General features: G+C 46.7%; 1 protein-coding gene, 1 non-coding gene and 1 pseudogene across 8 annotated transcripts; 2 read left to right on the top strand and 1 right to left on the bottom strand.

Annotated features, from left to right (window-relative positions):
* Window positions 1–25,530: 25,530 nt before the first annotated feature.
* ATP2B4 (ATPase plasma membrane Ca2+ transporting 4) lies at window positions 25,531–142,720 on the top strand. Of its 7 annotated transcripts, none has more exons than XM_008976599.6 (22): window positions 25,531–26,124; window positions 81,606–82,262; window positions 97,016–97,213; window positions 98,315–98,572; window positions 99,061–99,186; window positions 99,647–99,772; window positions 100,893–100,928; window positions 102,489–102,650; window positions 105,840–106,054; window positions 106,693–106,935; window positions 108,131–108,372; window positions 109,708–109,939; window positions 110,777–110,956; window positions 111,982–112,069; window positions 112,990–113,096; window positions 119,350–119,541; window positions 119,998–120,211; window positions 121,237–121,448; window positions 122,640–122,747; window positions 126,118–126,294; window positions 131,916–132,023; window positions 138,240–142,720. In XM_008976599.6, exons 2-22 carry the CDS (start codon window positions 82,070–82,072, stop codon window positions 138,546–138,548), a joined length of 3,726 nt encoding a protein of 1,241 aa, XP_008974847.1. In that variant the 5' UTR covers window positions 25,531–26,124; window positions 81,606–82,069; the 3' UTR covers window positions 138,549–142,720. The 7 variants fall into 7 exon arrangements, with proteins under 7 accessions (XP_008974847.1, XP_008974844.1, XP_003823032.1 ...); XM_008976596.5 differs by having other exon boundaries at window positions 131,916–132,093; XM_063597848.1 differs by lacking the exon at window positions 131,916–132,023 and adding an exon at window positions 79,653–79,777 and having other exon boundaries at window positions 25,685–26,124.
* On the bottom strand, window positions 55,745–59,355 carry LOC129397365 (ribosome biogenesis protein NSA2 homolog; annotated as a pseudogene).
* Window positions 128,302–128,426, top strand: LOC112438542 (small nucleolar RNA SNORA77). The gene has a single exon (XR_003026959.1). It is a non-coding gene; the product is annotated as a small nucleolar RNA SNORA77 (small nucleolar RNA).
* Window positions 142,721–143,019: the final 299 nt, after the last annotated feature.

The raw sequence follows: 143,019 nt of genomic DNA, 5'->3' as shown, positions 1-143,019 counted from the left end.
CATCTCCCTTTCCCTAAAACTTTTCTGAGCCTCTTCTTGTTTTCTCCCCATTTCTTCAATTTCTTCCCTGCCCTCTCCTTCTTTATTTCTCTTTCTTTTCTCCTCCTCTCTTCCCCTCTCCCGTTCTCCTCCAGAGTTCCTCCCTCCCCTCCCCATCCATCCCCCAAGTCCACACCCCGTCCCTCCTGCCACTATATTTAGCTCCCAGCCGGGGCTTTAGAAAGGCGCCACTGCTGGAGCTGGCGTCTAGTCTTGAAGGGTCTGTCAGCATTTCCATAAGAGGCTCAGCTGGGATGAGTTTATGACTGAGCTATTTTCTTTCCTTGCCTCACCGGCCCTGGGCTGAGCATAAGCAGAAAGGGGACCTCCAGGTACATTGGAGAGTTCTCCCCTGACACGGGCAAGCTCTTCCAAAGAAAAAGGAACTATGGGTGAAATCTTAGGTGAATCTGGGACCTAGGTAACCAGCAATTTGTGGGGCACAGCGAGTTAGGACTCTGCTATTGGTTAGGAACTCCCAGAGCCTGAGGGCAGAGCCTTCCTAGCCAGAGTGGGAGCAAATGGTTGCTCTCAGGATTCATCATGTGACCTAAGCAACTTTGAAAGACTTCTTTCCCCAAAGTATTCACCAGCCTGCTATGGTCTCTGTAGTCCCCACTGTTATAGCCATTTCTTTCTGTTAAACCAATGCCTCTAGAAGACCTCCTATAAAAATCATTTCCAATATTTGAGGGACACATTACTAAGTGGTTTGAACATACCATTGCTTTTGATCCTCACAATTTAGCACTTTGATGAAACTTGCTGAGGACACTCAGTTCATTTTTATTTTTATTTTTTGAGACAGGATCTAGCTCTGTTGCCCAAGCTGGAGTGTAGTGACGCAATCTCTGCTCACTTCAGCCTAGACCTCCTGGGCTCAAGCGATCCTCCCACTTCAACCTCCCAAGTAGCTGGGACTACAGGCATGTGCCACCATGCCTGGCTAATTTTTGTACTTTTTGTGGAGGTGGGGTTTTGGCATGTTGCCCAGGCTGGTCTCATGAACTCCTGGGCTCAAGCAATCCACCAGCCTCGGCCTGTAGTGCTTGGACTGCAGGTATGAGCCACCCCACCTGGCCAACACCCAGCTTAGTAGCGGTCAAGCCTAAGCTTGAATGCAGGTCTTGCACCTCTGACTGTTGTACTTTCTTCACCACACTGAATGAAACTGCCGCCCTGGGTAGACCAAGAATTTACAGCTACAAGGCCAGAAGCTTCAGCAGCAGGTTCAGAGACCTGGCTGGAATCCTGGCTCTACTACTTAAGTGTTATGTGGCCTTGGGCAGGTCACTTCACTATAGTGAGTCCCTCGGAGGATCGTTATGAGGACATAATGACCTAAATGCTCAACAGATAGGTGTTAATAAAGGGTAAATAGTATCACTTTCATGTTAACAGAGCCAGATCCCTGAAAGTGGGGGATGTGGGACAACCAAGTTCCATGGGACAGGATAGCAGGGATCTGGAGAGGTGTGGGCTGTGGCATGTGTGAGATGAGCAGCAGACCTGGCTAGCATGTGCAGGTGCAGGGGCATGGGGCAGCAAATGCCAACCACCATGTAGTCCCTGGAGTGGGATGATACATAAACACCATTCACATCTATCTGTTCATTTACTCCCAAAGGCTGAGGATGGCTGTAAGTGGGAGACAGAGCCAGCATTATTATCCCCATTTTACAGGTATGGAGACCAAGGTCCAGAAGAGGAAAGTAATCTGCCCAAGGTCACAGCTAATTATTTCATTCATTTGTTCACTCTCTCATTGAAGATATATATATATATATAGTCTACATATAGAGAGAGAGACTCCAGGCTGGAGTGCAGTGGTGTGATCTTGGCTTACTGCAACCTCTGCCTCCCAGGTTCAAGTGATTCTCCTGCCTCAGCCTCCCAAGTAGCTGGGATTACAGGCGCCCACCACCATGCCTGGCTAATTTTTGTATTTTTAGTAGAGATGGGGTTTCACCATATTGGCCAGGCTGGTCTCAAACTCCTGACCTCAGGTGATCCGTCATCCTCGGCCTCCCAAAGTGCTGGGATTACAGGTGTGAGCCAGTCACTGCGCCTTGCCTTCTCATTGGATATATAGTGAGCATCTACTACATGCAGATGCTGTGTTATACACTGGACATACTCAGTGACAGAGCTAGAATCAGAACCCAGGACCGGGACACCTGTCCCATGAATTCTCCAGTATAAGACTGCCATGCAGCCTTAGGGCCAGAGTTACTGGTTCTACTGGTGACAAGTAGGGACTGACCATAGGTAGAGGACAAAGGTGCACCCTGTATGGATCATCTCTAACCCTTTGGCCTTACCCAACCCCCACCCCATACTAGCTTGGGAAAGCCACGTTGCAATGTTTCCCTGAAAGGTGGGCAAAGAAGTTGCAGAGTAAAGAGACCTCGGGCGAGCATAGTTCTCGATCCCTTGGGTCCTTAGTGTTTCTAGAGCCCAACCACAAATGCCATATCTACCACCCCATGACAAGATGGCTGTTCCCCTCCAGCAGGAGCAGCTGGAGGGTCCCCCAGGATCCAGAAATCCTGACTATTAGGTTACAGCAGGGCTTCAGAGACTTCAAGTGAACTGGAGGACAGAGATACTCCATCCCATTCACCTTCCTGGGACAAAGGAAGTTACTTCCTGGCTTCTCTCTGAATGCTATACTAATTCTTCCTCCTGGGATAAGAACATCATTTATAGCATCAGATAATGTAGATGGGTTAAAGGGTGGGAGAAACAGAGGTAGAGTAACTTCAAGAGTTGTAAATAGGACCATGAGGTTGCCCAAGGAGATGTGCAATTTCCCTAAATCTCTCCCATCCATCCATGGCCCATCCACACACCCACTTGAATATCTACCCACCCACCCACCCACCCATCCATCCACCCACCCACCCATCCATCCATCCACCCACCCACCCATCCATCCATCCACCCATCCATCCATCCATCCACCCACCCACCCATCCATCCATCCACCCATCCACCCATCCATCCATTCATCCACCCATCCATCCATTCATCCACCCAACCACCCATTCATCCATCCACCCAGCCATCCATTCATCCACCCACCCAGCCATCCATTCAACCATCCACTCAATATAGTTTATTGGGCATCTATAAGGCAAATGCTAACATTAGTGTTTTCCTCTCTCTCCTGCTTCTTTTTCTTCACAAGATCCAAGGGTAAGAAGGCGGCAAATATCCAAGGGTAAGAAAGCAGGAAATATTTTTTCTAGAGATTATCTCTTCAACCAGTCAGCCTCTACTAAAAACCAAGCTAATTCCCCAGATAAACCAGCTTCCCCCAGCTGCTGGTACCTGTGATAAACAATCTTTCCTGCCCAGACGCTTTTATTGTGTTTAACTTGAAGCCCTCCAGCACCATCTATGCTGCATTTGCTGCTCTCACCTGAACACTTCTTCTCCCCTTTGCTGTTCTATTTTTCATTTGCTCCCTTATTCTCATGGCCTCCAGGAAAGAGCTTAGACCTGGAGTCAGAAAACTTCATTTTGAATTCTAGCTCTTTCAGTCACAGTTGAATGACCATAGCCAGTTTCTCCATCTGCAAAATGAGTATAATAATACCCAGTTGTTGTGAGGATCAAATGAGATAATGGATGGGAAGCAGTTTTGTAAACTGTAAATGGCCTTACTCATGTGAAGGTTTATCATTAATTCCCCCTGTTTCTCTGACACCAAAGAGAGACAAGCTGGGGAAGGCAACAGGACTCTAGGTCAGAGCTGAGAATGATGCATTTGAACCCTAACTCTGCCCTCTGGCTCTCCAGGAGACCGTGGGAAAGCCATGAAACCTCTGAGCCTCGGTTTCCTCACCAGGAAGGAGTCATTAGATCCATGTGCTTCCACCAGCTGGGGAGAGGAGTTGCTTGTAAACAGTGATGGCTCACTCTCTATTTTAGAGATGCTTCTGAGCTCACCACCACCAATTACCATTTATTGAACACACAAGATGCTATATCCTGGGCTGGGTAACTAGAACTTCCAAAGGCCTAGGCCTTGGCCGGGGATGGCAGACTACCTACCCTAGCCCTGTCAAGGAGCTGAGCAAGGCACCCTCTCACCACACGTGTTTCCCTGCCTTCTCTGCTCCTGCATAACTCAAGTAGAAGTGACAGTTAGGCCTTATCCCTGGCATAGGCCACCAACATATGGCAGGACCCTAAATAATCAGAAAAAGGAGGATTTCCTTGTCAAGTCTGAGACTACTCAGCTGCCAAGGGCTGCTAATCTCTGCTTCTCATTGTCTCTCACAGCTGCACCTCCTTTCTGCTTCTGCTGTCCTCCTGGAGGATTCTCAAGCTGACGTTGTTGTGTAACCTACTAGTGGATCCCCACAGCTTCGGCATTGCTTCTCTCCCACTCCTTCCACCCACTGCTGTCATATTAATCTTCCCAAAATGCTGCTTTGGCCTCTCAGTTTCCTCTTGGACACCTTTAATGATGCTTTGTTGTCTAGAAGACAAAACAACATTTTGAAATCAAGCTGACCTGGTGCCAATCCTGGCCCTGCCACTGATGGGCAGGTTACTCCAACCTCTCTGAGCAACCAGTTACTCAACTGCAAAATGAGGCCAATAGTACTGCTATCATGTGACTGTGATTAAACCTTAAGATACAGTTATATGCCACATAATGACATTTTGGTCACCAACACACTGCATATACGATTGTGGTCCCATAAAACTATAACATCAGTCAGGAGTTCGAGACCAGCCTGGCCAACATGGCGAAACCCCATCTCTACTAAAAATACAAAAATTAGTTGGGCGTGGTGGCAGACACCTGTAATCCCAGCTACTCGGGAGGCTGAGGCAGGAGAATTGCTTCAACCTGGAAGGTGAAGGTTGCAATGAGCCTAGATCACGCCACTGCACTCCAGCCTGGGTGACAACAGTGAGACTTCGTCTCAAAAAGTAAATAAATAAATAAAAAATAAATTATAATACCATAGTTTCATGGTACCTTGTCTATGTTTAGATATGTTTAGACACCACTGTGTTATAACTGCCTATAGTACAATAACATGCTGTACAGGTTTATAGCCTAGGAGCAATAGGCTATACCATCCAGCTTAGGTGTGTAGTAGGCTACACCATCTAGATTTGTGTGGGTATACCTATGATGTTTGCAAAACAATGAAATCACCTAACAATGCATTTCTCAGACTATAGCTCTGTTTGTTAAGTGACTCAGGACTGTTTATGTAAGGCACGGTGCCTAGCTTGTAGAAATTACTCAGTATACATTAGCTCTTTCCCTTTTCCTCTCCTCTTTTCTTTGGTATTACTTCCCTCCATGGTCTCCACAAGCAAGGGGCACGGTGTGAGCCTAATTGTACATCTACCCTGGGAATTCTGGAACCCTGATGCTGACAACCAATACATCACATTTACAAGGGCCAGGAGGGCACTGAGAAAAAGGTAAAGGCCTTTGGGATTGAGCATCAGGCTGCTGAAACATCAGGCTTGAGGCTTCAAGCAAAAAGGGAAGATGAAGGCTGCCCCCTGTACTGTGAGTGTGGCGAGGCCTGGGAAGGCAGAAAACACATCCTGAGATAAGAACACTGGTTCTTGATCTATAAGAAAGACATTGTGGGCCGGGCGCGGTGGCTCATGCCTATAATCCCAGCACTTTGGGAGGCCGAGGTGGGCGGATCACAAGGTCAGGAGATCAAGACCAGCCTGACCAATATGGAGAAACCCCGTCTCTACTAAAAATACAAAAATTAGCCTGGTGTGGTGGCATGTGCCTATAATCCCAGCTACTCGGGAGGCTGAGGCAGGAGAATCGCTTGAACCAGGGAGTCGGAGGTTGCAGTGAGCCGAGATCGCGCCACTGCACTCCAGCCTGGTGACAGAGTGAAACTCCATCTCAAAAAAAAGAAAGACATTGTTAGATAACTTAGCTGGGCATGGTGCCAGGCACCTGTAATCCCAGCTACTCGGGAGGCTGAGGCAGGAGAATCACTTGAACCTGGGAGGTGAAGGTTGCAGTGAGCTGAGATCGCACCATTGCACTCCAGCCTGGGCAACAAGAGTGAAACTCCATCTCAAAAAAAAAACAAGAAAGACATTGTTAGATAGCATTGAGCATATCACTTAAATGGCCTTGGCTCACCCCCTGGGGAAATCATGTTCTTTCAAAGACACTATAAAACAAACAAACAAAAAAAGCAACAGTAGCTACAGAGTTCCTGCTCCAGCAACCAGGAGCCTTGAGGCAGCACAAGGACACCGGGGCAGGAGCGTGGCCCAAGAAGCAGAGACAGCAACAACAACAGGATGACTTCATTTACTGAGTTATCAAAAACCACAATGTCTGAAAACCACAATGTCTGCCAAGAAAGAGGATGAGTCACCAGGACCCACAGGAAAGAGGGGCTGAGGTGGGTTGGGGTGGGCAGCATGGCATGATGAGAAAAGCAAGTATTTTGACAGCACACAGATTCAAATCCTGACACATCTCTGAGGCCTTCAGCTCTCTGGGTCTCAGCTTCCTTATCTTTAGTTTTTATTTATTTTTATTTCAAAAGAAATGAGATGGAGTCTTCTCTGTTGCCTAGGCGGGAGAGCAATGGTGCAATCTTGGCTCACTGCAACCTCTATCTCCTGGGTTCAATTGATTCTCCTGCCTCAGCCTCCCGATTAGCTGAGATTACAGGTGCATGCCACCACACCGGCTAATTTTTGTATTTTTCAGTAGAGATGGATTTTACCATTTCGGCCAGGCTGGTCTCGAACTCCTGACCTCAAGTGATCCACCCATCTGGGTCTCCCAAAGTGCTGAGATTACAGGTGTGAGACACCATGCCCAGACCTCAGCTACCTTATCTTTAAAAATGGGAAAGAGCCAGGCACAGTGGCTCACATCTGTAATCCCAGCACTTTGGGAGGCCAAGGCAGGTGGATCACGTGAGGTCAGGAGTTCGAGACCAGCCTACGTGGTGAAACCCCATCTCTACTAAAACTACAAAAATTCGATGGGCATGGTGTCATGTGTCTGTAGTCTCAGCTACTAGGGCAGCTGAGGCAGGAGAATCACTTGAACTTGGGAGGCAGAGGTTGCAGTGAGCCAAGATTGCCCCACTGCATTCCAGCCTGGGTGACAGAGGGAGACTCCATCTAAAAACAACAACAACAAAAAAAAACAGCAGGGGATGGGGGAGGTAGTAATAATAGTGCTTATTTCACGGGGTTGTTTTTTTTGTTTTGTTTTCTTTTGTTTTTTTGAGACAGAGTCTCGCTCTGTCACCCAGGCTGGAGTGCAGAGGCACAATCTTGGCTCACTGCAAGCTCCACTTCCCGGGTTCACGCCATTCTCCTGCCTCAGCCTCCTGAGTAGCTGGGACTACAGGCGCCCGCCACCACGCCCAGCTAATTTTTTTGTATTTTTAGTAGAGACGGGGTTTCACTGTGTTAGCCAGGATGCTCTCAATCTCCTGACCTCGTGATCCATCCACCTCGGCCTCCCAAAGTGCTGGGATTACAGGTGTGAGCCACCGCGCCAGCCCAGGATTGTTTTAAGGATTTAGTGAGTCCTTTATCTGTATAAAGCACTTCAGCAACAAATGGTATTCACTATTTTGATATCCAAGTTCTTGATTTTCCCCAAAGTTGTTAAGAGTCACACTGTCATCTTCCACTGACCCCCAACAGAAACCCTTGGCTTCAATTTTGATATTCCTTGAGGCATGATTCCTCTAAAACTCAGGCCTCCCTGCCTTGGTTCCAGCCGTTCCCTGGGAGGCCAGGCCTGCCTGGTCTAGATCCTGAAACCTTCAAGATCCACATCAACTCCTGATGGACTTTCTCTGACAATCCCAGTGTCCACTCATCTCACCACTCTGAACATACAGCATTTCTCTTCTGATCCACTCAACAACACATCACAGACCATTCTAGGACACTCCAGGCTAGAGTGCAATGGCGCGATCTCAGCTCACTGCAACCTCCACCTCCAGGGTTCAAGCGATTCTCCTGCCTCAGCCTCTCAAGTAGCATGCACCACCACACCCGGCTAATTTTGCATTTTTAGTAGGGACGGGGTTTCTCCATGTTGGTCAGGCTAGTCTCGAATTCCCGACCTCAGGTGATCCGCCCGCCTCAGCCTCCCAAAGTGCTGGGATTACAGGCCTGAGACACCACACCCAGCCCATGCCTTGCTTTAGTATGTCACTGGTTCATTCTTCATGGGTGTAAGTGTTTACATCCAACTATACCACAGCCTTTTTGTAACTCTTCCTGCAGCTGGTACAAAGCCAGTCACATACTTGAAGTTAAAGCTATTTGTGTTCTGAATAAACAAATGGACTTAGCTTAGTTAGTGCATTAGCCTAATGGGATTGGGGCTTAGGGTCCAGGATATAGATGGCTCTCAGAGTCCAAGCCACCCATACTGCTCTGTGCCACTGGCCAACCAGGCACGAGATGAGCGAGCGTGAGTGAGCCTCCCATCACCACAGCCAGAATTAAGGCACAAGCCCTGCAGAGGGACCCCGAGGGCTTTTCTTCCTCTACCTTCCTGCTTTCCATGATACTGATTCAGTTCAAGGTGGCTGGGGCCTTTAGGAAGGAAAATAACCAGGCAGACCCAAACTGAGACATCAATGCAGACATAGCTACAGAGGCTGGGGCTGGGGCAAACCTCAGGCAAGCTAGGAACAGCATCCAAGGGAACACAAGTGTCTCCGTGCTAATGTGAAATCAGGTGGTGCTGGGTATCTCATCAGCCTAATAGGGCATAGTGCAGGCAGTCCATGGGGCAGCCAATTGTCTGGGTTCCACAAGGGGGTGGCGGTCATTGAAGGAACAGTTTGAATCCAGAAGGGCCCCAGCATCCAGCCTCGGGGAGGCATCTGTGAACGCCTCCCCAGATGCACACAGCCATGCTAAGAACTGAAAGGCACTGGTCCCCTGTCTGATTGGCAAGGGCTCTCAGAGGAGATAAAGGAGCCTGTGAGGCAGGGCTGCTGCACTCTTCCTGGATTGGGATATGCTTTCCATCTTTCAGGTGTTTGCTGGATAGGATGCCCTTCTTATGAAGGTTCAGAATCTCCAGATGAAGAAGCAGATGCCAGAGGGAAAGAATGCCATGGAGATAATTCATACGAGTACTGCTTCTGTCAATGGTAATTCAAAAATGACCTGGCCAGGAGCCAAGATAGATGCAGGAACTAGGAAGACAGAGGAAGGGAACAAGCAGAAGGAGCGGCTGACAGATCGGTCTGCAGTGCACCATAAGAAGACGGCTCTGCCAGTCTAATGCATTCGAGCAATATCTTGTTGGTAGAGAAATACCCTAATGATGTGACCTCTCTGAAGTGTGACATTTAGCTGGACGTGATAGCCTGTAATCCCAGTGGTTTGGGCTTTGGGAGGCCAAGGCCAGAAGACCACTTGAGGTGAGGAGTTCAAGACCAGCCTGGGCAACATAGCAAGACCCCATGTCTATAATAAAAAATAAATAAACAGAAACTATCTAGGCATGGTAGTGTGCACCTGTAGTTCTAGCTACTAGAGAGACTGAGGTGAGAGGATTGCTTGAGCCCACGAGCTCAAGGCTGCAGTGAGCTATGATCATGCCACTGCACTCCAGCCCTGGTGACTGAGTGAAACCTTATAAAAATAAATTAATTACATTTAATTGAATTTAAAAGTGTGATCTTTATCTTATTTATTTATTTATTTATTTTTTTTGAGACAGAGTCTGGCTTTGTCACCCTGGCTGGAGTGTAGTGGTGCAGTCACGGCTCACTGCAGCCTCAATCTCTGATCCTCCTGCTTCAGCCTCCTAAGTAGCTGGGAATACAGGCATGCGCCACCATGCCCGGCTAATTTTTATTTTTTGTAGAGACGAGGTCTCGCTATGTTGCCCAGGCTGGTCTTAAACTCCTGGCCTCAAGCAGTCCTCCCTCCTCGGCCTCCCAAAGTGCTGGATCTACAGGCATGAGCCACCATGCCTGGCAAAAGTGTGATCTTTGGATTTAATATCAATACTGACTGAATTCCAGACCCCTTTGCTTTTGTGTAAAATCACCCCCTGCTGCTTCTCTTAATGGTGGGGTCCTCGGATAGAAAAAGATAGGAGCAAGGCCCCCAGGTATCTCAGAGTTTGGAGACAAAAAGGATACTTCAGGCTCAAGAATCAGAAAGTACAGAGTTGGACAAAGTATTAGGGTTCTCTAGAGGGACAGAACTAATAGGATAGATACAAGGCCGGGCACAGTGGCTCACGCCTGTAATCTCAGCACTTTGGGAGGCCGAGGCAGGCAGATCACGAGGTCAGGAGATCGAGACCATCCTGGCTAACACAGTGAAACCCCGTCTCTACTAAAAATACAAAAAAATTAGCCAGGCATGGTGGCGGGCGCCTGTAGTCCCAGCTGCTCAGGAGGCTGAGGCAGGAGAATGGTGTGAACCTGGGAGGCGGAGCTTGCAGTGAGCCGAGATCGAGCCACTGGGTGACAGAACTAGACTCTGTCTCAAAAAAAAAGGATAGATACATATAAAGGGGAGTTTATTAGGTATTAACTCACATGATCACAAGGTCCCACAATAGGCGGTCTGCAAGCTGAGGAGCAAGGAGAGCCAGTCCGAGTCCCAAAACTGAAGAACTTGGATTCCGATGTTTGAGGGCAGGAAGCATCCAGCACGGGAGAAACATGTAGACTGGGAGGCTAGGCCAGTCTCTTTTTCACATGTTTCTGCCCGCTTTTTTTTTCATTGCCTTTTTTAATTTATTATTATTATACTTTAAGTTTTAGGATACATGTGCACAACATGCAGGTTTGTTACATACGTATACATGTGCCATGTTGGTGTTTTGCACCCATTAACTCATCATTTAGCATTAGGTATATCTCCTAATGCTATCCCTCCCCCCTCCCCCCACCTCACAACAGTCCCTGGTGTGTGATGTTCCCCTTCCTGTGTCCATGTGTTCTCATTGTTCAATTCCCACCTATGAGTGAGAACATGCGGTGTTTGGTTTTTTGTCCTTGCGATAGTTTGCTGAGATTGATGGTTTCCAACTTCATCCATGTCCCTACAAAGGACATGAACTCATCATTTTTTATGGCTGCATAGTATTCCATGGTGTATATGTGCCACATTTTCTTAATCCAGTCTATCATTGTTGGACATTTGGATTGGTTCCAAGTCTTTGCTATTGTGAATAGTGCCGCAATAAACATACATGTGCATGTGTCTTTATAGCAGCATGATTTATAATCCTTTGGGTATATACCCTGCCTGCTTTTTATATTCTAGCCACGCTGACAGCTGATCAGATGGTGCGCACCCAGATTAAGGGTGGGTCTGCCTCTCCCAGTCCCCTGACCAAATGTTAATCTCCTTTGGCAACACCTTCACAGACGCACCCAGGATCAATACTTTGTATCCTTCAATCCAATCAAGTTGACACTCAGTATTAACATCACAGACAACTTCGCAGAAGGATGTATAACAGGCTAGATGCGGTGGCTCATGCCTGTAATCCCAGCACTTTGGGAGGCTGAGGTAAGCGGATCACTTGAGGCCAGGAGTTCGAGACCAGCCTGACCAACATGGTGAAACCCCATCTCTACTAAAAATACAAAAATTAGCCAGGCTTGGTGTCAGGCACCTGTAATCCCAGCTACTGGGGAGGCTGAGGCAGGATAATCTCTTGAACTGGGGAGGCAGATGTTGCAGTGAGCCGAGATCACACCATTGCACTCCAACTTGGGCGACGAGAGTGAAATGCTGTCTCAAAAAAAAAAAAATAGATGTATAATTGTCCTTGAGACCAAGCCATTGACCAACGGCTACTCCCTCACCAAATCTTAATAACCTGACACCCTTAGGGCTGTTCCTGGGATGAACTACAGGCTAGGCCACCTCACACTGAGGGCTCCTAAGGCTCCTTGCTTCTGGAGCCCTCCATGGCCTCAGCTGCCCTGCACTACCAGGACAGCAATGTCTGGAGGCCTGCCCTTCCTCCACCATCGACACACTCTAGCATGTTTATCCTGATAAAATCAGGATATACCAAACCCCTGCAACAGTCTTGAAGAGGAAGGGAAGTAAAAGGCCAATATATAACAGGAGATATGGGAAGAAAGAGAAATTCACTCCTGTTCAATAGGGCTAGTGGGAAGAGGCAACTTTTTTTTTAAATTAATATGGACCCTGAGTTTAATACTAGTGAGGATTTTTTCCATTGCAATTAAAAGAAATCCAGTTGCGATTGGCTTGAGCAAAATTTGTGTATATATCAGGCCCAGGTGCACACAGAGCTTACAGGATGTGGTCAGGACTAATTTCCCTCCAACTCATAGCTGGGCTTTCCTTTACATTGGCCCCACTCTCAGACAGGCATTGGCAAGATGGCTCCCAGAAACTCCAGGTGTGTACCCAACTATATTCTTTCTTTCTTTCTTTCTTTTTGAGACAGAGTCTTGCTCTGTCACCCAGGCTGGAGTGCAGTGGTGCAATCTCAGCTCAATGCAACCTCTGCCTCCCGGGTTCAAGTGATTCTCCTGCCTCAGCCTCCCAAGTAGCTGGAAGCACAGGCACACACCACCAAACCCAGCTAATTTTTGTATTTTTTTTAGTAGAGATGGGGTTTTACCATGTTGGCCAGGCTGTCTCAAACTCCTGACCTCAAGTAATCTGCCCACCTCAGCTTCCCAAAGTGCTGGGATTACAGGTGTGAGCCACCATTCCTGGCCTACCCAACTATTTTCAATTCTACTGATTGCAGTTTCAAGCAAAGTCCCAGAACTGAGTCTCATTGACTGATTCTGGTTACATGCCCATTCCTGGAGCTAGGAGTGAAGTGCTTCCAAACTGTAAGTTCTTGAAAGTGCATTGATTTTTCCGAAAAATCAGAGTGCTGTTACCAGAAGCCGCCAAGACTACACACGACCACTAAGGATCCCATCTTGAATCATGGCATCCAGGCAACCACTAAAATATGTGTCAGGAGTCGGCAAAGTATTTATCGATGGGTAATATGAGGAACTTCTGACAAACCCTTGGGACTCAGTCATATCCACCTTTGTCTCAGTCTTAAAACAGAGCCTGGCATAAATTCTGTGCATTTGATTTAACTACCCACAAGGTAGTTAGGAAAACTGTGTAAAAAATAAAATAAAGAATGTTTAGCAAAAAAAAAAAAAAAATCTTTCCCAGGTGTCTCAAAGAGGTAGAAACTACTTGGAAGGTTCTAGTTTTATAATTCAAAAGATCTGATGACCTGGGATTGAGATTGTTGTGATGAAAGCCGAGATAACTTTGGTGCTGGACAGAGAGGGTTTTGCTTCTGGTGTGACAGTAGAAAGTGAGAGAAATGTCCCTGGCCATGAAGTGAGATGGAAGGAATGGAAACTTGGGAGAGGGAACAAGAAATGTGGCTCTGGAAGCTGGTGCACCAGGGAGCCTGTGCTGACAGGACCAGATGCCAGAGTCTGTACACCTCTCAGCTCACCGGGGTTAAGCTCATCCACCAAGAGGCCAGACTCTGTAATAAACTACCTTGTGAACTTGAAATAGCTGACTAAATGTTAAATACAAGAAAGGACAAGTGGGCTGGGTGCAGTGGCTCATGCCTGTAATCCCAGCAATGTGGGAGGCCAAGGCAGGTGGATCACCTGAGGACAGGAGTTTGAGACAAGCCTGGCCAACATGGTGAAGCCCCACCTGTACTAAAAATGCAAAAATTAGATGGGTGTGGTGGCACGTGCCTGTAATCCCAGGTATTCGGGAGGCTGAGGTAGGAGAATCACTTGTAAATGGGAGGCAGAGGTTGCAGTGAGCCGAGATTGTGCCGCTGCACTCCAGCCTGGGCAACACAGCAAGACTCCATCTCAAAAAAAAAAAAAAAAAAAACAGAATAGGGATGGAGGAAAGTCAGAGGTCCCAGATCCATGGATCCCAGGAGCAGAGTCTTTGGAAGCGAACATATAGGCTTCAGAGTGAAGAACAAGGTCTGAAACCAAGCAGTGCTGCAGAAGCCCTGAAGGACACCTAACCTGGGTGTGGGAGAGGAGACCCAGGAGACTTCTCAAAGGAGGTGGCATAGACCTGAGTCTTAAGAAACTGCTGAGCAGATGGATCTGAGCCACAGTTATTTTGTGACTGCTGTTCCTCAGCCTTTATCATGCAAGAAGCATAATAGGTTGGTTATTGTCAGGCTGATTATCACAGGGAGATGATATCACATTGACTGCACTGGGGTAACTACCAAGCAGAAATCATGGCTCCATGCCTGTAATTACAGCTTGGGCACTATGACCTCTTGTGGTGAGTGGTATCCTATGGTCCCAAAACAGGTGGTCCGGTCAGGATGGACCATCAGGGTGCCGCAGCTTCCATGGTCAATGGGAAGTGCAGGAATGGAGGCCTGGACCTCACAGGAAGATCAGGAGTTGTAGCTGACTTGGAAAAAGTGTGTTCACATAAGGCTAGGCTATGAGACTATCTTCTCCAGAAATCTCCCTCGATTCAGAATCAGCTACTGTTTGGGTAGTGGCAAGGGCATGCCTGCCTAGAATGTGGAGGGGAAGAACCAGTTGACCTCTGAAGATCCCATTTGTCATTGGAGCCCATAGTTCCAGAATCTGCCTCTGTGTTTCTAACTTATCCCAAGGATCTGGGTTCAAGGTGCTGCCCTGGGCCTTTCCCTCAAATTAATTAGTGACGTTTCAGGTTTCACCCTACATAGGAAAGACAGCCCATTGTGTCCCCCACCTGTACACCAGTGCCACAGATGTGGGAAACCCACAGGGGCCTAGAGAGGTTGAACACTTTGCAAAGGCCACTTAGCAAACCATAAATAAGTCCGGGCACGGTGGCTCATGGAAGGTGGGCAGATCACTTGAGCCCAGGAGTTCATGACCAGCCTGGGCAACATGGCGTGAAACCTTGTCTCTACAAAAAATAAAAATAAATAGCTGGGCATGGTGGCATGCACCTGTAGTCCCAGCTACCTGGGAGGCTGAGATGGGAGAATTGCTTGAGCTCAGGAGGTTGAGGCTGCAGAGAGCCAATATTGAGCCACTGCACTCCAGCCTAGGTGACAGAGTGAGATCTTGTCTCTAAATTAATTAATTAATTTAAAAAATAAAAACAAAAATAAAACGTTGTCTGTGGTTCCTAACAGAGAACCCATACTCCTCCATGTAACACAACAGGATTAGCTTTTCGTGCCCATAAACTTTCTCTTTACCCCTGACACCAAGTCCCAGAAGAAGCTAAGAAGGCAGATGAAGCCAGACTGGAGCAATGCCTCCCCCACTCCTCCTTGCCTCTGGCGAGCACCTCTCTATGTCATCCTCACTTTCAGTTCCAGTAGACGAAAGGGCCTCTAAGGTAGAACTCCAAATCAGTTGGGAGAGGGATGCTGGGGAAGACTCAGCAAAAGTCTTAAAATGCCTCATATCTCAGTTGCTGCTCTCTTTTTGTTTCTGGTGGGTGCCCCATGAGAGTGTGCACTTAGGACTAAGAACAGACCTCCTGAAGAACTTGCTTGCATCTCGTAGCTAAAAGCAGGGGTATGTAACCCAGGGAGGCTGCAAAGTCTTCTTCTCTGAGCATTCACTATCTTTTGAGCCACCTGCAGTTCAGTTTGGAGGCAGGGGTATGGGTGGAGAGTCTTCCCAAGAGTCCAGGATGCCTCCTTCTCTAGAGGTCTGGGAAGACCCAAAGGAGCTGGGAACAGAGTCAGGCAGACAGTTGTTAGGTAGTGAGCAGTTTATTTAAAAACATTCACCCAGTTGGCTGGGCCTGAGGCCTTATGCCTGTAATCCCAGCACTTTGGAAGGCCGAGGCGGGTGGATCGCCTGAGGTCAGGAGTTTGAGACCATCCTGACCAATATGGTGAAACCCCATCTCTACTAAAAATACAAAAATTAGCTGGGCATGATAGCGCACACCTGTAATCCCAGCTACTCAGGAGGCTGAGGCAGGAGAATTGCTTAAACCTGGGAGGCAGAGGTTGCAGTGAGACAAGATCGCGCCATTGCACTCCAACCTGGGCGAAAAGAACGAAACTCCATCTCAAAACAAAACAAAAATTCACCCAGTCCAGCTCTCTGCCCCAGGTAGCCTGGTCTCCACCTCTACTCTGCACACTTCCCAGGTTAAATACAGAGAGTAGTTATCCTTTTCCCGCCTTCCTCCCCCATGGACCAAGAGCCTCTGTAGTGAGCACAAAACATTTTCGCCATTCTCAGCTATTGTTACAGTGAGATGGACACACAGCCTAGACAGACATTTAAAATTTCTGTCTTCCCTACTGCCCCAGACACTCAGGGTTGGGCCTGAATGCTCCTTTCTCTCTGTCTCTCTTTTTTTTTTTTTTTTTTTTTGAGGTGGAGTCTCACTCTGTTGCCCAGGCTGGAGTGTAGTGGTGCCATCTCAGCTCACTGCAAACTCCACCTCCCAGGTTCAAGTGATTCTCGTGCTTCAGCTTCCCAAGCAGCTGGGATTACAGGTATCTGCCACCATACCTGCTAATTTTTGTAGTTTTAGTAGAGACAAGAGTTTCACCATGTTGGCCAGGCTGGTCTTGAACTCCTGACCTCAGGTGATCCACCTGCCTCGGCCTCCCAAAGTGCTGGGATTATAGGCATGAGCCACCACGTCCGGACGACACCTACTTCTTAGGACTCCAAAAGTAAAAGGCAATAATGCAGGTAAAGTGGCTTGCTTCTTTGTTTGGCACATAGTAGGCTCAAGAAGTGTTAGTTGGATGAATGACCGAAAGGTAAGCGCACAACATGAGCATTTGCCGGGGCCAGGCTGGGAAGCCATGGCTTCACCAGCTATATGTCTGGAAGGGGTCATGAAGATGGGGGTCAGGAGCTGCTAAGTCATGGGGAGACTGAAGAGAGCTGAGCACCTCTGATAAAGTAAATTGTACACTAGGTTTCTGGGAGGGCCTGCCTCCTGTGGTCTCCCCACAATGAGAAGGTGAGTTTCAGAAATCCAGGCTCCAGTGTCATCTGGAGAAGCAGAAGAGCTGGGATTCAGTTCCTGGCAAGGAGATAGGTTCCACTGCCACCTCTCCTTTCCCAGCATCCCCTCCCAGCCAGGGCTTCTCTCCGCAGTTCTCCCCAAATCTGTGGATCCTGAAGCCTGCAGAATTGGCCTGGAATGTAGACGGCAAGAAAGCCTGTCACACCAAGGCAAGGGAAAGAGGCTTGGGCCAGCAGTTAAAGGATTTCTGTTATATTTCTACCATGAACTGTGTGATACCAAACAATGTAGTCAGCCTTTCTGAGCCTCAGTTTCCCCAACTGTAAGATGGGAATAATAACTCATGCCCTATTCTTCCTACCATATAGGACTATTGCAAGGATCAAATTAAATATTTTACGTAGTCCCTTAGCTGGAGCTCAGTGGGTTTGTAAACTGCAATGTACTGTGCAAACACAGAACTATTAAAGGCTCTGGAACAGGGGGCTTCTGGGGTGGGACAGGTTGTAAACTCTATCTAACATGGGGTCAGCAAGGATCCTTCTAGTTGGACTTCCTTTTTGATCTTCATTTGAAACTTAATGAGCACTTAGGGCATTGCTGATTCTCTAATTAGGATTCAAAATTCAATTTAAAAATCATTGCTTGTTCCCTTCACTCCACACTCACTTCCTCAGCTCTATTGAGCCCAACCATTAACCAAAAACTATTTTTAAAAGGCATTAATTTGTTATACCCTGAAATAAATGAGAGACAAATATTTTGTTAGAAAAACAAATCATGAACCAAACTTGCGTTAAAAAAAAAATAATAACAGCCTAGTTAATGAGTTCAAAGTGAAATTAAAATCAAACAACTGCAGCTTCCAAAGCAATTGAACCAGAATGAAATTAGAACAGCAAAATATGCACCCAAGTAAATCAAACAAATTCTGTATCTCATCGAAAGTACTGAATCAGAAAGATGCTTCTGGCCCTCACCTCCCGTTTCGGGTTTTCTCATGTCAAATTCTGCACTCCTTCATTTAACAGTATGCACAGATGCCTTTGATGTTCTAGTCACTGGGGATGCAAAGATGGAGAAGAGACAATCCTCTGCCTCCAGGAGCACACAGCCCAACACACAGGTTTTTCCCATGAACACAGGCTGTCTCTGCCCAGCTTAACCCACTTCTAACACAGTGGCCGCCTAGATCGCAGAGTAACGTGGAACGCTTGGCATCCCTAGTAATCCTCATTATTGCCAGAATCAGAGCATGAAACCAGCAATACACAAAGAACAAAAACCCAACAAACAAAAGTTGAGCCACAAAGATCTCTGTGGTGACACTAACTAGGTGGTCCTCTGAGACCAGCTCCTCAAGCCCTCAGAGAAAGTGTCCTTTGATTTAATTCTGCATCCCACCCTTGCAGATTCAGACACCCTTTCTAATGATCTCTGTAAAGGCTGTTCCATCCAGTCCTCTCACAGGAATTCCAGGAAGTGGGAAAAATGAAATTGTTGCTTGTCAAGTGTAGAAGACCACCCACACTCAGCAAGGGGGTGAGCTGGAAGCCAGCCCTCCCATGGAGGACCCAGCAAGGTTCTTGCAGTGGAGAAATAGCCCAGCCTGCTGCTGCCGCTGCTGCTGCTGCTATTGCTGCTGAAACAGCTGCTGATATTTGCTTATCTCTCATATAAATATAGCAAGAAGTATTCATCTTTATCTTTCTTGGACCCTCTTAGCTGAAGTCACCATTGTCTTCCCTGAGCAGACCCTCCCTGATTCCTGAAGCAATGCTCAATCTGAACTTGAGAATTAGTTGTTGTTTTTCGTTTTTGGTCTCGTTTTTCAGACTGAGTCTCAGTCTGTCACCCATGCCGGAGTGCAGTGGCGCGATCTCCACTCACTGTAACTTTCGCCTCCTGGGTTCAAGCGATTCCCGCTTGAATGGGAGGCTTGAACTCAGCCTCCTGAGTAGCTGTGATTACAGGCGTATGCAACCATGCCCAGATAATTTTTTTGTATTTTTAGTAGAGACGGGGTTTTGCTATGTTGGCCAGGCTGATCTCGAACTCCTGACCTCAAGTGATCTGCCCACTTTCATCTTCCAAAGTGCTGGGATTACAGGCGTGAGCCACCACGCCCAGCCAGAGAATTAGTTGTTTTGATTGTACATGAGAATGTCTTAGAGGGTAAACCCTGGCTATCTGTGTCTCCATCTAGCAGCCTTCTCTGATCTTCTGCCATCTTGACCTAAGCCAAGTCCAAGGACTTCTGCCTTGGTATCTCTGCCTAGCATTCATGCCCCCAGTCCCTTAGCTGGAGCTCAGTGGGTCTTCCTGGATCCAGTTTCTTCCCCATTAGAACCCTTGCCCTGGGTTTTGTATAATAAGGATAGACAAAGGACATGGGGGCAGAAGTTACTCAGATAAATACATCTGTCTACCCTGCAGCCATCACCAGGCCTGCTCTGCAAGGAGGTAGAAAGAAAAGCATTAGAAATAATCAAAAAGTCCAACTGGAGTCTCACCAACTCTAAGAAGCTTTCTGCAAAGCTTCCAGCCCATCTTCAGCTTTCCTTCACTAAACTTTCACTGGGTTTTTCACCTGGAACAAAGTTTTAGACTTCAGCATATACTTTATTCTGTTGTTATCTGCTTTATATATCTCCACAACCAGATTAGAGGCTTCTGGAAGGCAGGGACTATGTTACATATCACTATGTTCCATAACACTGCCTAGTAATGCATTGTGCCTGGATTATCCCTCCCACCATCTTTAGGCTTGCAGTCTACCCTACACACTACTGCCACAGCCAGCTTACTAAACACAGACCCAGTGAGGCCACTCAGGGCCCTCCATTGACTGAACTCAAACTACCTCCCCAGTCTTTCTCCTCTATTCTTTTTTCTTTTCTCTTTTTCTTTTTTTTTTTTTTCTGAGAGACTATCACTCTGTCACCCAGACTGGAGTGCAGTGGTGCAATCTCGGCTCACCGCAAACTCCGCCTCCTGGGTTCAAACTATTCTTGTGCCTCAGCCTCCCAAGTAGCTGGGATTACAGGTGTGTGCCACTACACCCAGCTAATTTTTTTACTAGAGATGGGGTTTTGCCATGTTGCCCAGGCCAGGCTTGAACTCCTGGCCTCAGGCAACCCACCCACCTCATTCTCTATTCTTTCTACCTCCAGACCTTTGCTCATGTCCCACCCTAACCCCGCCTCCATCCAAAACAGTTTAAAGCTTGCTTTTCAAGATTTTTCAGGTACTTGCAAATATTATCTCCTTCCTAGAGCCTTCTAATACTCCCATCTGAGGCAATCACTCCCTAGCATTTCCTGGCATTTTATATTTCATCTTTTAATATGTACTACCTAGCACATAGTAAGCATTCAGTAAATACATTTAAAAGATTATAGCATCTTTGATTGTAGCTACTTATGCTATGAAACATCTTTTCCTTCTACTAAACTATAAGCTTATTACCTCTGTATACCTCATCTGGACCCAGTAGATGTTGAAACAGTAGACATTCAATAAATGTATGCTAAATTGAATAGTAGGTGTTCAGAGATATTTAACTGAATGAATAAAATGCACAGAAATGACTGAATCTAAATGGTAGCTACTAGCTCAAAGACTTTCTATATTACTTTCTACACTACATTTCTACATTACTTAGTACAAGTGACCAAAAAACCTAGTTTCATCTAGCGTAGGCATGCACAATGAGTCATGTAACTCATTTGTAGGAAAGGCAGGGGTACAGTGGGATATGAGGTACAACGAACTCCAATGCTGCTGGCACTCACTCCTTAGCTTTCTCCTCTGCCTCTCTTGCATGCGAGCTGTATTCTTTTTTATTGCAGGCTTCTTCGATGGGGCAGGGAACTTGACCCCTGATACTTCCAGAGTATAAGATACTTGACCTCTGATACTTCCAGAGTATCTCTTCACAGTATTCACAGCAGGGACCAAGCCTTGTTTTCTGTCTAATCGTAAGTGCAAAACTCTCAGGAAAGGATGTAATTGGCTCAGCTTGGGTCAGGTGGGGTTAGGACCGCTAATAAAATGTCAGTTTCAATTGTTGTTTTTTGTTTTGTTTTGTTTTGAGATGGAGTCTCGCTCTGTCACCCAAGCTGGAGTATAGTGGCACGATCTCAGCTCACTGCAACCTCAGCCTCTGGGGTTCAAGTGATTCTCAGGCCTCAGCCTCCTGAGTACCTGGGATTACAGGCATGCCTAGTGATTTTTTTGTGTATTTTTATTTATGTATTTATTTATTGATAAAGAGTCTCACTCTGTCACCCAGGCTGGAGTACAGTGGTGCAATCTCAGCTCACTGCAACCTCCATCACCTGGTTTCAAGCGATTCTCCTGCCTCAGCCTCCCGAGTAGCAGGGACTACAGGCACGCACCACCGTGCCAGCTAAGTTTTGTATTTTTAGTAGAGACGGGGTTTCACCATGTTGCCCAGGCTGGTCTTGAACTCCTGACCTCAAGTGATCCAACCACCTCGACCTCTCAAAGTGCTGGGATTACAGGCATGAGCCACCATGCCTGGCCCAGTTTCCATCTTAACAGTGAGAAGAAAGGACGTCCCAAAGAACTGGGTTCGGGCATGGGGAAAATGGCTGCTGTTCTAGCCAAGGCAAAATGGTAGATATTCACAACAGGGAGTCATGCAGTCTGCATTCGGGGGAGGTACAGGAAATGGTGAGGAAGATTTGGAAAACTCAAGGTGGAGTCATCAAGAGGCAGAGGAACACATTCTGTTAAAAACCTAAGTGAGAGACAGTGCTGACTGCATTTTCCTCAAGTGAGAGATGGGGTAGGGACAGGGTCCACAGTGATGTAAGCCCTGTAGAGACTGACCTGCTATGGGGAGTTCAGGAGGCTGAGGAGAGCCAGGCTAGATCTAAAGAACAGGAACCTGTAAAGTCAAGAGTACAACAGGGAGAAGAGGGAAACAGGACTGCTCAGAGCTGAGCAGAACAGGCAGACTATGAACTTCTGATGCCAGAGGCAGTGTCCTCCTTCTTGCCCCAGGAGGGCCAACTCCATTTTCCCACATCTAGTGGTTATTTTTATGGATAGATTTATTTTTACCCGTTCTAGACCTCAAACCTGCCGCTGCAAGAAGCGAAGCACTGAGGCTTCTAGCTTTCCAGAAAACACAGGTCTCAGTGGTCAGCTCAGTGACAGAGATCAGGCTACGGTCCCCTCGGCTCCTCTGGGGTCACACTGACCCACCCCCCGACATCCCTCCCTCCTGTCTGCAGCAGAGCTGGGGTGGGAATGGAGTGGGAGGGGGATTCCTTTTTTCTCATCCCACAACCCCACAGCCGGTCAAGGGGAGGATCTACAGCCACCCTGGAAGTCATAAACCTGGCCTGCCCCTGAATCCTAGCCAGCCAGATGTGGGACAGCCATCAGAGCCTCTTTTGACAGCACCTCCCTGGCAGAGCCTGTCTCCCTGGAATCCAGGGAGCTTGAGGGGAAGATCTTACCTTTCCAATAATAACCAGCTATGAAAGGGTATCATTTCCCAGTCCCCACAAAACAGGCAGCCAAAGCAGACTTCTTCTTTAATGGGACCATACATCTGGCCTAAATTGTCATTCCCCCAAGACAAGTTTACTGAACAGTTAGGCAATGCCTCCACACACAGCCACTGCAGACGAGCTTAAAATATACTTTAATACATTTAAAGAGTCATTTCAGAGACTGGCTTTCTTATGATAAAGATGCAACTGACACTCATTGGTGCTAAAATGTCATGTTGTTGCCATCCAGCAGGGAGCCTGACAAGCCGTTAAATCTGCAGCTCTGTTAAGCTGATTCATTTCTTTTCCTTTCTTTCTCATGTCTTCCCCAACAATTGATTTGGGCTCCTGAAGCTGATATTTTGCTAGGGTCTACCAAAATCTAACAAGGGTGCTGTGCATTGTAGGGTGTGCCCGTAGTCCCAGTTTCTAGGAAGGCTGAGGCGAGAGGATCACTTGAGGTCAGGAGTTTAAAAGCAACTTGGGCAACACAGGGAGACCCATAATGAAAAAAAAGAAGGAAGGAAGAAGGAAGGAAGGAAAGGGAGGAGGGAAGGGAGGGAGGAAGGAAGAGAGGAAGGAAGGAAGGAAAAAAGGAAGAGAAAAAGAAAGAAAGAGAAAGAAAGAGAGAAAGAAAAAGAAAGAAAGGAAGGAAGGAAGGAAAAAGAAAGAAAGAAAGAGGGAGGGAGGAAGAAAGGAAGGTAGAGGGAGGGAAGGAAGGAAGGGAGATGGAAGGAAGGAAGGGGAAAGAAAGGGAGAAAGGAAGGGAAGGGAAGGGAAGGGGAGGGAAAAGAAGGGAAGGGGAGGGAAGGGGAGGGAAAAAGGAGGGAAGGGAAGAGGGAGGGAAGGGAAGAGGGAGGGAATGGAAGAGGGAGGGAAGAGGGAGGGAGGAAGGAAGGAATCTAACAAGGTACTAACTGTTCTTGAAATGCCCTGGGAAGGTGGGAGTGACTAGAGGAGTTGCAAGAGGCTGAAATGAGAACAAAGGTCACCTTTAGTGTCCTGTAAGTGCCTTGAGTGTCAGACAGTCAATCACTAGACAAAAAAGACCAAACAATCCATAGTTCCCATAGAGGGTGACCCTAAAATCTCCCCCTACCCCTGCAACTTTCTTCGGCTGCTGGCAGGGAGAGGCACAAGCACAGGCAGGGGCTTATTTTTTTTCTCTTGTTTTTAATTTTTTTGTAGAGATGGGGTGGGTCTTGCTATGTTGCCCAGGCTGGTCTTGAAATCTGGCCTCAAGTGATCCTCCCTCCTCAGCCTCCCAAAGTACTGGAATTACACGGATGAGCCACTGTGCCTAGCCAGGGCTTATTTTGGATTTTGTTTTCAGATGACAACAGGCAATCTCCAGCCTCACACTGATGAACTCTGAGTTCTGAGCCCAGCCCAACCAGTCTAAAAACATTACTGGCCAGGTGCGGGGGCTCACGCCTGTAATCCCAGCACTTTGGGAGGCCGAGGTGGGCGGATCATGAGGTCAGGAGATCGAGACCATTCTGGCTAACATGGTGAAACCCCGTCTCTACTAAAAATACAAAAGCAAAATTAGCCGGGCGTGGTGGCAGGGGCCTGTAGTCCCAGCTACTCGGGAGGCTGAGGCAGGAGAATGGCATGAACCCAGGAGGCGGAGCTTGCAGTGAGCCGAGATCACGCCACTGCACTCCAGCCTGGGCGACAGAGCAAGACTCCGTCTCAAAAAAAAAAAAAAAAACCATAAAGAAAAAAGAAATAGCAGGGTAAGAAAATGAAGAGGAAAAAGAGGACCCAAATGAGAGAACATTGGGAAGGGTGCTAGTTGGACACGGGGGAAACTGGACCCCGTTTCACAACCCTGTTTCTCCATGTGCATGTGGCTCTGCTTCTTGGGGGCAGAGATGACAGCAAAGAAGGACAGGGGGTGGTGTGAGCTTTTGGGTTAGAATGATAGAATCAAAGAGGCCTTTTCCCAACCCTCTGTTTAAAAGGTTGGGAAGTAGTGGCCAGTCACCTTCTTCACAGCATAGCTCATAGCTATAACCTGTGAGATATATGTCAATGTGCCTTCCACAAGCATATAAACATGAGTGTGTTTGCTGAGGTAGGTGTGGGAATCTGTCAGTCAATGAAGATATGTTGTGTGAACCAGCTGATGGTGCATGTTTGTGCTTGAAAGCCATAAAGTTCTATGCAAAATCTATGGGTGGCACTGTTGCACAATGCTAGTGGGTGTGTGGGTATGGGGGTGTGATTAACTGTTTACAGGCTGTGTATAAGTGTGCATGGATGTCTGAGTGTGTGCAAATTAAAACGGAAATATGTGCCGGAGTATGATACAAAGTACAGGAAAGTACTCGGGCTTTGGAGTCTGTCTGACTTGGTCTTGAATCGTTGGCTCTGTCATTAGCCGGATGTATAACCTTGGGCCAGACACTCAATCTTCAATTCCCTCAACTAGAAAATGAGGTTAATAATAAGTACCTTTCAAGATTGCCATGAGGACTAGAAACGATACCATATAGACAAAGCTTTTGGTGTCATAGCCCACGCATAGCAGGACTCAAAAGTAAGCAGCTATTTTCATGCACTGTCAGTATACCTCTGATGGGTACAGGGACAAGAGGGAACAAAATGTGACCTGTATATAAGGTGTAGGGGAGGACGGGTGTGTGTGTGTGTGTGTGTTTACAAAACAATTTATTCTCCTTCTCCAAGGAACCCCCTATTCAGACAGGAGCAGGAAGGTAGGAGGGGACATACAAGTGTCCACAGACACCTCGGGTTTCTGGGTCCTGGATCTAAGTGAGTAAGGGGTTGAGAGGCCCGTAGGAGCTGCAGGAAGCCAGCCGCCTGCCCAAGCTTCCTTTTTTTTCCCCTCCGCCCAGCAACCGTTGAATACCGCCACCCACATCCACTCCCCACCTCCAGCCTCACCCCTCCTCCACCCCTACTCAGCTTTCTATTCAACAAGTGAGAGCAAGGGCGGGGAAGAAAGCCGACAGGGGAGAGGATTGCTTCCCTTTCTTTTCCCATTCCCCCTTAAGACGAACCAGGAAGTAACCGCAAGAATCGGGCCACCTTAACAGTAGAGTAATGGTTTGGCCTCGCGCCAAGTCCCACCTCTGTTCCAGCTCCTGCTCCTCCCCTCTCTCTTCCCGCACTGCTTGGGGAGAGCTGGGGAGCAGGAGTCTGGCCCGAGTTAGCTAGAGCTGTTGCCATGACAAGCATTTTCTTAAGAAAGCTCTACTGTTGAGATCGTCCAAAGCTGGGGGCTCGGAGGGGGGCACGAACTTCGTGGGGCACCATCCCTCCGAAGAGAGCAGGATCAGAGACACCCGCCCAGCTCTCCTGCACCCTTTTTCTTTTAGGAACCTGAGAGGTCCTTCCCATTGGAAGGGCAGGGGGAGGAGACCCAGCCCACTCCCCGGCCTTAGCCGGAAAGGCAAGAGAGCAAAGCCAGCGTCTCTAGCTTGGTTGCCACACTGGGGAGACTGGTGGGTGGTCACCCCACCCTACCCCCATCCATGGAAACCCGGAGGGAGAGTCCCGCCTGGAGAAACCTGGATCTTTGCTAGAAAGAGAGGTAGGCTTGCAGAGAATGAATTGACTTGTGATTTGCAAACTTTGTTTCTTTCTTTTCTCTCAAGGGCTTCTAAAACTCCCCGATTTTCCTCTTTCTAGCATATTTCATGCGACTGTGTTTGGAGGATTTTTAAAAATATGTGTGTGTGCACAGATTTGTCAAATACTGTTTTACCTATTATCAGTTCTGAGAAACCATATAGTCGAACAAGTGATTTATCTCTCTTTTCCTAGTTCTTGTCATTCCTGGGCTATGGGGTAGGGTAATGGAGGGTTCTCTTTTTGACACCAAAATTGAGCTCTTGGAAAAAATATTTATCTCCCCTCCCTCAACCCATTCCGTTCCTGCCCTCCCCTTCCCCCCTTGGCTTGGGAATGAGACGCAGGATGGAAAACTGTTGCAAAAATATTTTCCGTGTCTGTTCCCTTTCTCGAAAGCCCAAAAGAGAGATGGAAAAAAAAAAAGGAACCAAAGAAATCTTCAGCAGAAAGAGGGGCTGCAGCGGGAACTAGGAGAGGGGCACTTTGGGGCCATGGGGTGGAGGTGGGCTGGGAGAAGTTGGCAGGAGTAGGGAAGGAGAGTGCACGAATTAAATTTCTTTAGCTTTGCAGAGAAACCTCAGCAGTTTCTCTGTGCTGCTTGCAAAACATCCTCAGACTTTCACATGTATAATTAGCTGTGGAAAAAGCTGGGAGTTCCCTCGTACCGCTGTTGAGTGTGTGTGAGCGTCCAGAACCAACTGTATGAGTGTCTCCGAGGGCACCGCCCCACACATCTCTGGTCCCAAAGGGGAGGAAGGAGAAGGGTGAATTGAAAAGTTTCCGATGTCGAGGCTGGACACTGTGGGGCTGGTGAGTGTTTGGCAGATGGGGTGGGCCACAGGCATCTGTGGAAGGATCCCTGAGCGTCTCGGGTCACTGCCTTGGCTTGCTGAAGAGCTAGGAATTAAGACTGGGATTGTCCTTCCTGCTCTCCCTTCTGTCTTTCTTTTACATACTTGGTTCGCTCTTGGTAGAGGGGGCTGCTGGCATCCTTCCCCGAGTCGAGTCTGGCCTCTTACACTCCTCTACCTCCCTGAGGGTACCCGCCGCTCTTCTCCAACTGGGTGTGGAGGGTGCAGGAGTGGCCAGCCGCATCTTGGGAGGGGAGTGGGCACTCTGCTGCCAGAGGCACCTCCCTCCTGGGCATTCCTGCCGGACTTAACAATAACTTGCAGACGCGATGCCGGCGCCTGCTGGCCGGGCAGGGGGAATGTCAGATGAAGAAATAGGCCGGTACTCAACTGAGGCCCCTGTGGAGAGGGGAAAGGAGTGGGGGAGGGAAGGGAAACAAAATCCCATTCTGCAGCGCCCCCCTCCTCTGTGTGAGGAGTCTGGCAGGGAGTCTAGAGACCCTGGCCCTGCTCCTTAAGCCCCTCCCCAAGCTGCCCCTTCTCCACGCGCTTCCCATTGGAGGCCCTACTACGCCCCCTCCACTCTGAGCCCTCTACCTGGAGGAAGGAGACCAGGCTCATTCCAGGCTGGGCCAGGCCCAGGAAAGCAGCCTGGGGGTGACGAGGGGCTGGGCCAGGAGTGTTTAGGAAGAAGGGGAGTGGAAGAGGCCTCCTAGCCCATGTGCTGAGTTACCCTCCTTGGCTGAGGGTGGTGGCTTGGGGAGCAGACTCTGGGAGGGGCAGGAAGGATGGTGGCAGCTTGGTAAGGCGTGTTCTGGAAGGTGGGCCCTAAACCCTGAAGCAGACAAATCTGTGGGAATCAGGCTGGGGGAGAGGAAACACCTGCCTTCAGCCCCAGGGCTTGGGGGAGTGGTAAAGGCTACAGCTGAGACACTGCGGGAGAAGGAAGTAAAACACTTAGAGGAGAGCTCGTCTTGGGGCTGGGGATGCAACAGGAACGATTTGATTTTCACTTTGAGGTGTTGATTGATCTGACTGCACCCCTCGGCTAGACAGCTCTTCCCTGCCTGTGTTCTGCTCGAGAAGGGAATGAGGCCTTCCCCAGTGGGCAGGGGCCCCAAGACAGAATTAATGCCCGTGTTCTGGAGGGAGGGGATCCATTTCTGTGCTCCTCTTCGGGAGTCCCATCCTCCCTGCCACCATCTTGCTGAGGTGCAACCTCGAAAATCACGCCGCTTTCGCCGCGGCCTCCCATCGTGGAGGCTCAGAGTGCAGCTATTCCTGCAACCGGCCTTCCTATTTTCAGTAATCTGATTAGGGGTCGATGTTGGTGGGCTCGGGGACGGCTTCTCCGTGAGGTCGTTACTTAGCGCGCACCGGCTCGCCTGCTCCCGCGGCTTTGAGCCCGGGGTCGCGGCCAAAGGGGTAATCGGCTCCCGCAGTCTGAGCCCTTCCCCCGGGGCTCGGGGCAGGATTGACTGCGCAACCCTGCGGCCCCTCTGCTCTCCGCGGCGTCTGCGACCCCGCCCCGCCAGCCTCTCCGCCGCTGGGCTCCACCCTCCCGGGCTCTGCTGTAGTCTGAGAACTCCGTGGAGAATGCGAACCGAGCTGCGAACGGAGGCTTCCTGCCTCCCAGGTTGTGCCGAGCCTCAGACCCTTCTCCCTTCCATTTACCACCAAGTCTCTAGATTCAAGGTCAAGTCAAATGAGCACAGCCCGTCTTACCCCTGGGACTCCCAGCGCCCAGCACGGAGCCTGGGATGTTAGAGCGCGGGGTCAAGGCATGTTGAGAGAAGCACGGGCAGTGTGGGGGCCTTGGAATCAGCCTGACGCCAGCGAGTTCCTAACCCGCCGTCTGGCCTCCAGTTTCCCCTCTGCACAATGGAAAGCCTGCTCTCCACGGTAGAGGTGACAGGGCGTGGCTAGGCAGATTTGTCACACTGCTGTGGTCTTTGTCAGAAGAAAATCAAAATGAGAGGGCCCAGTTAGGGGCAGAAGGAGAGCAGTTAGAATTTGCCGAAGGTGTGGGGGCTGGAAGAGGTAAGGTGATGTGTAGGGGCTGGATGTCCTGGGCCAGGATATCGGGAGGCTTTACTCTTCCCCACTCCCACTAACCGGAGGTCCCGAGAGGAACGGGGTCTGGGCTGCTCCCTGCCACCTGTCAGCAGGTCAAGCCTTCCACCGGAAACTGCCCCTTATTCAAGAATTTAGCTTCTCTCAAAAACTCCGAAACCCCTTTTCTCTCTCTCTGTCTCTCTCTTTTTTTTTTTTTTTCAATGCTCCTGGCCTTGGACCCAGCACCCAAAGACGTGGATTAGCCCTATCCACTAGGACAGAGCATTGCAGACCCACTAAGCCTTGGAGAGAGAAAAGGATCTTGTTCATTCTTAGTCCCCAGAATGACCAAGACAAACCCCGTTAGCCAAACCCCTAAAAAACTGTTTGGCTTAGGTTAGATTAGCTCCAAGTGTTTGACCTTGAAGGGGAACACCCCACCCAGAGTCTTAACTATCCTTCTCTGGAAGGATTCTTCAGGCAATCTGAATTCTTCCCCCGAAGGGCGCCCCTCAGACAAGGCTCCCTACCCAGCCCAGTTCTCTGCTTCTCAGATAAGCATTGATTCCTGTCATCCCAGTGGGTATTTGGTGGGTAGGGGTGAGAAGGAAAGAGGGATGAGAAAAGCAAGGCCTCTGCCTTGTCAGACTGGGATGACAACCTTTCTCCACTCATGTCCCCTTTTCTGCAGGTCATAGGATTAGAGCAGGCCCTGGGGCTGGAGTCCAAAATGCTTGTGTGGAATGTTTTGCCCTTGGCTTCCTCTGCCAGTATCTCTCTTTGTGTCCTCTTTCCTCTTTCCCTTGTGTGAGCCATTCTTGTTCCACTGACTTATTTCCTCTGTACATGTTAAAACAGAAATGACAGGGACTTTCTATTTCTGCCTCTACCTTAAGCCAGTCCTCTGTGTTCAGCCTACATGAACTTGAGTTGAGGAGGGAAACCAGGCAGGATCTAGTGAGGACCAGAGCCAAGGGCTCTGGGTCAGGGAAGAGGCTTGAGAGGCAGTCTATGTGTGAAGGGATAGTGGAGAGGCCAAAGGAAAGGAAAGGATTGAGAACATAGGTGCCAAGGGGCAGAGCCCCCATTTCTACCTTTCCTCACCCCAGTTCCTCTCTGCCTAAGATCCTCAGCCTCATTACTCACCTCTGCTCTAGTTTCCCAAGTTTCATGCACAAATCCCTGGGACAACTCAGGGAAGATGAACTGGGATGGGATTAATAAGACCCCCTTCCTCTTGCCTTTCTGCCACTTTACTTGGGGTGTGGCAAAGGGAGTTTGGAGCAGTGCGTTTATTGGTAGGAAGGTCAAGGACTCTCAGCTAGGTCCAAGGAAAGTCTTAGCTTAGAACACCTCATAGCAAGGTCTACCTAGGTTGCGAAATCAATGCCAGGAGTACAAACAAGTAGTATACCTTCAATGGGGAGGAAGTTAGCAATATCTAACAAAGCTACGTACACATTTACCCAGAAATCCTACTTCTAGGAATTTATCCAGAAGGTGCTCATTCACAAATATAGAAAGCTACGTACAAGGTGATTTTTGTTTGTTTGTTTGTTTGTTTGTTTTTTGAGACAGAGTCTCGCTCTGTCGCCCAGGCTGGAGTGCAGCGGTGCGATCTCAGCTCACTGCAAGCTCTGCCTTCTGGGTTCAAGCAATTCTCCTGTCTCAGCCTCGTGAGTAGCTGGGATTACAAGTGCTAGCCACCACACCGGCTAATTTTTTGTATTTTAATAGAGATGGGGTTTCACGGTGTTGCCCAGGCTGGTCTCAAACTCCTGAGCTCAGGCAATCTACCTGCCTGAGCTGGGATTATAGGTGTGAGCCACCAAGCCCGGCCACAAGGTGGTTTTTAAAGGCATATTTACAATAGGAAATCGTTGGAAACTACCCAAATGCCCATTCTTTAAAAAATGGTTAAACAAACAATGGTACAGTCCATACAATAGCATCCTAGGTCACCAAAAAGAAAAAAAAAAGAATGACTAGGAGCCCTGTGAACTTATGTGATATGACTGTTAGGATATATTATTAAGTGAAAAAACCAAGACATAGTACAGTATATAGTATGCCACCTTTGGGATAAGAAAGCAGGAGAAGTAAGAAATTTTTTTTTTTTTTTTTTTTTTTTTTGAGACAGAGTCTCGCTCTGTTGCCCAGGCTGGAGTGCGGTGGTGGGATCTCGGCTCACTGCAAGCTCTGCCTCCCGGGTTCACGCCATTCTCCTGCCTTATCTTCCCAAGTAGCTGGGACTACAGGCACCTGCCACCCCGCCCGGCTAATTTTTTGTATTTTTAGTAGAGACGGGGTTTCACCATGTTAGCCAGGATGGTTTCGATCTCCCGACCTCATGATCCGCCCACCTCGGCCTCCCAAAGTGCTGGGATTACAGGCGTGAGCCACCACGCCTGGCCTAATTTAAGTACTTTTTAACCTTCATACCCTGATTCTATATTCATATTTTAAGTAAAAAAAAAACCACCTACAAAGAAATCTTGACCTTTACTTTGTAGACATGTTAGTGGTTGTGGTATTTGTGTCATAAATTGGAAACTGTTTCGTTTATTGTATGATAGATGAAATGAGTAACTATGGTGATATTTCTGGAAATCAGGGTCTCACTATGGAAAAAGAGAGACATAAGTATGGAATGGGGGAAGGGGAAAAAGAATCTTTTGGGGTTTTTTTGTATATCTTGTGGGTCTGTCCACTGAAAGGACTGTGGAAAGGAACACACCTAGTACCTGGATTTTTATTTCTAAGTACAACTTCCCACGGGGGAGGTTGTAAGGAACAGTGCTCCTTGAAAAAATGACTAATTCCAAGTCTGAGACTGGGAAAGTATAAGTGAACTGTGTTGTGCCAGAAACTAGAGCATGCTCATGTCATGACATGTTGTCACAGGAGCTGGCTTAAAGGGTCTCCCGCCAACCAGATGTGAAACACATTAAGCATTCCAAAGGATAATGGTAATAGATTGTAACACATTGAGTATTAAAAATTCCTTGAGTCTATTTTGACAGTTGACATGGACAGGGAGGAGCAGGGAGGGAAAACTCTGAACAGAAATGCCAACAAGGCCAGACACAAGGCCTCACTCTGTAATCCTACCACACTGGGAGGCCAGGGCAGGAGGATCGCTGGAGCCCAGGCGTTTGAGGCTCCCATGAGCTCTGATCATGACACTGCACTCTAGAATGGATGATAAAGCAAGACTCGGTCTCAAAAAATTAAAAAGTAAATGCCAGTTGGGCGCGGTGGCTCATACCTGTAATCCCAGCACTTTGGGAAGCCCAGGCAGGTGGATTACTTGAGGTCAGGAGTTTGAGACTAGCCTGGCCAACATGGTGAAACCCTGTCTCTACTAAAAATATAAAAATTAGCCGGAAATCGATTGAACTCAGGAGGCAGAGTTTGCAATAAGCCAAGATTGTGCCACTGCACTTCCAGTGGGAGACAGAGTGAGACTCCATATCAGATAAATAAATAAATAAATAAAGTAAATGCCAACTAATAAAATCTAGTAGTAATGACAAAATTTTTCTTTAAATTTAATTTTATGTGAGGCTGAGGTGGGTAGATCACCTGAGGTCGGGAGTTTTAGACTAGCCTGACCAATATGGAGAAACCCCGTCTCTACTAAAAATACAAAATTAGCCGGGCATGGTAGTGCATGCCTATAATCCCAGCTACTCAGGTGGCTGAGGCAGGAGAATCGCTTGAACCTGGGACGCGGAGGTTGCAGTGAGCCAAGATCACGCTATTGCACTCCAGCCTGGGCAAGAAGAGTGAAACTCCGTCTCAAAAAAAAATTTTTTTAATTTAATTTTTAATTGAAAAATACTAGTTTCATATATGTATGGGGTGTAATGTGATGTTTTGATATATGCATACATTATGGAACGGATAAGTCCATACTTAATCTATGTTAAGTCCAACTTAACTATCAACATATCCATCACTTCACACATTTATCATTGTTTTTGTAGTGTAAACATTTAAAATCTCTCTTAGCAATTCTGAAACATGCATTACATTAACTATAGTCACCATGTAGTGCAGTAAATCTCAGAAACATTCCTTCTGTCTACTGAAACTTTGCATCTTTTAGCCAACATTATCTTTATTTACCTACCTATTTTTAGAGATAGGGTCTCACTCCGTCAGCCATTTTGGAGTGCAGTGGCCCATAGCCTTGAACTCCTAGGCTCAAGCGATCCTCTTGCCTCAGCCTCCCAAAGCACCAGGATAATGGGTGAGCCACAGTGCCAGATTGGAACTTTAAATTGACCAGTTTGCAGCCTCTACTATAATAGCTGATTTAGCCTAGCGTTTAATGGATACTAAAACCATTGGGTGAAAGATTGGTCTTAGCATATCTTAGTTTGGGCTGCTAAAACAACATCATAGACTGGGTGGCTTAAGCAACAGAAATGCATCTCTTTGTTTGTTTGTTTGTTTGTTTTTGAGACCGGGTCTTGCTTTATCATCCAGCTGGAGTGCAGTGGCACAATCACAACTCACAGCAGCCTTGATCTCCTGGGCTCAAGCTATCCTCCCACCTCAGCCTCCCAAGTACCTAGGACTACAGGCACATGCTATCATGCCTGGCTAATTTTCATGTTTTTTGTAGAGACGGGGTTTCACCATGTTGTCCAGATTGGCCTCGAACTCCTGGGCTCAAGCAATCCACCTGCTTCAGCTTCCCAAAGTGTGGGGATTACAGGCATGAACCACCGCACCCGGCCCCATTTATTTATTTAATTTTATTATTATTATTATTATTTTTTGAGATGGAGTTTTGCTCTTGTTGCCCAGGCTGGAGTGCAGTGCTGCAAACTCAGCTCACCGCAACCTCTGCCTCCTGGGTTCAAACGATTCTCCTGCCTCAGCCTCCTGAGTAGCTGGGATTACTGGCATGTACCACTACACCCGTCTAATTTTGTATTTTTAGTAGAGACGGGGTTTCTCCATGTTGGTCAGGCTGGTCTCGAACTCCCAACCTCAGGTGATCCACCCTCCTCAGCCTCCCAAAGTGCTGGGATTGCAGGTTTGAGCTATCACACTCAGCCCCCATTTATTTTTGAAACAGGGCCTTGTTCTGTCACCCAGGCTGGGGTGCAGTGGTGCAGTCATAGCTCACTGCAGCCTCAAACTCCCAGGTTCAAGCAATCCTCCCACCTCAGCCTCCCAAGTAACTGGAGCAGGTGCATGCCACCATGGCTGGCTAATTTTTTTGTTGTTATTGTTGTTTTGTTTTTTTGTAGAGATGGATGACATAGGAAGACTCCACCTCTACAAAATAAAAAATTAGCTGGGCATGGAGGCTGTGCACCTGTCTGTAGTCCTAGCTACTCAGCAGGCTGAGGCAGGAGGATAACTTGAGGCTGCAGTGAGCCGTGATCATGACACTATACTCCAGCCTGTTGACAGAGTGAGACCCTGTCTCAAAAAAAAAAAAAAGGTGAAACTAAGTAAAGGGTCTGCAGTTGTTTATTGTGCTATTTTTTTCAACCTTTCAGGTTTGAAATTTTTCCAAATACTTAGCCAGAGAGAGAAGTCCATGCCAGAGGCACTCCTAGATTCCTGGTTTCTTCTCACCTTGTCTGCAAAACTCCTGACCAATAGGAGTGTCTTTTCTAAGCTCTTGGGTGCTGAGAGTCCCCATGGAGCACACAGAGGGATCTTCTGAGAAAGTAAGGTCCTTTAGGAAGCCTACCTTCCCACCCTCACTGCTCCCCACCCACAGCCTCTCCTGTCCAGACAGGAGCACCTGGGCCCTGATGGGTGGGCCACAAAGGGAGGCAGGATGACAGGCATTCTCCCACCATGCCATGGGGCCAGCTGAGGGAACCTGGGGACTGAGGGCTTCCAGAGTCACCCACCTAACTTTTGAGGAGAGGGGTCCCAGGCTGTAAGAGAAGAAATTCACCAAACAGCCCAGAGATTGTTGCTGACCAAACCTTTAGTGTCCCTTAGAATTCTCTAATTAGGTGATTCTGAAAGAAACCAGCAAGCAGTGCCTGCCTGGAGCCTTCATGCCTGAGCTAAACAAGGCCTTCTAGGCACTCCCTTGGCAAGGGCAGCATACCTGGCTGTCCTGTCATTGACCCAAATCATTGTGCTACCCACCCCCGCCTCCCCATCCTGATCGTCGCTCTGGAGAGAGATTGAGTTTCCAGGATGGCTTCTCTCTCTCTTTTTCTCCCTCTCTTCTCCTGGAAACCCTGGGGCTAGGCCCTACATGACTCAGGGCTGTTTTTACGTAGGCTCATGTAGGCGACGGCTATTAATCCTTTAGTCAATTCCCCTTCTGTGTTGGTGAGGGAGCCTGAAAGAGCGGGAGCCAGGAAGTTGGAAGGGGGCAGACAGGGAGGAGTTTGTTCTAGTGGGCTGCCAGGCTTGCCAGAAGAGCACGGGACTGGGAGTCAGAAAACTGGTAATCTGGACTCTTGTCTGCTGTGTAACCTTGATTGAAGCAGGGGATATCTCTGGGCCTTCATCAACTGCACTGTTACGTGAAACCAAGTTTGGACATACAGACATTCCTGATTCAAGACCCTCCTCTTCTATAGAAGACAAAGGAGTAAAACTCTCAATGCCCAAACCAAACTCTTTTATCACAGATAGAGTCTAGCACAATGTAACAATTTGCAGCCAAGTCCCATCCTTCTGCCCAGGATGACCAGGGGAAAAGAGGCCAAAAAGCATATGGCTTTGAACTGCCACCATTGATGTTTTGGAGTAGAAAAGGTTCTAAGATTTTCCACCTCCACCTGCCGGGAACTTCAATTAGGAAGTACCTTCCAAGGCCGTAATTCTGCTATGTCCTAGGCCAGAAACTAAGGAATATTAGCTAGAGGTAGAGAAATTCAAACTTTCACAAAGTTTCCTAGGGCACATAATCCCCCCAAAAGTTATTATATTGAACCATATGAAAATGCCAATATACGGCTGGGTGCGGTGGCTCACGCCTGTAATCCCAGTACTTTGGAAGGCCGAGGCAGGCGGATCACGAGGGCAGGAGATCGAAACCATCCTGGCTAGAACGGTGAAGCCCCGTCTCTACTAAAAATAGAAAAAATTAGCCGGGTGAGGTGGCAGGCGCCTGTAGTCCCAGCTACTCGGGAGGCTGAGGCAGGAGAATGGCGTGAACCCCAGGGGGCAGAGCCTGCAGTGAGCCGAGATCGCGCCACTGCACTCCAGCCTGGGTGACAGAGCAAGACTCCATCTCAAAAAAAAAAAAAAAAAAATGCCAATATACAACCACTTTTGACCTACAAAGGCAATTTCACGTAGCTCACCTAACAATATTATTTGACACTGGAATAATGTCAGTGGCATTACAGTCAGTGTTGTGAGCTGCAGAGATTAGATTTTCATCTGAGCTGTGGGTTGGATTAGAAATTCAGGCAAAGTTGCCAGCTGCTAGGCCAGCTTACCCTCCTTGCCAATCCAGACTTTCAGCCCTGGAGGTAGACATGTTGGCAGAGCCCTTGTTTGGACTCTGGTTGAGATTCTAGCATTAGCCTTCCTGGCAACTGGCCAGGGAAGCTGCCCAAGGTAGAGAGGAATGTATCATCCATCTATAGTCTGCTCTTCTTGTGTCCCGAATGCCCTGCTTCCTATCTTGGGAGCTGAAGATGGAGGAAAATTTAAGAAAGGAGGAAATGGAAATACTGGCCCTATTCATCCTCTGTCTAGTGGGATACAAGAGCGGGAACACACACTTGAAATCTCATCTGGTGCAGGGACACATGACCTAGTGATGGCTGGTAACTGCTAATAGGATGGCTAGGGGCTGAAGGGGTGTTAGTGGGAATGGGGAGACTAGAAATTGGCAGGGCTCAACTGGAAATTATTCATGGAGGAGGTGATTGCCAAACAGGATTTTAAAGAGAAAGGATAGATTTGATGGAGGAGGGGAGGGGAGATGGGGAGGAAGGGGTGTGCTGCTACCACCCGACTGAGGACACTCGGAGCATCCTGGAGAATCGGATACTCTGGCAGGTGAGGGAAGCTGTCTGATCCCACTTGCTGGAAGGCCTCCAGCCTTTGTCTGAGCCAGTACCGGTACTGTGGGCAGGATGGCATCTGGCCTCAGCAGCGGCCTGCCGCCTGTCTGCTTTCCTGGCACTTATGGACCATTAGGATGATTTTTTGATGTTTTCTCCCTGCTGTCCATATTACAGCCTTCTTTGTGGGGAGCACTCGTACGACATCTGTTAGGATGCAAGGACAGGCACAGCAAGCAGCAAGCATCCATTCCAGGAGCTTTCTGACCTTGTACAGGGGAGGACGGTCACCAGGCTTTGGGCTTGTCACCAGGCTCATTTTATTGAGACAGAGCATTTGAGATGGACAGAGAACTGGCACCTCGAGACTTGCCCAAAGACACTGGGTTAGTTTGAGGCAGAGCTGGGGTTACAGCCTAGTTCTCCCCACTCCAAGACTGGGACCTCGACCCCATCACTGCAACACTGTGTGACCAGATCAACACCAAACTTCCCTGGTTCCCAATGTCTCTACCCACATGGCAGAGAGAACTATCCCCGTCCCTCCAAGGTTGATGTGAGGTCATGTGCTAGGAGCAGTTTGGAAGACAGATTCTAGAAACCATAAAGGTGCTGGTGGCATGATTGTTATTGTTGCTGTTATTATTAACAATTAAGGTCGTTAGCACACAGAAAATGCAAAGAAGTATTTGGCACTGCCCGTATCACCGTGCAGCTCCTAACAGTCCCCTCCATGGCTCCTCCTCGCACACTGGGCCTTGAGCTGAGAGAGGCAGAGTAATTGAGAGGGGAAGCAGAAGTCCTGGGAAGAGGTGTGCAGAGATCTCCTCCTGCCGGGGTATTCTTGGCCCTACGCTTTCCTCAGGGTGTGCCTCCTCCAAAAGGTCAGAGGAAGTGCAGAGGGGAAGGAGGGGAAGCACTATTAACTCCATCCTTCCTTAGCAGCTGACTAAGTCAGGTTGGCTGCTGAGCTCTGATTTGGGATCTAAGAGTCAAGAGGGCGGGGCCACCATAATGTGACAGCACAGGCTGATTTGATTGCCAGAGCCAATCTGTCATTCATTTGCTTGTTCACTTATCCATTTATTTATCCAACAAACATGAAGCGAGCACAGACCATATGCCAAGCACTATGTTAAGGGTTTGGGAAGAAGTGGTATCCGGGAGGCAAAGGAAGGGCTCAGCATCACTGATGTTAAGCTCAGGGATGATTGTCCCAAGCCTGGGGACTCACAGCAAGCCCCGCTTGTTGGTAGTGCTCTAGGGAATTTGCATCTGTTTCCCTGGAGAGCACATTTAACCCTTGACTTCAGGGAGGTAAGATCTAGACCCGACGCACAACTGAGCTGGTAGGGGCTTTAGATATCATTGCAGGGCAGCCCCTGGTGTTAGCAGTGAGACCATGGCCTGAATGGTAAAGGGCTTGCGCTTGTCCTTTGCTGAAGAAAGCCTTCTCCTGGACCAGGGCACGGTGCCGAAGCTGGGTGTGGGTCCAGCCTGGTTTATTCAGCCGCTCGGTTGGCCTCCCAGTGTTACCTGACTTTACCATCCCCTGCTTATATCCGGAGCCTCTGCCTCTGATGGGGTGGAGATGTTCTGTTGCTGGGATGCCCAGAGGAATCCAAATGGTACTGAGAAATAGAACAATACCTCTCCAGAGAAGCCCTCCAGTTCCTCCTCCGGTCTTTACCTCTCATTTCAGCCTCTTAATCCCTATTTTCAGAGGCAATGTGGTATAAAGGATAAAGGAGTGGATTTAGCTTCAGTTGGTACATGCTGTACACATCTGCACCTAGCCTGAGTTTTGCCCTCTTTAAAATTTGTATAATATCGCCTTTCATTACTTACCCCATAAAGTGTTATGACAGACAAATAAGGTATTGTAGGTAAAAGCATCCCATAAACATTAAAGTGCTAGATATACGTAAAGCTTATTATTCCGGTGACCCCCTCTTCCTATTCCCCACTCTTCATCTCAGTTCCTTCTCTTGACTGCCCAACCCCTTGACCCCACTCCCAAGAACATCCTCCTGTTCTCTGTGTGTTCCCACTCCTGCTCTCACTGCATCCTCCCTTCTTGCTTAGATCAAGATCTAAAACACTTGTTGCATCCTTTTTTGAGACAGGGTTTCACTCCCATCGCCCAGGCTGGAGTACAGTGGCACAATCATGGCTCACTGCAACCTCAACTTCCTAGGATCAGGTGATTCTCCCACCTCAGCCTCCCTTGTAACTGGGACTACAAGTGCGTGCCACCAAGCCCAGCTAATTTTTTTTTTTTTTTGAATTTTTAGTAGAGATGGGGTTTCGCCATGTTGCCCAGGGTGGTCTCAAACTCCTGGTCTCAAGCAATCTGCCCACCTTGGCCCCCCAGAGTGCTGGGATTAGAGGTGTGAGCCACTGCGCCCTGCTCTTGTCACATCTTAAATAACAATGACATTGGTAGAAGTAATAATCTGAGCTAACATTTATTATTTATGTGATAGGTATTAAACTTGAATCATCTCATTTAATATTCTCAGTGAACAGTGAGGTCGATATTAGCATTGTCTTCATTTTCCACATGATAAAGATGTTCATAAACCATAAGGCTAAGATGCACCCTTAGTTTAGTCCATTTATAGATTTCCTCTTTCCATGGCTGAGTGACTGACTGGTTGACAAGAACATGGGAAGTTTCAACAGCATTTATTGAATGTCGACTAAATGCCAGATGCTTCCAAATTATGTCACAACAACCACCTTCTGAGACAGGTACAGGCTTTTTCTTGGAGATCATCTGGTTGTGAGAACAGAAGCCTACTCAGAGAAGCAAAAGTAAAAGGGAACTTTATTAGGCCATTACAGGGAAATAGCACAGAACTTAGGTGTGGGAAGTGTAGCCCCTCTGTGAGCCACACCTACATCCTGGAGCTGTAGCACTCTCTTCTTCACAGATGGGCTCCTGCTCTTTCATCCACAAGCACAGGACCCATTGTGGGTGAACCAGGCAGTAGGTTCCATCTCTCAGTCCATGTGGCCTTCCCACTTAGCTCTCCAAAGTAAATTAACTCAGTCTCTCAGTCCAAACGCCAACAGATGCTGATTCCAGCTTAGATCTGATGTCCTCTGCACTCCAGTGATCTGTGGCTTGTGGCAGGGGAGGGAGACTAATCAGGCCTATCTTTTCCATCAGGTCTAGGGGTGGGAGCAGACATTTCTAGAGGGAAAATTCATTGGCTTTAGGTTGATTCAACCCAACTACATTCTTCACCACACCAGACTCTCTCTAGGATATCTTAAAGATAATGCTCTGGTTGAAGCCCCTAAATAAGAGGGCATGCGAGTTGTCCCAGAATCTGTGGATTCAGCTGGGACTGGAAAAATAGTACTAACCATTTTTGAACCCCGCTTTGTGCCAGCCGATTAATATACATTATCTGTAATCCTTACTACACTCTTACAACATGCTATGGTTCCCATTTTACAGATAAGAAAGCTAACACTCAGTGAGTTAAATAGCTTGCCCAGAGATCATCCGGCTCATTAGGGTTGGGGCTGATATGTGACCCAGGCCTGACACCAAAGCTCACGGCCCTTCTAATACACAAAAAAAGGTTGTTTACTCTCCTGGAAGATAAGCTCCATGAGAGCAATGGTCTTCGCCTTGCTCATTGATATATCCCAAGCGCCCAGAACAGTATTTGGCACATAGTAAGTACTCAATAAAAAGTTATTTAGTGGATTTTGCTTTGGTAACTTTTGTACTCCTAGGCTTCCCAATGTCAGAGGGAAAAATGACTCAGACAGTGGGCCACTGAGACCAGTGGGGTAACCCTCTGGGTGTGCTTCTGGTCCCTAACCCCCACAGCCTACTGTTTTGTTTTTGTTTTGTTTTTTGTTTTTAGAGACAGGATCTCACTTTTTCTCCCAGGCTGGAGTGTAATGGTGTCATCATGGCTCTCTGTAGCCTCCAACTCCTGGGCTCAAGGGATCCTCCCAACTTAACCTCCTGAGTAGCTGGGACTACAGGTGTGCACCACCACACCCAGCAAATTAAAAAAAAAATTTTTTTAGAAATGGGTCTTGCTATGTTGCTCAGGCTGGTCTCAAACTTCTGGGCTCAAGCAATCCACCTGCCTCTGCCTCCCAAAGTGCTGGGATTACAGGCGTGAATCACTGCACCTGGCCTCACAGTCTACTTTGATGGGGGACATTAGGAGCAATATAGAAAAGTCTGAAAGAAAGTATGACCCTGGATTTATCTGTGTTTTCTGTTTGTATTTCTGACCTAAGCCATTTAGCCCTGTAAGAGGAGCAGATGAAAAGAGATTTCCTTAACACTGGAAAATCCATTTACTGGGACTAGGAAACAGGATGCTGAAGTCTTATATTGATATAGCAAAGAATGCTAATTTCCACTGGGTTTTCAGCCCCGGGGGTCAGAGCTTACCAAATCCTGAATCCATTCCTGTGCCTTTCTGTATAAAAATGCCCTGTGTCCTAAATCACCTAGTTGGCCTTCCAATCCCAGCAGGTGGTGTTATATAAAAGTGCAGATTTGAGGGAGTCTGATGGAACTGGGTTCAAGTCTGGCTGGCCAGCTGTGTGACCGTGGACAAATTATTTAGGCTCTCAGACTCAATTTCCTCTGGAAAATATGAACACACACAAATGAAGAGTGATACATGTTCTGAGTGCCTGGTTCACTACTATGAGCCAGGGTAGTCATCGAATTTTAATTTTTCCTATCTTGTCCCTCCATTTCTCCCTTCCTTTTCCATGGAGCCTGGCACCAGCCTGCCCACCTGCTCCCTGCTAACCTTTGGGCTCAGTACATTTATAAAAGGGTCATAGCCCACTGTCTCCCAGTAACGAAAGGCCCAGAGGCCCCAGCCTCCTGCAACTCTCCATCAAAGGGCATGCAGGGGCTCCATCATTTCCATGAGACAGGTTACCCTCTTGGTGCCAGCTCTAGGGCTTTGCTTGATATTTGAGCAAGAAGAGTCCTGGTGAAATAAGGCAGAGTGGAGGGTAGAGAGCTGCAACCACCTCACCTTGTTTACTCGTGCCCTTCATTCCTCCCCTGGGAGTAGCGGCTGTAGAAGTCAATGCTGGGAAATCTCTTGTTGATGGAGGGAGTCAGACTGGGTGACAACACTACTTGTTTTTGTAGAAGCTGTAGCCCAAGGGTGCTATCACTATTTGGTCACCCAGATCAACTGTCAGCTGCACTGGAATTGAGCTGCCCCTGGATAAACAAGCAAGAGAGTCTCAGGCTGGAATCTCCCCTGCTTTTCCCAGCACACACCCACGCAGAGACTTTAGCTGTCAAGAAGTGGCAGCTTAGCCAAGATAATGCGTGAACCAGAACTTGCCTTTCCTGGCTGGAAGGGGCTTGGCATTAAGTGCAGTTCTTGCTCCTGCTTCCTATAGATCACTTAAGTGCTCCAGGCTCTCTTGGAACAGGGGGAATTCTCTGGTCCCCTCCCAGTTTCTCAGGGATGGCATCCAATGATGGAAGATGGTTTCAGAGGCAGTGACTTACAGACAAGGGTGTGAATATTAGCTGAGAGTTCATGTGAACAGGCTTATGGCAGCATGGTTTCTGAGATGCAGCGACTCGTTGGTTTTGGCTGCAGCGTTTTCACTGAGCCCACTCATCAGCCTGCAAGCTACTTGAAAGGAGAGTGATGCTTTAGTCATTCCTATATACTCGGTGTTTAGCACAGTCTTTGGCTCATAGAATGAGGATCAGTAAAGAATGGATAGATGGGCCAGGTGTGGTGGCTCATGCTTGTAATCTCAGCACTTTGGGAGGCCGAGGAGGGTGGATCACCTAACATTAGGGGTTCGAGGCCAGCTTGGCCAACATGATGAAAACCCATCTCTACTAAAAGTATAAAAATCAGCCAGATGTTGTGGCAAGTGCCTATAGTCTCAGCTACTCAGGAGACTGAGGCAGGAGAATTGCTTGAACCCTGGAGGCAGAGGTGGCAGTAAGCCGAGATCATGCCATGGCACTCCAGCCTGGGCAGCAGAGCAAGATTCCATCTTAAAAAAAAAAAAAAAAAAAGAATGCTTGGATGGATGGATGGATGGATGGATGGATATAAACAAATAGAAAATTTTCTCTAAACAAATAGACCACAGTGAACTTTACCTTCTTCCTTCCCAGGGCCACCCTCCCTGCTCAAAACCTCATCATCTCATGCCTGAATAATTGCAAAGCCTTCCTAATGACAGGCAGGGTGGTCTAGAGAAGTGAGTTCCAGACTGGAAGTTGGGAAACCTGGAACTTGAGCCACTTAAGTTGTTCTGTCACTTTTGGGAAATCACTGAACATTTCTGGGCTTCAATTTGTTCAGATGTAAAATGAAGAGTTAGGGCTAAATGTACTTCTAGGATGTTTCAACTCTAACATTCTCTGCTTCCTCCTACCCAAACAATGCTGCAGATTAATTATAGTTGGGTACCAACATTTAAAAGTAAGATCTCACTGCTGTCTTGCTCAGCTGGGCTTCAGTGACAGAGACTAGGGACATCTTCCTAGGAAATTGGTGACCGGAGTTGAAACAATGGCCAGTTCCCCAGGAGACTTGGCTTAGGAATTGGTCTCCTAGAATTATTGAGCCCTTATCTAAGGAAGCTCCACCTTTCACTCTCCCTCTTCAAACTCATGCTGGGAGCTTGTGAGGCTCCCTGCAGCCCCGCTCTGTATGACTCTATGTGGCCACTATGCCAAGGTGGAGAGGAGGTCTGGACTGCATTTGGAATCCTGGTAATGGTGGTGATTCTCTTTTTACTTCTTTCTGGTGTCCAACATCCTCTAGTGTCACTGGCACAAAACAGGTCAGGCTATTGGAAGGCCACACTGCTTAACAACAATGTCAGGAGATCCAGGCTCTCAGCTATATTCAGATTAGTGAAGTGTACATTCTCCTAACTTGCTCAGCTTATCTCCTGCACCTAGTGCTATAAACAGTTGTGTTTCAGAGCTCCCCAGGCTGGCCAAATCCATAGTTCCAATCTCCAAAGTCCCTTGTCTAAATGGGGTCTAACTTCTGCCCCAGTTTAACCCAGGGCTGTTTCTGACTCAGCCCCTGTCATCCTGCCTGGGCCCTAGGCAACACTGCCTCTCTAATGCCCTAGCCAGACAGAGCATTCCTGTTTACCCAACTCACAGACTCTCCCTACTTTCTGAGTTATATGCTTTTCTTCTGCTAGTTGCTTTATAGCTTGGTCCATTATTCTGTGATCTAATCTACCTAGTTTTGCGAGGGTTTTTTTTGTTTTGTTTTGTTTTTCATTTAAAAAGCATCTATATTTTCTTTCATCAACTTTGCATTTATCACAGTCATCACTCCTCATTCAACACCCTTCCCAGCTTATATTCCCTTTTCTTTCTTTCTTTTTTTTTTTTTTTCTGGAGATGGAATCTTACTCTGTCAGCCAGGCTGGAGTGCAGCGGCATAATCTCGGCTCACTGCAACTCCGCCTCCTGGGTTCAAGCGATTCTCCTGCCTCAGCCTCCCAAGTAGCTGGAATTACAAGTGCCTGCCACTGTGCCCGGCTAATTTTTGTATTTTTAGTAGAGACAGGGTTCCACCATCTTGGTCAGGATGGTCTTGAACTCCTGACCTCGTGATCCATCTGCCTCAGCCTCCCAAATTGCTGGGATTACAGGCGTGAGCCACCGTGCCCGGCCGTATATTGCCTTTTCATAGGAACGTTGACATAGTTAAACCCTACCTTATCATATGATCATTCTTGTTTCAGTCACTTTTAGAGACACCACATTTCGAGGAGGGCTTTTGTTGTTTTCTCGGTGTACTTTAATCCAAATGGCAAATTTTTAGCCAGGTGGTTATTTTTTAAGAATATTTACTTTTTTTCCAGAGTATAAAAGTAATATGTAAAAAGGATCTCACATATACTGAACACTTACTATATTTCAGGCACCAAGACACATGCTAAAACTGCATGACCTCATTCCCTCCTCATGACAATCCTAATAAGGAAGGAGTCATTCCTATCTTCCCTTTCAAAAAAAGAAACTAAGGCTCAAAGAGATAAAATACTTTTATCCAAGTTCCCACAGCTACCAAGTGGTGGTTGTGGAATTCAAACCATGGCTCTCAAACTTCAGAGTCCAAGGGTGCGGTGGCACGTGTCTGTAGTCCAGCACTTTGAGAGGTTGAGGCAGAAGAATTGCTTGAGTCCAGGAGTTTGAATCCATCTTGGGCGATATAATGAGACCCCATCTCTAAAAAATAAAAAATATAAAAATAAAAAAACAGTCGACCAGGCACAGTGGCTCACGCCTGTAATCCCAACACCTTGGGAGGCCAAGGCGGGTGGATCACCTGCGGTCACGTGTTCAAGACCAGCCTGGTTAACATGATGAAACTCCATCTCTGCTAAAAACACAAAAATTAGCCAGGCGTGGTGGCACATACCTGTAATCCCAGCTACTTGGGAGGCTGAGGCAGGAGAATCACTTGAACCTGGGAGGCGGAGGTTACAGTGAGCCGAGATTGTGCCACTGCACTTCAGCCTGGTGACAGAGCGAGACTCCATCTCAAAAAAAATAAATAAAAATAAAAAAAGATTCTGAGCTATGTACTGCCTCTACACAGGATCATCCTAGAAAGTGTGGAATATTCAGAAAAGCATGAAGAGAAAACTAAAACGTTCACAAGTCCAGACATAACTGCTAACATTTTGGTGTAGTCTCTTTTAGTCTTTTATATACGTGGGTGAGTATATACATTTTTTAAACAAAATTGGGAACACGTTGCATAATAAGATTTTGATTTAATTTTTTTTTCCTACCCAATACTAGATCATGAGCATTTTCCCACATCATGAAGAACTGGTCACAAGTCAGCCCCAAACATAGTCCAGTGGAATCCAATGATAGCAGGCAACCAGAGGCAAAGTATCTGTGGTTTTAGAAGGGAAATAAAGAAGCTGATGGGCTGGGCACAATGGCCCATACCTGTAATCCCAGCACTTTGGGAGGCTGAGGCTTGAGGCCAGGGTTTTAAGACCAGCCTGGGCAACTTAGTGAGACTCCGTCACTTAAAAAAATAAAAAATAAAAAAATTAGCCAGGTGTGGTGATGCACACCTGTAGTCCCAGCTACTCAGGAGACTGAGGCGGGAGGATCCCTTGAGTCCAGGGCTTTGAGGCTGTAGTGAGCTCTGATTGCACCACTGCGCTCCAGCCTGGGCAATAGAGCAAGAACTTCTCTCTAAAAAAAACAGAAAATAACAACAACAACAAAAAACAAACGGCTGGACACAGTGGCTCATGTCTATAATCCCAACACTTTGGGAGGCAAAGCGGGAGAATTGCTTGATCCCAAGAGTTTGAGACCAGCCTGGGCACCATAGTCAGACCCCATCTCTACAAAAAGTATGAAAATTAGCTGAGTGTGGTAGTGCATGTCTGTGGTCTCAGTTACTCGGGAGGCTGAGGTGGGAGGCTTGCTTGAGTCCAGGAGGTTGAGGCTGCAGAGAACCAAGATCGTGCCACTGTACTCCACCCTAGGCAACAGAGGGAGACTCTGTCTTAAAAAATTTAAATATATGAAGAAATGATTAGGAAAAAAAAAAGTACTGATGGCCATAGCCTTTGCTTTGGAAGCTGACTACCTGGAGCCAGCCTAGGTGGTGCACAGGGTCTGATCCTGGGATGAGAAATCAGAGAGGGGAGAAGGCTTGGAACTCTTGGGTCACCTTTGGGAGGTACTTTCTTCTATGTGTCTGGATCTCACATGAAGGTGTGAGAAGATGGGCAGGCCAACTTGTGTTTGAAGTGGGAGTCAAAATGTAAAGTGGCTTTTACACAGGCTCAGCTAAAGGCCAGGCTTCTAGAATAAGATGTGGAACACCCTAAATAAAGCCCCCTGTAAATCTGTGAGTGAGATTACTCATTCATGGTGGAGAGGCTGGCTCCTGCTGGTGATTTGGGTTCTCATGCTGGCCTGTGATTGGAGAGAACCATAAAGATTTCCTGCCTTCATTCTCTTAAATGTATATGTGTGAAAGAGAAGCTAAGTATATTTTATCTGCAGCTATATTTTTAAAGAAAAGAAGTGTTTTTTAAAAAAAAAAAAATCCAAGAATAGCACAAGAAGGGGCAGAGAGAAAGGAAGATCTGGAGGCTGTCACCAGCCAAAAGATAATTAGCAACCATGGGGCTGGGGACAAAGACAATGTCTAGTGTCTATGATAGGACACTAGATGGGAAAGTCCCTGTGCTTGTGGTGGGCCACTTGACACCCCTTGGCAGTTAGGTGGCTTTGGAATGACAGCCCGAGGTGCCAGCCTCTTGGAGGTTGTACCAACTGACTGCTACAAATTCAAGAGTGATAAAGAGTCCTGGTGGCCTCCATGACAGATACAGGCTTGTCCAAGGCACTTGTTCGGTGCAGGATCCAGGGCCAGGACATGGAGTCTTGGGTTCACCCATGAGCTGGTACCACCTTTTGCCATGACTCTGGGGAAGGCTTGGGCTACTCTATGCTCGTAGTTTGTCCCCTGGCCCATACCAAGGTTTCACCCCTCCACCTTCCTCCTTTCTGAGCATCTTGAGGACAGAAATGAGAAAAATGGAGAGAGATGCTTTGGGTTTCCATTATGAATATAGAGAGTTTTTCATCATTACATTGGTTATCTCAGAACCTCAGGGGTAACCAATGTAATGCAATGCATGGGAAGGAAATGGGGTATTATTGTTGAACATGCCACTTAACTGCTGCAGCCTTTTCACTCTCCTTAAAATATCAGATAATATCCTCTTGAATACCTTACAGGGTAAGGTAAGTGACAAGAATCACTTGAAATACTGGATATGAAAGTGCTTTGTATATCATGGAGTGCCTACAAATATACAGATTCGTATTTATGGAGATTTTTGCATGGGAAAGTCCCTCCTTACTCCCCTGAGGTTGGGGAGACCATTCATTTCTCCAGCTCCTATAAAATTTGAGTCCTCTTTCTTGAGTAGGATGGCTTCTCTCCACGCTGTAGAATGGGAGAGTGAATTCCAGTAAGTGCGAATGATGTGTTCAAAGTGGGTGAAAAATCTTGGAATCTTGGGGCATTAAAAAGAATTCCTTAATTTATTTCCACTCTTGACCAAGCTAGTAGGTAACAGTGTGACCTTGAGCAAGTCACTTAACCTCTGAGCCTCACTTTTCTCATTCGTCATTAGTTTGTATCCACAAATGATAGTTATGATAATCTAAGGAGAGAGTATGGAATCTAAATGGAAGTGCTTTGAAAAGTTAAAAGTGCTTCACTTTAGGGTGGGCGTAGTGGTTCACGCCTATAATCCCAGTTCTTTGGGAGGCTGAGAATAGCTTGAGCCCAGGAGTTCGAGACCAGTCTGAGTAACATGGGGAAACCCCATCTCTACCAAAACCAAAACAAACAAAACAAAACAAAACAAAAATAGCCAGGCATGGTGATGCCTACCTGTAGTCCCAGCTACTCAAGAGGCTGAGGTGGGAGGATCACTGAGCCCAGGAAGGTTGAGGCTGCAGTGAGCCTTAATCATGCCACTGTACTCCAGCCTGGGCAACAGAGACCCTGTCTAAAAAACAAGCAAAAAACCAAGTGCTGTACTTTACAGACCAGAAAAATTGAGGTCACGGAAACTCCACAGCCCCCACTCGTACCCGGCCAGGCATGTCACACTCTCCACTCTGGGGCCCAGGGTCCCCATACGCTAAGTAGGGTGTGCTCCAGGTTACCTCCCCTTCTTCCAGAGCTGCTGAGGACTAATGAGAACACTCACTTGCAGACGCTGTAATAGCCTGTTTTGAAGCATCTCAGATTTACCCCAGCCTTCCCTTCCATGGTGATGTAAACGGAGTGGCTTTCACGCACACATCCCAGAACCAGCCCAGTTTTTGCCCTTGTCCTCTGACATAATGCATGCATTGATCAATAGACATTTATTAAGCATGCCTGCCCCGTAAAGCTTGGAGCGAGGCCCTGGTCCCCTGGGTTTTGGCAGCTCAAGGACGGGCGCTCCCTGGGAAGCTGTGCTGAGAAGTCTGCTGAGCCACTGAAGCCACAGGGTTTGGTTTCAGGGAGGCCAGGTGAGGGGCAGGGTGAGAACTGGGAGGGTTGCCCAGGTGTGTTCCCCGGGTTGTGGTGTGGTGTGATGTGGTGGGGGACAGGACGAGGGTCCCTGGGGAGGGAGAGAGGTGCTTGGCTGGCTGGGTCGAGTGAGTCATCGGCCCCCTCTGAGCAATCCCTGCTGCCCGGGTGGAGTCGGCCCGCCTTATTTGGGGCTTCTGTGCTGAGCCAGGCCTCCAGGGCTAAGGCGTTTGTTTCCCCAGCTGCTTCCCGGGCCGCGCTGGTAGCCAGCTGAGCCCGGCGCCTGCGGCTGAGTTGCACCGCGCAGAGGCGGGGGGAGCTGCAGGTCCGAACTCGGCCGGCCCGGGGCGAGGGCGGGCGGGGAGCGGGGCGGGCTAGGGCGAGCGAGGCTGCCACACCCCCGGGACTCGCTGGTGCGAGGCTCAGCATGCCGGCTGCGGAGGTCCCGCACAGGGCAGCTTCCAGGCCTCCTGTCCCTAGAGCAGTAAATGCAGATCAGCACTTCTGCCCCTCACTGTACTCCCACTCTCATCCCCTTCCTCCCTCTACCACCACCAAAAGGCCAGAATTTTTAAGTTGATTGATATTTTTTATTAGGATAATAAAGTCAGATGCAGTATATTGAGTATGTTTTTTTGTTTCGTGTTGTGTTTTTGTAGAGATGGGGTCTCACTGTGTTGCCCAGGCTGCTCTCTTAATTCCTGGGCTCTAGTGATCCTCCTGCCTCGGCCTCCCAAAGTGCTGGGATTACAGGCATGAGCCACCGTGCCTGGCCTTGACTGTGTTGTTAAATGGCTATTTTAGACCATGAAATTTTCAACAAAAGTTCTTATTTAAGAGTCTTGATATTTTTAGATAGTTCCATGGCTGTCTTTGATCATACAAGTTAAAAAATGTTGCTGGTAGAAATAGGAACCATTTTTTTTCTTCTCTCTCTCTGTCTCTGTCTTTCATTTCTAGTTCTATCTCTTTTGTTTATTTCTCAGATGCACAAAATTGGATGAGTCAAAATCTACAGTTCATTTTCTTGACTGGTTTATGCATGCCTCGCTTTTACTGCTTATTTATATATGCTATTAATGTTTTTTATTAACCTAATGAACACACTTGAACCCACCACCCAAAAATGAGATCACTATCATTTATTTGCATCCACCTATGACCCCTTCCTATCCCATCCCCCCACCTCATCACCCAGCCAAACCACTGTTTTGGGCTGTAATGTTGTATTCACCATTCTCTTGATAACCATATGTATGCCTAAAGAAACATATTATTTGTACTTGCTTTATATGCTTTATCTAAAAAATATACTAGCTGGGCACAGTAGTACGCACCTGCAGTCCCAGCTACTCAGGAGGCTGAGGCAAGAAAATCACTGAGTCCAGGAGTTCGAGGCTGCAGTGAGCTTTGATTGCACCACTGCACTCCAGCCTGGGTGACAGAGTGAGCCTGTATCTAAATATATGAACACACGGCTAGGCACGGTGGCTCATGCCTGTAATCCCAGCACTTTGGAATGCCGAGGCAGGGGGATCACCTGAGGTCAGGAGTTCGAGACCAGTTTGGCCAACATGGTGAAACCCCGTCTCTACTAAAAATTAAAAAAAATTAGCCAGGCATGGTGGCGGGACGCCTGTAGTCCTAGCTACTCAGGAGGCTGAGGAGAGTCTCTTGAATCTGGGAAGTGGAGGTTGCAGTGAGCCAAGATTGTGCCACTGCACTCCAGCCTGAGTGACAGAGCGAGACTCTGTCTCAAAAAAAAAAAAAGCAAAACAAAACCCTTTAGAGACAAACAAAAACAGAGGTTTCTACCAACAGACTACTCCACTAAAGCAACTTCTTCTTTTTTTTTTTTTTTCTGACACAGAGTCTCACTCTGTCCCCTAAGCTGGAGTGCAGCGGCACAATCTCAGCTCACTGCAGCCTCCGTTTCCCAGGTGCAAGCGATTCTCCTGCCTCAGCCTCCCAAGTAGTTGAAATTCAGGCACGCGCCTCCATGCCCGGCTAATTTTTTTGTATGTTTAGTAGAGACGGGGTTTCGCCATGTTGGCCAGGCTAGTCTTGAACTCCTGACCTCAAATGATCCTCCCACCTCGGCCTCCCAAAGTGCTGGGATTACAGGCGTGAGCCACTATGCGAGGCCTACTAAAGCAACTTCTAAAAGAAATAATTCAAAAGAAGAAAAATTATAAGCATACCTTATTTTATTGTACTTCAGACACTGCCTTTTTATTTTATTATTAAACAAATTGAAGGTTTGTGGCAACCCTGTGTTGAGCAAGTCTGTTGATGCCATTTTTCTATCAGCATGTGCTCATTTCATGTCTCTGTGTCACATCTTGGTAATTCTCATGATGTTTCAAAGTTTTTCATTATTATTATATGTGTTATGATGATTTGTGATCAGTGATTTTTTGGTGTTACTAATAGAATTGTTTTGGGGTGCTACAAATGGTGCCCATATAAGGCAGCAAACAATCAACAAATGTGTATGTTCTGACTGCCTCACTGACGAGCTGTTCTTCATCTCTCTCTTTCTCCTGGGGATTCCCTATTCCCTAAGACACAACAATATTGAAAGTAGGCCAATTAATAACCCTACAATGGCCTCTAAGTGTTCATGTGAAAGAAAGAGTCACAGGTCTCTCACTAGAAATCAAAAGCTAGAAATGATTAGGCCTACTGAGGAAGTCGTGTTGAAAGCTGAGATAGGCCCAAAGCTAGGCCTCTTGTACCAGTTAGCCAAGCTGTGAATAAAGGAAAATGTTCTTGAAGGAAATTAAAAGTGCTACTCCAGTTAACACACAAATGATAAAAAAGCAAAACAGCTTTATTTGCTGACAGGAAGGAAGTTCAAGTGGTCTGATTAGAAGATCAAACCAGCCACAACATTCCCTTAAGTTGAATCTTAATCCAAGGCAAGATCCTAAATCTCTTCAGTGTTGTGAAGGTTGACAGAGGGGAGGAAGCTGCAGAAGAAAAGTTAGAAGCTAGCAGAGCTTGGTTCTTGAGGTTTAACGAGAGAAGCTGTCTCCACAACGTAAAGGTGAAGCAACAAGTGCTGACATAGAAACCACAGCAAGTTAGTCGGAAGATCTAGCTAAGATAATTGGAGACAGTGGCTATGCTAAACAACAGATTTTAATGTAGGCAAAACAGCCTTCTCTTGGAAAAAGATGCCATCTAGGACTTTCATAGCTAGAAAGGAGAAGTCAATGCCTGGCTTCAAAGTTTCAAAGAACAGGCTGACTTTCTCATTAGGGGCCAGGGCAGCTGGTGACTTCAAGTTAAAGTCAATGTTTACCATTCTGAAAATCCTAGGGTCTTTATGTATTTTCCACCCCTCCAGGTTCAAGTGATTCTTCTGCCTTAGCCTCCTGAGTAGCTGGGATTACAGGCACCCGCCACCATGCCCTGCTAATTTTTATATTTTTAGTAGAGACGGGGTTTCACCATATTGGCCAGGTTGGTCTCAAACTCCTGACCTCAAGTGACCCGCCCTCCTTGGCCTCACAGAGTGTTGGGATTACAGGCGTGAGCCACCACGCCAGGCTTCTAGGGCCTTTAATAATTATGCTAAATCTATTCTGCCTGTGATCTATCAAAGAAACAACAAAGCTTGGATGACAGCTCATCTATTTACAGCATGGTTTGCCAAATATATATATATATATAGATATATATATATTTTTTGAGATGGAGTTTCGCTCTTGTTGCCCAGGCTGGAGTGCAATTGTGCGATCTCTGCTCACTGCTATGTCTGCCTCCCGTGTTCAAGCAATTCTCCTGTCTCAGCCTCCCGAGTAGCTGGGATTACAGGCGCATGCCCCCATGCCTGGCTAATTTTTGTGTTTTTAGTAAAGACAGGGTTACATCATATTGGTCAGGCTGGTCTCGAACTCCTGACCTCAGGTGATCTGCCCACCTCGGCCTCCCAAAGTGTTGGGATTACAGGCGTGAGCCACCGTGCCTGGCCAGTTTACCGAATATTTTAAGCCCACTGTTGAAACCTACTCCTTTCAAAATACTACTGCTCATTGACAATGTACCTGGTCACCCAGGAGCTCTGATGGAGACATACAAGGAGATGAATGTTGTTTTCATGCTTGCTAACACAAAATCTATTCCGCAGCTCATGGAACAAGGAACAAATTTGACTTTCAAGTCTTATCATTTAAGAAATGTATTTTGTAAAGCTATAGCTGCCATAGACAATGATTCCTCTGATAGATCTGGGCAAAGTGAATTGAAAACCTCTGGAAAGAATCCACCATTCTAGAGGCCATTAAGAACATTCAAGGGCTGGGAATGGTGGCTCATGCTTGTAATCATAGCATTTTGGGAGGCTGAGGCATGAGGATCACTTGAGCCTAGGAGTTTGAGACCAGCCTGGCAACACAGGGAGACAAAAAGTGAAAAAGTTAGTCAGGCATGGTGGTGTGCTCTTGTGCTCTCAGCTACTCAGGAGGCTGAAGTGAGAGGATCGTTTGGGCCTGAGAGGTCGAGGGTGCAGTGAGCCATGATTGTGCCACTGCACTCCAGCCTGGGTGACAGTGAGACCTCGTCTGGGAAAAAAAAAAAAAAAAGGAAAGAAAAAGAATATTCATGATTCATGGAGGAAGTCAAAATATCAACATTAACAGGAGTTTGGAAGAAGTTGATTCCAACCCTCATGGCTGACTTTGAGGGGCTCAGGATTTCAGTGGAGGAAATAACTGTAGATGTGGTGGAAATAGCAAGAGAACTAGAATTAGAAGTAGAACCTGAGGATATGACTGAATTGCTGCCATCTCATGATAAAACTTGAACAAATGAGGAGTTGCTTTTTAGGAATGAGCAAAGAAAGTGGTTTCTTGAGATGAAATCTACTCCTGTTGAAGATGCTGTAAATACTGTTGAAGTGACAACAAAGGATTTAGAATATTACATAAACATAGTTGATAAAGCAGCTGCAGGGTTTGAGAGGACTGACTTCAATTTTGAAAGAAGTTCTACTCTGGGTAAAATGCTGTCAAATATCAGTCCTTCATGGGGATGTAAAAAAAGAGGCCAGGCATGGTGGCTCACGTCTGTAATCCCAGCACTTTGGGAGGCCAAGGCAGGCGGATCACCTGAGATCAAGAGTTGGAGACCAGCCTGGCCAACATGGAGAAACCCTGTCTCTGCTAAAAATACAAAAATTAACCAGGTGTGGTGGTGCATTCCTGTAATGCCAGCTACTTGGAAGGCTGAGGCAGGAGAATTGCTTGAACCTGGGAGGTGGAGGTTGCAGTGAGCTCAGATCATGTCACTGCACTCCAGCCTGGGCAACATAGCAAGACTCCATCTCAAATAATAATAAAAAATAAAATAAGAAACGAAAGGAAGAAAAGGAAAAAATGCTGTCAAATAGCATCATATGTTATAGAGAAGTCTCACTAAAGAGTCAATCAATGCAGCAAACTTTATTGTTGTCTTATTTGAAGAAATTGTCACAGCTACCCCACCCATCAGCAAGCAGCCATCCACATTGAGACAAGACCTCTCCACCAGCAAAAAGATTACCACTTCCTGAAGGCTCAGATGATCATTAGCATTGTTTTTTGTTTTGTTTTGTTTTGTTTTGTTTTGTTTTGTTTTTGAGACGGAGTCTTGCTCTGTTGCCCAGGCTGGAGTGCAACGGTGCGGTCTCGGCTCACTGCAACCTTTGCCTCCTGGGTTCAAGCGATTCTCTCAACTCAGCCTCCCGAGTAGCTGGGATTACATGTGCCACCATGCCCAGCTATTGTTTTTTTTTTTTTTTTGGTGATTATAGATTAATGTAATATATACAGCCATCCTTAAAGCCACAACATATCACAGATCACAAAAGTGCTTTCATCAAGTTACAACCCTAACACCTTACTTTTTTATGTCATCTAACTGCAAATAAATTTCTCCTCAGAGAATCAGTGCAGTCTTCTTTATCCTGTTAAAACTTAGCTGGAGTTGCTTAAACTAATTCTTAATACCATTCTGAAACTAGAAATATACTGTTTAGAACACAGAAATGCTAAGAAAGTACAAAGACTTTAGTATTTTTTTTCATTTTCATGATTCAAGTAGAAAACAGTGCCAAGTAGGTATTATTCTACATGGTAAATGGAAGAAAAAAATGTTTAGAATGTGAATTCACTAGACCTTTGCTGTATTCAGAAGTTAAGGATTTCACAGGTGAAAAGATTTCTCTAAGAGTTCTGAACTTTGTGTCTTCTCACATACTTTTAGTGTAAACACTGTAAACTTCACATCTGTATTAATGCTGTCTTTTTAGGATTAATGATTAACAAGGTAGAAGATACTTCATTTAAATTCTCAGACACATAATTAAGTGTGTATTAACCTTTTTGAAAGGCATTTTCAACGGAACTGGTGGTTTTTCAGGAAATTGCTGAATACCCACGCATAAATGCAGATATTGATGAAGTAGGATATTTGTATATTTGCTTTTTTTCAATCATTCAATTTTATGAACATGGGGTCTAAGCAGATTTCAAAACAAAGACCATTTATAAAACTGGACCATTTTAATGTTTACAATGTAATAAATCCCTTGATTGCAGACATATATGGCTGTTTGGTAGAAACATTACAGTAATGGCAGTTTTTTCAGTTGGTGTGTAGTCCTCAAATTATATATGAAATTGCTGTCAAACCAGTAAGACTGCATTTATGCAGCCATCATTTGCAGGACTGTTGGTAACCTGAGCATATTTTCTCCAAATAACTTTGCCTCCTTGTGTCACAAGGCCCAATTCGCTCACATTTACCTCAATGACAATATCTTTGGTAATAACACCCACAGTTGTATATGGTGGGGATGAGGGATTCTTCTTTACACCAAGTATTGGTGGGCAAAAGGTGGCTTTCAGTTCAAGATGTAATACACGGGCTTTCTTGAAATGCATATCGGCCTGATGAGTCTTTCTTATTTAGGTGGTTTTCTTGTAAAGCCATCTCCGACAAAGCAGAGTTTAGTAACCACCCTCTTCCATGCCTTCTTCTTTCTCTTTCCTGTTCAAACAACTTTTAATACGTCTGTTTCTCCCTGGGCACGTACTTTAGTCAGAGGGACTTCCCATTTTCCCACCTTCTCTTTTCATTTCTGTTTAATCATATTGGAAAGTACTTTGGCTCGAGATTGTCCCTCTCTGTCCAGCAGATAGGCAGGTACTGCTCCCTGTGGAGTCTTTTCATCCTTCTTTTGTTTGTTGTTTCTCTTTTCATGCATCTTGATAGTCTTTTTCATTTGTATTTTCTCAGCATGACACTGTTTAAGGTAAAGCTTAGCCTTCAGACCAATCATTTTCTTTGCCTTCTTTGAACGTTCATGAGCCTCTCGTTCATAAGCCTCTCGACTTTCCTTCTGTCTTTTTTTCTCATGGTAATCCAAACGGTATCCATAGTGTTTATGGTGTAATTCAATATATTCGTTCTGTGGCATGGTGACAGGCGCAGAACCACCAGGAGTAGCCCCTGAGGTGCGAAAACACTCTCAATTTTAAGGTCTCAGAGACTCTGCACAGGCCAGGACAGGAAAGGGTCACCCTTTTTTAAAAATATTTGTAGTAGAGACAGGGTTTCACCATGTTGGCCAGGCTGGCCTTGAACTCCTGACCTCAAGTGATCCGCCCCCCTCAACCTCCCAAAGTGCTAGGATTACAGGCGTGAACCACGGCCGATCATTAGCATTTTTAACACAGAATATATTTTAATTAAGGTAGTCACATTGTGTTTTTTAACCATAAAAACACTTAATAGACTATAGTATTGTGTACACATAACTTTTATATGCACTGAGAAACCAAAAAAATAATAAATAACCAGGAACTTGCCTTATTGCAGTGGTCTGTAATCGTACCTGCAATGTCTCCAAGGTATGCCTGTACTAAAAGGAAAGTCTAAGATTCAAGAAGGGATGATGGACTGAGCACTGTGGCTCATGCCTTATAGTCCTAGCACTCTGGAAAACCAAGATGAAAGGATCTTTTGAGCTCAGGAGTTCAAGAACAGCCTGGGCAAAATAGAGAAACCTCATCTCTAATAAAAATTTAAAAAAAAAAAAAAGCCTGGCATGATGATGCAGGCCTGTAGTCCCAGCTACTTGGGAGACTGAGGTGGGAGGATCACTTGAGCCCAGGAGATTCAGTCCGCAGTGAGCTATGATGGCGCCACTGCACTCCACCCTGGCCAACAGAGGGAGACCCTGTCTCAAAAAAAAAGAAAAAAAGAAAAAGAAACGAAGACAGGATGATGAGCAAATAAAATGGTAAACATGGAGTGAAATCTAAATATTGATGTCAAAGACAAGAAATATCAGAAATATAACAATATCTAATTGATAGGAATAAAATGAAGATATAATTTAAATCCTCAGTAACTATAGCATATAAATTGGAAGGTAAGGCCAGGCGCGGTGGCTCATGCCTGTAATCCCAACACTTTGGGAGGCTGAGGCTGGTGGATCACAAGGTCAGGAGATCGAGACCAGCCTGGCCAACATGGTGAAACCCCATCTCCACTAAAAATACAAAAATTAGCTGGGCGTGGTGGTGTGTGCCTGTAATCCCAGCTACTGAGGAGGCTGAGGCAGGAGAATTGCTTGAACCCAGGAGGTGGAGGTTGCAGTGAGCCGAGGTCGCGCCACTGCACTCCAGCCTGGGTGACAAAGTGAGACTGCGTCTGAAAAAAAAAAATTAGAAGGTGAATATAGTAATTGGAGTTTAAGTGTTCTAAGGTCCTTATATTTTCTAGGGAAAAAATTAAAGATATTGATTATTAGAAGTCTTCATGTTAAGATTTCTAGGCTAATACTAAAAAACTTGGTATAATATAACTTCCAAACTAGCAGAGGGGAAGAAAAATGAAAAGGAAACACAAATGAAAATGATAGAAAATGTGTCAGTTAAAAAAAAATTTATGGTTGTGATATCGAAGAAAATAATAAAGATTACCATTTCTTGAGTAGCTCTTGTATTAATCACTTTGAATCATTAATCTTTATAATTTCATGTAATATATGTCAGAATGACAAGCCCAAAGCAGGCATTTAAAAATTATAGTTTCTGGCCAGGTGCAGTGGCTCACACCCATAATCCCAGCACTTTGGGAGGCAGAGGTGGGAGGATCACTTGAGCCCAGGAGTTTGAGACCAGCCGAGACCACACAGCAAGACGTTGTCTCTACAAAAACATTTGAAAATTAGCCAGGCATGGTGGCACACCCCTGTAGTCCACAAAGGAAGCTGAGGTGGGAGGGTCACTTGAGCCCAGAGGCTGAGGCTTCAGTGAGTTCTGATCATGACACTGCATTCCAGCCTGAGTAACAGAGCAAGACCCTGTCTCAAAAAATAAAAATAAAAATTAGCTAGGCATGTGGGGGAAGCCTGTAGTTCTAGCTACTGGGGAGGCTGAAGCGGGAAGATTGCTCCATCCAGCCTGGTTGGCAGGGTGAGACCCTGTTGCTAAAAAATATATATATAAAAAGCTGGGTGTGGTGGCTCACGCCTGTAATCCCAGCACTTTGGGAGGCCAAGGCAGGTGGATCACAAGATCAGGAGTTCAAGATCAGCCTGGCCAAAATGGTGAAATCCTGTCTCTACTAAAAACACAAAAATTAGCTGGGCGTGGTGGCAGGTGCCTGTAATCTCAGCTACTCGGGAGGCTGAGGCAGGAGAATCGCTTGAACCTGGGAGCTGGAGGTTGCAGTGAGCCAAGATTGTGCCACTGCACTCCAGCCTGGGTGGCAGAGCAAGACTCCATCTCCAAAAAAAAAAAAAAAAAGGAAAGAAACTTGTCCAAGGTCACAGAGCTTGGATTCCAATCCAAGTATTTGAAATTCAACCCAAGCTACTTTTCCCTTTACCATGTGGTACATTTTTTCTCTCTAATGCCAAAACATCATGTAACAGCCAAGACCATGAGTTTTTTGGACCTGGGTTTATGGTCCAGTTTCACCACAAGTTAACTGTAGAGCTTTAGGCCTCAGTTCCTTCAGTTGTTGAAAGAGAATAAAAATAGCTATCACAAAAGGTAGTAGGTTGGAAGATTGTGAGAATGCATGCCATTGGGGTGAGAATGTATCACTTGGGGTGGTGGAGATAAAAAATGAGGTCCCAGTTCAATGTAACAGCCGATGAATAGGCTCCTAGGGAGCAGTAAGAAGAGAACGGAGGTGGGGGGTGGGGGGAGGGCTGGGCACAGTGGCTCACGCCTGTAATTCCAGCACTTTGGGAGACCGAGGTGGGCAGATCATGAGGTCAAGAGATCAAGACCAGCCTGGCCAACATGGTGAAACCCCATCTCTGCTGAAAATACAAAAATTAGCTGGGCATGGTAGTGAGCACCTGTAATCCCAGCTACTTGGGAGGCTGAGGCAGGAGAATTGCTTGAACCTGGGAGACGGAGGTTGCAGTGAGCCAAGATCGCACCACTGCACTCCAGCCTAGCAAGGGTGAGACTCTGTCTCAAAAAAATAAATAAATAAGAAGAAGAGCATAGGGACTGGGCACGGTGGCTCACGCCTGTAGTCCCAGCACTTTGGGAGGCCGAGGCGGGCGGATCACTTGAGGTTAGGAGTTCGAGACCAGCCTGGCAACATGGTGAAACCCTGTCTCTACTAAAAATACAAAAATTAGCCGGGCATGGTGGTGTGGCCTTCTAGTTCCAGCTATTTGGGAGGCCGAGGCAGGAGAATTGCTTGAACCCAGGAGGCAGAGGTTACAGTGAGCTGAGATCGCGCCACTGCACTCCAGCCAGAGCAACAAGAGAGAAACTTCTTCTAAAAAAAAAAAAAAACTTTCCCAAGGTCAAATGGGTAGTGATGGTGGTGGTGGATCTGGGATTTGGGCTGTCTGTCCACAGAGCTTATGCTCTTAATCTCTGCACCATACTTTAAGAGGTGAATGATCACTGAGAAAGAGAGCTCTCATGTCTGGAAAGCACCTCAAAGGCAATATTATGAAAAAAGTGTGGCTTCTGCCAAAGTTGGGTTTGGATTCTGGCTTGGCTTCTTACTGTGTGAGCCTAGACAAAGTATTTAGCCAGTTTTCTCCTCTGTAAAATGGGAGTGATACGACCCATTTCCCAAGGTTGTTGAGAGGATCAAATGAGATACTAATACCGAGTAATCAAAAAGCCTGGAGACTTAGTTCCCCATCTTGGGTCAGGAAAGCCTTAGCTGTACCTGCTGTAACCAGGTGCCTGTGTTCTCTGAGCTGATGATGGGGTGACTTTGGGAGAGGAGAGGATGAACACAGATGCCTTTCTCCTGCTCTTTGAAAAGGTGATTTGTCTACCCTATGCCCACCACCCTCAATGCACTCCCACCATTGTCTCCTACCACACACAAGCACGCTGCATGGTATTCAGAAAGCCCAGTCTGTTTCTCCACCCCTTTGCCTTGTCACTCAGCTTTGCCAGGTCCCTTGAGTTCTTTGATGTTGTGCCAGGCTCTGTGTGGGCTCCCAGCCCTGGGCATGTCTGTGGTGACTGACCTGTGCCCCACTGTCCTCCACCTCCATTACCACAATGGGTCTGAACTCGGTGACAGCAGCTGCTGGTCCACATCTGGAATTTAGCTCTGCTCTTCCCTTCTCCACCCTTCTCACCTGTCTATACCAGGATGACTCTTCCATCTGCTCTTCTTCCTTCTCCTATTTTTATTTATTTATTTTACTGTGATAAAATATACAGAACATAAAATTTGCCATCTTAACCTTTTTTTTTTTGAGATGGAGTCTCACTCAGTTGCCCAGGCTGGGGTGCAGTGGCACAATCTCACTGCAAGCTCTGCCTCCCGGGTTCACACCATTCTCCTGCCTCAGCCTCCCGAGTAGCTGGGACTGCAGGTGCCTGCCACCACACCCGACTAATTTCTTTTTGTATTTTTAGTAGAGACAGGGTTTCACTGTGTTAGCCAGAATGGTCTCGATCTCCGGACCTCATGATCCACCCGTCTCAGCCTCCCAAAGTGTTGGGATTACAGGCATGAGCCACCGCTCCCAGCTTATCTTAACCATTTTTAAGTAGACCGTTCAGTGGTACTAACTACATTCCCAATGTAGGTTTCCCATCGCCATCATCCATGTCTAGAACTTCTCCTTCATCCCAAACTGAAACTCTGTACCCATTAAACAATAATGCCCATTCCCCACTCCATCCAGCCTGTGGTAACCTCCACTCTACTTCCTGTCTCTATGAATTTGCCTATTCTACATACTTCATATGAATAGAATTATACCGTATTTGTTTGTGTGTGTGGGACTGGCTTATTTCACTTAGCATAATGTTTTCAAGGTTCATCCGTGTGGCAGCATGTGTCAGAACATCCTTCCTTGAATGATAATTCCATTGTACGGATGTGCCACACTTGTTTGTCCATTCATCTGCCCATGGAGGCCCTCCTTTTTTAAATCACATTTTTTGGGTATATCATAATTTGCAGTAATATGAAGAGAATAGCCTACTCTTTCCTTGTAGCAGGAAACTGAGGAGGGTCACTCTCCCAGATAGTGGAAGGCAGGTGGAATTGAGTGTGCTGTTTATAAACTCTGTCCTGAGGTTTTACTCTTCCAGAGGTCTCTTTTCTCGACAAATACTTAATGCGCATGACATCACCTGAACCCAGAAGTGCTAGCTAGAGAGAAGTGATTATCTGGGGCCAGAACCTTGCATTTGCTTGCCTTCCTAGGGAAAGACCCTATTGTTAACCCTGGGGATTCCCTCCTTTCAATGCTGAAGGCCTTTAAAGGGTCTAGAGACTGTAGAGCAACATTTTGTTTCCTGTTTATATTTTTTGGGTTTGTGTTTGCTTTTGTTTTTTGCATTTCTTCCCCTTGTCAGTCTTTGTCCTTCCTGGTCCTGATGCACTTCAATATTTCTGGATGCACTGTACTATAATCATAGGCCTTCTTAATATGGGTGTATCCTGTCTTCTTTATTTAGAATTCTGCGGACTGGGAATTCCCTAAGGGAAAGAGCCCTCTTCCTTTCTTTCTCTAATCTTCCTCCACCCTTTTTTGTTCTCCTCCCTTTTGTACCTCCACAACACACCAGGAGGTGTACCGCCTCCATCTAGACCACAAACTGTACTCTCAAGGTACCCATGGCCAAGAAGAATGACACACACACACATCACACATACATTCAGCATGTCTCACTGTTACCTCTGAGAGGAAGTAGGAGAACCTATATTAATCCTCTGAGCTCATCAGGACAGGAATCCCCAGCTCCAATGTCCTGGGTTGGGCCTAGAATTATCCCACTATTTTCTACAGGCTGCTCTCTCTCTTTTTTTTTTTTTTAAGCAAGGTCTTGCTCTGTCACCATGCTAGAGTGCAGTGGTGTGATCATAGCTTACCACAGCTTCAAACTCCTGGGCTCAAGCAATCTTCCCTCCTCAGCCTCCTAAGTAGTGGGGACTACAGGCACATGCTACCACACCCAGCTAATTTTTTTTTTTTTTTTTGTAGAGACGGTGTCTCACTGTATTGCCCAGGCTGGTCTCAAACTCCTGGCCTCAAGCGATCCTCCTGCCTCGGCCTCCTGAGTCTCTGGGATTACAGGCATGAGCCACTGTGCCCAGCCTCTTCTCTCCAATTTCTTTTAGGACCTTGCAGTATGGAGTATGCCTTAGCTTCTTCTAGGCTCTTCCTGTGGTTGCATGGCCTTAACTGAGTGAGTCACTTCACCTTTAAGACCATATGCTCTAAAATCTGTCAAAGAATGATATTGTCAGTCCTGTCTATCTTAAAAGATTGTTGCAAAGATCAAATGTCAGAGTGCTTTAAAAACTGTGAAGCATTATCCACATGTGAGTTCTTAACAGAGTTCCTTTACTCTCATGAACTCTTTCTGTCTTTTTACTTAGTCTTGCTGACACCACTTAAAAAGGAACCTCAGACAGATAGATTCCCCAGATATAGCTGCAAAAATTAGAGATTCTGGAGAAGTCTGGGAATGGGGAGTACCAATGTCCTCCTGGTACACAGAGCCAAGGGTCCAGATCCAGGACTGGAAAGTATAGGAACACGGTGGCCAGAGGCACGGGGAGGCTCTGACAGAGGGGCAGAAGCAGTTTGCCTCCACTGTTCAGTGGCTTCTTAAGATACTTGATCTTCATCCAAGGGCAAGGGCCTTTGCACATGAAAAAAGTAATAATCCTTTCAACTTTGGTATGGGGTAGATGCCTTTTTGATCCTCATTTTTTTAGATGAGGAAATGAAGGCTCAGGGAGAATGGATTTGGAGGAGGTTTGGCTGAGAGGCACTGGTGCTACTTGGGAAGGACTTCATGGGAGAGCCTGTGAGCTGTGAGGGGCAGGAGCCTGGCCCGGGTGCAGGGGTCCCACAGGGCTGGCCACTTTGACATCTTCAGCTCTGGCTCTGGTGCATCCCCATGTCAAACTGGATTCACTACTGGTTTTCTTCCTTAGATATTTTTCAGGATTTGGTGACCCAAGGGAATGCCAGGCTGACAGTTAACTGTACCTACTAGTCCTTCAGGTACTTTTATTTTATTTTATTTTATTTTATTTTATTTTATTTTATTTTATTTTTGAGACAGAGTCTCGCTCTGTCACCCAGGCTGGAGTGCAATGGCGCGATCTTGGCTCACTGCAAGCTCCGCCTCCCGGGTTCACGCCATTCTCCTGCCTCAGCCTCCCGAGTAGCTGGGACTACAGGCGCCTGCCACCGCGCCTGGCTAATTTTTTGTGTTTTTAGTAGAGATGGAGTTTCACCGTGGTCTCAATCTCCTGACCTCATGATCTGCCCACCTCAGCCTCCCAAAGTGCTGGGATTACAGGCGTGAGCCTCCACGCCCGGCCCTTAAGGTACTTTTAAAGATTTTAGAAAGGTGAATATAGCCCACAGGAGCAAGGCCCATCTGGCAAAACTTAGGGTGGATTTCATCTCCCAAACCACCTCCTTACCTGGTGCCCATGTTCAGGGCACATGCTACCTGACTGTATGTAGCAGCTCTGGAAAGAGAAGGTTCCCCTCTGCTCAGGCTGAGCCCTTAGTGGGAGGCCAACGCTGTGATGAGCTCTCTCCTGCAGCAGCTTGATGGCCACAAGCTGGCGGCAGGGGAAACCCTAGAGGTTTTGGGTAGGCACAGGCTAGCAGGCGTGGGAGATGTTTCTGCCCTTCCTTTGACACCCAATACAGATTTCTTTGCCTCAGGTGTCTCTGCCCCTGTCCTGCTTTCCTGTCAAGATTGTGTAGCCTTGGCCGGGCTCGGTGGCTCACGCCTGTAATCCCAACACTTTGGGAGGCCGAGACGGGCGGATCACGAGGTCAGGAGTTCAAGACCAGCCTGGCCAATATGGTGAAACCCTGTCTCTACTAAAAATACAAAAATTAGCCAGGCATAGTGGTGCGTGCCTGTAGTCCCAGGTACTCAGGAGGCTGAGGCAGGAGAATCACTTGAACCCGGGAGGCAGAGGTTGCAGTGAGCCGAGATCACAGCACTGCACTCCAGCCTGGTGACAGAGCTAGACTCCATCTCAAAAAAAAAAAAAAAAAAAAAGATTGTGTAGCCTTTTTATCCAGTGCTCAGCACAATATTTTGCTAATACATGCTTAAATGTAAAATGAGGGGATTTGTTTAGACTTTTCCATCTACGTGGCTATGATTATGGAATTCTTGTTTGATGTAGTTGGTGGGAAAAGCAGAGGACATGCTCCCTGAAAAGACCAGGAACTTACTGGCTAGTATTGTTACTGGTGATAAAATTGTGACAGGTCTGACCTGCCTCCTAGCTTGTGGTCAGCCTACCTGCTTTGAGAAGGTGGTGGAGCATACGTGGTAATTAACCTACAGTGGTGCCACAGTTGCTGCTTCTGGGTAGAGCAGAGCGGTGAGCAACTCTGTCTCCTTTCCAAGCTGGCACCAGCTCAGGAGGAAGCATCCAAGGGGATTCTCATAAGCCACAGAGAACTGCCCATAAGTATGAAAGGGAATTCCTGGGCCAGGTGGCCACACTCAGCTGACAGCTCCTGCTGGGAGGAATGGTAGCATTTTGGTTTCTTACAATGTTCTCCTCCATCTGGCTCCTTTGAAATGAGAGTTGAAAGGGTCTTGACCAGGGGACCTGCAGGAGGTGGACAGCAAGGCAGGCCTCAATTCTGGAAACAGCACCTCCACACATCACTTCTGGGGATAATTATCTCATCTGCCCTCTTTCAGGCAAAACTCAGAGTCTTTGGAGGGCCTTCGCTTTCCCAAAGCAGCTTAATTTTGGCCCCCGTTCTTCGTGCCTCCTAGGTTTTGTTGGGTGGACATTTAACATAGTAGAAAGCTGACTCCTCTTCCTATTAACCTCCTAGGTTTATCTCACCATCTGAATAGGGCCTTATAATCCTACAAATGAGGCCTCTCTCCCTATGCTCACCAGGAAAAATTGAACTCTCAAGACTGTCCATTTTCTTTGCCCTGTTATGGAAACTTCTCTTCCTTTTGCCATATCCCCCTCTTATCTTGGCTCTTGAAACTATTCCCTTAGGAAGAAAAAGGCAGTTCCCTTCCTGCCCTTCTTTTGAACCAAACTTCTGTTTGTGGTCTTGGAAACCATGACAACCTGGCCTAAGAAGCCACTTTGACCATCTTGGAAGTTAATATTTCAGTGCTGTGTACTCACAATTGTGAGCTCTCTAGCACCTTTTTGCTTTTGTTTTGTTTTGTTTTAAGATAGGGTCTCATTTTGTCATCCAGGCTGGAGTACAGTGGTGCCATCTCCACTCACTGCAACCTCTGCGTCCCAGGTTCAGGAGATCCTCCCACCTCAGCCTCCAGAGTAGCTGGGACTATAGGTGCGCACCACCATGCCTGGCTAATTTTTGTATATTTTGTAGAGATGGGGTTTCACCATGTTGCTCCAGCTGGTCTTGAACTCCTGGATTCAAGCGATCTCCCCACCTCAGCCTCCCACAATGCAGGGATTACAGGTGTGAATCATTGTGCCCTGCCTCTAGCACTTTTTTCCAAAGGGGGACAGAAGCCCGTGATCTGCTGAGAGGAGAAAGTTTCAAACAAAGCAACCCTAGATAATCCTTCTACAAGTACATTAGCAAAGGAGCAATGTTCCCTGTAGGTTCTAGGGAGTGGATATGGGCAGCATTCGCTGGCAGTCTGGAGTAATGTTCTGGAGTGTGGCCTATACTTATTTTTCCTGTGCTCTTTTCTTCTTTCCTCTTCTCACAATTGCTCAGTTACTCAGTAGACTAGTGTTGGAGGTAGCTATCTTTTCGCTTACACCAACTTTTTTTTCTTTCTTCTCCTCGATATGTTTGTCCTTCTTGCTCGGGTGCTACCTTTTAAAGCCCAAAGTTGGGAATCCAGGGAGCTGCGATGATTAACTGCAGGAGCCCAGTGGAAGAATTCCACAGCCTTAGACGGCAAAGTTTCCATAGCCTCACTGCCGTGGGACTTCCCCCGCATGAAGGCGAGCTATCTTTCTTGGGCCGGCCATTGGAGGAGGGAGGGAAGACAGCAGGCTGGCGTGTCCTCAGCTTCTCTGAGGACTTGGCTGCTTACAGAGAGAGGGCCCAGTGACAGGAACCCTAAAGGGAGGAAAGTGACCCCCTCCCCCCACACTGAAAAAGATCCCTCTCTGGTGATGAAGATCTTGCTAATTTGGAACAGCTGGCCAGGGTGTGTTAGACTGGAGGAACTGGGGGAAAGCTTGCTCTGGCAATCTTCTGCAGAAACAAATAGCATGAGATGCCTACGAAAGTTTCACTCTGCTTGGATAGGATGTGTGATGCTACTCCTCCTCTGCGAATCCTTGTGTAGTGGTGGGGAAAGAGAGAAGAAAGCAGCCTGTCACCAGGGGTTGGATTTTAGCGTCCATATGTCTATTCCCCACCACGCTCTGTAGGCTCAGAGTGGAACGGAGGTGGAACAGTGGAGCCATCTTGCAGCTTGTAGTTGGGTAGGGCTAGCTTATTGTGTTCAGTTCTTGAGTTGTCAGCTTCTTTGGGAACCCTGAAAGGAGCCAGGGTCAGATTGTAGTGCCTTTTTAATCTGTCTAGTCTTCTGCCTCCATCAAGCCACTCCCCTATTTATGCTAGATTGGGAGCTTGGCTGAGCATACTACATCCTGACTTTGGTGGTTTGTTTTGTTTTTTTCATTTTTTAGACGGCTGTAGTTACTATAACTGACTTTTGTATTTAATCTATGGGAATATTCTCCTATCCCTTCCCTTCCCCCACCTAGAGTCCTCAGTGTTAACTGTTTATCTCTACCTCCAATGTAGTTAGTTCCCACATAAATATTTGACTTAGACAAGCAAGCTCCAGATGGACTGGGGAGAATGCAGATTGGCTCATGGAATCTGGTCCCACATGCCTTTGACCCATCATCCGTGACCCCAGTGACACAGATGGGTCCTGGGTTGGTGCTGGCCGTGGCAGCCCCACAAGTGCCTGACTTGCTTTTCAGCACATTCCTGCTCCTTCCACTATGTGAGCCACTGTGGACTAGGACAGGACTGATTGGTTTCAGAAATTATCCAGGCAAGGATCAATCCAATTAGGCTGTCCCTGGAGATGTGGGAAAAGAGAATGAGAGAGATTGAGAGATTGAAATAGACAGATAGATTGGGGAGAAGGAGGTAGGGGAAGGGATACACATAAGTATGGGATAATAAAGTCAGAAGTTTGGGAATGAGGTATAGAGAAAAATGGGGAGGTGGAAATAGTTTGGTGCTAGGTATTCTCTTATGATCTTGGTAGCTTAGGGCTTTAGAAATAAAATAATCCAGAAAATATCTTATTTTTTCACTTCCTACAAACCTCCGACCACCATCCCACCGTTCTTCCAGGTTTTGCCTTGGAGGTCGAAGTGGTGTTTAAAGTGGTATATATAGGAGTTTAGAATCAACTGGGTTGTGTTCACCTTTGCCTCTCCCTAGAGAGTAGATGGATTCCTTCAGTGATGGCTCATTCCCCTTCTATCTGCACCAAAACCTCTGTGACTGTGTCCTGCAGATCAAGGGAGATGTGCCATCAACCATTCATTCAGTCCGCCAATTTTAAGGTGCAAAGAATGCGGGGAGATGGAGCAAGTGCTGAAGGAGTGGTGCCTGGGTCTTACTGATTGTCTCTGGAGACTGGATCCCTTTCCAGGAATTTTTGTTGTTGCCGTTTGTTTGTTTGTTTGTCTGTTTTTTGAGATGGAGTCTCACTCTTGTTGCCCAGGCTGGAGTGCGATGGCGTGATCTCGGCTCACCACAACCTCTGCCTCTCAGGTTCAAGCAATTCTCCTACCTCAGCCTCCTGTGTACCTGGGATTACAGGCACGTGCCACCACCCCCTGCTAATTTTTGTATATTTAGTAGAGACGGAGTTTCTCCATATTGGTCAGGCTGGTCTCGAACTCCTGACCTCAGGTGATCTGCCCACCTCAGCCTCCCAAAGCGCTGGGATTACAGGCGTGAGCCACCGTTCCTGGCCCCTTTCTGGGACTTTCATACTTTTCCTTCCCTTGGAAACAGAAGCACACTGGATGGAACAGAGAGACGTGGCTCATTCACTAATTGCACAGGTTAGGCCAGGCTCTGGAGCTGAGGTTGGGATAGAGAGGTGATGACACAACCTTTCTGCTCACTTGGAAGAAAAATATACAATACTCTCCACTTTCTCTCCCCTGAGAGACTTCCATCAACAATGACCAGCTGGAGCTCAGTCACCTCTTTGCCTGCCCTTTGTCTCTTTCAACAATGAGCCCTGTATCCATCACTGTCGATGCGAGCCCTTTGGAATAGATGTTCTTTCTAGTCCATGAGTTTTGGAAGCTCACTCTACCTTGGGATACTGAAACATGTCTGCATCTCTCTTTGTCTTTTTATGTATTCCCAAGTAATGGCCACTCGGCTTGAGTTCATACTCTTTTTTATTTTATCTTTTTTTTTTTTTTAATTGAGTCTCGCTCTGTCACCCAGGCTGGAGTGCAGTGGCACAATCTCAGCTCACTGCAACCTCCATCTCCCCGGTTCAAGTGATTCTCCTGCCTCAGCCTCCCAAGTAGCTGGGATTACAGGCGTGTGCCACCACACGTGGCTAATTTTTGTATTTTTGGTAGAGACGGGGTTTCGCCATGTTGGCCAGACTGGTCTCTAACTCCTGACCTCAGGTGATCCACCCGCCTTGGCCTCCCACAGTGTTGGGATTACAGGCGTGAGCCACTGCGCCTGGCCGAGTTCATACTCTTAACCTAGGAAGAGAAGCACAGCTTATCTGGAACCTTAATTCATAGTTAGTGCTTTTCCATCAGCCTACACCCAACAGTCCAGGACTATACCTTTTTCATCTGGGGACCCTTTCCTCACCTCTCCCTTCTCCCTTCCCACCCTATAGGAACTAGGATGCTGATGATAGTTGGTTTGACAGGTTTAGAAATGATGCCTGCTCTGCTCTTTTGACCTCAAGGTTCTGCCAAGACTGATTTTTATCCCAAGTTCTGATTTCTCCAACAAGAGCTTATGAGCTAACCAGGGCTGTCAGTTAGGACTTTAACCTCTCCTGGGGCACCAGAAGGGTGCTTCCCTGATGGGAGCATCAGTGTCTTCCCCCTTCTCCTGCCCTCTCTCCTCCCCGTGGGGAGTGTTCTCATCTATATCCTTTCTGAGCCATGGCGGCATCTGGAAGACATTCAGTTATCATATGAGATGGGAGGAAATGGAACAGTCTATGCAATTTGCTGTTTTTAACACTGCCCTAACTTTATTTTTATCTGGTTAATATGTCTGTCGGCAGTAAGAAGTTTTTAATCTCCTAATAAGTGTATACCAATCCAAAAGAAGCTGGAATAAGGTGGGGAAAAGGGGTTGATAAATTCCTGCAGCGTCTTTATATTCCAACTAGCTGTTTCTGAAAGGTGACTCTTTCTCTTACTCACATGTTGTTTAGTGATTGACGACCTATAGCATATTTATTAGTCAGTTCACGCTTTCAGCTCAGTTGCGTGTGTGAGTGTGTGCATGCCCGTGATTAATTACCACATTGACTTGTGACTCCCACTTTCTTGACCTTCATTTTTTTTCTTTATTTTGTTTAGATAAAAAAAATAAGTCTCACTATGTTGCCAAGGCTGATCTCAAACTCCTGAGTTCAAGCAATCCTCCCTCCTCAGCCTCCCAAAGAGCACGATTATAGGCGTGAGCCACTGCACCTGCCTCTCCTGCCCATCTTGAACCACCTATGGCCCTTATTTCTTTTCTTCTTTGCTATTTTATTTTTGGTTGAGAGAGTCAAGGCAGAGGGCCATAGTACTTCCATCCAATAGATGCAGACTGACCTCTGATCACTCCGTAACCCCTCGGCCAAAAACCTTTCCCATGTCTCTGGTGCCCGAGACATATGTGTCTAGGGAGGAATCAGCTGCACTGTTACTCATCCATCAGCATCTGAACCTTGCATGCTGACTCTGTGATGCTGACTAAGGGTCCTTACCACCTTGACTAAAATCTTGGGTCTTGCTATGCAGAAGTAGCCCTTCACCCCAAAGCTAAGGAGAAAGGATTGGATGAAAGTTCTCTGTAGAAGTGGAGGAAACACGTGTCTCCTCAGAGGTACCTCTAGAGGTTGTTCTCTGCAACCCTCCAGCTAGAGTGAGCAGGCTCCTTGCCTGGGTGGCGCTGCTACCCACAGAGGGGATGGGGGCTTCGAAGCTATCCTCCCACGACCCCTCGTGAATCCTCCATATCTTCCTCCCTTGATACTGGCAGCTGGTGGGGGCTGGGGGGATGGAGGAGTGCTGCTGTTAGAGCAGGAAGACAAAGTGGCTTTGTCTCTTCTCCGTAATATAAGTGCAGGGAGGTGAGAAGACCCTGGGGTTTGGCATTTCTCCTTGAGGAGCTGAGCCAGAGGCAGGGCTTTGGTTCCTAAGTGATTAGAGGCCTGCATGGCCAGAGGCCGCACATTCCCTTTTGGAAAGGAGCTCACCCACACTCCTTGCTTCCATCTTCCCCTTCCTGGCTCAAGTCATAGGCTCTATTTTCTGGCTATCCTCTTTTTGTTCCTGAGAAAGTTGCGGTGGCTCTTTTTTTTTTTTTTTTTTTTTAAAGCTGATTTAGGGGGTTGGGAAAGGAAAACTTTAAAAGTAAAATAATAAAAAACAGACCACTCTGTCATTACAGGCACATAAATAGCTTTACCGTCGCTGGGCTGCACACTCGCTTTGCCATAGCAACCTAAAGCGACTGTTTATAACAGCTTGTCAACTGGCCTGGAAACCAGCAGCTGCTGCTGGCCGCCCTGGCCTCAGAGCAGCGGGCAGGCGCTCCCTGAGAGGTGTTATGGAGGCGGTGAGCCTGGTGCTTCTTCTGGAACCATGGGGGATGGCAGGGGAAAGGTAGCCTGGGTTCCAGAGGCAACCAGGGGCAGTAATGTTTTGGGAGCCAAAGTGAGCAGCGAATGTCTTTTGTTTTTGTTTTCCCCTCATCTGTGTATGGGCCCCAGCATCGCTCATCTCCTGTGGAGATAGAAGACAGGGCTGGGAGGGGATTTGCTCCACTGGAACCTGAAAGGGGCCTGGGTGTCCCTCTGAACCTCACGAGGTGGCTTGTTTTAACTTTTCGAATAGACCTTGGCTTCTGTTGTAGCCTGTTGAGTGACATCCTCTCAAGTCTGTTTTCTCAAAGACTAAAAAAATGTGGGCTTTTTCAGGGCTCTGTCTGGGAAAGGGGGCTGCCCAGAGATAAATGGAAGCAGAGATCAGCAACCTGGAAGGACTAGCAGAGGGAGAGGGAAGAGCGAAGGAGACACATGGCAAGATCTTCCTGTGCCTTTCCATGTCAGCCTGGAGCTGAAGGGGTTCATGGGAATGCTTTGGAACCTCGCAGCATTTTCAAAGTGTGGTCCCCAGACCAGACGCATCAGCTCACCCTGTTAAGGAACTTGTTAGGAGTGCACTTTCCCAGGCCCCATCTCCGTTCTTGTGCACCAGAAACTCAGGAGTTGGCAGGGAGGGGCCCAATAGGTTTGCCCCAGTTCTCCAGAGGATCCTAGTGCTCACTCTGGGTTTGAGAACCACAGCTCTAAAACATTACTCAAGTGCAAGAGAGCATGATCAGTTCGCTTTCCAAAGGCCTAGGCTGACTGAATGGATCCTGTCTGTGCAATATGTGAACAAGGAAGAAAAAAACAGGCGCAGAGGGGTGGCAGGTTATTAGGGATCATTCCTGGCCACCTTTTTTAATAAGCACTGTCTTTTCAGCATGGAGCCCTCGCTGATTTGCCTGTGACTTCCAGGAAATAAGCCCAGAGAAGGCTGGAATAGGTAAAGCGGGGATGGGAGGTTCTCTGTACTATGTACAGGTGAGACTGTCAGAGTGGAGAAAGGGAATGGGAGCAGCCAGGCCTGATGACCAGTATGGGACATGCTGACTAGTATCTGGGCCACACAGGAATGTTGTTTTAAGTCCTCTCCTGCTGAGCGTCTGGGGACAGAGCAGCTGCCCCTGGTGCTCCCTTTTGGTGGATGAGATGTGGCCTCCTCAGTCTGTGGCCAGGCAACTGCTTCCCCCTTGTCCTGAGGACTCCACCAGATCCTGAGGCCTGGGAACAACCAGGTCCCGACCCAGTAGCCCAGGGAGATGACCCCTCTCCATAAGCATGACATGATTCTGCTGAAATTCGTTTCTAAAAATAACCTAGGATCCGATCCAGCTGCTAAAAAGCCCCTTTGTTCCCTTGAAACCAAAATATGGAAAGCCACAGCAGCCCCAAGAAAGACAGTCTATGTAGTCCAAGAGAATGCATATACGAAATACTTGAATGCTGCTGCCGGAGGGCTGCGTCCTGTCTGTGGCCTAGAAGCTTCCTGCCGCAGCTCTGAGGAGTGAGTAGCGGTTATCCTTGCTAACCCTTATCCTGAGTGAACGGGGTCAGGAGAGGCTGCCAGTACCCCTTTTGTTCAACAGACCTTCCAGATGGCATTGTCATTTCCACCTGAAGGTGGCTCTTGTCCTCCTTAAACAACTGAAGGAAATGGTGAACGCTGCTGTTTCATCCTCTACATTTTTTTGAGCTCTAGCTTGCTGTGAACACCCCTACCTCCACCCCATACACCCTCTGAGTCACTGGAGGACACAGAGGTGACCCAAGCCAGTGTGACTCACACAATTTGAAAGAGGTTGGCTTTCCCAAGGCTCTGGGCCTGAGGGACTGCCCTTTCTCATCTTGATAATTTTTTTTGAGATGGAGTTTTACTCTGTTACCCAGGCTGGAGTGCAGTGGCACAATCTCAGCTCATTGCAACCTCTGCCTCCAAGGTTCAAGTGATTCTCCTGTCTCAGCCTTCTGTGCAGCTGGGATCACAGGCGTGCAACACCACACCTGGCTTTTTTTTTTTTTTCTTTTTCTTTTTTCTGAGATGGGCTCTCGCTGTGTCTCCCAGGCTGGAGTGCAATGGCGCAGTCTTGGCTCACTGCAACCTCCATCTCCCGGGTTCAAGCAACTCTTCTGCCTCAGCCTCCTGAGTAGCTGAGACTACAGGCACATGCCACCACACCTGGCTAATTTTTTGTATTTTTAGTAGAGACGGGGTTTCACCATGTTAGCCAGGATGGAATTTTTATATTTTTAGTAGAGACGGGGTTTCGCCATGTTGGCCAGGCTGGTCTCAAACTCCTGACCTCAGGTGATCTGCCCACCTTGGCCTCCCAAAGTGCTGGGATTACAGGCATGAGCCACTGTGCCTGGCCTCATCTTAATAATACTGATGCCATTTCAAGATGGAGCCAGTGGCCAGGGGTCAGGGGGACAGCCGTGCCCTCGCAGGCACATTCCTGCTTCCTCCCACCACACTGTTTCCCTACCCATGCCCTGGAGCTTTCTGTCTTCATCTTGGTGGTTCTTAAAACCTGTGACATGGGTTGGATCTTAGCAGACCAGGTGATCAGGATCAGGCTGTCAACCTTGGGTCAATTCTTGGTATCGCTGTTTGGAGAAAGCTTTTGTCATCGATGGGTCCTACCTTCTCCCTGCCTTCTGAAGGCATCTGGCCAGAACTGGTAAGTTTTGCCACCATTATCACTGCACAGCATATCCTAGACAACACAGCCACTCCAAGACTGAGAGGTATTTTATTTTTATTTTTTGGATCTCAGATCACCATAGATAATGCTCCAGTGAACATCCTTGCACATGCCCCCTCCAGGCCCTGGATGAGGATTTCTTTGGAAGATGTAGCCAGGACTAGATGACTGGGTCCACAGCATGCATAGATGTAGTTTGACCAAAAAGCACCAAGTGATTCTGGGGAGGAGGGATGAATTCTGGATTCCTGAGACCCAGGGGCTAGGAGTGACACGTTTTCTCCGATTAGATGCTTTGACTCTAGTACTACCTTTTTTCGGTGGAATTGAAGAAGGTGCTGTCAGAGTAGCAGACTTGGAGAGGGGGAAGTAAGTGAGGGAGGTCCATGGATACCACCTCCTAACCTGGAAGCGGCATTCTATCTTCAGAAAGAGAGAACTGAGCCTGCGAGTGACATCCTCTCAAGTCTGTTTCTCAAAAACTAAAAGGATGTGGGCTTTCCTTGGGTCTCTGGGAAAGGGGGCTGTCCTGAGATGACTGGAAGCAGAGACTAGCAACCTGAAAGGACTATAGTGGGGAGAGGGAAGAGCAAAGGAGACATGAACCAGAACCCAGAACTTCAGGAAGGGAGTACCCCACCCCCAGGAGGCTAAGTTCTAGGGGCTAGCTGAAAATTAGCATCAGATTCCCTGACCAGGCCATGGTATACTATTCCATGGTGAGGCCAGAGGCCTGGCTTGGTGTGCCCGCCCTCACCTGGCTTCCTGGCTTGGGTGTGGCTGTCGGATGATGATGACAAGTGGTGCCACCCACCACCTGAACTTTAGCCAACACCTGCTGCCTCTGACCTTGTTCCCATGCCTCCAAAGGGCCTCAGTAGGCTGAAGGAGGGCATGTGCTCTAGTCTGCTTCTGCAAACCAGTTGGCATTTAAGGAGCAATTAGGGCAGGGCAGACATGGGGAGGGGAGGAAGAACCCGGGATTGTGATGAGGATGGCTGCCAGACCTGAGGGATTGGAAATGGCCAGGGTGAACTAGAATCTGGGTCATGGAAATAAGGAGCCTGTGATAAGGAGGCGGGCAGAACAGCCTCTGCCTGAGATTCACACCTCCGGAGAGAAGGGCTAGCCAGGGATGTTTTAGGCTAGGCAGCCTACCATGGTCAGGTTCTTGCCAGCTTTCTTGATAGGGCACTGTCCTTTGGAAGCGTAGGAGTGCCAGAGAGAAGGAGTAGAGCTTAAACCCCCCCCCCGCCCCCTCCAGGTGGTGCACAGGAAACAGCCCTGCTGGAAAAAAGAGAATGCAGAGCAGGTTCTCCCTCTGTGCTTCTCCCAGATCACCAGGGGGAGCAAGGCCAAGAGCATGAGATGACTGAGGGGAGGAAGCCCTCATCCCCACCACTGGGCTCTCCAGGCAGGAATTGGATATGCTTGGACTCACAGCAATCTAGAGCCCAGTGCTTTCTGGCTTGGGGTCAGGGTGGGGTGAGGGGAGGGGACGACAAGCGGGAGGGGAGGGTGTCTGCTCCCAAAAAGCTTTGAGTCTATCCCTATGCCTTCCCAGAAAGTTTACAAGAGGTAGATATTTCCCTGACCTATTCCAGTGCCTTTTAGGAGTCAGGAACAAGGGACAGATGGGTTTATGTGAGCCTTCTCATCAAGGTTTAGGAAGTAAGCTCATAGTTTGTTTACATTTTTTTATATCATTGTTCTTGCACTTGAGGCAAGGTGGCTTTGAATTCAGGTTAGGGCACAAATCTGGCTCTCTGAATCTATATTTCCCTGCTATAAGAAGGAGAGGTCCTTCTTATAGGGTTGTTGGTGAGAATTCAATGAAACAGTGTATCTAAGAATGATAATAGCTACAGTGTGTGGACCAGCCACTATGCCAGGCACTACATAATACATAGGGGTATGTACATAATTTCTAATTTTCATATGAAGTACCTAGTATGACTCCTAGCACGTGGTAGGTGCTCAACAAATATTTTTTTCCCTCCCTTCCCACCTCTCCCAATCCTACATCCCTGTTCCTGAGTATAGGGAGAAGTAGAGCCTCGCTTGGAATGAGGGAGACTGACTCTAGGTCAGAAAAAAGACTACGGGTTTTCTGAGGGACTCCTAAAGCAGGTTTTGTTTGTTTGTTTGTTTGTTTGTTTGTTTGTTTCTGAAGCAGAGTCTCGCTGTCACCCAGGCTGGAGTGCAGTGGCACGATCTTGGCTCACTGTAACCTCCGCCTCCCAGGTTCAGGTGATTCTCCTGTCTCAGCCTCCCAAGTAGTTGGGATTACAGTCATTCACCACCACGCCCAGCTAATTTTTTCTGTTTTTAGTAGAGACAGGGTTTCACCTTGTTGGCCAGGCTAGTCTCAAACTCCTGACCTCAGGTGATCCGCCCACCTCGGCCTCCCAAAGTGCTGGGATTACAAGCATGAGCCACTGCACCCGGCCCTGAAGCAGGTTTTATATTGTAGCTGGGTGCATTCTAAAGTGGGACCAGGCTGCTTCCCCTCTCCAGAGGTCTTCCCTTCCTCGCTCATCAAGTCCTGCCTGGCAGTGATGCTGGCACCCCTGCCAGAGTATCTCCAAGTGCTACCGGCTTGCTCCTGAGCAGAGGCTCTCAGCCCATCGGGGAAGGACAGAGTAGGGCAGGGCAGGGAAGTGTCTGCTCCACTGAGCAGCCCCTGCCTGTAGCCCAGAAGCCAGAGTTGACCAGAGCCTCTTATTATTCCAGGCAGGTCTGTCTGCAGTGCTGCAGCAGCCTGAAGCCCTAGCCCCTGGCCCCTCCTGTTTCCTTTCTCCCATTTTTACGCATCACATCACATTCAATAGGAGCATTTAGTAGCGGGGAGACTCAGGGGGTGAGTTCCTTTCATATTTTCAAATATACCCTACTCTATAACCTATACAAGGTATCACTCTTTTTCCTCATAGTTTGGGGATGTATTTCTTCTTTAGCAGCCTGGGAAAGCTAAAAGTAAAAGATTCCTTGGACAAAATTGGAGGAAAGTGTGTCTGACTAGTGTTTACAGTTTGGTGACTTAGGTTCTTGTCTCTGGCAGCTCCTCATTTCTAGAGGCTTTTTTTTTTTTGAAGTCAGGGTCCCACTTGGTTTGCCCAGGCTGAAACTAAGTGATGTGAACACAGCTCACTCCACACCGCAGCTTCCACCTCCCAGGCTCAAATGACCCTCCCACCTCAGCCTCCCAACTTGCTAGGACCACAGGTGTGCACCATCATGCCCAGCTAATTTTTGTATTTTTTGTAGAGACAGGGTTTCACCGTGTTACCTAGGCTGGTATCGAACTCCTGAGTTCAAGCGATTCTCCCGCCTCAGCCTTCCAAAGTGCTGGGATTACAGGCAGGAGTCACGGCACCTGGCAGATGCCTGCCTTTTATAGGGCCTCTTAGAAGCTTGCCAGAAAATGAGGAGGTTTAGGCTCAAGAGAAGGAGTAAAGTGTAACAAAAAGAGCACCAGGCGGTCAAGACCACTGACTTGCTAAGACCAAATCACTTTTTTATCTCCCTGGACCTTTGTATCTTCATCTGTAAGGCGGGGGTCACAGCTGTCCTAACTAGAATTGATATAACCAATGCTTTCACATGTCATCTACAAATTATAGAACAGATGTTATAGGAATTTAGGAGGAAAAAAGTAAAATGTCTTAATGATCATGTAAAGCATTATGATTTCTTGCCCTAGGAGGAAGAGATGAGAGAGTTCGCTCTTCTATCATCTCTTAGGCTTGCAAAATATTAGAAAAGAGGAGGGAGCACATACCTTACCGAGAACGCCCCAAGCCGAATGACTAACCCTTACCTGAAAAGAGGTAGTACCTTTCAGGTGTCTGAGCAGTTCATTTGATGCTGAGGTGGTGTGAGCACCTTCAGATTATTCTTTGGCAGTTGTCTAATCGGATTAGGGGCCAGGCAAGCTCAGCAGTTGCAGAGAACTCATACTCCAGAGAGTTCAAAACTCAGACAGAAGTGGGGACGTCATGATATGCTTCCTAGTATTATAGAGATCCCACCTTAAACCTCAGGCCCCAACTCTGCACTGCCCTTTTGACTTTGTGCCAGCAGCTTAGTGCTTGACCTACTGTGTGTTTCTCTAGATAAGCCTGAGGCAAACAAATCTTTTCATTCTTTTCCACATGTGTTCTTCAGCCCCATGTGTTCTAATATTATGCGACCTTTTCCATCAGTTGCCTATGGAAGTGGAAGAATCTCTCCTCTTTGGTACTCTGAAAAGAGGTTCAAAGTAAGGAAGGAATTCTGCCAGGCACGGTAGTTCACGCCTGTAATCCCAGCACTTTGGGAGGCCAAGGCGGGTGGATCACAAGGTCAAGAGATCGAGACCATCCTGGCCAACATGGTGAAACCCCATCTCTACTAAAATACAAAAATTAGCTGGGCATGGTGGCATGCGACTGTAGTCCCAGCTACTTGGGAGGCTGAGGCAGGAGAATCACTTGAACCCAGGAGGGGGAGGTTGCAATGAGCTGAGATCGCGCCACTGCACTCCAGCCTGGCAACAGAGCGAGGCTCCATCTCAAAAACAAACAAACAAAAAAACCACAAAAAATTAGCTGGGCATGGTGGCGGGTGCCTATGATCCCAGTTACTCAGGAAGCTGAGGCGGGAGAATCACTTGAACCTGGGAGGCGGAGGTTGCAGTGAGCCAAGATCGCGCGACTGCATTCCGGCCTGGGTGACAGAGTGAGACTCTTTCTCAAAAAAAAAAAAAAAGGAAGGAATTCTGACTCAGACTGTCTTTTCTAATTCTCAAGAGACCCAAGACCCTATATGCTGGTGGTTATTGCTAATGGTTATAACCTAGCTAATGGTTATTGTTAATGAAGCTGCCTTAGAATTTTCCATTCTTTTGGTGGGGTGGGGGTTCCCTGGCAAGGAAAGATGGAAGGGCACATGGAGCTTATTGTTCTTCTTCTACTTAAAGGGCTTAATAACAAAAGTTCATTAAGATCAAATTAGGTGGCTGGGCGCGGTGGCTCATGCCTGAATCCCAGCACTTTGGGAGGCCGAGGCGGGCGGATCACGAGGTCAGGAGACCAAGACCATCCTGGCTAACACGGTGAAACCCTGTCTCCACTAAAAATACAAAAAATTAGCCGGGTATGGTGGTGGGCACCTGTGGTCCCAGCCACTCCGGAGGCTGAGGCAGGAGAATGGTGTGAACCCGGGAGGCGGAGCTTGCAGTGAGCTGAGATCGCGCCACTGCACTCCAGCCTGGGCAACAGAGCGAGACTCCGTCTCAAAAAAAAAAAAAAAAAAAGATCAAATTAGGCTTTCTCCCATCACTTAAGTGTCCTATTCCAGACACTGGATACCTTTCATCTAAGATTTCCAAGCACTATTTCTATAATTCCATTCCTTTATCACTTTCTTAGGGTGGTGCGAAAAGACAGGGCCCATTCTCTACCCAACTAAAGGTGGAAGGAACTGAGTCCTGAGAAGGCTAAGTAACATCCCTGTCTTCATGGAGCAAACATTGTAGTGGGTGAAGACAGAAAAGGTAAAATCCTCTGATTCCTAGTTTAACACTCTACCAGCATTGTTCCCAACATCCTCTTGAAAGGTTAAGGAGTTCTACTTAAGGGTCAAGTTGGGTTTCTTGCTGCTTTAGCCCTTCCCACTTCTTCAGGCTTGGAGGAGAAGCTGAACTGGGGTGAAAACTCTGTGGTCCTCTCTGTTCCTATACCAGTCTGAATGAAGGGAGTTTGACACATTGCCTCAGGTTCTTTGTGGATCTTCTTGTTTCCCAGATAAGAAGGGAGTACGATATTTTAAAAACAAATAGAGCCCTGCTTTCTTAACTGTTTGTAAGTCAGAGTAGTGCTAAAAATCTATGGGGGGAGGAGGACGCAAAGGGCAAATTGGGAGAGGGAGGAGTATAAATCAACCTGCATCCCTGTGGAAGCTTCTGGGAAGAGGATTGTCAGGAATCGGCAAAGACTTTGGCTACATGTGACTTTGGAGGAGATCACTGATAAAAGAATAAAGTCCCTTTATTACAGAGAGGTTGGCCAGAGCTCCTTGCCACCCCCTGGTAACTGAAGTCGTCAGTGGGGACTGCGTAACCGGGGCTGGGGTCCCATGTTCTGGTGCTGTGCTAAGAGCCCCTTCACATTTAAAAGGCTGATGTGTGGCAGTGACACCTGTCAGTGGCATGACACACAGCGGCCCCACTCTGAAACTGAGAAGGGGCCTCAGGATAAGTTCTCTTCCCACCTTCAGCCCTCCGTATCGTCACCTACACATAACTCCACCACACCCCCTAGTTAGCATGCGTGAGAGGTAATGCATCTTTCTGAGGGGGAGAAATGCAGGCCTCTCTCTGGTGCCTTTATTGAGCTGATGTGAGACTCTGGTGCTCACTCACAGGCTAGCTTGTCTCCCCTGCTAACCTTGCTGTGGCCCTATCCTCTATCTGAATTGAGAGGTATCTTATCGCTCCCACTCCAGAGAAACTTTAATGCTCAGGCTTCAAACTCCCTATCTTTCCTCCTCAGAGGTCCTTCTGTCCCCTTTACTAAAAAAAAAAAAAGTTCACCCTGCGTCACCAACTGCCAAAGCATTTTACTCTCCTCTTCTCCCCAAAAGCCTCTTGGAGGAGGGTGGAGCTTAGCCTCAAGAACAAAACTTGGTGTCGGCCAGGTTGACACCTGCACGGGCTGCAGAATTTCCGTACACCTGGAGGCTGAGTACTCTAACGGGCTTTGGAGGATTTTGACATCTTCTATCAAGTTGTCATTTCCATACACCTGGAGGCTGAGTACTCTAAGGGGCTTTGGAGGATTTTGACATCTTCTACCAAGTTGTCTTCCTTGTGTGTAAATGTGTGTGTTGGGAGTGGGAAGAGTGTGGGGTGTGGGAGAGGAAGGCAGACCAACAGGCCACCCTTCAGATCACTTAGATCTGAACTCCTTTTTCTGACCTCTTCTCATCTTTTATAGATAAGGTCAGACTAAAGGATCCTGTCACAGGTCCCTCAAATAGACAGGGAAAACATTAGAGCCATCAGAGGTCGTAACCATTTATTTCCAAGTTTCTGAAGCTGTGGGTTTTATGTTGCTTGCTTGGGAGAGGTGAGACGTGAAGACTCGGGTATTGAAATTACTCCTCTACATTGGAGTTTACAGGCTGCAGGGGCCTCCCAGGAAGGAACGGGCCTCTCTTGAGTCAGCTCTCTAAGCTCAGGCCTCAGCTATCAGTTCAGCTCAGATCTCAACTGTCACTTAAACCCTTGTGCTTAGACTGGGTACCTCTTGCCCTTGCAGATGCTGGATACTCCTGGCTGCTCTAATGGTTTCTTTTTGTCTATCTTTGAACCTTTATTCCAGAGATCCAGTTGTCATCTGTATCCAGGAAGCTCTCCTCTTCCTCCTCCTGACGTCTACCACTACAGTTGCTGGTTGTTGCTAAGGTTGCTGCCATGGTAACATGCACATCCTGTTTACACCTTCATCTGGGCAAGTTGGTCTAAGCTAGGAACCTACCTACCCTGGACAACCACTATCATCACCACCTGGGGACACCAATCATCGTGACACGGAGTCCACCTTCCACTCAGTTCCCCCATCCTCTTCCTCCTCTCGCTGACAGACTTCATACAGAAGAAAGGATCTAGACTTCGGACGGCTACTCGGGAGCTTACTGCAAAAGATATATTCGATCTATTCCCTCACTGGGCCCCCAGAGAAGCAGGAAGTAGGAAGAAGTTGAGACAGGGAGGCAGGAGACACTGGTCAGTTGAAGGGAAACGCTACATCTTCTCTGGTTGAGGGGCTTGGTAACAGCAGGCAAAATGACGAACCCATCAGACCGTGTCTTGCCTGCCAACTCGATGGCCGAGAGCCGTGAAGGGGACTTTGGCTGCACAGTAATGGAACTGAGGAAGCTCATGGAGCTGCGTTCGAGGGATGCACTGACCCAGATTAATGTCCACTATGGAGGTGTACAGAATCTCTGCAGTAGACTGAAAACCTCCCCTGTGGAAGGTAAAGGCCGTATCACGGGTGGGGAGTTGGAGGAAGGTGGCTAGTGTTTCAAAATTTTGTTTTCCCAGCTTCTAGAGAAGGCACATTTCTGGAGGCCCAACTGGTATATTTTTGTCTGGTGGGAAAGGTATGGCATCTGAAGCACTGAAAGGAGGGGAGGCCATGAAGAACCGTATCTTTCCCAGAGATGGTGTTTAGAAAGTGTGCTATTCTCTAAAGATTATTCTTTTCTCCTTTTTCTTTTCTTTCTTTCTCTTTCTTTCTTCTTCTTTCGTTTCTTTTTTTTTTTTTTTTTTTTTTTTTTTTTTTTTTTTTTTTTTTGTGAGACAGGGTCCTGCTCTTTTACCCAGGCTGGAGTGCAGTGGCGTGATCATGGCTCACTGCAGCCTCAACCTCCTGGGCTGAAGCCATCTTCCTACCTCAGTCTGCTGGGTAGCTAGGACCACAGGCGTGTGCCACCACACCCAGCTAGCTTTTTTGATTTTTTTGTAGAGTTGAGGTCTCAGTATCTTGCCTAGACTCATCTCAAACTCCTGGACTTAAGTGATTCTTCCACCTTGGCCTCCCAAAGTGTTGGGATTACAGGCACAGTGAGCCACTGCTCCTGACCCCTCTTTTCTCCTTTTTCTGTATCAGTGTCCAGAAAGGAGGATATTTATTTTTTAAATGTTTATGTTATAAATGTTGTTGTCAGTAAATAATCAAGTCCCTTCTTCTATATGTCTGATTATAAAAGAATTTAATTCTTCCCTACACTGATCTTACAGTTTAATGAATGGAGGAAGGAAGGGTACAAAAAAGTGAATAAGTCCAGCTGCCCAATTGAGCACTTCTCTATTGTATACTGTTAGAAATGGGATGATAGGCCAAGCAGGTGGGTGGCTCACATCTCTAATCCCAGCATTTTGGCAGGCTGAGGTGAGAGGATCACTTGAGCCCAGGAGTTCCAGACCAGCCTGGGCGACATAATAACACCCCATCTCTATTTTTTTTTTTTTTTTTTTTTTGGAGACAGAGTCTTGCTGTGTCACCCAGGCTGGAGTGCAGTGGCATGATCTCAGCTAACTGCAACCTCCACCTCCCAGGTTCAAGCAATTCTCATGCCTCAGCCTCCTAGGCAGTTGGGACTACAGGTGTGTGCACCACCACGCCCAGCTAATTTTTTGTATTTTAGTAGAGATGGGATTTCACCCTGTTGGTCAGGCTGGTCTCGAACTCCTGACCTCAGGTGATCTGCCTGCCTTGGCCTCCCAAAGTGTTGGGATGAGGAGGCTTACAGGCATAAGCCACCATGCCCAGCCTCTATTTTAAATAAAAAGAAAAAAAAAGGAAATGGGATGCTAAATCACAAGGTATATAACTGTACCCATCATATCTTTGGATCACTCACTGTTTTGTGTCAGGGAATTATAAGTGATTTTTTTTCAACTCTGCTGGATACACTTTTAATGTAGTTCTCCTTAATCTTTTTTGTTTGTTTTGTTTTTTGTTTTTTTGTTTTTTTTTTTTGTTTTGAGAAGGAGTCTCATTCTTGTTGCCCAGGCAGGCTGGAGTGCAATGGCGCAATCTTGGCTCACTGCAACCTCCACCTCCTGGATTCAAGCAATTATCCTGCTTCAGCCTCCTGAGTAGCTGGGGTTACAGGCATGTGGCTAATTTTGTATTTTTAGTAGAGATGGAGTTTCACCATTTTGACCAGACTGGTCTCAAACTCCTGACCTCAGGTGATCCGCTCACCTCAACCTCCCAAAGTGCTGGGATTACAGGTATGAGCCACTGCGCCCGGCCTTAATCTCTTCTTAAAAGCTAAAAAAACTTAAAAGATAATGAAAAATTCAGCTTCAGGCTTTGGCCCAGCCCAGTTGCCCAGTGTGCCATGGTATTATGAAATTTTGCCTCATCAAAATGTAGAAAGAACAAAAGGAAACTTGCTTTTTCACTTTAGTCTGGTTTTAGCATCTCTGTAGCAGATTCTTACTTGGCCCTATACATCTGGCAGTTCATGGTTGAGTAGCATGAGATGGAGCAAAGATCTTGTCCATTAGGGGCTTTCAGCCTCATGTGGTCTCCTATTTCTGAATCTTCCTCAGAGGCCACAGCATATTTCTCACCAATTCTAAGAAGTTGTTACCCTTTGCCAGTGCTGTATTATAAGTTAGTGACTTGGAGCCTAGACTCTTTAGGATGAAAAAAGAGAAAGAGAGTTTTACATAGATATCTATACCTAGTTTATGTCTTATTTTCTTTACAACCTAAGGGAGCTTCCCTACCGGTTTTCTTTACTTCTAGAATTTGGTTTCCTATCTCATAGGCTTTGAGTTCAAATGATAGCTCCACCATTTACTAACTAAGTAGCCCTCTACAGTTTACTCAGCCTCCCTGAGTCTGTTTCTTCTTTGAAAATAATGTTAACACCTAGCCCATAGAGTTACTGAGATTAAATAATACATATACAGTGCTCATACTTATAATTAGGTGTTCAATAGATTAGTTTTCTCAGATTAAAACAGAGTCCATGCATCTGTAGATACTTGCCAGAGCATGGGTGCCTATGGAGTGCAATGTTTTGTCCTATCTGGAGAGGTTACTGTGTGTGTAACTGCAACTACTGTCCATTTCATTTGCTTACTTCTTAATCACAAAAAAAAAAAACCCCTGGGTAAGGTGGCAATATCTAATTGCTTTCATGTGGCTCAGTCTTTGCCTTCTAATGGTAGTCCTTAATCATACCCCTTTGGGCTCTGTCTACTTCTTGCCAGCTAGATTTCTTTATTCGGTCACTTTTACAGCCATACCGACTGCTGAGGATCTGTTCTTAATTATATCTTCACTGAGATTATGCAGTACTTTACAAACACCCATCAGAATTTAAACAGGATCTTTCTTTTTCCCTTCCTATGCTGTTCTTGATCCCTCTGGTCAGCTGTCTGTCTCACAAACAAGAACTCGGGAGTCCAAAGAAGCTGGAACCTAGAGAACTCCTGACAGCAGGATTCAGGCTTTCCTCCAATTTTCCAGATCCCTTCCCAGAGCTGCCACTGTTTACTTTCTGATTCCCAGAGAGCTTCCTTTCCCAAAGGCCAACATATATTCTACTTTCTGTCAACATTGGATATCAAATGTTATAGACATAGCTAATGCTCTTGGATCCTTTCCCAGTCCTGGTTTCAGCCCCTTCCGATGGCAAGTGCTTCCCTCATTACAGCCCCTGGCCATGCCTGTAGCCTAGGACTCCTACCACTGGCACAGTTTTCTACTGCCATGTACTGCTTCTTTAGATCACAAATATGTGTCCTGGTGTTTTTCTTTCTTTTCTTTCTTTTTTTTTTTTTTTTTTTTTTTTAGAAGGAGTTTTGCTTTTGTTGCCCAAGCTGGAGTGCAATGGCGCGATCTTGGCTCACTACAACCTCCGCCTCCTGGGTTCAAGCAATTCTCCTGCTTCAGACTCCCAAGTAGCTGGGATTACAGGTGCACGCCACCACTCCCAGCTAGTTTTTTGTATTTTTAGTAGAGACGGGGTTTCACCTTGTTGGCCGGGCTGGTCTCGAACTCCTGACCTCAGGTGATCCACCCACCTCGGCCTACCAAAGTGCAGGGATTACAGGCGTGAGCCATGGCATCCGGCCTTTTTTTTTTTAGAAGAGATGGGGTCTTGCTCTGTTGCCCAGGCTGGTCTCAAACTCCTGGACTCAAGCAGTTCTTCTGCCTCACCAGTTTGTATTAATGTAAGAGTTACCATAGGGCTTGTTCTGGAACTGGGGAGACGGTGTTGGAAAACAACCTTTCCATTAGTAATTTTTAGTCCCCAGTACCAACAGTGACGTCCTAGTGTGTGAGAAGAATAAAGAGATAAGAAAAGGAGAAAAAAATAAGAAAGAAAAAGAAGGAAAAGAAAGAAAGAAAGAAAAAAGAAAAGAAGATATAGAACAGCTAAGACATAGGAGTATCTACCCAGGCAAGGGTAATGCTCACCTGTTTAGTTAGGGTAGGCAGAGAAAAGATCCCCAATATGCTCATCCTATAAAAAGCCAGCCTGTTCATGGAAGGCCACACAGCCTGACAGCCTACGAGAATTTTGTCATTGTGGGAGGTCCCAGTGGACCAATACTAAGAATAAAGAAATGTACCTGGTGCTTGAATTCTGCTAGTTGGAAACCAAGGTGAAAGTGAAGATCAGAGATATTGGTTCCTAAAATATAACCCTTTTCCTTTATTTTCTATGGACTGATAGCATCTTTAGTATAGATTGACAGAATATTTTTTTAAACCATAGCTTTTAAGGGGACTTATGGAACTTGAAGTTTATTACATTTCTGACACTAACATGGTTTTATTATCATAGATTTACACAATTCTAAAGGCAGGTGGGACTTAATTATCTCTTTTGGCTGGCCGCAGTAGCTCATGCATGTAGTCCCAGCACTATCTGTGCTTTAGCTAAGATTCTCTGTGAGACTGCTCTAGCATAAGAAGCATTTAGAGCATTAATGGAGTGTAAGTCAGAAGGCATGAAATATTCCATCCCATTCTACCTGGTGGTAAGAACTTAGGTCATTTAAACCCTTTAGCCTGGAGAGAGGGAGAGAGAAAGAGATTATTATTATTATTATTATTATTATTATTATTATTATTATTTTGGGATGGATTCTCACTCTGTCACCCAGGCTGGAGTGCAGTGGCACGATCTCGGCTCACTGCAACCTCCGCCTCCCTGGCTCAACTGATCCTCCTGCCTCAGCCTTCCAAGTAGCTGGGACCACAGATGCACGCCACCATGCCGGGTTAATTTTTGTATTTTTTGGTAGAGATGGGGTTTTGCCACCTCTACCTCACCCTCCCGAAGTGCTGGGATTACAGGCATGAGCCGCCACTGACCCAACTTTTTTTGTTGTTTTCAATTTTATTTTTGAAACAGGGTCTTGCTCTGTCACCGAGGCTGGAGTGCAGTGGTGAAATCATGGCTCACTGCAACCTCCACTTACCAGGCTCAAGCAGTCCTCCCACCTTAGCCTCCTGGTTAACTGGGACTACAGGTGTGCACCACCACACCCAGCTAATTTTTGTATTTTTTTTGTAGAGACAGGGTCTCTCCATGTTGCCCAGGGTGGTCCTGAACTCCTGGGCTCAAGCGATCTGCCCACCTTGGCCCCCCAAAGTGCTAGGATTACAGGCATGAGCCCTCGTGCCCAGCCTCAGCCCAGTGTTTTGATACTGGCTTGTGTTCCTTGAGTATACATTAGCTAGTTAGAGTAAGAGGAGTTGCCCCAGTGGCCAAGAGTTGGTTAGACTTAAGAAGGCTTGGAGATGTTTAGCTACATGGCCTTCAGCAACAACCAGAAATAAGGCTGAGAGCATGAGCCAAAAAGAGAAGAAAATTTAGGGCAACAAGAAAGGGTGGAGGAGACATAAAGGAGAATACGTGTTTACATCAAAGTAACTAAAGATTTCAGTCTTTATGTCTGTATATAAACAAAAGCAAAGATGCAGGGGTGAGGCTGGAGCTCCTGGGCAAGCTGTGTTGCCTTGGGTTTATCAGGAGGGACAATCTGAGCATTTTGCACAATGGAATCCTTCTCTTTTGCTTGCTTCATTCCCCATTCCAGTTTTTTCCCCCTCCTTTTATTGTCTCTTCTTTCCCTTTCCCATTCCCACCTCAACCTATCTTTCCAATCCCCAAAGAACAGAGCAGTTTGGTTGGTATAGGCTAGAAGATAGCCTTTTACCTTCTGTGTGGTTTTCTGTGGAGTCTCATGGCCTCGTGAATGGAAGAAGCTTTTTGTGAATCTGGGATGAAAATTACCTGTGGCTTAAGGGGAAGAAGGAAGAGGTATTTTCCTTAGTCTCAATACCCTTTTGTGTGTAGGAAAAAGGGATGGTCCTGGCGGCTAGGTAGAGGTTATATGTATTCTTTTTTCCCTGTAGAATTTTGCACATTGGTCCTTAGCTATGCTATCCTTTTTAGGATGAAGAGTGGTGTTTTCTGAGGAAGAGTTAGGCCAGCCCTTGGAGGCAAGGTCTGGGCCCAGAACAGAATGGGAGAGAAGGGGAGCCTTGAATAAACAGCAAATTATTAACTGTAGGCCTTCTTTAAAAAGGCTGAAGACTATTTTGGTTGAATTTGGATCTAAAAGATTGTTGGTGGAACTTTCTGTTTTATGTTCCTTCTGTACCCTTCTACTTCTTTTCTCCTCTGCAGAGTTGAAGGCGTGACAGTGAGATATTGAGGGCCTCCAATTCTTTTTCAACAACATTCAACTAATACTTAATAACTGCTAGGTGCTAGGGACACAAGGGTGAACATGACAGGTGCAGTCCCTCCTTCCATAGAGCTTACAGGCTAAAAGAAGATGCATATGAATGAAGGCAATTTCAGAAATCTTGCCATAGGGCTTTGATGAGGAAGAGCAGCGTCTATGGGAACACAGTGTAGGGACCTAAGCTGAAGGCATTGCAGGGGAGGGGAAGGGGGCTTAGAAGCTGGAGACAGCACACCTGTATCATTTAGGGATTACCCAGTGAAGCTCTAGCATGGCCACACTCTATGATCATTGCTACCACCTGCTGAATATTCCTGGCATAAGATGCCAGCATTTTTGCCTTCCTTAATTACTGGGTAGTTACTAGGTTTAGGGAGCTGAGATTCCTTGGGGAGTAAGTGGCAGGCGGGAAAAAAAAATATGTTTTAAGACGGCCAACCCAAATTACAATTTTGTTTTATTAGCTTGAGGATTTAGATGAACGTCTATCACCTTAAGATCTCTGGGGCTTAACTGTGTTCCCGTCACTGTGCCTTTTGAGGGCAGTGGCATGTTTTACCAAGAATTGTCCATTTTGCTACAAGCTGAGATGTACTGGGATTGGGCTCTTCCTCGGTGTAGCAGATTGAAATTTCTAGTAGTATTGTCAATCTGGAAAAAATTGAGTACATATCCCAAGTAAATGTTCACCTACAAGACTATTGCCTTACTATTAATACATCTAACACTTTTATTTACATAATAAGATAGGCAAACATATATTTTCCTCACTCTAACAGATGGATGCATGCCCCCCGCTTAGAGACCGCTGCTCTAAAGCACGGTGGCGTTAGGGGGATGTGGAGGACTAGGTGAGTGAAGATGGGATGGAACAGATGTGAGAGGAAGATGGGCAACTGGGTTCTTTGAGATTTTCTTCCCTATCTTTAGAGCTTATAGTCTGTTCTGGAATATCAATTTTTAGGAGCTCCTCCACTTGAGGTTAGAAGCATAACCTCTATTTTCCTCTTTCTTTGTGCCCTCTGCCCTGTAGCCATCATCTCTTGCCCCAACTCTACTAAGGATGGCAAATAAGTGACCCTAATAACAGTGATCTGGGCATGGCCTCAGAGATTAACATTCTGTGGTCCACTCTGCCTACCAAATTTTGGGCAGATGGATTAGCACTAACTAATTCACGATGTGAGAAGGACTCAAGCCAAAAGTGTCCTCCCTCTGCCCCTCCCCATCCCCCACCGCAGGGAACTCCACTTTGCATCCTAGGAGTTCCCTGTCTGGTTTGAGTTTCATGCCTAGGGCTGAATTAGGCCTCTTGTAGGCTGTGGGTTCTCTCTTCCTAGCCCAGCCCAGGCTCTGCCAGTTCTTTTCTACTTAGCCCTCCTTGCCTAGAGCTGGGCTTCTGGGTTCACTGGCATAATGCTGTCCAGCTGGGGTCAGAGGGATCTTCACGAGGAGAGTAGCTAAGGCTTCCCCAACCTGGAAGCAGGAGGCTTCCCCTTCCTGCTTTCTCTCCTGGAGCCCTTTATGCTCCATTCCTTTGACAACTCAGCAGCAACTGTTGCAAGTTTTTTGGGGGTCTGATTTGGTTTTCAACCTTCTCATTCTTGGCTTACATTGGACCATTAGCTGTTGGTGGGAAGAAAAATAGCATTCCCTCCTTGGGTGAAGCAGATACTGCATCTACCGAAAGTGGGGCTTTCATTCTTATTATTTAGCTCCAAGGTGGGAATATGACACCAGATGGAAGCACATTCATGAAGTACAGAAGGTGGCAGAGTGGCAGAGCAGAAAGCTAACTAGAGAGCTCTAGGGAGACTTTTTTCCCTGGGCCACAGTTGCTGTTTTCAAAAAAAGGCCAAGAGCAGGGGGCGGGATAAAGGGAAGCATGCCCTGAGGAAGCAGCCCACCTTGGGAAGGGTTTTGCTGACCAGAATGAGAAAAGAAGCATTGTTCTCCAAGTTCATCATCCTCTGGCTGTGACCTTGAATCGACTGCTTTATCTCTAGGAGCTGGAAGTCTAGCAGATAGGGAGCAAATCTCCAAGCCGTGGGTGTATTAAACTGGAGGTGCTGAAGCAGGGAAACTGCTGTATACTCGGAAGAGTAGCATTCGGTTATTAGCCAGAGATGGCTAGATCTTGCACGGCCCTATTTTGATTTTAAGTTACTCCTCCCCCTCAGTCCCCAAATCCAGGGTTGTTGGGGTTTTTTAAAATTAATTTTAACTTTTTTTTTTTTTTGAGATGGAGTCTGGCTCTGTTGCCCAGGCTGGAGTGCAGTGGCGCAATCTCAGCTCACTGCAAGCTCCGCCTCCCGTGTTCACACCATTCTCCTGCCTCAGCCTCCCGAGTAGCTGGGACTATAGGCGCCCGCCACCACACCCAGCTAATTTTTGTATTTTTAGTAGAGACGGGGTTTCACCGTGTTAGCCAGGATGGTCTCGATCTCCTGACCTCATGATCCGCCCGCCTCGGCCTCCCAAAGTGCTGGGATTGCAGGCGTGAGCCACCACGCCTGGCCTTTTTTTTCTTTTTTTGAGACAGGGTCTTGCTCTGTTGCCCAGGCTGGAATGTAGTGGTAAAATCACGGCTTACTGTAGCCTCAACCTCCTGGGCTGAGGCCATCCTCCTGCCTCAACCTCCTGAGTAGCTGGGACCACAGGCACACGCCATCATGTCCAGCTAATTTTTTTTATTATTTGTAGAGACAGAATCTTTCCGTATTGCCCCGGCTGGTCTCGAACTCCTGAGCTCAAGCTATCCTCCCACCTTGGCCTCCCAAAATTCTGGGATTACAGGCATGAGCCACCAAACAAAACCCAAATCCTTTTAAGGAAGGACTTAAAAGGTATTCTGCTGTCTGTCCTTCTCAAGTTCCAAAAGAGGACAGCCTTCAAATCAACCCAGAGAAAATTCTCCCTGGTACTATATGAGTGGGAGAAGATTCTGCTGCCTCCTTTGGCAAGGTGTCATAACTCAGACAGCTGGGAAGTCCCTCCTGATGTCTACCCTAGCCCCACCCTTTCTGGGGCTGAGCTAGTTCTGATAAGTAGTGCCTCTGCCGATGTCATTGGCCCTTCCCTGCTGGAGCTAAGCCACTGAGGGTTGGGCTGCATTTCTCCTCCCAGGCCCTAGGTCCTGCACACTCATGGCAGACACAAATATTCCACTGCTGTTTATTCCATGTTCCCACCCAGCCTGGGCAAGGGCCGTGCACCTCCCCAGCATGGGGTGGGGGTGATGACTTCACAGCTAAACATTCTCTTTGCCTCTCCCAGCTCATGTGTTCAGTCTGGTTCATAGGGCCAGAAGTACTCCCACTCTGGGTGGGGCTTTCTCTCTCATGTTCTTGAGGACAAGATTTCCCCTCAGTTTCCTGAGGAATTTCTAGGGGAAACCCTTTTCCTGTGTTTCCAGCATTCTCTCCCTGCCAAGTTTTCCTTCCCCTCTCCAGGAGGTTGTGTGAGTATCTGAGAAACCACTGCAGAGATCAGGGCCTTTTAGAGCCTTTTCCCAGGCTGGACAAGTATTTGTGTGAAATTACAGCTGCTGAGATCAGGGCCTGAAAGACTCTCTAGGGCAGAAAGAATTGGAATGGAAAGCCCAAAACTGGGGATTGGCCGAGCTCCCAGTCCCACATGGCTTTCCCATGCCTCGCCACATGTCAGTGAGGATTCCCAAGGCTACTACAGCTAAGAGCCTTGACCTGCCCCGCCTTGCTGCAGGGCATACTGGGAACTGAGACAGCCACTTGACTTCTTAAGGTTGCTATTGTACAAGCTCAGGGTGACTTAAGGTGGAACACATAGATGAGTAGAAAATGGCAAAAAAAAGAAGCAAGCAAGTGACTTTGAGAGCATTTAGGTAAGAACAAGGCCTGACTTTTTATGTTTTCCATAGTGTATGTCACTTCATTTGCTTGGGTCCAAGAAAGGCCATAAGAAAGGTTTTATTGAGTACAAAATTCATAGGTTTGGACTCTGATGAACCTGATGGCGATGTTACCATCCCTGAGGCCAGGAAGAAAAAAGACAGGACTAATCCACCCCAATTGTAGACAGTGGGAACAGCGCTGGCTTGCTTAGAGGTACAGAGGAAAGCAGCATGCAACCCTGCCCTGTGGTGAAGGAAGTAGGGTGGCCAACCATCCCGGTTTGCCCGGGACTGAGCGGGGTTCCCAGGAGGCAGAAACTTCAGTGCTAAAACCTGGCAAGTCCTAGGCAAACCAGGACAAGTTAGTCACACTAGATTGAAGCCTCAGCTGAGTGCAGCTGCCTCCATGCCCCAGTGTCCTCTGTATCTAGGTTGGCATCCAGTGGCCCCCTGTGGGGTGGCATAGACTCTGCCACTTAATAAGCTCAAGTAGTCATACCCCTGCCAGGCCTTAGTTTGCTTCTATGTCAAATTGGGTTAATAGTAGCTACCAGGTAGGGTTTGTGATGCTTGAATGAGAAGGCGTGAATGTGCCTGGTGAGGCATCTGGCACATAGTAATCACTTAAATGTTAGCAATCTTGGTTATCACTCATTCATTCAGTTCATTCTACAAATTTGTGTGTGTACAATGTGCCGGGCAATGCTGTAGGCCTGAGGAACAAAGATAAAAATCCTGCCCTTGTGGAGGAGGTGGACAAACAATAAATGAATGCGTCCTATTATATGCTAGGTGAGAAGACCTGTGGAGGGAAATGATTGAGCAGGATGAGGGGGATCAAGAGTGCCAGGTAAATACAGTGGTCAGGGTAGGCCTCACTAAAAAGAAGATGTTTGTACAAAGACCTGAGGGAGGTGAGGAAGTGAGCCCTCTCCAACAAAGAGGAATCTGGGCAGAGGGAACAGCTTGTGCAGAGGCCCTGATGTAGATGCCTGTCTAGTGCGTTTAGAGAACAGCAGGCAGGCTGGTTGGGCCAGATCTCAGTGAACATGGAGAAACTAGTAGGAGATAAGGACTGGGGGGCTGGGGGAGTCATAAGGGTCCTGGAAGCCCATCATTAAGTCCTTGGTGCCTAGTTTTACTCTAAGTAAGAGCCAGAGGGTTTTGAGCAGATGAATCGCATGTACTGCCTTGGATCTTAAAAAAGATCATTCTGGCTAATACATTGAGAAGAGACTAAGAACAGGAGAGGGAGGGTGGAGGCAAGGAGACCAGTTAGAAGACGATTGCTATAATCCAGATGAGAGAGGATGGTTTAGACCAGGATGATAACAGTGAAAATGGAAAGTGATTGGACTTTAGATATATTTTGAAGCTGATAGGATTTCTCAACTACATGATATAGGAGATGGGGGCTGGGCATCAAAGATGATTACAGGGTATTAGCATGAGAGCAGAGAGGGACAGGTAGCCCTGTTCTCTGCCCCGCATATGTCCCTCTTTTTGGGAGGGAGGGTTTCATTAGGCTATTGGGGTGCACCTTATGATCTTTAATATCTGATGTCTTGGTTTGCCCTCATAATCATCTACTAAACCTTGGTAAGAAGGAAAGGGCATCTCCTCCCTTTACATTGTGAATCCTGCTTTTTTGAGAAGTGTCCCAGGTAGATTAACAAATTACCAGCACTCCTGCCAGCAAGCCTGGCTCTCCAGCACAGCAGACCCAACTTGGCACAGCCTTGCCATCTCTGGTCCCTGGGGAGAAAGGACCAGCAAGGCCCTGCCCCTTTGGCAAGTCTGCCTCTGCCTGTCTGGGGCTAAAGAGTCCCTGCCCAGAACACTCCTTTCCCAGGCTCTGGCTTTCCCTCCTACTGGGAACCTGACTTCTCAGGCTGGTGGGGGCAGGGAGTCTCTGGGGAGCAACCCAATTTGCTTCTAGAGGTTTGGCCAAACCTCACAGCTCTGCGGGGCTCAGCTGTGCCCCTAAGCTGGAGGCCAGGGTGATGTGCTTGGGCACTGGGAGTCAGGAGACCCTGGATAAGCCATCAGGCACCACTTCCCTAACCAGCCCCTGTATCTCTCTCCTAAGCACTAGCAAGTGAATGTGGTCTCAAAAGAGGGCCCTCACACCCCTAACTGCACAGGTGTGGATGCTAGTTCATCCCCTGCCCCCCCCACTTTCATCTCCTACCCCCCACATCTACCTTCCCAGACAGATGAGTATCTTATGTATGTCTCCTGATGCTTTTTGTTTTATAGGATAGGGAAATGGAGGCCATCCCAAACTCTGCAAATAATGCTCCCTTGGGTACCTATTTTCCCATTTTCAAAATCTTTATCTGTCCAGATGTCTTCCTCAGGTCCTAACCCAAATCTCTCCTTTTGACACTTAAGGTAACACTCCTGGGTTCTTTTTTGAGACAGAGTCTCTCTCTCGCCCAGGCTGGAGTGCAGTTGCATGATCTCAGCTCACTGCAACCTCTGCCTCCCAGATTGCAATTCTCTTGCCTCAGCCTCCCTAGTAGCTGGGATTACAGGCATGCGCCACCACACCCAGCTAATTTTTTGTATTTTTAGTACAGACGAGGTGTCACCATGTTGGCCAGGCTGGTTTCAAACTCCTGACCTCAAGTGATACACCCACCTTGGCCTCCCAAAGTGCTGGGATTACAGGCATGAGCCACCACGCCCGGCCCACTCTTGGGTTCTATTCAGTGAAGATTTTCAGTGAAGAGTAGACATTTGCCTGTATACCACGTCTGCATTCCTTCCTCAGCAACAGAATAGCCCTTCACATTGACTAAAGTGTAAAGAAGGCCTCTGGCATCCAAGTCCTTTGCCTCCGTTTTGTCCCTGCAGCCTCCATCATCCACTTCTTCTTCTCTCTGTGAAGCTCAGTTGAAGTTCCCTTCCTCTGATTCTGACCCTCCTCAGCTGCTAACCTTTTTTCAAGACAAAAGTCGCCCTACCCTGCCTCTGGGAAACCCTTCAAACCGGCAACCAACAGCTTCCAGTGCCAAAACCAGGACTAATTTGCCTCAGCGTGTAAACAACTTGAACACCAACTGGCATTAATCGCCATGGTAGGATTGCCCCTCTTCCCTTCAAGGGTAGCCCCACCTGGGGACCCATGAAAGGACCCAAATATAAGGAAAGCACTGAGAATAATTCTGCCTATCTCTTGTCCCTCTGGGAAAGTGCCTAGAGAGTAGGTGTGGTATGTATGTGGTGCATGGTCTGTGTGTGTGTGTGTCATATATCTGTGTGGTATGTATTGTGTATGTGGTTTGTGTTTGGTGTGTATGTGTCTGTATATTGTGTATATGGTGTGTGATGTGAGTGGTGTATGTGGTTTGTGGTGTGTATGTGTCTGTATAGTGTGTGTGGTATGTGGTGTGTGTACACACAGGTATGTAAGCAAACGTATGTTGGTAGGGAGGATGCTGCTAATCAAGTACTGCGTGGTATCTGAAAACTCTGTGGCCCCACCTTTCTTGTTCTCTTTTTATTCAATCTGAGTAGTAGTACTTCCCTTAGTACCTACTTAGTCCTTAGTAGAATGGTAGTATCGCTCAGTGGTGTGTGTTTGTGCCTCTGTGAGTGTGTGTACATGCATACACCTAGGCACACAGGTGTGTATATGTGTGTGACGGAAGAGGGGCACATGTGCTTAAAGGGAATGCCCACAAGTTATGGTCTTAAAGACTCTGCCCTGATGCTCCCCTAAAGCTCCTGGATCTTAGAATTAGGACACATGTGTGGGCTCTGCCTCCATCTTGCATGACCTTGAGCAAGGAGCTTGTTCTTCCTGGCCTTTGTGTGTGAGCCAATGGATGGCAGCTCACTCTGCTTTTAAATCACTGCAGCATTTACCTGTTAATATGACATAAAAGTTCTATGTGAATCCCAAGAACCACTTTAATATTTAATGTTCTCAGAGCTGGAGCCTGGGGCATACTCAATCAGTAGCAGATAAGATTTTATGTCTGGTTAAGAATTTATCCAGCTTATACTTGTTACTAAGATAAGTGAGTGGTCCCATGGCTGACTAGTTTCATTTTGCCCATTTTTAGACTGAAAGTTCCACCCTCTCTAAGTCCTGGGCAGATTAGGATGGTTGTCTCTAACTGGATCTCATACTTGAGCAAATCAGGAAGGAAAGGGTCTTTTTTATTTATTTTATTTTAGAGACAAGGTCTCACTTTGTTGCCCAGGCTGGAGTGCAATGATGTGATCACTGCTGCTCACTGCAGCCTCAAACTCCTGAGGTCAAAACAATCTTCCCACTTCGGCTTCCTGAGTAGCTGTGACTACGGGTGCACCACATCATGCCTGGCTAATTTTTGTCTTTTTTGTGGAGACAAGGTTTCACCATGTTGCCCAGGCTGGTCTCGAACTCCTAAACATAAGCAATTCACCCACCTTGGCCTCCCAAAGTGCTAGGATTACAGACGTGAGATACCATGCCTGGCCTCTTTATTTTATTTATTTTTGAGACAGCGTCTGTCTCTGTTGCCCAGGCTAGAGTGTAATGACATGATCATGGCTCACTGCCACTTCAGAACTGCCTTTTATCATTTTCCTTTTTTCCTACATTCATTCATCCACTCCTATCTCCTTTTCAGGTCTGTCTGGGAACCCTGCAGATCTGGAGAAACGTAGGCAGGTGTTTGGACACAACGTGATCCCCCCCAAAAAGCCCAAGACTTTCTTAGAATTAGTGTGGGAAGCTCTTCAAGATGTCACGCTCATCATCCTGGAGATTGCAGCCATCATCTCCCTGGTCCTGTCCTTTTATCGCCCTGCTGGTGAAGAAAATGAACGTGAGTGTCCTAAACAGCTCAGCGTGGCTCTTATCTGGGTTCTTTGCACCACCACCACCAAGCGCTTAGTATTGGTGGCTGACAGGTTATAGCTTAAAACATTTCCCGCATTATCCAGAGTGGGCTTTCCAAAGGAAACCAAGCAGTAGCTACTAAGCTATTCTTCCAACTCATCCTTATTCCAAGGGTTCCTCCCCACCCCACCCCCACCCTCTGTCTTCTATTAAATCCTTTTCGGAATGTCAGGAATCCTCTACCTTTTTAAGACATTTTATTTATTTATTAATTATTATTATTATTATTTTAATGGAATCTTGCTCTGTCACCCAGGCTGGGTGCAGCAGCTTAATCTGGGCTCACTGCAACCTCCTGGGTTCAAGCAATTCTCGTGCCTCGGCCTCCTGAGTAGCTGGGATTACAGGTGTGTGCCATCACGCCTGGCTAATTTTTGTATTTTTAGTAGAGACAGGGCCTTACCATGTTGGCCAGACTGGTATCAAACTCCTGACCTCAGGTGATCCACCCGCCTTGGCCTCCTAAAGTGCTGGGATTACAGGCGTGACCCACTTGCCCGGCCTATTTAATAATTTTTATAACATAGAGACAAGGTCTCACTATGTTGCCCAGGTTGGTCTCAAACCCCTGGGGTCAAGCGATCTGCCTGCCTTGGCCTCCCAGAGTGCTGGGATTGCAGGTGTGAACCAACACCCCCAGCCAGGAATTCTCTACCCTTATCCAACCAACAAAACCCTACATCTCAAAGTGCCCCCTGCCACCAATTGTCTGGCATGATGGGAAACAGTAGTGAAAGCCTGACCATGTTGGGAACCATAAGTGTGACCTTACATGTGACTTGCCTAAATTTGATAGTTTGTACTATTTAGTCATTTGCCTCTTTTGGATTAACATAAATAGTTACACTAGTGATAAGACAATACTCAATCCTGCTATCCTCTGATATCCTCTTCCAGCCAACAGTTGTATTTGCTATTATTCACTTTTCCTGACTTTATATCTTGGGGTGATTGTGGAAGCACTACTCCTATTTCTTAATGTCAACAAAAGCCCTTCAGTGACTATTTCTCTCCCTTCCTGGGATAGTGTGTGGTCAAGTCGCAACTACCCCAGAAGATGAAAATGAGGCACAAGCTGGCTGGATTGAGGGGGCAGCCATCCTTTTCTCAGTGATCATCGTGGTGTTAGTGACTGCCTTTAATGATTGGAGCAAAGAGAAGCAATTCCGGGGGCTGCAGTGCCGCATTGAACAGGAGCAAAAGTTCTCCATCATCCGAAACGGTCAACTCATCCAGCTCCCTGTGGCTGAGATTGTGGTTGGTGATATTGCCCAAGTCAAATACGGTGAGAGCTCCGTGTTTCTTTTGCTTACCCCACCGCCACCCCCATTTAAGGGATAGGTCCTTTGGCATGAGGGGGCTGGGAATTGCTGAAAACCCAAAAAGATAAGATCCAAAATTGTATTCACTTCTAGGTTAGAGTTTAAAGAGGTTGTGGGAAGCCATTTCAGAAAGGAGTAGCTGAAACTCTGTCGCAAGATTGTCAGACTTGTACCCTGTGTGTCTTAGGGTTAAAAGTGTATAACATTCAGGCCATGGAAAGGTGTTGGGGATGAATAAGAGTTTGAATTTATAATGCCTGGAAAGCAACCTTCTCCCAGATTGTACAGAGCTGAAGACTTGTAAAGAGTCTCCATGTACTCTCGGCCATTGCTCTCTAGATAGGGCCCATGGGAACAGCCATGAGATAGGGTTGAAGGAGTTGGAGGACCCTACCCTCAGCCAGTCTCTTACTATCTCCTTCACTGTCCCTCCTTCCCCTTTGTGCTCTAGGTGATCTGCTCCCTGCAGATGGAATCCTGATCCAAGGGAATGATCTGAAGATTGATGAGAGCTCTCTGACAGGGGAATCTGACCATGTCAAGAAGTCCCTGGACAAAGACCCCATGTTGCTCTCAGGTATAGGCCCTGGCTGCCCAAGTTCCCATTTACCTCCCTGCAAACACCTAGGCCACAGGATCCAGACCCTGTTCTCTCTTCTGACTCTGTCCCATCTCCTTCCCTGGGGTTCAGCTGGGGCAACAGCATTTTGGTGGGTGGAATACAAGGATATCAGGCAGCCTAAATGAAGTTTTCCATGCAACAAGTGTTATAAGGGCCTTGAAGGGGCTTTGCTGGTTGCAGGGGTGGCGGGGGCAGGAGGGAGGGCTTACCCTAAAGCGCTTAGACACATTTTCCTCCTTACTCCCAATTTGTCTGGTCTGTTTTAAATGCGCCCAGCTCTTGACCTTTTCCTACTGTGCTAAGCACATCATTATCCATGGGGTAGGGAGTTTTTCTTCTAAGTTTGTGTTTCATACCAAATCATGTCTAGGTATTAAAAAACCCATTCCTTCCCATCTTCTCCTTTCCCGTGTAGGGACCCATGTCATGGAAGGTTCTGGCCGGATGGTGGTGACAGCTGTTGGTGTCAACTCTCAGACTGGAATCATCCTTACTCTCTTGGGGGTCAATGAGGATGACGAAGGGGAGAAAAAGAAGAAAGGTAAGGGGCATCTGGAATGAGATTCTCTTTCCTCTCATCCCCATGGACAAACAAGGAAGCGAGGGAGCAGATCTGGATAGAAAGCATGGTTGGAAGAATCTGCTGTGATGAAGAAAGCAGATATCCAAACTCCTTGCTGAGATAAAGATGTAAATCCTTGGCTCCAGGGAGCTCTGATGAAAACCAGATCCTGGCTCTAGGCCCCCAAATCAGGTTGAATTTGAGCCTTGATTTTTATGTCTAATGGTAGCTTGTAAAGGGATGAGTTATAAAGCCTGCCCTAAATAAACTGGCTAGGTGCTGGTAGCCCCAAATGCCTTCCGTGTACTCCCCCTCCTTCCCCAACTTTCTTCCTCAAAGATGGGGGGTTAAACGAACCATCAAGACTAAGAGAAAATTGGCCAGAAGAGTAAAATAGATTTCTGCCGAAACTGTGGGCTCTCAATGGAAGAGACACACAGCTAGAAGAGTAGGAACAGTTAGTTCAGTCTTTGCCACTCAGTTATTCCTGAAGGAAAGAATAAGAGGGAGAAAGAGGAGAAGATACTAAAACCAAGTCTACACGTTTCCCTAAGCATTCCTTCTTCCCTTAGGGGAGAGAAGGTTTCTACCACTTGGCTGGAGAATCATCTTGAGCTGTTTAGTGGAGGACAGTTTATGAAAAGGAAACAAAACACATTCTCTCAGGAACTAAATAATTCATTTCTGCAGCTGCCTGCAGATGAATAAGGGGGAAGCTTGCCTGGTGCTGTTGAAGTAACACGGAGACACCTTTCAAAGTCTTTGCCATCAGGCAGAAACAGTTCAAACCTCTCACTTCCTAATCCCCACCCCATTTTTCCAAGCAATGTGACTCAGGCCAGGAGCAAGAGAAAGCACCTCAGGTGTGAGTATGCACTCACCTACATGAGCGTTTTGGTGGATATCCCGAGGATTCATGACAGCCTCTAGCAAGAATGAATGAAAACAGAGATGTGAGCTTCCTTTACATTTATGTCCCTTCCCTGCAACCCAAACACTTTGCTGTTGTCCTTCTGGGCTCTGAGCAGGACCAACAAATTGGATCTCTTAATAGTTACTTTGGGTTTCGACCCCACTTTTTTCTTTCTTGTTCAAACAGGTAAAAAACAAGGAGTCCCTGAAAATCGCAACAAAGGTAACCTCTCCAACTACTCATTTACCATCTCTACCTGCCCACACTCAAACCAGACCTTTCCAGGCCATCTTCCTTCTCCCTTTTCCTCTCCATAAATCTGTTATCTGCTGCTGTGGCTCAGATGCCTCATCCTGAGGAAGGTGCAGAGATTTTTGGGGTGGTCTCAAGGTCCTGATCCCAATCTAAGATGGGACAACAGCACCCTCTGCTGTTGGCTCACAGAATGTCATGTCAAGGTTTGTCTTGGGGAGTGTGTAGGATTGATCTGCTCTTCCTAGGGAGCTGAACTCTGCTTCATTGACCTCAGCCTGATTTAAACACCAACAGTCATCAGTTTCTGGGTTGGAAGACTTCAGGGTCCTCATGGTGGAGGGAGGTGGGGTGGGTAGTCCCTGCACCGTCCTCTTGCTAGCTTCCTCATAAGTGTCCTCTTCTGGTCTGGATCCCTTCTCTGCTGGTCTTCTCAGGGGTGCTTGGAGAGAGCCCTTTCTCTGTATCTCTCTCCCCACCTCCCTTCTTTGTTCTTGCCACAGTCTGTTTTCTTCCTCCTGATCTGATGTGTGTTTCTCTTTTGGTGACTGTGTTCACATTCTGTCTCCGTCTTCTTGTTTGTGAGTCTGACAGCAGGGACTACTCAGGAAGGGTAACCTAAGCAAGGGGCTGAGCCCTGTAGGGGTGAAAGTGGAGTGGTGCTGGGAGCCAGCAAGAACTACTGTCTTGTGACGCTCCTAGAGATTTGTTTTTACTTTGTAACCCACATCACAGCAGTCTTTAGAAATAAAGTCATCACATTAGAAAACCAGAGCTAAACAGAAATAATTCTTTAATTTTAGGTCTTTAACTCTTCTTTTAAAAGCAAAATGGATTTATATGTCTCTCTTTATGCCTGCTTTCTCCTATTCCAGGACGTCCCTCACACCAGCTTCTTCCCTCTTCCCCAAAAGACTTAACCCCAGGTCCCACTCTGTATCTCTCTACCTTTGTCAGGCAGGGAAGAAAGGGAATTTTCTTTTCCTATCCTCAACTGCTAGAAGGGGCTGGAAAATACCCTGGGTCTGGGGGTATGTGTTTCTTCCCTGACAATCGAGAGAGAGAGAGAGAGAGAGATAAACCATTTAACAGAGCAATCTTGTGCTCCAGAAACATCTGCCAACCCTCTCCTTCAGCCCCTTTCTGCAGTAAAGATTCACTATTTTAAGCACTGAGTTCCAGGAAGGATGGTTGTTTTAATAGTGCTTAGTGACATGATTAATCCCCTTGCTGGAATAAACCTAGCTTGGGACTCTGAGGTAGTGCCAGGAAGCTGCCACTGAAGAAGAAATCCATACCCTAAAAGCACCCCAGTTTCATCTAAACTCATTAGAATATTATTCCAAAGGCCCTAATAGAGTGTTGAAGGCAAGTTCCATGTCTAGCGTGGGTTGGAAGTGGTCGGAACTGATGTCAGGGTCCAAGGTATATTCCGGGAAAGAGACAGGAAGGTTTTCTGGTTTCCACCTGCCTGCCACTCAGTGCTACCACCTTGCCTGCTCACCTGTCCTATTTGTGTATACACTCCAGCAAAGACCCAAGACGGAGTGGCCCTGGAAATCCAGCCACTCAACAGCCAGGAGGGAATCGACAATGAGGAAAAGGACAAGAAGGCAGTCAAGGTGCCTAAAAAGGAGAAGTCAGTGCTGCAGGGCAAGCTGACTCGCCTGGCTGTTCAGATTGGGAAAGCCGGTGAGTAGGGTAGAGCCTCGTTGTGGTTTATCAATGTTGTCTTGGATCCTCATCACTTTTATCCCCTTCTTTCTGCACCGACCGAGACTGGCAGAAAGAAGCTGAAACTTCAGGGTGGCTAGTTGGGGCTAGGCGGCTGTTTCCCTATCTCCGCCACTGTTTGGTCGCTCCCTAGGCTTTTTCAGAGAGAAACGTTTTCCTGTGTGTAAGGGTTAATGGCCCTGAGATCTCTTAATCCAAATGAATGAGAAATAAAGAGCATATATTACAGCAGGGGAGATTTACATTAGCAAGAAGGAAGACTTTAATAACTGCTTACCTGTCTCTTGCTTTGGGTTGTAAATTCCTTAAAGATAGAGAAGGCTGCAGCTTGCTACAGGCAATTCCCTAGCATAGGAGTAGGATCTGGCTAAGCACAGAGCAATAAATACCAAGTAAGGACTGGAGGAAGAAGGAAGGCTGTGGTTACAGAGGCTCTCTCCAGAAGAGAGGTAACTAAATAATGCACTCTGCATATGAGGAAGTGGCTTCTCCATCACTTGCCTCTACATTTTCCTGTCTCACCACCTTCTTTCAATGGAGGGGGAGAAAGGGGAGTGGGAAGAAGAAATAGAAGATTGCTACTTTAGTGGACATATCCCTCAAGGAACAGTCTTTTTTTTTTTTTTTTTTTTTTTTGAGATGGAGTCTTCCTCTGTTGCCCAGGATGGAGTGCAGTGGCACCATCTCAGCTCACTGCAGACTCCACCTCCTGGGTTCAAGCGACTTTCCTGCCTCAGCCACCCAAGTAGCAGGGACTACAGGTGCACACCACCAAGCCCATCTAATTCTTGTATTTTTAGTAGAGATGGGGTTTCACCATGTTGGCCAGGCTGGTTTCAAACTCCTGGCCTCAAGTGATCCGCCCACCTCGGCCTCTCAAAGTGCTAGGATACAGGCATAAGCCACCGCACCCTGCCAGAGAGTAGTTTTTTACCACTGTTTATTCTCTGATTCCACCTTTCTGTTTACCACAATCATAATCAGCACATCTCTGCACTTTATACAGCTGTATACAACTTACCTGGGGTTCTTGTTAAAGTGTAGATTCAGTTCAGGGGGTCTGGTGTGGAGCCTGAGATTCTGCATTCCTAATAAGCCCCCACAGGATGCCAGCACTGCTGATTCAGTTTGCACACATTGGATGGCAGGGATCTATGCTGCCCACCATAGCAGCCACTCACCACATGTGGCTGCTGCAATTTAAATTAATTAAAAGTAAATAAAGTTAAAAATCCAGTTGCTGGGGTAAATTTTAGTTGGTCACGAGCCACATGTGCTAGTAGTGGCTGTCATATTGGACAGCACAAATAGAGAACTTCTTAAGCGTCACAGAAAGATCTATTGGACTGAGTTGGCCTAACCTCTTCATGTGCATTCTGGTACCCAGCTAATTTTAACTACTGTGAAATCTCTTGCATATAAACTATACATGGATGAGATGAATTGCAGGTGCAGAATCAAACACACAGGTTTGAAACATTAAATCTACCCCACCTAACCCTTGTACTATTCTCCTAATCCTTGCCTTGTTGTTGTTGTTGTTTGTTTGTTTTTGAGACAAAGTCTCACTCTGTCACCCAAGCTGGAGTGCAGTGATGCAATCTTGGCTCACTGCAACCTCCACCTCCGGGGTTCAAGTGAGTCTCCCGAGTAGCTGGGATTACAGATGTGCATCACCATGCCTGGCTAAGTTTTAGTAAAGACAGATTTTTGCCATTTTGGGCAGGCTAGTCTCAAACTCCTATCCTCAAGTGATCTGCCCCTGGACTCAAGGAATCCCATGGCCTTAAGTAATCTGCCGGCCTCAGCCTCCCAAAGTGCTGGGATTATAGGCGTGAGCCACTGTACCTGTCCCCTGCCTTGTTCTTCTTACAGAGTACAAGCTACCTGATGGCTGGCCACTAGTCTCCTCTGTTGCTTTATTTTATATGTTAGGCCAGTCCAGGAATAGGGTGAGGCAAGTCAGATGCCTTCCACCACCTGGAGAGTGAGTTCCTTAAATTTTGCACTCTCAGTGGCTTGCTTCTCCACCTGAGTCCTGGCCCTAATCAAGCAAAGAACGGAAGAATTTGCTTTCATTGATATCATCATCTCTAGCCTTGCTTGGAGGCCCCCGAATCATCAGGCCCTTGGGAAAAGCAAAAACCAAAACCAGATAATGATTTAAAGCAGAGCTTTTCCCAAATATTGTGCCACAGTTAGGGACAGTTGTCCCCAGATATTGATTCCATCAGCCCTCAAAGCATCCAGGCAGCACCCATGGCAATCAGAACCCCTAAGCCAGTCGGTTTTGACCTTGAGCAGATTCTTTCACGTACTGTAATGTGTAGGGTAACCAACCATCCCAGTTTGCTTGGGATTTTCTCAATTTTAGCAAAGCCCCACATCCCTGGAAACTGTTCAGTAGTCTCAGGATGGTTTGGTTACTCTACCAATGGGCTATACCAAAGACTTCTCAGTACTTTCATTTCCTCATCTTTAAAAAGGCGGTAATAATAATGACCTATTTCACAGGGTTGTGAAGTGCTTGCCTGGCCCACAGCAGGTGCCCACATAAGTATTTACTATTATTGGCATCTTCTATGTGTGCCGTGACAAGAGAAATCTTGGGAAGCACTGTTCTAAGAGTTAGTCATGCAGGTGATACACTAGCACCATAGAGGCATTGTTGTAAACAAGGTGTGAATTGTCCAACATTCAGAGGTTAGTAGAGGAGAAGTCAAAATTGATAAACTACTATGAAATGGACAAGTACAGTCATGACATTATGAATCGCAGGGAGAGGGTGGGCGTGGAATAGGATCATAGAAAGCTGTTTCAGGAAACAGATCAACCCCCTGATTTATGAATGAGGAATTTGATCTAGGAAACAGGCCCAGAGAGGGTCAATGACTTGTCCAAAGCCACAAGTCAAGTTAGTGCAGTGCTGAGAATAGAACCTGTGTCTTTGAAATACGAAACCAGTGTCTGTTCCCTATGCTATAATGTACAAGCAACAGAGAATGGGGGGGGATTTTAGTAAGTCTTCCTGGCGATGGTGGTTTTAATAATTGGCAACAAAGGCTACAACTGATGCCAATCTATCTCTGGCTAGGGCCCTAGGACTGCCCTCCGGCCTGGGTTCATATGACTTGTTTCTCTGGACAGGTCTGCTCATGTCTGCTCTCACGGTTTTCATCCTGATTCTATACTTTGTGATTGACAACTTTGTGATAAATCGCAGACCATGGCTCCCTGAGTGTACTCCCATCTACATCCAGTACTTTGTCAAGTTCTTCATCATCGGCATCACTGTACTGGTGGTGGCTGTGCCAGAGGGGCTGCCTTTGGCTGTCACCATCTCACTGGCCTACTCTGTGAAGGTGAGACTAGAACAATCCTATCTCTTCCTTTAGGATAGAGATGGGAGAGAAGGGTACCATGTAACCTTTAGTGAAAAGATAAGCCATTCTATCATCTATAAACTTTGGCTGGTGCCTCACAAGAGCAGAAGTCCCTGGTATTATGGAAGGACCATCTCTGTCAGATGCATCAATGTTGAAATGACCCAGCAGAATCTTAAGAGAATGACAAAAATGGTATCTTGGATTTTTTTTTTTTTTTAAGACAGAGTCTCATTCTGTCACCCAGGCTGGAATGCAATGATGCAACCTCCGCCTCCCGGGTTCAAGTGATTCTCGTGCCTCAGCCTCCCAAGTAGCTGGGATTACAGGTGTGCACCACCATGCCCAGTTACTTTTTGTATCTTTTACAGAGACAGGGTTTCACCATGTTGGCCAGGCTGGTCTTGAACTTCTGACCTCAGGTGATCTGCCCGTCTCAGCCTCCCGAAGTACTGAAATTACAGGCATGAATCACTGCACCCAGTCAGTATCTTGGATTTTTGTGTGGGACTGGAAGATGAAATGTGGAGAGATGTTGGCTAGGAAATGGCCTTTGACCTAGATTTAGGAGAGTCCAGTTAGTCCCCCTCTCAAGTCTTTTCTCTTCTCCTTTGTAGAAAATGATGAAAGACAATAACCTAGTACGGCACTTGGATGCTTGTGAGACCATGGGCAACGCCACCGCCATCTGCTCTGATAAGACAGGCACGTTGACCATGAACCGCATGACTGTGGTACAAGCTTATATTGGGGGCATCCATTACCGTCAAATCCCAAGCCCTGATGTCTTCCTGCCCAAAGTCCTGGACCTCATTGTCAATGGCATTTCTATCAACAGTGCTTATACCTCCAAGATTCTGGTAAGCATTTCCTTTGCGTAGACACTTAGAATGGGTGGTTGGAAGGGAACATCCATTTTCTCTGAAATGAACCCCCTTATTGTTTACACTGCCTAAATTGCCATCCCACATGCCATTTCTCACGCTGGAGTGAACATGTTTGGGTGAGACTACAGAAAAATCCCTGGGAGTCAATGGAGGGTTGGAGGTAAGGGCCTGTGAGAATCTATGGCCAGGAAATACCCTCCCAATTAGCATGTAAAAGCAATGTCTCTAAGGAGGGAAAGTAGAAAGTAACCCAAAGTAGAATTGGACTTATCAGAAGTAAATTACTCACTTTCTAGAAACAAGCACAGTGTGTTAGAGTAAGACCCACACAAGGCGAGACACCAGCACTACCACTAGAGCAAACTACAAAATCCCTAAGCCCTGGATGGCACAAGGATCACGGTTACCACTGACCCCTCTCTGCCTACCCTTGAAAAACAACAGGCTAGGCATAGTGGCTCACTTCTGTAATCCCAGCACTTTGGGAAGCCAAAATGGGAAGATCGCTTGAGCCCAGGAGTTCGAGACCAGCCTGAGCAATATTGTGAGACCTCATCTCTACAAAAATAAACAAAATTAGCCAGGCACGGTTGCGCAACTGTAGTCCCAGCTACTCCAGAAGCTGAGGTGGGAGGATCACTTGAGCCTAAGAGGTCAAGTCTACAGTGAGCTGAGATCACACCACTGCAGTCAAGCCTGGGCAACAGAGCAAGGTGCTATGTCAAAAAGAAAAATAAAAAAGATGCCAGGTGCTGTGGCTCATGCCTGTAATCCCAACATTTTGGGAGGTTGAGGTGGGCAGATCACCTGAGGTCAGGAGTTCAAGACCAGCCTGGCCAACATGGTGAAACCCGGTCTCTACTAAAAATACAAAAATTAGCTGGGCATGGTGGCAGGTACCTGTAGTCCCTGCTACTCAGGAGGCTGAGGCAGGAGAATCACTTGAACCTGGGAGGTGGAGGTTGCAGTGAGCCAAGGTCGTGCCACTGCACTCCAGGCTGGGCAACAGAGCGAGACTCCATCTCCAAAAAAGAAAAAAAATATGTTATTTCCCCTATGAGCTCCAAGTATATAATGTGAAGGCTTTGTAAATGAGTTCTTTCTCCCTAAGTTCTCTGCCTTGTCAAGGCATCTTACTCAATAGTGCTGTGTATATTTCTTCTCCCAGCCTCCAGAGAAGGAGGGAGGCCTGCCTCGGCAGGTGGGCAACAAGACCGAGTGTGCTCTGCTAGGCTTTGTCACAGATCTGAAGCAGGATTATCAGGCTGTGCGTAATGAAGTGCCCGAGGAGAAGCTCTACAAGGTGTACACCTTCAACTCAGTGCGCAAGTCAATGAGCACCGTCATCAGGAATCCCAACGGTGGCTTCCGTATGTACAGCAAGGGCGCCTCTGAGATCATCTTGCGCAAGTGAGCACCCCCGACCACTCTGCTTCCCTTCAAGATCCTCTCCTCAGGAAGGCATGGGTGCACACCCCACACTGAACCCATGTGAATGAGGGAGCCCTCCAGCCAGGTGGTGACATAATAACTAATATCCAAGCGTCTACTCAGGCCACGCATGTTTTTTAAGTGCTTAAGGTGGCTTGTTGTATTTAATCCTCACAACTCAGTAAGGTGGGTACTATGATTATCCCTGTTTTACAGATGAGAAAACAGAGATATAAGGAAGTTAAGTATCTCACTCAAGGTGATACAGCTAATAGTGGCACAGCCAGGATTCAGACCTGGACGATCCTAAGTTTCCATTTCCTAATCTGAAAACAGAGATAGCCATACTCAGCTCCTAAAAGTACTACCCCCTCACTGTAACTAAATGATTCAATGTATGTAAAATGCCTTATACATAACAAGTACTAGAAACGTTTGTTCTGTGTTCTCTTTTCCTTCTCTTTCCTTCCCATTCCCATTTCTGATTACAGGGAATTTACATAACTTTAAAAGTGAGTATTCGGCCAGGCGCAGTGGCTCACGCCTGTAATCCCAGCACTTTGGGAGGCCGAGGCAGGCGGAACACGAGGTCAGGAGTTCGAAACCAGCCCGACCAACATGGTGAAACCCTGTCTCTACTAAAAAAAATACAAAAATTAGCCAGGCATGGTGGTGCGTGCCTGTAATCCCAGCTACTCAGGAGGCTGAGGCAGGAGAATCGCTTGAACCCAGAAGGCGGAGGTTGCAGTGAGCTGAGATCGCACCACTGCACTCCAGCCTGGGTGACAGAGTGAGACTCCATTACAAAAAAAAAAAAAAGTGACTATTAATAAATTACCCATAGTTCATCAAAAGTTGGCCCTATACCTAAGTAGGGCTGAATTAACCAGTGCTCCAACATGGCTTTAGCCACCTTCTTTTAATCAGCACATTCTTGTATAGGAAACCTCCCCCAAACCACCAGCACCACACAGTGAGCACTATTCTAAATACTCGGATTGAAAAAGTCTCTCTGCCTTCAAGAAGTTCAAAAGAGCAGGTGATTCACAAAAGACTTGCATTGCATTCACATATGGGTAAGAACAGATAACATGGGAGAATCCCACTCTCTATATATCTAGACCTTAACTCCATCCACAGCCCACCTACCTTGGAAAGAGGGACTCAGCTGGGTGATGAATGAAGGAAATGTTTGGCCACACTTGGAGCAATGTCTTTAGGAATAATGCAGAGTTGCCAAAATGCCTGTCAATGATTGTAGAAACGTATTGAGTGGGAAGGGAGACACTGCATTCTTACTGTGCACCTCCCCAGGTGTAATCGAATCCTGGACCGGAAAGGGGAAGCAGTGCCATTCAAGAATAAAGACAGAGATGATATGGTACGCACTGTCATCGAGCCCATGGCCTGTGATGGACTCCGGACTATCTGCATAGCTTACCGGGACTTCGATGACACAGAGCCCTCTTGGGACAATGAGAATGAGATCCTCACCGAACTGACCTGTATCGCGGTGGTGGGCATTGAGGACCCTGTGCGCCCAGAGGTGAGAGGGTGGGAAGCCACCCAGGAGTCTCAGGAAGTGGGGTACTAGTTCCCTTTCTAGTTGTGACCCCAGGCAGGTAACCTAACTGCCTCTCACTTAGAGGGATAGAAGTTTCTGTGCTTCCTGCTTCACAGGACTGCTGTGGAGTGCCAGTATGATCGAATGTGGCATTCCTAGGACTAATGCTGTCTGAGTGTTGAGAAGCAAAGGGCTTATTGGGCTCATTATTTGGTACTTAAGTGTTGTCAGGAGGTCGATTTAACCAGAACACCAACTCTGTCTTCAATCAACACATTCTTTTTGAGTACCTGCTGTGTGCTGATAACTATTCTAGACACTAGGGGATTGAAAAGTCTCTGCTTCTAAGAAGTTTAGACAGATGGACTATTAATTCTCAAGGCCCAGAGGCATGAGAGGGTGTCATGCATGTGGGAAATTACAAAGAGCTGATATGGTTGGAACATGGGCCAGGTGGGTGGAGAGTGGCAAAAGCTTCTGCTAGAAAAGAAAGCACTGGCCAAATCGCAAAATGCCATTCATGCCCTGCCGAGGAGTCTCAATTGTAAGTGAAAGAGCAAGTTTTTACACCTCGCTCCCAAAGCAAATTTCCCCTTCAACTCATGGTACAATAGGGCAAATTCAAATGTGACTGCCGTGGGTAGGACAGAAGTGAGGTGGCACCCAACAGTATGAAAATGACCAGACCTAGCCCATGCTGCATGGCACCACTTCTAGGGTGCCTTTCTCCTGTCTGCCACAAAGGGACAGACAAACAGGGACAGCTTACCAGGGTCATCACCCTCATCTGCGCCTTTCCCCTTTCTTCACTCTCCGTAGGTGCCAGATGCTATTGCCAAATGCAAACAAGCTGGCATTACTGTCAGAATGGTGACAGGTGACAACATCAACACAGCCCGGGCCATTGCCACCAAATGTGGCATTCTGACACCTGGGGATGACTTCCTGTGCTTAGAAGGCAAAGAATTCAACCGGCTCATCCGCAACGAGAAAGGCGAGGTGGGTCCTGGCTAGGGGGAACCAGGACCTCACCTGACAAGGAAAAGGCGGGTTCTAGCATAAGGCATCTGGGTCATGTGCGGGAAGGTGGATGGTTTCTAAAGTGAAAGCTATTCGTAGTGAAACATCGCCTTGTACCAAACTGCTGATATGGTAACATTGGGAGTCGCCAGCTGGGCGCGGTAGCTTACGCCTGTAATCCCAGCACTTTGGGAGGCCAAGGCGGGTGGATCACGAGGTCAAGAGATAGAGACCGTCCTGGCCAACATGGTGAAACCCCATCTCTACCAAAAATACAAAAATTAGCTGGGCATGGTGGCGTGCACCTGTAGTCCCAGCTACTGGGGAGGCTGAGGCAGGAGAATCACTTGAACCTGGGAGGCGGAGGGTGCAGTGAGCCAAGATCATGCCACTGCACTCCAGCCTGGGCAACAGAGCAAGACTCCGTCTCAAAAAAGAAAAAAAAAAGAGGGGGGGAGTTGCTTGTGAATGAAGCTCGCTAGCTTCATTCACAAGCTATCTTTTGAGACAGTGTCACTAACTTTTCATGTCTTTCTGCTTTTTCAGTTTTTTATACTGACTTCCCCCTAGCCCACCCCTCCTGTGTCCCTGCCCTTTGGCTAACAGTGGCTAAAGGAGAATGTGGTCTGGCGGTGGCACAGATCCAAGCTTTCCTGAGCTACATAGAAATCAAACCTAAGACCTCAGAAGCACCACTTTACCCACCCAAGCCAACAGCCAACCCTGGCCCACCTCCCATTAAAGGTCTGGGAAATGGGGGATTGGCTCCCAGGTAGGGACTTGGGAGGAAAAAGAAAAAAAGCAGGGCCTGAATGGTCATCATCCATGAATCTACCCTTGGAGACTGGTTGGCTGTTTCATCTCTGCTTAATCCAGAATAACACTTTCATGTGGGACTGTGGTGTACCCAATCTCCCAGTGACTCCAAGTGTATGGAGAAGTTAAGATTTTCCTGGATAGCTTTTGTGCATTTGACTGATCCAGGTGTGGTCTGGTGTTGGCAGGTAGAGCAAGAAAAGCTGGACAAGATCTGGCCTAAGCTTCGGGTCCTGGCGCGATCTTCTCCCACTGACAAGCACACCCTGGTGAAAGGTGAGGTTGGCTTCCAAATAGGTGCCTGCAACAGCTGAAGGCAGGCCAGGGCGAGGACAGATAAGAACCACCAGCCAAAGCCACTCTCCTGTCCAAATAGGGAGGTCCTAGGAGAGCTCCCAGGCTAGTGGGGAGAACATACAGTTAGCAAACATCTGGGCCCTTGGTGAGTATGACACACAATAAAGTTGTTGGGTTTTTATTTATTTTATTTTTTGTTTTTATTTTTGGAGACCGAGTCTTGCTCTGTCACCCAGGCAGGAGTGGAGTGGTGCAATCTTGGCTCACTGCAACCTCCGCCTCGTGAGTTCAAGTGATTCTCCTGCCTCAGCCTCCCGAGTAGCTGGGACTACAGGCGCATGCCACCATGCCTGATTAATTTTTGTATTCTTAGTAGAGACAAGGTTTCACCATGTTGGCCAGGCTGGTCTCGAACTCCTGACCCCAGGTGATCCGCCCACCTCGGCCTCCCAAAGTGTTGGGATTACAGCCGTGAGCCACCGCGCCTGGCAATTGCATGGGTTCTTAAAAACATGATCATGTCTTATTTACCAATAGTACTGTGAACTAGGCAGGGCAGGTATTCCCATTTTACAAATGAGGAAGTTTGAGGCTGAGAAGACAAGAAACTTACCCAAATTGCCCAGCTGGTAGGTGGAAATGGTGCAGTTTGACCCCTAGGTCTCTCTGCCTTGAAATCCATCCTATGTGTTCTTCATAGCTGCCTTAGGGTACCGGATGAGGACAAACTTAGTTCAGTGCTACTCATGAAACAACTTACTGCCCTTAGGTGGTTCCTGTAGAACTTCTAGGAAAGGGAAAAGGGAAGGAAAGAAGAAAGTAGAAGGAGTGGCGGGTGGTAGGAACTGAGGGGTGGGGGAGACCAGAAAAGCTCACTGTGGTGTGTCTGTTTCTCCCAGGCATAATTGACAGCACTGTTGGGGAACACCGGCAGGTCGTGGCTGTCACTGGTGATGGCACAAATGACGGGCCTGCTCTGAAGAAAGCGGATGTTGGTTTTGCAATGGTAAGCTCAGCACAGTGTCTCTCTGATTGCAAGCTGCCTTCTCCATCAGGAAGCCAGGTCCGGCTTCTGGTTGCCTGGTGCTTGCTACACCTACATAGCCTATGGGGTGCTTTTTTGTCCAACTCCATCTCTCCTATCTACCTGGCCAATCATGATATATATAACTGGGGACCCATCAAGTATGAAGAATAGATAAGAGGGAGGGAAGTCATGAAGAATCATATGCAGGAAAGCCAGACCAACATAAACTTGCCTATAAACATGTGATGTTGTCGACTAGGCAAACTCTAGAAGATTTGTGTTCCCTATGGTAGGCGCACTGTGTGGCTGGCACCATTGGGTATTCTGCTTTTCACTTCTGAGGCCAAGAGCATCAGAATCACTTGGAAAGTTCATGTAAAATCACATGTTCCAAGGCTCCACAGTTAGACGTCTTAATTCAGTAGGTCTGGGATGAATACCAGAATTTTTTTTTTAACAGGCACACCAGTTAATTCTGATGTTCAGAAAGGTTTAGAAGCCCCCCAGATTCTATCCTCACACTCAAGTAGTTTATGATTATAAGCCTCCCATACAGATTGAACTGTTGGTGATTTTTAGCAGTGGAAGGACATTTAAGAAGTCATCTATCTTTAGAGAACTCTTTTTTTTAAGGGTTTTATTCTAGGAAATTTCCAGAATATGCAAAAATAGGGAGAATTGACAGGTACCTGTCACTCAGCTTCAACTATGATCAACACATGGCCAATCTTGTTTCAGTGACTCCCCCCCCATTTACATCCCCAGTCTTCAGCTGAATTGTTTTTGAAGCAAATGCAAGGCATCATGTAATTTCATCCTTAAAAATTTCATGACCGGGTGCAGTGGCTCACACCTATAATCCCAGCTACTCGGGAGGCTGAGGTAGGAGAATCACTTGAACCCGGGAGGCAGAGGTTGCAGCGAGCCAAGATCACGCCACTGCACTCCAGCCTGGGTGACAAAGCTAGATTCTGTCTCAAAAAACAAAAGAGATTCCCCTTCATTGACTATTTGATTACTCTGAGGCGGGCGGATCGCCTGAGGTCAGGAGTTCGAGACCAGTCTGGCCAGCATGGTGAAACCCCGGCTCTACTAAAAATACAAAAATTAGCTGGGCATGATGGTAGGTGCCTGTAATCCTAGCTACTCCGGAAGCTGAGGCAGGAGAATCACTTGAACCTGGGAGGCGGAGCTTACGATGAGCCGAGTTAGCACCACTGCACCCCAGCCTGGGTGACAGAGCAAGACTCCGTCTCAAAAAAAATTTTTTTTTCATTATATGGGGGGAGGGTGTGGGGCAAAAAAAAAAATTTCATTATATGCCTCTAAATAATAATTATGTATCAATAATCTGTATATCTAAAAGAATCTTAATACCATTATCTCAGAACAAAATTGATGCTTCCTTACTATCATGAAATTTCTAGTTTGTTCACATTTTCCTAACTGACTCAAATGTTTTTATAGTTTATTTGCCCAAATCAGGATTCAGATAAGATCCATAACTTGCAGTTATTTGATACATCTGTTAAGTCTCTTAACCTATCTCTTGGAGTGCGCCTCCTTCCAGCTGTACCAGTAGCTGTACCAGCTGTATAGTAGGTTTCTATACAAACCCATAGAATGCAGATTCACCCACTCAGGCCCCACCCCAGATTTACTGAATTGGAAAGCCTGGAACTGGGGCCCAGAAATCTTAATTAATTATGTTAAATCTGTTAAATGTGTTTTGACAGGCTCTTTCAGTGATTCTATGTACCCTAAACTTTAAGAATCACTGATCTTATAGGATCTCTATGTTGGGAGTCCCCAAAAACACCCCTATATTCATGGGGTTGCTAGGAGGACTCATGGGACTTGGCATATAGTTGTATTCATGACTAAGATTCATAACAGTGATGTAGTAAGAATACAGTTGGATCATAAAAGAAAAAGACAATGGCAGAATCTGGATAAATCTATTTGCAGTCTTTCTTATGCTCTCCCTCCCATGAGGAGTCAAACAGAGTCCATTCTTTCCCCACTAATGAAAACACAGAAATATATGTGTGATGTTCTGCCTAGGGAAGCCCATCATGGACTTAGTACCCAAGGTTTTTCTTGAGGCTGGTCACATAGGTACCTTCTGCCTAGCACATACCAAAATTCCAGACACCCAAAAGGAAAGCAAATGTTCAATGTAAACCACATTGTTCGGACACAGTCTAGACACAATGAGCCACCCTTATCAGTTAGTTGTTGAGGGCAAGCATTCTGAGAGCCCATTTCCCAGATGCCAGCCAAGGGCCCACCCTGCAAGCATTCCTTCCTAAGGATAGTCGTCTCAGGCCTGCTGTGTTAACTCTCTTCTGCACAATCCCCCTCCATCTTTTTTCCTAGCAACTTAGTTTTGAAGGAAGTGGGTTGTTTGTCTGCAGAGACTATCCCTCAGTATAGATTTTGTTGATTATTTCACTGTGATTTCCTTTAACGTATTATTTTCTTCCTTATATTTCCTATAAGCAAGTAGTTGGTTCTAGAAGTTATCAGATTCTAGACCCTTTCTTTCATTGAGGGCTGCAAAATGACAATATTGTAATTCTTTATTTATTAACTTAAATACTTACATAAAAAGAGATTCCCAGCCAGGCGTAGTGGCTCGTGCTTGTAATCCCAGCACTTTGGGAGGCTGAGGCAGGCAGATCACGAGGTCAGGAATTCAAGACCAGCCTGGCCAAAACAGTGAAACCCGTCTCTACTAAAAACACAAAAATTAGCTGGGCATGATGGCGGGCACCTGTAATCCCAGCTACTTGGGAGGCTGAGGCAGGAGAATCACTTGAACCCGGGAGGCAGAGGTTGCGGTGAGCCAAGATCATGCCTCTGCACTCCAGCCTGGGTGACAAAGCTAGACTCCATCTCAGAAAACAAAAGAGATTCCCCCTCATTGACTATTTGATTACTCTGAGGTTCCAATCCTACCTGAAAGGTAGGTTTTTGGTTTGTTAATTACTGCTTTTTTTTTAAATGATGAGTTGACTTTTTAGGAACCTCCAAAGGTGACTAATGAGTGGATTTTTTTTTAAGTATCATTACGAATTCATAGATTTAAGTATATTTGATGTGTTTCAATCCACTGCTCTTAGTATGGTTTTGATGCTCAAAGTGATCCACCATTAGGCAGAAGAGGCGTCTTCAACATTGCTGAGTCCTTTAGATACAACCCCAGTTGTTTTTAATAGCTTTCTTGGTTTATTCTTGGTTTTTTGGTTCTTTTTTATCCTGGATAGGAGATCGTCCATTTCTCCAAGGATTCCTGCTTCATTTTAATGTGAAATGGTATTTATTTTATTTATTTATTTATTTATTTATTTATTTATTTATGAGACGGGGCCTTGCTCTGTCACCCAGGCTGGAGTGCAGTGGGGCAGTCTCGGCTCACTGCAACCTCCACTTCCCAGGTTCAAACAATTCTCCTGCCTCAGCCTCCTGAGTTAGCTGGGATTACAGGCAGCTGCCACCAAGCCTGGCTAATTTTTTGTATTTTTAGTAGAGATGGGGTTTCACCATGTTGGCCAGGCTGGTCTCAAACTCCTGACCGCAAGTGATCCACCTGCCTCAACCTCCCAAAGTGCTGGGATTACAGGGGTGAGCCACCGCGCCCGGCCTGAAACGGCCTCCCAACACTTTGGGAGGCCAAGGGGGAAGGAGCACTAGAGAACACAATTGGAACTCAAAGGTGTTCCTTGCTACTGAGTAGATCTTTGTTTCTAAGCCTTTTCAGTGGACAAAGCTAAGAAGTATGCTCTTAAGTCTCACTTGCCTTTGTGTTTGTTTGTGTTTGCTCACAAAGAGAAAATACTTCGTGAATTCGTATTTCTGTTTTTCATTTACTTTTAGAATTATATATTTTTTATTCCACTTTTAGAAGAAATAATTTTTTAAAGAATTATAGATGTCTAACTTCCTGATTTATAACTTTCTAATTTTATTTTATTTTATTTTATTTAGTTATTTATTTTGAGACAGAGTCTCACTCTGTCGCCCAGGCTGGAGTGCAGTGGCATGATCTTGGCTCACTGCAACCTCTGCCTCCCAGGTTCAAGCAGTTCTCCTGCTTCAGCGTCCTGAGTAGCTGGGATTACAGGCGTGTGCCACCACACCCTGCTAATTTTTGTATTTTTTAGTAGAGATGGAGTTTCGCCATTTTGGCCAGAGTGGTCTCAAACTCCTACCCTCAAGTGATCTGCCCACCTTGGCCTCCCAGAATGCTGGGATTACAGGCATGAGCCACCACACCCAGCTTCTAATTGTATTTAACTTCCCTGATTTTATGTTTGTATCCCTTAAGCTGAAAATTTTGATTCCTAATTGCATTAACATGATTATTTTTTGTTTTATTCTAAAATATTTCAAGTAGTTACAAAATATCAATAATATTAATAATACAATTACTCTGCCAAAAACAATTAAATATTTTTCTCATAGTTCCTTTTATCCATAGGTATATGCTACCAGGAATGTGCCATCAAATTATTGTTTTTAAGTCATTTGTAACATTTGTCTGTGTGTGTGCAGTTGTGCTACCAAGTGGCTACCAGATCATTTCTATCATGTTACTTTCCATTTTGGAGATTGCTTTTTAGGCCAGTGTGGTGGCTCACACCTGTAATCAATCGCAACACTTTGGGAGGCCAAGGGAGAAGGAGCACTAGAAGCCAGGATTTCGAGACCAGCCTGGACAACATAGTGAGACTCCCATCTCTAAAAAAAATAAAAAATTAGCCAAGTGTGCTGGCACACACCTATCGTCCCAGCTACTCAGGAGGCTGAGGTGGGAGGATTGCTTGAGCCCAAGAATTCAAGGCTGCAGTGAGCCAAGATCACACCTCTGCACTCCAGCCTGGACGACAGAGCAAGACCCTGTCTCGAAAAAAAAAAAAAAAAAAAAGCGAGAGAGATAAAATACATGGTTCTAAAGTCAAATGTACAAAACAAGGTATATTCATACAAATCCAGCTTCCACCCTCATTGCCTTTGCCTTGCTGCTTCCCTCTTAATTCAATAGGTAATTTTTTTCTGTCGTTTTTGGTGTATTCTTCTGTTTGCTCCTTTAAAGTATAATCAAATGCAGTCCGGGCACGGTGGCACATGACTATAATCCCAGCACTTTGGGAGGCCAAGGCAGGTGGATCACCTGAGGTCAGGAGTTCAAGACCAGCCTGGCCAACATGACGAAACCCCTATCTCTACTAAAAATACAAAATTAGCCCGTCATGGTGGTGCGTCCCTGTAATCCCAGCCACTCAGGAGGCTGAGGCAGGAGAGGAGACTCGCTTGAACCCAGGAGTCAGAGGTAGCAGTGAGCTGAGATCACACCACTGCTGTCCAGCCTGGGCAACAGAGGGAGACTCTGTCTCAAAAACTATAAATAAATAAATAAATAAATAAATAAATGTAATATATTCATGGCCTGCCGCCTTAGATAAGTGACACCATACCATAAACTCGTTTTTCTACCTTTCTTTCTTCACTTACCAACATAACTTAGAGATTATTTCATAATAGTAATTATAAAGTTGGGCGATATAGAGAGACCCCCATGTCTACAAAAAATTTAAAAATTAACCAAGCAGGATGAGCAAATGCCTGTAGTCCCGTTACTCAGGAGGCCAATGTGGGAGGATCATTGGAGCCCCAGATGTGGAGCTTGCATTTAGCTGAGATCCTGCCACTGCACTCCAGCCTGGACAACAAAGCAAGACCTTGTCTCAAATTTTTTTTAAATTTAATTTAAAAAGAAAATTTTGAACAAAGATGAAATTTTGGAACTGTGCTGCCATACTACTACTCCTAGAACAAATACAGAGTTTCTCAAAGGTGTCGGAATGACATGGGCTTAAATGAGATACTGGCAGTGGCAACAGAAATGTAAGAATTTGGAGGTAGAATAGACAGGATTTGCTCTCTACCTTTTAATTAGTTTCCAAGGTTGAGGGAGTAGGAGGGGAGGGTGAAAGGGATATCAAAGATGATTGTAATTCCCAGTCTGAGCTCAACAGTAAGGTTGGTGGCATCAGGCCGCAGCCCTCCTTTCTCTAGAGTGACAGTGACACATTTGCTCTTTGTTTTCTTTTGTGTGACTAGTGTGCCCTGGAGTATTTACACTGACTTCGGAAGCTTCCTGGAGGTCAGGAAATGGAGCCTGGGCTTTATCCACTCCCTCACTGTTTTCCCTCCCATCTTACCTCAGGGCATCGCAGGCACAGATGTAGCAAAGGAGGCTTCAGACATCATCCTAACAGATGACAACTTTACCAGCATTGTGAAGGCAGTGATGTGGGGACGAAATGTCTATGACAGCATCTCCAAGTTCCTGCAGTTCCAGCTCACTGTCAATGTGGTGGCCGTGATTGTAGCCTTCACTGGAGCCTGTATCACTCAGGTGAAGGGGGTGTGGGTGGGCTGAGACGGGAGGGATAAGTCAGGGGCTAAGGAACATGGAGTGAAGAGTACGGTGTGTTTACTGAAGAGTAAAGACAGCGTTTCCCCATGACATTGGGACAGGAGTTAGCTCTTCTAAGTCTGCTGTCTTCATCTGCTTATGTAGATGGTAACTTACAGGCCTTAGCTTAGCACTTACGTGTCAGCCACTGTAATAAGCATTTATATGCACTATCTGTATTCTTCAAAAATGACCTTGTGAAGTAGGTATTATTATCCCCATTTTATGGATGAGGAACTTGAGGCTCAAGGAAGTTAAGTAGCTTTCTCACAGTCACTCAGCTAGGAAGTGGCCAGATTCCAAGTCTAGGTGGGTCGTGGGAGCTGGGCCATCGACAGGGCAAAGGTGGGCTGGTTTCAGAGAAAAGCTAAAAGGACTGGTTCTTCTTCCCACCAGGATTCCCCATTGAAAGCTGTGCAGATGTTGTGGGTTAATCTGATCATGGACACTTTTGCTTCATTGGCCCTGGCCACAGAGCCCCCTACGGAATCTCTGTTGAAGCGGCGCCCCTATGGCCGAAATAAGCCTCTGATCTCACGCACTATGATGAAGAACATCTTGGGCCATGCGTTCTATCAGCTCATTGTCATCTTTATCCTTGTCTTTGCGGGTGAGCCACTTTGGGGGTGGGTAGCAGCTGGGGTCCTGGTTGGAGGTGGGGGCAGAGAAAGAAGGTAGTGTGAGAGCAAGTGCACAGGTCAGGAATAAGCGCAGCTTCACCTCCCAGTGCTTGCTGTGCTCCTGCTACACGGTGCATTATGCTACTATATGTACTCATACAGTACTCTTGAGTACTGTGTGTACTGTATGTACTCAAGAATTTCACAAGGGAGGCTTTATTATTTCTTTCTTTTCTGTCACCCAGGCTGGAGTGCAGTGGCGCTAACTCGGGTCACTGCAACGTCTGCCTCCCAGGTTCAAGCGATTTTCCTGCGTCAGCCTCCCAAATAGCTGGGATTACAGGCGTGCGCCACCACACCCGGCTACTTTTTGTATTTTTAGTAGAGATGGGGTTTCATCATGTTGGCCAGGATGGTCTCAATCTCCTGACCTTGTGATCTGCCCACCTCAGCCCCCCAGAGTGCTGGGATTACAGGCATGAGCCACCACGCCTGGCTTATTTCTTTTTTTACAGATTCAAAAGATTAAGCTCAGGTCCCATAATGAGTACATAGTTGCAGTAAAATTCAAACCTATGATTGCCTGACTCCAGCGCACATAGTCTTACTACCATGCTGCACTACATGAGAGCAAGTATCAATGCAGCAAACTGAGAGAGAAGGTAAAATAAGTCAAGACCAGAACTAACATTTAAAATGTTTAATAACTAGTACAACAAAAAATTAGCCAGGCATGGTGGTGCACGCCTGTAGTCCCAGCTATTTGGGAGGCTGAGATGGAAGGATCACTTGAGCCGGAAGGTCCAGGCTGCAGTGAGCCATGATCATGCCACTGCACTCCAGCCTGGGTGACAGAGTGAGACCCTGTGTCAAAAAAATAAATAACTAGTGCAGCTCAGATATTGATCAATTAGAATGGACACCAGCCATAAGCAAACAGTATATCTGTACCAACACATTCTTACTCTTAGTTCAGACCACACTTAACCTCCAGTGCTTCTCCTCTCCCCACTAGGTGAGAAATTCTTTGATATTGATAGTGGGAGGAAGGCACCTCTGCATTCACCACCCAGCCAGCACTATACCATTGTTTTTAACACCTTCGTGCTGATGCAGCTCTTCAATGAAATCAACTCCCGAAAGATCCATGGAGAGAAGAACGTCTTTTCAGGCATCTACCGCAACATTATCTTCTGCTCTGTAGTCTTGGGCACATTCATCTGCCAGGTGAGATTCTATCTGCAGTTGGGGCAGGAGATCTGGAATGATAAAGGGCAGAAGCTGGGAGCCAGGGTTCCCTACATACCTAGGAAAAGGAATGAAGGAATTACGGGGACTGGAGCTGTAAGTTGAACACTTTGGGATTCCCAATCTGCTTTCTTTTGCATATTGCTCTAGAATTGGAGCCCATTGTGTCAAGAGCTCCAGTGCAGGGCAGCATGTTGACTGGAAATAAAATAATACTTCTAAAATCCTTTCATGATCTTTCTAAATACACAGAAATTTCACAGAATGACCAAAAGAAGTATTCTCTTCTAGTCCCTTTCTGTGGCTCCTGTCAGCCTATATGAAATGTGCATGCACATCTAGTATAGACTCTCTCTGTCCCTGCCCTTTGTTCTGAAGGGCTTATGATAAAAAGTGTTGTGCAGCTCAAAGAAAGAGAAGTAATGGGATTTGTACACGTATATTACATAGTCAGCCCAGCTTGGACTCCTCCAATATGAGACTATGAGCTGACCATGTCCCATCCCTCAGCAGGGCACCTCCCTTTATTTGTCCCCATCCTCAATTCCTTTTTTTTTTTAATTTAATTTTAAAAATACAGATGGGGTCTCACTCTGTTGCTCAGGCTGGTCTCAAACTCCTGGCCTCAAGCAATCCTCCCGCCTCCCAAAGTGTTATTACGCCTGCCATTTTTTCTTTTTCTTTTTTTTTTTCGTTTGAGACAGATCTCTCTCTCTGTCTCTCTCTCTCTCTCTGTCTGTCTGTCTGTCTGTCTGTCTGTCTCTCTCTCTCTCTCTCTCTCTGTCACCCAGGCTGGAGTGCAGCCTCAGTCTCCCAGGTTCAGGCAATCCTCCCACCTCATCCTCAGTTCCTCACTCCATCACTGTACCTTCTCCTTGTCACTAACTGGCTTTAGTCACAAGAAGCCTCCAGCTCCCCCAACTCCTCCAGATCGTCTGTTAATCATAGTCACAGTAACTATGTCTGTCTCCCCATCAGAGTGCTCTTAAAGGCTGTTTTTGTCTGTCTCCCCTTTGAGATTTCTTCTTTTCCCTTCCCCTGCAAGCAAATCGGGACTTGCACCCAAGGATCCTGAGGAGTGGGATGATGTGGCTTTGGGGTCCTTGGCTGGAGGGCCAGCTGCCTGTTAGTCATTTCCTTGATGGTGGGCTGCCCCTTTCTCTGTTCTAGATTTTCATCGTGGAATTTGGGGGTAAACCCTTCAGTTGTACAAGCCTCAGCCTGTCTCAGTGGCTGTGGTGTCTCTTCATTGGGATTGGAGAACTTCTGTGGGGCCAGGTGAGTACTGGCACACCCTCCTGGTGCATTCTCACAGCCTGCAGAACTCCCCTCCTCTACATGAGATGGAACAAGCAACGGTGGAGACCCCCAGCTCCTCATCTTCATCTTCTCCTCTTCCCTCCCCACCCCCACTCAAGTTTTCAAGTTCTTGCCATCTCATAGGATCTCAAGGTGGAATGATCACTTCAGAGGTTTCAGAATTCTTCTCTAACTAAGCCTGGAGGTAGAAAAATCCCTTAGCTTGGCTGGGCGCGGTGGCTCACACCTGTAATCCCAGCACTTTGGGAGGCCGAGGCAGGCAGATCACGAGGTCAGGAGATCAAGACCATCCTGGCTAACATGGTGAAACCCCGTCTCTACTAAAAATACAAAAAATTAGCCGGGCGTGGTGGCAGGTGCCTGTAGTCCCAGCTACTCGGGAGGCTGAGGCAGGAGAATGGCGTGAACCTGGGAGGTGGAGCTTGCAGTGAGCCGAGATTGCGCCACTGCACTCCAGCCTGGGCGACACAGCAAGACTCGGTCTCAAAAGGAAAAAAAAAAGAAAAATCCCTTAGCTTCTCTGAGACAGAAAGTAAACTTTTCAATGGAATTTTGCTACAAAAAAATAAATATAATAAGGGTCTTAGAAGTAGAAGAGTTTACAAGACACATGTCTTTATTCTCATGAGGCAGCAACCTGGCTGTGGGCTGTCGAGCTGACATAATTCAGGGTTTCCAGCCTCTTCTCTTTCTTTCCATGGCTTTATCTGGGTGGAATGCTTAACTCTTACCTGAGATAAATTCAGATTTACAAGATCTCTAGAGTAGCAGTATAGCCTGTGGTTCAGAGCATGGACTCTGGGAATGACTGCCTGGGTTTGAATCCAGCTCTTTTTTTTTTTTTTTTTCTGAGACAGAGTCTTGCTCTGTCACCCAGGCTGGAGTGCAGTTGTGTGATCTCGGCTCACTGCAAACTCTGCCTCCTGGGTTCAAGCAATTTCTCCTGCCTCAGCCTCCCAAGTAGCTGGGATTACAGGCAACCACCACCGTACCTGGCTAATTTTTGTATTTTTACTAGAGACAGAGTTTCACCTTGTTGGCCAGGCTGGTCTGGAACTCCTGACCTCGTGATCTGCCTGCCTTGGCCTCCCAAAGTGCTGGGATTACAGGTGTGAGCCACCGCACCTGGCCCAGCTCTTGTTGCCCAGGCTGGAGTGCAATGGTGCAATCTCGGCTCACTGCAACCTCCACCCTCCAGGTTCAAGCAATTCTCCTGCCTCAGCCTCCCAAGTAGCTGGGATTACAGGCACCCACCACCACGCCCAGCTAATTTTTTGTATTTTTAGTAGAGACAGGGTTTCACCATGTTGGCTAGGCTGGTCTCAAACTCCTGATCTCAGGTGATCCACCCACCATGGCCTCCGAAAGTGCTAGGATTACAGGCCTGAGCCACCGTGCCCGGCCTCAGCTCTCCTTTTTATAAGCTGAATCATCCTGGGCAAGTTACATAACCAATCTGTGTCTCAGTGTCTTCAGCTTAGGAAAACAAGGTCATTGTTAATTAGTGAATCAGTTACTATACAGTAATGAATAATGTCTTATTCCTTTTAAATAATCAAATTTTAAACTATTACGATTATAATAGTATCATTAAGTCTAATAGTTTCACTTCTTCCTTAATACCACTTTACAAACCTCCCTCATCCTCAGCTCTGGCCTGGGCTATACCTCTCTTTACAGACCCCAGGTCTCTGTAGATAATCCCTTAGTGTCCAGCCACCCAGGTAATGGACACTTTGCCCTAACTGGCCTCAAAGAGCCATTTCTGGAGCTGCAGGCCTTCTCCCCTAAACCTGCTAGTTATTTATTTCATACCTAGATGCCTCCCTGAATAATTTCTTTTTCTTTTCTTTTCTTTTTTTTAAGAGATGGGGGTCTCAAGCCAGGCGCAGTGGCTCACACCTATAATCCCAACACTTTGGGAGGCTGAGTCGAGCAGATCACCTGAGGTCAGGAGTTCGAGACCAGCCTGGCCAACATGGTGAAACCCTGTCTCTACTAAAAATACAAAAAAAAAAAAAAAATTGGCCGGGCATGGTGACACATGCCTGTAATCCCAGCTACTTGGGAGGCTGAAGCAGAATTGCTTGAACCCGGGAGGCGGAGTGCAATGAGCTGAGATCACGGCACTGCACTCCAGCCTGGATGACAAGAGTGAGACTCTATCTCGAAAAACAAAAAATAAAGAGATTGGGGTCTCACTATGTTGCCAGGCTGATCTCAAAGTCCTGGGCTCAAGCAATCCTCCCGCCTCGGCCTCCCAAAGTGCTGGGATTACAGGCATGAACCGCTGCACCCAGCCCTCCCTAATTAATGTATGACCCAATTCCCTCCACCCTGTTCTGTTTGGTGAAGATTTCTTTTTTTTTTTTTTACCAGTGGGTTCCTAAAGCAGTTTTATGCTTTGGTAAAGCTTGGTTGTTAAACCTGTTGTTTGAAACTCTGTTCTGGCTCTTGCCTCACATGTGGCCATGTGGCCTTGCTGCCAGACAGCAGCCTTCCTTCTGTATCACAACAGCTTTTTCCACATTCAGAGGCAGAGCTCTGGCATTCTTCCCATTTCAAAACCCTTGACTCCATACCAGATTGCCCATACAGTCCCTCTTCCCCACATGAACCCTGGCTACTCCTTATCTTGTCTGGAAAGAACTGACTGACAGGTGCTGAGCTCACCGGGAAATTTATTTCAAATTTCAAACCCTATGTACTGCTCCTTGTCTTCTGATAATACTCATGTGTCCCCTCTTCTATGGACTGTCCCATCCACTTCCTCACCTCAAGCCCAAGAAAACTTTTGGTATCCTTTCACAAGAGTTTGTAACACAGAAACTACTTTGCATGTGGCAACTAAGAAAGGGGTCATTCATTTCCAATACCCTTCTCAACCCCTTGCCTATACATAGGCAATATCACCATCTTCTCCCCAAACTCTTTTCCCCCAGGTCCTGGTCTCTGTTTCTTCCTACTGCGTACCATGCTGTATAGTTCTGTTAACCTTAAAAGACAGATTGCAAAATGGAACAGAAGAAATGAGACAGAAAGAGGAAAATGAAGTATATGACCAGGCAGATGGCTGGTCAATTACTAGAATAGAAGCTCTCTTTTGTGTGTGTCCATAAATACAGAAAACCTTCCTAAAAGCCTGACCGCTGGTGGGCACTTGGAGAATGCTTGCCTGGATGGATTGGTGCTTCTGCCCACTGCTCTTCCAGTGGGAAGGGTGGTAGGGCAAAGAGTAACCTGCCCAAGGGCCTGGCTCATGTAAGTTGACTGACAGCTCTTCTCACGCTGATTCTGACGTCTTCCTCTTCGCTGCGCTTGTTTTCAGTTCATCTCCGCAATACCTACCCGATCCCTGAAGTTCCTGAAGGAGGCTGGGCATGGCACCACCAAAGAGGAGATCACCAAGGATGCCGAGGGACTGGATGAGATTGACCATGCTGAGATGGAGCTGCGCCGAGGCCAGATCCTCTGGTTCCGGGGCCTGAACCGTATCCAGACTCAGGTACTCTGATAGTGGTCTGTCCTTCCCTTGGGAGAAGCAGCTTCCCATCCAGGTGTTGGGAGGGTAGCAGTTCTTGTTGGCCAGCATCTCTTCCCTTCCAAAGGCTCACTACTGATGGGCAGCCCTAGATCCTCAGCTTCAGGACAGACACGCAAAAGGATCTGTGTGGGGTCCTCTGAGAGGAGAGGAGTCAAATGACCTAGACCATGGGACACTATTAGCATAGTCCTTTAGCTCTGGGTTGACCCTAAAGCCCAGCCTGCCACCATCTATCAAATGGGCAAGCTTCAGCATAAGGTCTCTTGCAAGCACTAGACCTGACCCCAGGGTGGGAAATGCTCAGTTTTTCCCTACCCTTCAGAAGGAAGGAGTTAGACAATATCAATATGCCAACATACCCAGCATTCACTTAATATAGCTTCCTCACACTGCCATTATAGGAATAGATGCTATCTGGAAGGGTCTATGTAAAAGAAACTCACCTTGTTATATCTCCCCCATTCAAAGTGTAAGGCCATGGTGGGGAATCTGATGGTTTCATGTGTAAAAATGACAATAGTCTCTTGATGTCTGAGCATCTTTTGCAGGATTCAGACTTGCTTCCTGACAAGGAGGAAGCAATAATTTCTTCAAGCCTCTTCCCTTCTTGCAATTTCTGAAATGGGATAGAAGCCACCCCTGCTGCTCTTATGTCCCCTGTCTGTAGCCCCACAATAACTTTTTTTTTTTTCCACTTTCCATGCATCAATTGTAACTACTTTCTCCTGGGTGAATGCGCTGATCTAAGCATTGATAATTCTGTCTTCCCCTGCTCTCACCCCCCATAGCTTTATTGTTTTAATCCTGAGATTTTCCATTTCAAAAACACTGTAAATTCCAAGATCTCAAGGGTGGTCTCCAGAGAACAGGCGTATTTCTCTCTGCTGATTGGCTAGAGATCTTCAAAATAAGTTTCACTGTCTAAAACTGGCCTTGCAAATGTTTAAGAAAGTTCCCCAGTCGGCCAGGCATGGTGGCTCACGCCTGTAATCCCAGCACTTTGGGAGGCCAAGGTGGGTGGATCACCTGAGGTCGGGAGTTCAAGACCAGCCTGACCAACATGGAGAAACCGCGTCTCTACTAAAAATACAAAATTAGCCGGGCGTAGTGGCACATGCCTGTAATCCCAGCTACTCGGGAGGCTGAGGCAGAAGAATTACTTGAACCCAGGAGGCAGAGGTTGTAGTGAGCTGAGATTGCGCCATTGCACTCCAGCCTGGCCAACGAGAGCTAAACTCTGTCTCACAAAAAAAAAAAAAAGACTGGGCGCGGTGGTTCTCACCTGTAATCCAGCACTTTGGGAGGCCAAGGCAGGTGAATCCCCTGCCTTAGGTGAAACCCCGTCTCTACTAAAAATACAAGCCAGGCATGGTGGCACATGCCTGTAGTCCCAGCTACTTGGGAGGCTGAGGCAGGAAAATCGCTTGAACCCAGGAGGCGGAGGTTGCAGTGAGCTGAGACCTCACCATTGCACTCCAGCCTGGGTGACAGATTGAGAGTTGTCTCAAAAAAAAAAGAGAAAGAAAGGAAGTTCCCCAGTCAATCCCGCCTCGTTAGTGTATAGGAGAGATAGATGGAGTGAATATTCTAAACTATATACCTGGTAGGAACTTATCCCCTATAGCCAAGACAACAAATAGAAAAGTGGAAAAGAGGCCGGGTGTGGTGGCTCACGCCTGTAATCCCAGCATTTTGGGAGGCCGAGGCAGGCAGGTCATAAAGTCAGGAGTTCGAGACCAGCCTGGCCAACATTGTGAAACCTTGGCTCTGCTAAAAATACAAAAATTAGCTGGACGTGGTGGTGGGTGCCTGTAATCCCAGCTACTCCGGAGGCTGAGGCAGGAGAATCGCTTGAACCCGGAAGGCTGAGGTTGCAGTGAGCCGAGATCGCACCATTACACACCAGCCTGGGCAACAAGGCAAGACTCTGTCTCAAAAAAAAAAAAAAAAGAAGAAGAAAAATGGATTGCAGACTCACTCTGCACCTGACTGTACTTCCAGGCAGGTGCTTTTTCTGTCTGCCAGAGAAACATTCCAGGGTGCTGTGGCTGCCTCACCTATCCAGGGTGATGCAGCTCCCTGGGGACACAGGTGCTTCCTGGGGAGCCCTGAGCACTTCACATCCAATTGGGCAGGCATTGGAGTCCGGGCACTGCCTGGAGCTCACCAGAAGGTGCTTTACAGTGGTCCTTGGTTTGTCTCTCAGAGGGCTTGGTCCCCTCTGCCGTGAGGCTGGACTGCAGCTGTGGTGGCAAGTGACCAGATGTCACTGAGCAGCCTGACCATGGTCTAGGTGGTGCTTGGATGCATCCACTTGGCTTCCTTTGGTCATTGAGTTTCAAGAAGAGAAACTCCAGGAGACGGCTTGGCCAGGATCAGGCAAAAACAGTCATGCCGAAAAAGTGGCAGAAAAACTAGAAGGTCTCTCAGTGAAGGAGGAGACCAAGGAGGATGCTGAGGAGAAACAATAAATCGTCTTATTTTATTTCCTTTTCCTCTCTTTCCTTTCCTTTTTTTAAAAAAAAATTTACCCCGCCCCTCTTTTTTGGTTTGTTTTTATTCTTTTGTTTTTACAAGGGATGTTATATGAAGAGCTGAATTAAAAAAAAGAAGAAAAAGAAAAGTGGAAAAGGGCTAGGTAGGGAAACGCTAGGGTTCCTTTTCCCTCTCTCAAGTTCCTCCTCTGAGAAAGAAAATTTCCAGCGGGACCTACACAAAGTGCCTCGTGGCATCCAGGCATCCAGAATCCCCACGCTCACTCCCTACCCCACCCCACACTCCAGGCTGCTGACTCCAAGTACCCATAGAACCTGGCGCCTTTGGCTCCCATCTCTAAAGCCCCCAGTGCTTTCCTTTAGGTCTGCTCTTTCCAAAATAACCTGTCTTTGCTTTGCTTTTCTTCAGGATCAACCACTTCTACTATGTGATTTCTTTTCTCCTAGCCAAGATTCCCTCAGTCCAGTGCCTCCTTGCTCCTTTCCAGTCTTCTGTCCTGGGAGGCTGAGATTTATGGGTCTTCCTTCCCCTCCACTACCAATTTCTATTTCCTTGACTATGCCCCTCTCTACAAGGTCTTTTTGGTTTCACTGCCTACATAGCTTTAGGTATACTACCTTTCCCCATTGTTGGAGCATGAGGCAGTTGGGCCAAAATGGCATTAAGGCCTAAAGTGAGGCATGTTCAAGATGCCACAGTGACCAAATTCACGCCATCCAGGATGCACCTGACTCTGGAAGCTGATGAGGCTAATGATGCTAACGTGTATCCTGGATCCCTGAGGTCCGCTCCCAACATCAGCCCTTCAGCCTCAGCTGGGTTCTAACAAAACCCCCTGCCACCTCCACGTTGATCTTTGTTGTCATTCTCATCGCAGTGCTTTGGTATGGGAGGTGTTAGAAAACTTAGAGACTAGAATTGTGGAGGTTGGGACCTTGTAACTCCAATAAGCACTGAAGAAGGTGTCTCTACAGTCCCTTCTTCCATGGAGCTGGAACCCCCGCACCCACCCCAAGTATAAACCCTCTCCTCCTGCAGGTTCAAGCTCCTCAGTCCCAGGGAACTAAAACTGAATAATGTGAGGAAGCAGTGATGTTTCTGCTCAAACTGTGATCTGGATCCAGAAACTAGCCCTAAACAGCTCATGGCTTCTCAGGAAGCTTTATAAAAGGACTGTCTCACTCACATTCTGCCTACTTTCCCATCTTCCCTCCTGGGAAAATGAAGTCCAGTTAATGGAATCAGCACCTTTCCTTCATTCCTGGTAGATTAACCCTTGGGATTAAGCAGATAGATATTTCTAAGATTATTCTACCAGATTCATGAAGGCTAAAGGGAATTCCTTTTGATTTTGTCCTTGTTACTTAGGGGTCAGGGATAAGGATGGTAGAGTTGATTGAGGCCCTAGATCAGGACCATTGTCAGAAAATGAATGGCATGGCCGGGCGCGGTGGCTCACACCTTAATCCCAGCACTTTGGGAGGCTGAGGAAGGCAAATCACAAGGTCAGGAGTTCGAGACCAGCCTGGCCAGCATGGTGAAACTCTGTCTCTACTAAAAATAAAAAAATTAGCTGGGCATGGTGGCAGGTACGTGTAGTCCCTGCTACTCAGGAGGCTGAGGCAGGAGAATGGCTTGAACCCAGCAGATGGAGGTTGCAGTGAGCCAAGATCGTGCCATTGCCCTCCAGCCTGGGTGACAGAGCGAGACTCTGTCTCAAAAAAAAAAAAAAAAGGAAGGAGGAAGGAAGGAAGGAAGCTGGGCACAGTGGCTCACGCCTGTAATCCCAGCACTTTGGGAGGCCAAGACCGGCGGATCACGAGGTCAGGAGATTGAGACCATCCTGGCTAACACAGTGAAACCCTGTCACTACTTAAAATACAAAAAATTAGCCAGCCTGGTGGCGGGTGCCTGTAGTCCCAGCTACTCAGGAGGCTGAGGCAGGAGAATGGCGTGAACCCGGGAGGCGGAGCTTGCAGTGAGCCGAGATCGCACCTTGCACTCCAGCCTGGGTGTCAAAAAAAAAAAAAAAAAAAAAAGGAAGGAAGGAAGAAAATGAATGGCATTAATTGCCTCTGTCTCTGAGGAACAGGGCACTGAAAACCAGAGGCTACTTGTGTAAGCCTCGACCTGTAGCTGTTTCAACCACCACCAACCAAAACCTCTTCCTCCCCCTCCCTCAGTCTAATTGCCGAGTTACTGTCAGCATTTCTGCCAGACATTTCAGATCTCTAATGCATTAATGCACTTAGTAGCATTCTCGATAGTGGGCTTGGCCACTGAGTTCTTGAGCTCCATTCTCAGGGAGCCTGCCTACTTCAGCCCAGGGAAGGGATAGCTCAGACAAGATACCCAGAGGAGGATGAGCCCAGCAACTCATGGCCCAGGGGTCTTTCCATCATGGCCATTTGTATATTGGCTACTAAATGGCCCCTGTTTTTTATTTAAACACATGAGTTATTTTCCTGGAAAATCCGCAAAAATACATAGTCGGTTTAATTGATTTAGAGGTTCCTGAGCCTTGAAATTCAGTAATACATAATTTGCCTTCAGAATCTTCAATTGTTTGCCTTATTTTTAAGAGTACAGGTAAAAAGGGGCCTGTAGGTGGAGGTTGCAGTGAACCGAGAGTGTGCCACTGCACTCCAGCCTGGGCGACAGATTGAGATTCCATCTCAAAAAAAAAAAAAAAAGTACAGGTAAAAACAACGAACAATCACTGTCTAGCTGTTAGGAGTGATGGAGTAGGGAAAAGTCCCTTTACATTTTAAATACTCTTGGCCCCCTCTAAACCTCAAATGCCCACTGTGGATTCAAAGGGAAGAAAAAACTAGATTCTGGCTGGGCGTTGGGACTCCATGGCAAATTGTTCCCTAAGTGAAGTATGATATGCAATTAACGTTTTTCTCCTCCTCCTCACCATTGCTTTTTGTGGGAGGGAAGCTCTCTCTTGCTCTCTCCTGTCCCGTTTTCCCATCTACTTCCATTCCTGCTTCCCCAACCTTCCATGACCCTCCCTTCCTCTTTCTTCACCTTTCTCGGACTGACTGTGGAGCAAAGCTGTCTCACTCTCTGATTCTTTGCAGATCGACGTAATTAACACATTCCAGACGGGAGCCTCTTTTAAGGGAGTCCTAAGGCGACAGAACATGGGTCAACACCTTGATGTAAAACTTGTTCCTAGTTCATCCTATGTAGCAGTTGCACCAGTCAAATCTTCCCCCACCACTTCTGTTCCTGCTGTTTCATCTCCTCCTATGGGCAGTGAGTGATAGTCTATTATGATGCATGATTTGCTAAAATGACCACAAGAGAGCACGTGGCATCCACTTTAACCAACCATGGTTATCTTTTCCTTTTGGTTTTTCCCTTTGATATTTTGACTTAAGGGAAGAAAAAGACAAAAATCCTACTCTAAAACCAGACTGTGTGCCCTTGTATTTTATTTTTGTAATGTAGAAAAGCTATTAAACCTTAACTGTTTTAAAGACAATAATTCTGTTTTCTGATTGTTCCTCTGCATTGCTCATTTCTTCCTTTTCTTGAGTTTTGTTTTGTTTTGCTTTGCCTTTTTTGTTTGTCTGTTTGTTGCTTTGCTGGGATATGTTGTTGTTCCTCTCTTCTCCTCCTGCTCCTTTGAGTCTGAACTCTACCTCCTAAGCTTAGATGTGAGGTTAGGCCAAAGGAAAACCCAAGAGCTTTCTTTACATGGGGGCAAGGTTTGGGATCTTTTGAGGAAAGGTAGGAAGGGAGCTAATGTGCCCATGGGTGTGTTTTGACTAGTGGACCTGTCATAATTGAGCCAGTATTAAACTTGGTCAATAATAATAGTCCATTTGGCCACCACTGTATTGCTGACTGGCAATTTTAGCATAAAAGTTGTAGCTGGCTGGGCACGATGGCTCACGCCTGTAATCCCAACACTTTGGGAGGCCAAAGCAGATCACGAGGTCAGGAGATCAAGACCATCCTGGCTAACATGGTGAAACCCCGTCTCTACTAAAAATACAAAAAATTAGCTGGGCGTGGTGGCAGGCGCCTGTAGTCCTATAGCTACTCGGGAGGCTAAGACAGGAGAATCACTTGAACTCGGGAGGCGGAGGTTACAGTGAGCCAAGTGGAGAGCCACTGCACTCCAACCTGGGCGATAGAGCAAGACTCTGTCTCAAAAAAAAAAAAAAGTTGTAGCTATAGGTGAAGAAAAGAAAGTAGTTCAGTTCAAATGTATATGGTTGAACATCCCCGTTATTTTACTTTTCTGGGACTCCAGTTTAAAAATCAGTTAATCTTGGCTGGGTGCTGTGGCTCACACCTGTAATCCCAACTTTAGGAGGCCGAGGTGGGCGGATCACCTGAGGTCAGGAGTTCAAGACCAGCCTGGCCAACATGGCGAAACCCTGTCTCTACAAAAATACAAAAATTAGCCGGGCAATATGGTGTGTGCCTGTAATCCCAGCTACTCGGGAGGCTGAGGTGGGAGAATCACTTGAACCCGGGAGTCAGAGGTTGCAGTGAGCCGAGATAGCACCATTGCACTCCAACCTGGGCGACAGAGTGAGACTCCGTCTCAAAAAAAAAAAAGGCCAGGCACAGTGGTTCACGCCTATAATCCCAGCACTCTGGGAGGCCAAGGCAGGTGGATCATAAGGTCAGGAGTTCAAGACCAGCCTGGCCAATATGGTGAAACCCTGTCTCTACTAAAAAATACAAAAATTAGCCAGGCATGGTGGCACGTGCCTATAGTCCCAGCTACTCAGGATGCTGAGGCAGGAGAATCGCTGGAACCCAGGAGGCGGAGGTTGCGGTGAGCCAAGATGCTCTACTGCACTCCAGCCTGGGTGACAGAGATAGACTCCATCTCAAAAAAAAAAAAAAAAAAAAAACGAAGAAAAAAAATCAATTAGTTCACATGAAGGTATGAGAAATATACAAAAGAGTCAAAATAACATTTTTTCTTCATTTACTAAACTTTTAGGAGTTTCTGAAGAGGAGTGCCTTTTATTTTGCTTCTCCTTTTCTCTAGTTTGATTGTTTCACCAATAGCCAGCACTTATTTTGCACATAAAGTTTCAGGAAGCCCTTTCTCAGCCGGACTTGCAATTGGAGTATTATCAACTCACAACCTAAGATCTGGTGTTCCCATTGGTAGATTCTTGGATTCTTGCTAATGCTTATGTCTTCCTATTCCTGGTCATTTTCCCTTCCCCAAATGGGACTCAGAGAGGAGAGAGAAGGTAGCCAGCTCTTTGCTGATAATGTGGGAAGGAGTTTATCTGTATTAAATATAATGTGGGTTTCAAATAGCTGAGTGTTCAGTCTGTTCCTTCCTCCCCCATTCCCAACCTCACCACCCCCCACCCTGACCTCTGCAAAGGGGCTAAAGAAAGAACAGTTGCCTTGTCTGTGGTTCACATGATCACGGACTGTGTGGGTTGACCAGACTTAGATTTGTTTTGTCTCTTTAGCCAAAGTGTTCTGATGTGAGGAATGGGGGTGGAACTTGATAGAGATACATACAATTTCTTTAGGTCAAAAAAACAGGCAAGAAAGAACTCACTAAGTCTTGCCCTGCAAGTATCCAGGAACCTCTCCCACCAGTTCTTTCATATTCCTCTCTTAATTCCTTTTTTCCTTCTAGTTCTGCTATCCCCTTCTAACTAGCTTCTGTTCTGTTTTAATCATCCCTTTCTGATAGGAAGGGTTAGTGTCAGATATCCTGATGGTTTGATGGTGGAAGGAGACTAAGTAGAAGACTAAGCAGAAGACTGGGATCTTGTAGAGCAGCTGGTAGAGGGTGTGCTCCAAATCCTCAAAGACTAGAAGATCAGAGGAGAGACAGGCCACACCTGCTCTTTCTCCAGCTGTGCCTTTTTAGTTGGAGCTCCTAGAAGTTGTAGCCATACATTTTGAAACCCTCTTTCCCATTCCAGATCTCCAAATGAATTCAACTGTTTGTCCAACCTTCATTAGATAGATCTCTAAGATTTCCCTGCATAGGGAGGCCCTAATCCTTTTCTCCTGGTTTCTGAAAAGAGCAGAAAACTGCCTGGCGCGGTGGCTAACGCCTGTAATCCCAGCACTTTGGGAGGCCGAGGCAGGTGGATTACTTGAGGTCAGGAGTTCGAGACCAGCCTGGCCAACATGGTGAAACCTCATTTCTACTAAAAATACAAAAAAAAAAATAGCTGAGTGCGGTGGCGCACGTCTGTAATCCCAGCTACTCTAGAGGCTGAGGCAGGAGAATCGCTTGAACTCGGGAGGCGGAGGTTGCAGTGAGCTGAGATCACGCCATTGCACTCCAGCTTGGGCAACAAGAGTGAAACTCCATCCCAAAAAAAAAAAAAAAAAGCGGAAAACTACAGAATGAGAAAATGGAGTCTTCACCTGCCCACTCATTGAGCTGCAGAGAGTAGCCCTCAGCACTCATACCCAGTCTCCTGAGTCATGAAAAGAGTTGCCCTTCAACCAGCCACTTCCACCTGTAGGCCAGGGCCCCAAAAGAGACATTTCCCCAAGGTTTTGAGAAATGATGACCAGGAAGGGAAGGGTTGACTGGCTGTGTGGAGAGTGCTCAAAGCTTTCCCTGCACCTTCTTCACTAGCCCTGTCTTGTCCCCATACACTGCTCATGCACCAGGCATCATGCTCCAGGAAGGGGAGATGCCAGCCCTGGGTGGATTGGTGGTGATATAGTGCATGATTGTTCATCAGCATGTGTTCTCTGAGGCCAGTGCTGGAGTTGGGGCATCCTGGCACAGCCCCATGCCCTCTCCTCCCTCACCCTTCTCTCCACCCACCAAGCCAGCTGGTGCTCCCTAGCTCTCTGACCCCTCTTCACGTGAGCTTCCTTACAGGTGGCTGGTTTCCCTTTAGATTCCAGAAGTCCTGCAGTCTAGCTGGATGACTGTTTCTTGCTCCCCAAAAGACATTTCCCATATTTTTTCCATCTACCCATCCCCAATTCACTTTTATCTTCCTCATTGTTTACCTGTAACAGTATTATTGGTCACCCCAACAGGTGAGAGGAAAAGCCAACAAACAGGGCTCCAGACCCTCACTCCAACCCCAATTGTTACAAATTTATTTTCTATAGTGGACTTCACATGTAATTTTTTCAATAAAGTATTCAATTGAATGGAAGCAGGAAATTGAAAATCACTGATATTGAAGATGATGTACTGGCGGATAAAGGCACCTGCCCTCCTGTAATATTCAGTAGAAATTTTGAGATCTTGAAAACATATGAAAAATGTGGGCTATGTTATCACTCCTGACAGTGATGGCTTTGATGGAGTGGGATGACTTTGGACCCATCTCTTGGCCAGTGTATCTGTGCCAGGGTCAAAGGAGAAGGCACTGGGTTTGGACTCACTCAATCCAAATTGCCTTGCTCTGAGATTTTATGTAGATCAGTGAAAACTTGGGACTTCCTGAAGACCAGATGGAGCCTCCATTCCATCTGATCTCACCTAGATCTGGAGCAAAGGCAACATGATAGGTAAAATTTGCACATCAGATGGTCAAATAGGAATCAGATAATAAAAATGTGGTCCTCGCTTTCTGTTCAGCATGGTGAGTGTGTGCCTGTGCTCCCTGATTCTTCTTGGCTGAGGTGTTGAGCTGATACTGTTGAGTGGCAAGGAGTCCTTTGCCTTCTGAGCTTTGAGCACCCTCAGTCTTGGGTGGGTCTGCAGGCTGTAGGAGAGTGGGACAAGATAAAGAAAGCCTTAGCCAGCAGAGACACATTCTCCTCCAGAGAAAACGGACCAACAGTATTGATAGTGAGCCTTCTTTGAGTGGTATTTATGAAGGTTCTGTATGGTGGTAGGAAGCACTGGAACAGGTGATCCAACCAGTTTATTTGGCTGACTCTTTGTATCCTCTGCTGTCTCCAAATTCTTGTGTCTTCTCCTGGAATATACTTTTTGCTTAAACAGCAGAGGAATGAAAGAGGTACCCTACCCCCACCTTCATCACTCCTACCCCTCCAACCTCAACAGTTTCCCCCACATTACTCCCATTTCTTTTCTGAGTGAAGATTTTTTGGACAAGACTAGGATCAGCCACCTTCCAACAACTAGAACCGTCCTACAACCATTTACCTTTCCCCTGGCCCCTCTCTCCAACTTCTCGGAGCTCCAACCCTCTCCCCCTACCCCAATTCTACCATCCCTGATTCTAAGCCACGCCTCAGAGAGACCTGCAGTTCAGAAAAGCAGAGCTGCCAAAATTGCTGGTGCCTGTGTACAAGCAAAAGCTGTTCACAGGCATCAATTATTGTCAGTTTTTTCTTCATGACTCTGAACTGACCGAATCCCTTCCTTTTTGTGCAGTAAGACAGAGACTATGACACTGGGCAATGCATCTCCTTTTGCCCAGTAAAACCGCACGTGGTTTCCTTTCCTTCATCCTCTTCATCCACCCCATCAGAAAGGCCACTTGTTTGTAGCACTGCCTCCTGGATTAGCTTTCTCTCCCTGGTCCCTTTCATTCCCTTCTCCACATAAGACTATGCTCCTCTTCACAATTTGGAAACAGCTGGAGAAAGCAGCATGATTGGGCACAGTTGCTGTGTATCAGAGACATGAACGTGCATTTGAATTATGAGAGCCAGGTCTTTTCTCAATAGGCAGGAGGAAGGCATCTTTTGACACCTGTATTTTATCTGCTTCTTCTAGGGAAGGGGCTGAAGGAGTGAAGTTCTGTGTTATTTGCGGGGAGGGGACACAGTGGTGGTTGTGGGATATAAAAATATGCATGTTTCCTGGCTGAAAGGGCAAATTATTATTAGAGAGTTTTAAGTTCCTGCATGCTGCTGACACAAATGAAGATTGGTTTGTCTGCCTGGCTGCACAGTTTTCATGGTCACTCGTCACCCAACGTGTATTATGTGCAGATTGGTGTATGCTGGCTCTTTGAGGTCTTTAAACAGATAACTAAACCTCAATGCATAATTTTTCCATTCCACATTCACAAAATGTTTGGCCTCAGCACAGAAATCCACATATCTCAATCATCTTTTTAAGTTTGGCTATGAATTTGCATCTAGTTCCCATGTCCTTGCCCTCCATCTAAAAGAACTAATGAAACTTCTTGTTTTCTGTTTCATTTTAAAAGTAGATTGTTTGGGAATGCTAACGTTGCTTTGGGTTTTCTACTTTTTTTAATGCAGCTTTCAAAATGTCCTAGTTGCCGTCACTCACCCCAGCCCACCCCACTGCTTGAAAGTTGAGCCATGTGATGTTTCTAGTGCCCCATGATCTCTTCTGATGTGTGTTTGGTTTTGGTTGCTGAGCAGTCATGTTTTATAGTCTGGGTTTTGTTTCTCTCCTAAATCCACCATCTCCTTGTTCTGCCGGCCAATTCTCACCTCTCTATTTTCTCATCCTCCTTTTCCTTCCCCTGGTATAGATCAAAGTGGTCAAAGCATTCCATAGTTCCCTCCACGAAAGCATTCAGAAACCCTACAACCAAAAGTCCATCCACAGCTTCATGACCCACCCTGAATTCGCCATAGAGGAGGAGTTGCCACGAACACCACTCCTGGATGAGGAAGAGGAGGAAAATCCTGACAAGGCTTCTAAGTTTGGGACTAGGGTGCTCCTGTTGGATGGTGAGGTCACTCCATACGCCAATACAAACAACAATGCGGTGGATTGCAACCAAGTGCAGCTCCCCCAGTCGGACAGCTCTCTACAGAGCCTAGAGACATCGGTTTGAATTTTCTTTCTCTGACTCTCATCCCTATTTTCCCTATTTCCATTTTCGTCTGTCCCATCTATGAGGTGATGATGGGACTTTTCATCGTCACGTCAGCTGCTGTGTTAACAGCAGTGTGTGTGAAGTGAACCTCTACCTGACCATGAAGAGGCAAGAGCACAGACTTACAAGGATTTCAACTTAAGCTTGACTTGGGGTTTGTAGCGGGACCCAGTCAAACCCCATTCAGGTCATGGTAGAATCTACTCCTTGGTAGTCACTTGTCATTTTTAAAGAAATGACGACAATCCTCTTGGCATCACCCCACCCCACATTCTCCCCTGATGTTCATCTCCTGAATTCTGGATTTTGTCCTACAAGTCTGTGCCATTTATAAGCTAAGTTGAGGGTTCAGAGAGAGACAAATATCCCCAAGTGAAATTCAATTTTTCCCACTTTGAAAACTTACACCTAAAGGCCTGTAGGCCTCTAACTCTTTCTGCCCTTTCATTCAAACCTCTCCAAAGTTCTTTGTCTTTTGTCTTCCCTTCCTTTCCTTTTTTTTTTTTTTTATGATGATTAACAAAATGGAAAGGATATGGATGAATTGTGTAAACTTAGATCCTTCTCCCTTTTGGCCCAAAAGAACCCTTGATTTAGTTCCAGAATCCAACCAGTTTCTTTGTTAAAAGGGTCCTTTTGAAGCAATTAAGTGCTGGTAAGAATATTTCTCTGTTGTTGCCAGGTTACCTTCTGCTTTTAAATTGCCATCTTGTAAAGTGTATGTGGTTCTTAAGTGCCAGGGAGATCAGCCTTGCCCATGAAGGTTGCATATGTGTGGTATACAGTTTTTACCTGAAAGCCTGAGCTTTCTCTTATTCCTAAAGTGGTGGCAAAAGAATGAACTGGGTATGACCCTGCCCCCTTACTGGGCTTGGATATTGAGGACCAGACGCTGCCAAATCTAGGACAAGACAGACCATCAAAGCAGACTTTTGTGGGCTCCTCTTTGGGGTACCACTGCTTTCAAAGCCATCTGCCAAGGCTCTCCAGGGCAGGACCTGACTGGTGGGGAATGAGTGTTCAGAAGCCTTGGGAGAGGCCAAAGAGCCATTCTAGTATGATCTGAGAAAACCTTCCTGCAGGGGCCAGAAACCTTGAGCTTAGGTGCCTGGGGACCAGCTTCGACATTCTCTCCAGTTTCTGATTCTAATTTTTGCCACGTGTCACAACTTTTCCAGTCTCTGAGAAGGTCCTAGCCTTTCTCAAATATTCTGATTTTGAAAATATGTATCCAAAGTGGGAGGCCCCTGTGACATTTTGCCAACTTAAACGAGAAAAAGACCCCCCCCCCACCCGGCACACTCCCCCTTCCTCCAGCCCCCCTTCAGCCACATGCTCCAGCTGCTGCCCAGTAAAGCCCTGTGCCTTTTTTTCCTCTGAATACTGCCCAAAGCATCCCCTTCCCATCTGCCTCTCAGGAGTTGGGGACTTTGCTAGGAGATTTTTTAAGTGTTCCTTACTGGGACAAGGTGGAGCCATGTTTGCAGGAGCTCCATTTGTATCCCTGCTGGTGTTGACTTCTGTGCAGGGGCCAGTTCATGTCCCTGACTCTCACCTCCCATTAGATAAATGAAGCCCACCCCCCTTTCTAGAGTGATGAGAGTCAAGAAGAGGGGACGTATGAACAGCCAAATTCCCATGTGAGAGGAAGATGACCTGATCCACCTAGCCTTTTCTTCTGGATCTGTCCTCCCTCACCCCTTTCACCTGAGCTGTCCACAGTAGGAAACATAAAGAAACAATGTCCCCTACATATCCCCATGACTACATAATCCATCATCGTAGGAAATAGGAAAGCAAATTTGATTTTGGTTTTGTAAAACGTACATGCTTCAATAATTCTTTTTTGTGTCTTAAATACTCATAGGGGAAAAAAACAGCTCACCCAAGGTGTTAGGTTTCACATATATATTCATCAACTATTTTAGAAGATTTAATTCTATCAAATCTTGTATTACCTCAGATCATTTTAAATAGCAAGCCAGTAACGAGCTTTGAAGGCTATTTTACCATTCCTGTTCACAAAAGGCTCTCATGGTGCCTGACAGGTTACCCTTGAGGGCTTGTGTCTACTTTTTAAAAGTCAGTGGTTTCTTTCTTGTGTTCTAGTTTCCATAATAGGAGAGAAAATATAGAAATATATGCAAAAATTATAGTTTTCTTTAGATCAGAAACTGATATTTTTGGGTCAGCCATATGTATTTTGTTTAAAGGATTTAAAATAAAGTGCTGTCATGTAGCCCTGTGGAAGGGAGCACATAACCAGCTGTTTGGCATGACAGGTGACTTAGTATATTTGTAATTGGTTTTAAAACCAATACACCGTACTTTCTTTCTGCAAACAGCCATCTTTATACTTAGGGAAAAAAAATTGTTGGGTTCTAGACTTTTTTAATATAAATTTTGTTGATATGGAATTAGGTAAGTTTAAGTGTCTATGTGCATATGTTTTTTATATAAGTTTTTTCTATTCAGTTTCACTGATCCAACTGGCAGTGGGTAAATATGGCATAAGTTAATAACACTTTTCCCCAAAATGGTGCTTTGGATTTGAAAAGGGTCTGATGGGGAGAAGGAGAATGTATCATCCTAGCTTCCTCTCTTAATAAACCTAGAAAAACGGGTAGTAAACTGTGGATAGTCAGGAAAACACCCAGCAAGGGACACAGCTGTCAGGAAATGAATCTTCCCCCCAACCCCCACCATGCAGATGGATAGACAGACTCTTTCCTGACTAGTCATTAGGATCAGGGGCCTCTGTTGGATTTGTGTTTCTTGAAGAATAGCTGGCAGAGTGGTATAAAAGACACGAATATCTCCTGGTCTATAAGGATACTCTGATTTGGGGTTTGCATTTTTCATGGTTTTTATTTCCTGTTCCCCCTGGAGTTTTCCATTAGTGAGTTTTTGTGCAAGGATCTTATTTGTGATGCCTTCCCTCCCCTAGAAAGATTTTGTGCAATATATTAAATGGGGACAGAATTCTAAATGGATAAAACAATGGCTGGTTCTAGCCCTGAGTGACAGTCTTAAGGCTAGGTCCTTCCCATAGTATCATCTGTCCTCTGGAATGACTCTCCTGTCCCTAAAGGGGTTAAGAGAGAGATCACCTAGAAATCCCTCTGGACACTTGTGGGTTCTTTAGGGTTTGAGTTTCTTCTTCCCCTTGAGCTTCAGAGAGGAGAGTTGGCATGGTTAAATCTGAATGGTTACCTCACTGCTGAAAACCCAGAGGGGCATGGCACACTCGCTTGTGTGGAAAAGCCTCTAAATGCATCCCTTCCTTTCTTTCCTGCTTCCTTTGCCTTACTATTGAAGCAGCCCGTGGTACCATCACAGTATGCAGAGACTTCCTCACCTTTCATATCTAGGGACCACCCCCAATGCATTGGTGAGGGTGGGCACTTATAAATGCCTGCTATTGTTAAGCCATTCCAGCCTCTTCCTCTGAATAGACCAGACGCCCTTTCACTTAGTTCAGTGCCAGTCCTTTTGCCTTCCCAACCCTGCTGTTAGGCCTGCTGTTCCCTTTGCTCTTGATTAGGAGAGATGGAAGGAGATGAGCTCCCATAACTGAATTGGCCTTTGGTTCATGTTTTCTCCCCATATGTATATATGCCATATATGAATATGCCATATATATGTGCCAACAAATCTATCTACGTTGTTCTTTTCAAATTAGCACGCAGATAGGAATTTTGAGTTTCTTCTTCTTTTAGTAACTAGTATAACAAGCACTGGTATTTTTGTACAAAAAAGAAAAACAAAAGATTGACTATTGTGGTCTGCATGACATAAACAAACAAATGGTTATATCAAAGCAACGTATACCCCAGTCCAGTGTGTTGCCATAATTTGCAATTCAGCTTAACAGTGCACCCGATCTATATTTGCATTTTGATATTATTTAAGCTCTATGTACAAGGTTTTGCATGTATTTATATGGTTCTTAGGGAAAAAAAAATGCTATAAACTGCAAATCTGAAATTCAAATGTGTTGTTCCACTGAGACCAGAAGAAGAAGAGGAGTTTTAAAAGGGATAATTTGTTGGAACCAATAAAGCTTTTTGCTGATGAACAGAAACCAATACTGCTGTGCACTGAGAATAAAAACTCATGCCCACTTGTAACTGTGCTGTCCTCAATGCGTCTCCACTTTTGGGTAATGCCACTGATTGTCTGTTGAAGTTGAGAAGGGAAATGCCGCAACCACAAGGACAACCCCATTTAAACAGGCACAGAATTCAGCTTACCACCAGACTCTGACAACGCTTCCCTTCCCTCTGGGCCTTCGCATTGGCTTCATTCCCTTGCAGTGCAAGCTGTGCTCCACCCACCTTGGTTAGAATCCACAATTCAGGAGCTGGAGCTTTTGGAAGAATAAGAAAGAGGCAGTCTTGGCAGTCCTTGCTTTTTTTCTTTCCTTTTT

Source organism: Pan paniscus, chromosome 1 (genome assembly GCF_029289425.2).
Source record: "Pan paniscus chromosome 1, NHGRI_mPanPan1-v2.0_pri, whole genome shotgun sequence".
In the NCBI taxonomy this organism is placed as follows: domain Eukaryota; kingdom Metazoa; phylum Chordata; class Mammalia; order Primates; family Hominidae; genus Pan; species Pan paniscus.
Note: the sequence above shows the minus strand (reverse complement) of the source record. Positions and strands in the feature narration are given on the sequence as shown.

Bases quoted from the DNA above. Each gene is read 5' to 3' on its own strand.
- ATP2B4 (XM_008976599.6), top strand. From the start codon at position 82,070: ATGACGAACCCATCAGACCGTGTCTTGCCTGCCAACTCGATGGCCGAG. The intron at 97,214-98,314 runs GTGAGTGTCCTA...TTCCTGGGATAG, and splicing joins TGCTGGTGAAGAAAATGAAC to TGTGTGGTCAAGTCGCAACT. The intron at 132,024-138,239 runs GTAGCAGTTGCA...CCCCTGGTATAG, and splicing joins TTGTTCCTAGTTCATCCTAT to ATCAAAGTGGTCAAAGCATT.